Below are 110,409 nucleotides of genomic sequence, written 5' to 3'. Positions count from 1 at the left end.
GGTGCTAAAAGTGCAAATCAATCCCAGAATAACAGGAAAGGACCTTGTGAAGATGCTGGAGGAAACGGGTACAAAAGTATCTATATCCACAGTAAAACGAGTCCTATATCGACATAACCTGAAAGACCGCTTAGCAAGGAAGAAGCCACTGCTCCAAAACCACCATAAAAAAGCCGACTACGGTTTTCAACTGCACATGGGGACAAAGATTGTACTTTTTGGAGAAATGTCCTCTGGTCTGATGAAACAGAAATAGAACTGTTTGGCCATAATGACCATCGTTATGTTTGGTGGAAAAAGGGGGAGGCTTGCAAGCCGAAGAACACCATCCCAACTGTGAAGCACAGGGGTGGCAGCATCATGTTGTGGGGGTGCTTTGCTGCAGGAGGGACTGGTGCACTTCACAAAATAGATGGCATCATGAGGAAAGAAAATTATGTGGATATATTGAAGCAACATCTCAAGACATCAGTCAGGAAGTTAAAGCTTGGTCGCAAATGGGTCTTCCAAATGGACAATGACCCCAAGCATGCTTCCAAAGTTGTGGCAAAATGGCTTAAGGACAACAAAGTCAAGGTATTGGAGTGGCCATCACAAAGCCCTGACCTCAATCCTATAGAACATTTGTGGGCAGAACTGAAAAAGCGTGTGCGAGCAAGGAGGCCTACAAACATGACTCAGTTACACCAGCTCTGTCAGGAGGAATGGGCCAAAATTCAACCAACTTACTGTGGGAAGCTTGTGGAAGACTACCCGAAACGTTTGACCCAAGTTAAACAATTTAAAGGCAATGCTACCAAATATTAATTCAGTGTATGTGAACTTCTGACCCACTGGGAATGTGATGAAAGAAATAAAAGCTTAAATAAATCATTCTCTCTACTATTATTCTGACATTTCACATTCTTAAAATAAAGTGTTGATCCTAACTGACTTAAGACAGGGAATTTTTACTAAGATTAAATGTCAGGAATTGTGAAAACTGAGTTGAAATGTATTTTGCTAAGATGTATGTAAACTTCCGACTTCAACTGTATGTACACTACTGTTCAAAAGTTTGGTGTCACTTAGAATTTTTTGGTTTTCCAAAGAAAAAACATTTTTTAGTCCTTTAAAATAACATGAAATTGATCAGAAATACAGTGTAGACGTTGTTAATTTTGTAAATGGCTATTGTAGCTGGAAACGTCTGATTTTTAATGGAATATCCAGATGCTCCAGATACTCAACCGGTCTAAAGAAGGACAGTTTTTTTGCTTCTTTAATCAGCACAACAATTTTCAGCTGTGCTAACATAATTGCAAAAGGGTTTTCTAATGATCAATTAGCCTTTTAAAATGATAAACTTGGATTAGCTAACACAAAGTGCCATTGGAACACAGGAGTGATGGTTGCTGATAATGGGCCTCTGTACGCCTATGTAGATATTCCATTAAATAATCTGCCATTTCCAGCTACAATAGTCATTTACAACATTAACAATGTCTACACTGTATTTCTGATCAATTTGATGTTATTTTAATGGACAAAAATGTGCTTTTCTATCAAAAACAAGGACATTTCTAAGTGACCCCAAACTTTTGAACGGTAGTGTATGTATGTATATAGATGTATATATTTACCCCCAAAAATATATGGTGGATTGGAAATGATGCAGACAATTACATTGATGGAAGCAACAATCTATCCGCAATATTAAAGCTGATCCACCCCCTAAACCTTTTTAAATAATAATAACAAAAAAAATTGATTCTGTTGCATCTCATTGTGAAGAAAAAGTAACATAGGCCCATTTCACTTCCTTGTTGTGGACCAATCGACAGGAGTCAGAACCCAATCTGACCCAGTCAGGGTCATGTTCTGTCTGTGGAAAACCAATTGAAACGGAATGAAACGGTGAGGTAGCCTACTATCTGAACTTGTCCATTGTGTTAAGTTGAGTTTGTAATTGAAATCACCTTTGTGGATGGAAAGTGCTGTATTTGCATCTTTTCTATCACGGCAAGATTGAGATGACCTATTCCCTTGCCCCTTTATTTCCCATACCCCCCTCTCTCTCTCTCGTATTCTCTCAAAGCCTCTCTGTCTCTCACTCTCACTCTCGCTCTCTTTCTCTGTGTGTGAGAAACTGGCTGTGTACCAGCTATTCAAGCTGGATGAATTACACAATAAAATGCACTATTCAACCCACACTCTTTTTTACCTCTCTTTCTTTCTCTCTCTCCATCCATCCCATGTGTGAGGGAGATTTGGTCCATTGTGCAGAGGTGCTTATACAAGGCCATGGCCTCTCCATATGGCAGCAGGCAGGCAATCTGACAGGCCATTAATGATTACATGGAGCCTCACGTCCGTTCTCTAACACAGAACAGGATACATTAGCATTCTTCTGTTCTAACATTAGTATTCCATCTGAACAGGAACATTTGTTCAGGGGCTTCTAGTGTTCAAAGGCCGTATAATGGATATTAGGTATGAGGAAAACAGGTATGCGTCATCAACGACGAGGCCCATTTTTTTTTGCGACGACCACTGTACACAACCCTATGACTTTAATCATTAAACCCTCACTAAACCCTCTCTCTGGCTAGGACATTATAGACAAACTCTGCGTGACTTTTACTGCTGAGGTAGGCCACCATCCCCCATCTCAGCCTGACCCCATTGTCCAGTGGCATAGGCCACTTCCCACCTCTATGTTAGGGACTAGGTTGCCAGGTTACTAAGTCAGCTGACCTGGTCAGCCAATCACAAGCCATATCTGGTGGAGTAACATCTCCATATTCCTGCCTGTTCTTTAGTTGGAAACAGGGCTGCAGAGAGACATCAGGCTAGAAGAACTCTGCACCACCTCAACACAACTCACCACAGGACCCTTCCTACAAGGACAGGCCTCCACCCTGGACCTCCTAATCATGTGTAAGTGAGTGAATGCAGACAAACAAAAGGTGTAATGGGTCCGCACTCAAAAAGATGTTGCATAAAGCTTACTTCATTTTTGTTGTTTTACTGCATCAAGGATAGTGTACACAGACGTTTCGGCTTTGCAGCCTTCTTCAGCGTGTAGGTACAATTTCATTTTAATTAACTTCTCTGGGCTAGGTGGGATGTGACCGTCCCACACTATTCAACAGCCAGTGAAATAGCATGGCGCGAAATACAAAACAGCACAAATGTCATAATTTCATTTTCTCAAACAATCAACTATTTTACACCATTTTAAAGATAAGACTCTCGTTAATCTAACCACATTGTCCGATTTCAAAAAGGCTTTATGGCGAAAGCATAAAATTAGATTATGTTAGGACATAAACTTCACAAGAAAATCCACACAGCCATTTTTCAAGCAAGGACATGCATCACAAAAACCAAAAGTATAGCTAAAATATTCACTAACCTTTGATGATCTTCATCAGATGGCACTCATAGGACTTCATGTATGTTTTGCTCGATAAAGTTCATATTTATATCCAAAAACAGCATTTTACATTGGCGCGTGATGTTCAGAAAATGTATTCCCACCAAAACCTCCGGTGAATGTGCACATCAATTTACAAAAATACTCATCATAAACGTTGATAAAATTTACAACAGTTATTGAAAGAATTATAGATACACTACTCCTTGACGCAACCGCTTTGTCAGATTTCAAAATAACTTTACAGAGAAAGCACATTGTTCAATATTCTGAGTACATAGCTCAGCCATCGAAGCAAGCTATACAGCTACCCGCCAAGTTCTGGCATCAACAAAACTCTGAATTAGTATTATAAATATTCTCTTACCTTTGCTGATCTTCGTCAGAATGCACTCCGAGGACTCCTACTTCCAGAAGAAATGTTTGTTTTGTTCAAAATACTCCATATTTATGTCCAAATACCTCCGTTTTGTTCATGCGTTCAGATCACTATCCAAAGGCATAACGCGCGAGCACAGTACCAGAGAGGAAAAGTCAAAATGTTCCATTACCAGTCGTAGAAACATGTCAAACGTTGTTTACAATCAATCCTTAGGGTATTGTTAACATAAAACGTCGATAATATTCCAACCGGACAATAGCGTATTCATTCAAGAAGAAAAAGAAGGAGGGGCGCGCTGTCGGGCTCGCGCATCATCAAGCCCTTTGTCCTCAGGCAGTCCACTCATTGACTGAGCTACTATTCTCTGCCCAGTAACAGGAGAATGATGGAAAAACTTTCTGAAGGCTGTTGACAGCCAATGGAAACCTTAAGAAGTGCAACGTGACCCCACAGACACTGTAGTTTCGATAGGGATCCAAAAGAAGAACTACAATTCTCAGATTTCCACACTTCCTGGTTGGATTTTTCTCAGGTTTTTGCCTGCCATATGAGTTATGTTATACTCACAGACATCATTCAAACAGTTTTAGAAACTTTAGCGTGTGTTCTATCCAAATCTACTAATAATATGCAAATATTTGACTCTGGGCCCGAGTATTAGGCAGTTTACTCTGGGCACGCTTTTCATCCGAAATCGAAAATACTGCCCCCTATACCCTAACAGTGTATGCCTGTCTTGTGTGGCAATAAACGTGTTTTGTACTGTCACGCCCTGACCATAGAGAGCCATTGTTTCTCTATGGTGAAGTAGGTCAGGGTGTGACATATATTCAAATACAATGCGGCCTTTACCCCACCTCCCCCCAAACAATTAAAGTAATTTCTCTTTCACATTTCCAAATGTTCAAAACCGTTCAAATAAAAATCCTTTGATACTGGGTTGGTGTACCCAGTGTAGTATTCTAGTTTATTATTTCTATGTGGGGTTCTAGGCTATTATTTCTATGTTGGTGATTTGTATGATTCCCAATTAGAGGCAGCTGGTAATCGTTGTCTCTAATTGGGGATCATATTTAAGTAGTTATTTTTTCCCACCTGTGTTGGTGGGATCTTGTTTTTGTGTAGGTGCCTATTTGCACTTCACTGTCTTCACGTTTCGTTTGTTCATTTATTGTTTTTGTATTTTGCTAAGTTTCACATTATAATAAAGATGTGTAATGCTACTCACGCTGCCCCTTGGTCCAATTATTACGACAATCGTGACATGTACACCTGTCTCCTACTGGTCATTTCCGTCCTCTTACCAGGATCCTGGGACAGTTGCTCCTATAATCTAAACCAGCACCTCTATCTGGTGGCGCTCTTTAAAAACCACTGGTGGCGCTCTTTTAAAACCACTGGTGGCGCTCTTTTAAAACCACTAAGGGTAAAGAAATCTTCAGAATGTTGGAAAGCCCATTCACTTACATCACCGGCTGGCTTACATCATGTTAGCTATGCATTATTTAACCAGGTAGGCCAGTTAAGAACAAGTTCTCATTTACTAATGCGACCTGGCCAAGATAAAGCAAAGCAGTGCGACAAAAACAACACTGAGTTACACATGGAATAAACAAATGTACAGTCAATAACACAATAAAAAAATCTGTATACAGTGTGAGCAAATGAGGTAAGGCAATAAATAGGCCAATAGAGGCGAAGAAATTACAATTTAGCAATTTACACTGGAGTGATATATGTGCAGATGAGGATGTGCAAGTAGAAATACTGGTGTGCAGAAAAACAAAAACAAATATGGGGATGAGGTAGGTAGTTGGTTGGATGGGCTATTTACAGGTGAGCTGTGTACAGCTGCAGCGATCGGTAAGCTGCTCTGACAGCTGACGCTTAAAGTTAGTGAGGAGGATATAAGACTCCAACTTCAGTGATTTTTGCAATTCGTTCCAGTCATTGGCAGCAGAGAACTGGAAGGAAAGGCGGCCAAAGGAGGTGTTGGCTTTGGGGATGACCAGTGAAATATACCTGCTGGAGCGCGTGCTACGGGTGGGTGTTGCTATGGTGACCAGTGAGCTGAGATAAGGCGGAGCTTTACCTAGCAAAGACTTATAGATGACCTGGAGCCAGTGGGTTTGGCGATGACTATGTAGCAAGGACCAGCCAACGAGAGCATACAGGTCGCAGTGGTGGGTAGTATATGGGGCTTTGGTGACAAAACATATGACACTGTGATAGACTGCATCTAATTTGCTGAGTAGAGTGTTGGAGGCTATTTTGTAAATGACATTGCCGAAGTCAAGGATCGGTAGGATAGTCAGTTTTACGAGGGCATGTTTGGCAGCATGAGTGAAGGAGGCTTTGTTGCGAAATAGGAAGCCAATTCTAGATTTAACTGCTTAAATGCTTAATAATGTGAGTCTGGAAGGAGAGTTTACAGTCTAGTCAGACACCTAGGTATTTATAGTTGTCCACATATTCTAAGTCAGATCCGTCCAGAGTAGTGATGCTAGTCGGGCGGGCGGGTGCGGGCAGCGATCGGTTGAAGAGCATGCATTTCGTTTTACTAGCACTTAAGAGCAGTTGGAGGCCACGGAAGGAGTGTTGTATGGCATTGAAGCTTGTTTGGAGGTTTGTTAACACAGTGTCCAAAGAAGGGCCAGATGTGTCCAGAATGGTGTCGTCTGTGTAGAGGTGGATCAAAGAATCACCCGCAGCAAGAGCGACATCATTGATATATATATATATATATATATATATATATATATATATATATATATAAATCATATATATATACATACATACAGAGAAAAGAGTCGGCCTGAGAATTGAACCCTGTGGTACCCCCATAGAGACTGCCAGAGATCAGTCAGGCCCTCCAATTTGACACACTGAACTCTATCTGAGAAGTAGTTGGTGAACCAGGCGAGGCAGTCATTAGAGAAACCAAGGCTGTTGAGTCTGCCGATAAGAATACAGTGATTGACAGAGTTGAAAGCCTTGGCCAGGTCGATGAATACGGCTGCACAATACTGTCTTTTATCGATGGTGGTTATGATATCGTTTAGGACCTTGAGCGTGGCTGAGGTGCAGCCATGACCAGCTCGGAAACCAGATTGCATAGTGGAGAAGGTACGGTGGGATTCGAAATGGTCGGTGATCTGTTTGTTCACTTGGCTTTTGAAGAATTTAGATAGGCAGTGCAGGATGGATATAGGTCTATAACAGTTTGGGTCAAGAGTGTCTCCCCCTTTGAAGAGGGGGATGACCGTGGCTGCTTTCCAATCTTTAGGAATCTCAGACGATACGAAAGAGAGGGGTTGCAACAATGTCGGCGGATAATTTTAGGAAGAGAGGGTCCAGATTATCAAGCCCAGTTGATTTGTAGGGATCGAGATTTTACAGCTCTTTCAGAATGAATTTGGGTGAAGGAGAAGCGGGGGGGGGGGGGGGGGGGGCTTAGGCCAGTTTTTGTGGGGGGTGCAGAGCTGTTGGCCGGGGTAGGGGTAGCCAGGTGGAAAGCATGGCCAGCTGTAGAGAAATGCTTATTGAAATTATCGATTATCATGGATTTATCAGTGGTGACAGTGTTTCTTAGTCTCAGTGCAGTGGGCAGCTGGGAGGAGGTACTCTTATTCTCCATGGACTTTACAGTGTCCCAAAACTTTTTGGAATTAGTGCTGCAGGATGCAAATTTCTGTTTGAAAAAGCTAGCCTTTGCTTTCCTAACTGACTGTGTGTATTGGTTCCTGACTTCCCTGAAAAGTTGCATATCTCAGGGACTATTCGAAGCTAGTGCAGTACGCCACATGGTGTTTTTGTGCTGGTCAAGGGCAGTCAAGTCTGGAGTGAACCAAGGGCTATATCTGTTCTTAGTTCAAAATTTTTTGAAAGGGGAATGCTTATTTAAGATGTTGAAGAAAGCACTTTTAAAGAACAACCAGGCATCCTCTACTGACGAGATGAGGTCAATATCCTTCCAGGATACCCGGGCCAGGTCGACTAGAAAGGCCTGCTCGCAGAAGTGTTTTAGGGAGCGCTTGACAGTGATGAGGGGTGGTCGTTTGACCGCGGACCCATAACGGACGCAGGCAATGAGGCAGTGATCGCTGAGATCCTGGTTGAAGACAGCAGAGGTGTATTTAGAGGGCAGGTTGGTCAGGATGATACCTATGAGGTGCCCATGTTTACGGATTTGGGGTTGTACCTGGTAGGTTCCTTGATAATTTGTGTGAGATTGTGGGCATCTAGCATCAGACACAGGTGGCAAAACAACAGCAGTAAATTGACCCATGCCATGGTGTGATGAGAGGAGAGGATACTGTGGAATGTAGGAGTCTAGCGTGACACACACAGTCACACACATGCACACACACACACACACACACTGGAGCGTGCTCTACTAACTCTCTTGAGTGCTAGCCCAGGCAGGTCAGGTGTCAGTAGGTGTCAGGTGAGGTAGGAAGTAACCAGAGAAGAGCAGGTTCAACAGACACCGGCTCAGGTCTCAGCTGTTTAGGTCAATGTTTCCACTCATGCCCCAGCCCTTCACTCAGACAGTACACTTGTTAGTATGTATTCAGGAACAGGTGAATTCAGGTTGTGAGCCCTGGGGTTTCGTCCCATGGTCAGTTTAGTATAACCTGAATGCAGCAGTTTTAACACGGAGATATTCTTTGTCTTTAGTGATACTAACATTTAACACAGCCTCCAGACCTGATAGACTGTTATTATTCTGGCTGTGACTGAAACATTTCACACCACAGTTCAACTGCAAGAGGCAATTAAGTACTAATTTATACTTGTTAATTTGAAAATCCAGAAGTCGCATCATGCGGGAAAAAACAACACACCTACTGGCGCATGCACAAATATACGTGTGTGTGTGTGTGGGTGTCTATGCCTACGTGTGTGTCTGCCTGTGCGTGTGTGATGTAGTTGGGGGGCAGAGCATGTCACATGCGAGTCCTTCACATAACCCTGTGTACTTTTTCAGGCTCCCCAAAATAGAACTGCACTTGTGTCGCCCCTCAATGCCTCGTTATTTTAAGGGTAGAAGACATGGGCTGCAGGGAGGTTCACACACTATCTCGGAAGCCTCTATCCCTCAGTTCTTTCTTGCCTCGATTTACTCTTTCCTTCTCCTTTCCCTATCTATCAATTTTTCTCTCACTCCCTTACCCTTTCTTTTTTTAAATTCTCCTTCTTGCCCTTTTCCTCGCTCGCTCCATATTCGCTGTAGCAGCTGTGATTTCTCTTTCTCCCTCCCTCCTCTCTCTCTGTAATATTAGCAGGCCAGTTGGCTGCAGTGTGATTAATTGGTAGATAGACAGACAGGCTTCTGGTTGTAAACAGAGATGTTGTACCCTCCTGTTTGTTTCCTGCGTTGGGAGACCAGAACGAATCACAATGCAAACTGAACACTGAGCAGCAGGACACAGAACAGGTGCTTCAGGCCATACGCACAGATGGTTGGGGATTCAATCTGATTGCGCGTGATAGTCAATGTGCCATTTAAAGGGTTAAAGGTACTTTCCGATTGAGCTGACATCTGCAGCTTTTTACCGTGAATGCAATCTCCACTAATGCGGTAACACTGCCTTTATGAGCCACGATCGGGTTAAATCCCATTCTAGGAACACTGGATATACAATGGAAACATTTCTCTATGAGAAAAATGATGGCTGTTAATCCTTTCTATTAAGATATACCAAAACAATAAAGGAGTACCTTTGAATCCAAAGAGCACCCTCTCTACTACCATCTAACATTATGAGCTAAGTAGCACTTCTACCACCAACAATTCTGTACAGAAACCAGCCACGCTCAGCTCCATGTACGACAGTCAGTTAGTGTATAATGTATTTTAGCCCTGGAGGTGGCCATTATAGACTGCTATCCCAGACTGCAGTGCCAGCAGGCCAGCGGTCGACACAGGTTGTTTTTATTCATGAATCATGGGCCTGAATATACTGTCAGTCCCGTCTCGCAGGTGGTGTGTGGATCCCATTTACACCAACACACACAGTACCTAGTCCGAAAACAATACAGTAAGTCAACTAGTAGCAGAAGGGATCCATAGTTTCCTATATATCCATATAAGGGCGTATCTTTACATGACACCTGATACTGTCAGAAATTTGATCATGTGAGGTAACGGACACCGAGAAATGGCAGCAAAATCCTGAAAATATATATTCTGGTAAATATAGACAGTCATACTGTATATAGCCATATGTCTATTAGGGCAAGGTGTGAGAGGAGAGAGCGAGGAAGATCAGAAAGAGAGAGAGGGAAAGAGAGAAATATAGAGAGAGATAAAGAGATAAAGAGGAGAGAGTAAATATGGAGTTTGTCTTCCTACTCTGATGGATCAGGGGTACACTGGATTACTGTTGTTGAGTTCCTCTGCGAACATTTGAAGATGTCCCTTCTAACCCCTCACACAATCCCCCCTCCTGAGGCTCAGTTTGTGGTCCGCATGTCATGTGTGAGGAGTTTGAAATGGTGGTTGCGTGGACCTGCCTGCTTGGCCAAAACGCCCTAGCAAGCCGCCGACCTAGTTGAAGGTAATGAAGCTCACCCTTGACCCGAGTGCCGGTTTTAAATGCAATTCTAGACGTTGTTGGAACCTGGAAGGACTAGAGTGATCTCCCTGGCATGGGGCATCAGCTCTTCACTGGCACCACAGCAGCTGTAAATGTGTGAGATGTGTGCTTGTTCTCTCTGTGTGTGTGTGTGTGTGTGTGTGTGTGTGTGTGTGTGTGTGTGTGTGTGTGTGTGTGTGTGTGTGTGTGTGTGTGTGTGTGTGTGTGTGTGTGTGTGTGTGTGTGTGTGTGTGTGTGTGTGTGTGTGTGTGTGTGTGTGTGTGTGTGTGTGCGTGCGTGTGTGCATGTTAATGTGAGAGAGGTACAGAAATAGAGTTGCTGTTGTTGACCAGAGATGTCCATGAATCACCCTCTGCTCTCCCTTCAGTTTTACATCAACTCTCTCTCTCTCTCTCTCTCTCTCTCTCTCTCTCTCTTTCTCTCTCTCTCTCTTTCTCTCTCTCTCTCTCTCTCGCTCGCTCGCTCGCTCTCTCTCTCTCAAACCCTCCCCTCTCTGTTTCTGTGTCTCTCTCTCTCTCTCTCTCTTTCTCTCCCTGGAAAAAAGAACCTAAGACACCACTTCACTGCATCATCACATGACAGGGGTAAAATAAGAAGTAGCTGCAGTAGACTGGTCTAGGGTATGGCCATGATTGTGTCAGTAACAACCATACACCTCTAAAGACACAAACTCCACATAATTCTCCCTCAGGCAGATTGGTTTCTATATGGTTTACAAGCCTGAAAAGATTGTCTTTGAATTCTTTCAGTGTAGCTCATTTAGTGAAATGGGATTCCAGCCCAGCTGAAAAACAAGTAGAGTCAATCAACTATAAACACACAATCTTTCCATAAATCGTATTTCCGTTCTGCTGAGCCCAGGGTTCCATGGTTAATTCGCCCAAACAAGATGGAAGTATCAGTGGCGTTCACTGTATTGATTAAACTGTCTGATAATTACAGCCAAGGACTCTGTGTTTCTGTAGTGCAACTTTATGTATTTCTTATAGTCCAATTTATAGCATGGCTTTACCGCAATACCACTTACCAGCACAAACTGTGGATGGTAACAACATAGTTTACCGACGCAGTACACCGGTGCGGAACTATGCATCTTTCTCTTTGATGCTACAGCTCCCATATGCTTCACATACTGTATGTTTATATACCGTACTGTAGCCTGAGACTCCATTTCACCACTGTGAGTGGAAGATTAAGTGTGTGTCAGTGTAGTGTTCTGTTGTATACCATCTCCTTTGCTTTACTCTGTACAGAAGGTGGCCATAGGTCACTACAGAGTACAGACTCTGTCTTGAGGAAACACTGGCTAATTATATCACCACACAATACAAGCTCAGTCAAGCGTTAATATCAAACACACGCGCACACACACACACACACGCGTACGCAAACACACACAGACACATACAAGGACACACACGCACAGCCTTATCCATTGCGGGAACTGGAAATGAAGCCTGATTTGACCCTACATTTCTGGAGGGGTTCTATAAAAGGCAACACTCCTCCTGGAGTTGTTGATGAGATTGCGTAATGTCTGTGATGTCAGCACTGTGCTCGTCACGGTAACCAGTGACGTTGAATGGCAAGAAAAAGCAGAGAGTGAAACACACACTCAGATGGAGAGACAGAGAGAGAGAGCGAGAGTGGCTGTGAGGTAGATCAGTGAGTTGTATATAGTCAGTAATCTGTATGGGTTAATGAGCTAAGCTGAGCGTGGTTAGCCATGGCTGCTGTTCAGTCTGACTGGCCACTGACACCACAGAGGATATCTTCTATAAGAATGTGAACATCACTGACTCAGCATTCATTATGATCTCTGTCTCTCATTCTCTACAACTGTGTTGAAATGATAGTGTCATATACTACATTAAAACCGACAACTTATCTGTGTCGTATACATTTATTGCTGTTATATTAAGTCAAAGTGCATACATGTTTGAACTCAGTGTAATTTAGACTGAAGTTGTGAAATTGTGTAAGGTCATTTAGATTGTTTGAGTGCTGTGGAGATCAACATTGGGTCTTATTTAGAAAACAGCTTCTTTTTTTTGTCGACTGGTTTTGCACCAGATAAATAATCAAATTCTCACTGTGTCAGGAGAGACAAAGCATGCAGACACGCATAAAGAAAAAAAGAACATATTATCATTTTGATATGTTGCTAGTCATCATTTAAAAACTTCTGACCACAGCCAAGTTACAAGAAACTTGCAGAACATGTTTCATATACAGACGTAGGATCTTAATTTGAGCCAGTTTGCTACAGCAGGAAAGTAATCCTGCCTCAACAGGAAATGTGAATTGTTATGTGGATTATACTTAATGGACATTTTTGTAGGGGTTGATACATTTCAAGTCTGAATTTTCAAAGTGGAAATGACTAACTTCAGAAGCATTTTTAAACCTCAAATACACTACAAGTTTTAAATGTCCTACAATGCAGGAATGTTCTCTTGCAACAAGGTTATTGAATTAAGATCCTACATTTGTGCTTATATGACAAATCGTGTGTATATACCAGTATGTCACAATCCCCTGGTGACACAAACAGTAGAACTAATCATTTTTATGATAACTATGCATCCAATATAAGCACACAAAAAAAGCCAGACAAATATCTAAACCAAGTAGCATTGTCATGAAGTGCTTTGTGCCAAACAAGTGACGTAATCACTGGATTGAACACTCTGATGACAGCTGGTTGAGTAAAATGCCTATTTTCCCTGTGTACGCTCAGTAATCTCTCCATCTCTGTACCTCTCCACTCCTCTCCTCTTCCCAATTTTAATGTTTGACTGAAAGCCTAGAGATAAATCCCAAAATAGAAGGGCAGGAGAGAGGGATGAGTGAGTCATCCAAATCATCTGCACTGATGTGTGTGTGTGTGTGTGTGTGTGTGTGTGTGTGTGTGTGTGTGTGTGTGTGTGTGTGTGTGTGTGTGTGTGTGTGTGTGTGTGTGTGTGTGTGTGTGTGTGTGTGTGTGTGTGTGTGTGTGTGTGTGTGTGTGTGTGTGTGTGTGTGTGTGTGTGTGTGTGTGTGCAGGGGGGAGAACATGGTGTACCCTGATAGTTTTCCTGGCCCGTGTTCAGCTACAGGAGTCTGCATGCAGCTATGTGCCTCGGGGTCACCGACACTCACGTCCTCACCCCTCTCCCCCATCTCTCCCCCTTCCTCTGCCATCCTCCCCATCATTACCCCTTTCAACCCCCTGCTCCCTCTCTCCACCTCTAATTTTTCCATCCCCCCTCTACTTACCCCTCCTACTTATCTCGCCTTCTCTCTCCCTCTTTGTCTCTCGATCTCCTTCTCTCTCCGCCGTGTCCTCTAGTATCTGAGTGGTGTAGTGGAATAGGTCATGTGAGGAGAATGTCGTTTGCTGTGCCAAGCTTGCAGGCTGGCGCTGGTAGCACAGAAACAATGCTTAAAACTTTTCCACCAGAACACCACACACGCACGTGCGCACGCACAAACACAATTATGTGAAGACCTGGCATAACCTAAACACACACTCTCTCTCTCTCTCTCTCTCTCTCTCTCTCTCTCTCTCTCTCTCTCTCTCTCTCTCTCTCTCTCTCCTCACACGCACGCACACACGCACACACACACACACACACACACAACTTCCACCAGCCAAGGACTCTGTGGGAAGGGAACACACTGTTGTAGTCTAACCAGACTCTAACATGGGAGCATGAGGTGTGTTGGTGAGTACAATCTGTGTACCTTCTGTTATGGCCTTATGAAACTGCATGGAGGCCAGTATTAACACTTATGAAGCTATATGGAGGCCAGTATTAACACTTATGAAGCTATTTGGAGGCCAGTAGTAACACTTACGAAGCTATATGGAGGCCAGTAGTAACACTTATGAAGCTATATGGAGGCCAGTAGTAACACTTATGAAGCTATATGGAGGCCAGTATTAACACTTATGAAGCTATATGGAGGCCAGTATTAACACTTATGAAGCTATATGGAGGCCAGTAGTAACACTTATGAAGCTATATGGAGGCCAGTATTAACACTTATGAAGCTATATGGAGGCCAGTAGTAACACTTATGAAGCTATATGGAGGCCAGTAGTAACACTTATGAAGCTATATGGAGGCCAGTATTAACACTTATGAAGCTATATGGAGGCCAGTATTAACACTTATGAAGCTATATGGAGGCCAGTAGTAACACTTATGAAGCTATATGGAGGCCAGTATTAACACTTATGAAGCTATATGGAGGCCAGTATTAACACTTATGAAGCTATATGGAGGCCAGTATTAACACTTATGAAGCTATATGGAGGCCAGTATTAACACTTATGAAGCTATATGGAGGCCAGTATTAACACTTATGAAGCTATATGGAGGCCAGTATTAACACTTATGAAGCTATATGGAGGCCAGTATTAACACTTATGAAGCTATATGGAGGCCAGTATTAACACTTATGAAGCTATATGGAGGCCAGTAGTAACACTTATGAAGCTATATGGAGGCCAGTATTAACACTTATGAAGCTATATGGAGGCCAGTATTAACACTTATGAAGCTATATGGAGGCCAGTAGTAACACTTATGAAGCTATATGGAGGCCAGTATTAACACTTATGAAGCTATATGGAGGCCAGTATTAACACTTATGAAGCTATATGGAGGCCAGTATTAACACTTATGAAGCTATATGGAGGCCAGTATTAACACTTATGAAGCTATATGGAGGCCAGTATTAACACTTATGAAGCTATATGGAGGCCAGTATTAACACTTATGAAGCTATATGGAGGCCAGTATTAACACTTATGAAGCTATATGGAGGCCAGTATTAACACTTAAGTTCCAATTCCATGAAACCAGAAGGGTGGTCAATTGTTTGAATAAAGCATCTTTATATTGTATTAAATTACCTGACAGTCCCAAATTGCCCCTTTTAAATTAACTGACAATCCCCAAAATAAACTAGGTTAAAAAGGGAAAGAAAAGCCATGAAACAACTTGGATGGAACCTCTAAGCGAAGCCTCAAGTTTTTGGTCCATTTTCAGCCCCATTCCACAGTCATGCTTCTGATTCCTCTAAAGTCTCCCACTCTCTGTTCTTCAAAGCCGGCAATACCCTCCTCAGTGTGTGTGTGTGTGTGTGTGTGTGTGTGTGTGTGTGTGTGTGTGTGGGGGGGGCGCGCTCGCTGCTCAGTGTGATCACTCAGAAAGAGGCTGTTCACCTGTTCAGAATTCTTATGTAATTCTACTTCAAAGCTTCTGATCCGAATGGTTCTCCCTCCTCTGAGCCCACTCTCTGGTCCCTAGACAAGACTAATAGGGAGGGAGGGAGACAGAGGGGTAGGGTAGTGAGTGATATAGAAAGATAGAGATAGAGAGAGGGGGGAGAGGATGAATGATGGATGAACAAGGGAAATCAGGGTTTAAGAGCTTTGCTGTTCTTTAAAGGGAGCAAATTATACGTAGCCTCAAAACAATGGGAGAGAGAGAGAGAGAGAGAGAGAGAGAGAGAGAGAGAGAGAGAGAGAGAGAGAGAGAGAGAGAGAGAGAAGTCAGCCGAGATGTGACCATGTAGGAATTAATGAAGTTCTTAGACAGACGATACACCAGTGAGGGATTTTACAGGCTAAGAGCCGAGCCTGAGCCCCACTCCTATAATTGTATTTGGATAAAAATGTCATATTCCTTTGCCTCAGATCTATTTTGCTATTATAATTACTGATTATAAATAATGATTTTTGTCATGCAATTATAACTGTGCAAGTCCATAAAAGTTGACTTATTTAGTTACCTAGGCACTAAGACTCAATTTGTATTATTTATTCATACTTCATTCACACAGCCTCGAATCAGACCCTATGACACTAGACCAAAGATAGCAAATACGCTATGTTATACTGTATACCGCTATTCACATTCATTGCCATCACCCAAAAAGAAGAAAAATCAACAGGAAACAAGAGGGTCAGCTGATACATACGGTATGCCTGTGCTTCATATATATCAATTCACTTCAGATCTCAAGGAGTCCCTGGAGGTGATATTGTAAACACATAAAAACACAAAAAAGCATTAGGAGATTATTGTTGTGGTACTGTAGCTAGGATATGTTAGATTTCTCTCCATTCTAAGGCTTGACTGACAGATAATCAACATAATGAAAATGTTCTAGTCTGAAGAGACAAACAAAACAACACATCTGTGAATTCCAAGGAAAGTGATACAGAAGCAATAGAACTGTAAGTAGAGGAAAATTGGTCTGTATTAGACTGAGCAGGACCTACAACAGGACAGATAGATTACTGTGTATTAATTGTATCCTCTGTCTCTCTCTCTCTCTCTCTGTGTCCCCCTCCCTCTCTTTATCTTGTGCATCAACACCAACAACTGATAAAGCAGATTGCATAATGCATGGAACAGGAACAGGGGCAGTGGAGATTTAGAGCAAATCTCTCTCTCTTTCCCTCCATCCCCGCTTCTCTCTCTCTCTCTGTTTGTGATGGAAAGATTACATAAGAGAGGAGTAGAGATGGATTCAGGTCGAGGGGTGGAGTGCTGGTGTGACTGATTAGACCAGACACCCAAATGGACAGGCTCCGGCTATGGGAGAAGGGAGCGAGATTAACCTTGTCCTGCCCAGGGGCAGAGGCACTGCTGGTTGTACGAGCTGTTCGGTCCATTCCACTCTACTGGACTGTTCTATCCTAACCCCTGTGTGTACTGCTCCAAAAATAAACACCGTAAAGGAGAGCGAGAGTAATCACATATGCACCCACACACACACACATATGCATGCACACAGGAACACACACACACACACACACACACACACACATATGCATGCACACAGGAACACACACACACACACACACACACACACACACACACACACACACACACACACACACACACACACACACACACACACACACACCTATGCATGCACACAGGAACACACACACACACATATGCATGCACACAGATACATACACACACACACACACACACACACACACACACACACACACACACACACACACATGGACGCATATGCATGCACACAGGAACATACACACACACATACACACACACACACACATATGCACGCACACAGATACATACACACACACACACACACACACGCACGCATATGCATGCACACAGGAACATACATACATACACACACACACACACACACACACACACACACACACACACACACACACACACACACACACACACACACACACACACACACACACACACATATGCATGCACACAGATAAATACAAACACACACACACATGCACGCATATGCGCGCACACAGGAACATACATACACACACACACACACACACACACACACACACACACACACACGGAACATACACACACACACATATGCACGCACACAGATAAATACAAACACACACACACATGCACGCATATGCGCGCACGCAGGTACATACACATACACATATACACACACACACACACACACACACACACACACACACACACACACACACACACACACACACACACACACACACACACACACACACACACACACACACATATGCACGCACGCAGGTACATACACACACACACACATATATGCACGCACGCAGGAACATACACACACTTTGTGTTCTATTGAAACGGTCTCTTTTGAGGTAGCATCTTAGAGCTAAACTTAAAGCAAAAAATCCCACTAAGAGCCACACTCACACTCTAATTTCTACTGCTCTCATAAACACCCATACTTAGATATTTCCCTGGTACTTCTGTGATGTGTTTATGTAATAGAGCTTACTGTAGCAGCTTTGTTGATGTAGTCCTTGACTGTTCAGTGGATCACCACGCATGCAAGGCCTGCTTCATGATTCACTCATGCTTGAAAATGCTCTTCAGATGTTGATGAAACGTCACAACTATGAATTTTGACATGCGATTTTAATGCCTTGGTGTTGCTTTATTAAGCTAGTAGCTTAACTACATAAGTTAAACCAAATGTCTTACATGTATTTTAATTCACTGCTTTAGTTGTAATCCTTTTCTGGTTAACTAATGTGGTTGTACAGTAACTAAATGGCATAGGGGCATGTTAAAATGATGTCCAAATCTCGACTAAGTTTCCCCCAGTCATTGTTTCTAGTACTAAAGGTCGAGGGCAGTTGTGTGTGTGTGTGTGTGTGTGTGTGTGTGTGTGTGTGTGTGTGTGTGTGTGTGTGTGTGTGTGTGTGTGTGTGTGTGTGTGTGTGTGTGTGTGTGTGTGTGTGTGTGTGTGTGTGTGTGTGTGTGTGTGTGTCTCCGTAAATGCGTTAGCGTATGCGTCAAGTGTGTGCGCCGTGTGCGTGTGTGTATGTACGTGTGAGACAGAGAGTGTTGTTTAGGTTATGCCAGGTCAACACATAATTCCATAATAAGGACAACACCAGTGAAGTGGAAGTGACCATGGGTTCATTAACTTAAAGTGCTTAAATAGTGAGGTCCTTAGGCTGTGTTTACAAAGGCATCCCCATTCTGATTATTTTTCCATTAAGAATTGGGCTGACTGTGTAAACGAAGCCTTATGGTGTCATCTATCGTCTGTGTACACAGAATACATCAGAATACATCAGTCCTACACTGACACCTAGTGGAGAAAAATCCTCATTGTATCACTCTACTGTACGTCAGAAAGTTCTGCGTTGTAGCTCGATTGAAATGTAAAGGCAATGTTTGCCCGTCCGCGGAGACGTTCACAGTAAACCCTGCGTATGTCCGCTCAATCTTGAAATTACCTCTACAGTTTAACCAGGATCTTCCGCGATACGGATTGAATCCCAGCACTTAGTTGACTTAGGTAGTACTATTAAAATATTCTAAATCATGTTTGATTGTTAATTAAATATACACAACAAATAAGATGAATGAGTATTTATGGTGGGGGAGTTCTCTACAAACCAAACTCTTTAGGAGCCTCTCCAACAATCACTAGAGCAGGGGTCTCTAACCTTTTCTAACATGAGAGCTACTTTAAAAGAAAATGAAACATGTTGTGAACTACTATTTTTTTTCTAGCTTTCAAACAAAAATCTGTGATTTTTTTCTTCTTCTAGCTTTCAAATAAAAATGTGTGATTTTTTTTTTCTTCTCAAATTAGGTTTTACATTTCCCAAATATGTATTTTTCCTGTTGTTGATTTTTAGTCTTTCACTCCCCAAATTACAATTGTTCATAGAGAACAACGAGACTGGATATTCTGAGTCCATGTCAATAGTTAAATAAATCACATCAGAAGGCCTGTTTTTTGTTGGTCTGGAGGAAAACTAACAAATATATATTTGATTGTAATTCCCCTTTAATTGTGCACCTGACCCTTAATTGCGTGAGAAATGTGCCGTCTAATGTTGATTCTGTACTGCTGCTGCTCATTTCATGGCAAAGTTTCCAAACAACAAATAATAGATACATATTATATACTTACTCATGGTTGCAGTTAACATTTCATTGAGAAGGTTTTGGGGAAAGTATTTCTGTCAACCCACAAGACGGTTATCACATCAACTGGCTACACACAGAGTGGTTGACAAACGCGCCCACCACATAGACAGACAGAGGCAATATTGCTGGAAATGAATAGGCAGATATTGTGTTAGGTTTGTCTTTTTAAGCCAGTAGTGGCTAACCAGGGGTGGGATAATGTCAATGTTGCATTGATTATAGTAGCTGGGACCTTGCGGTGTTGGATACTTGTGAGATTTGTTTTAGACAGTTTGCAATATACATGAATATACATGAAAAATTGCATGTACTTTCGGAATTGTTTGGCGAGCTACTGGTAGAGCTACTGGTAGCTTGCGATCGACCTGCTGGAGACCCCTGCACTAGAGGATGCTGTGGAACCAACTCTCTCTATAGTCAGACGACAGCACCAGCAATACATTATACTTAAGCAAAAAGGCCCGAGGGGGTGTGGTATATGGCCAATATACCATGGCTATGGGTTGTGTCCAGGCACTCCGCGTTGCGTCGTGCATAAGAACAGCCCTAGCCATGGTATATTGGCCATATACCACACCCCCTCGGGCCTTTTTGCTTAAGTATAATGTATTGCTGGTGCTGTCGTCTGACTATAGAGAGAGTTGGTTCCACAGCATCCTCTAGTGCAGGGGTCTCCAGCAGGTTGATCGCAAGCTACCAGTAGCTCTACCAGTAGCTCGCCAAACAATTCCGAAAGTACATGCAATTTTTCATGTATATTCATGTATATTGCAAACTGTCTAAAACAAATCTCAAAGGTATCCAACACCGCAAGGTCCCAGCTACTATAATCAATGCAACATTGACATTATCCTGAAATGCCTTATTGCTATTATAAACTGGTTGCCAATATAATTAGAGCAGTAAAAATACATGTTTTGTCATACCCATGGTATACGGTCTGATATACCATGGCTGTCAGCCAATCAGCATTCAGGGCTCGAACCACCCAGTTTATAATTAAGCATAACCCTAACCCTTTCTTTTGTTCTTCATTGTTCCACCAAATAGGATTAGAAATGGATCCAATTTGAATCTAATTTAAACTGTACCTGAGTAACATTAGCTACTGTACAGTATATTCTCAGTAGACATCATTTTTCTGTACCTTTTCAATATTTCATAATATGGCCATACCAGAGGAGTTAACTACAGTATCTTTTCAACAGAACTTGTCAGTAATATGGCCATACCAGATGTAGATGATGAATCTTGGGGGCCAAAACCACCCTGCTAGTTGATCTGTTCTGCAGACACTAACATATCCCAGTGGAGAATGCAGAGGCAGATAGAAATATACAGGTCAGAGAGGACATGGCTATCAAATCTTCATGACAGCCAATCATGTACATTTTGTTTCATCTTTATCTGTGATGTGCCTCATTAAATTAGAATACAATACAAGTTTATTAATATCCTGGGGGTAGTGTTCTGTTCTTTCATCTTGGTCCTGTAAACCCACACAGGGTGTGCAGGCTTTTGTACCAGCCCGCACTAACTAATCTAATTCAGATAGCCTCCACACCCTAGAACTTGGCTGGAACAAAAGCCTCCCTGTGGATCCCCAGGACCAGAATTGAAGATTACTGCTTTAGAAATGTTTGTTTCAGGGCAGGAGCATCTTTTACAGCCACATGGCTATGCACAGATACTTGCAACAACATTGGCTGCGTTTACATAGGCAGCTTAATTCAGATCTTTTCCCTAATTTGTAAACAGAGTAAAAACCCATGGAATCTGATATTTTGACTTCCGATTTATACCACCCACCATATGTGGATCTGAATCTTGATACAAACCTGATCCTCCATATGTGACCTCTGTCTGGACACTCAGATCAGATTTTTTGTTCTGGGTTTTTTTGTTGTTGTTGCACATGACCTGTTGTTACCATGACAACCACCCCAAAAGGAACAGTGACAGAAAATGAGCATTGCATCTGTGTGCTACTTCAGAGGCTACATCAATGTGAATGCGCAAATCTGATAAAGGTCCCATTTAAAACAGTGTGGACAGTCAGAAAAAAAGATTGGATATAGATTTGGGTTCTAAGGGTGGCTGTGTAAACGCTGCCAGTGTGCCTATGCCTGAGTTGCAGTGGGCTTTTGAACCCAATCAACCCAATAGAAGTTGCTAATGATTATTACAATGAGAACACTTCAAACCTAGCATACCAAAACATAACAATAACTAAATCAGATGTAGAACAAATCACCTGCAGAGAAAATAGTAAAAACAAGGCACTATAAAAACAAGGTTCACACGTGTTCCTCATATGCCGTCCTTTAATTGGAAATAAATAGTGCTATTGTAGATCCAAACTATGCATTTTTGTTTTTGAAAGTGTTGTTTTAACTGACGATTTGGAAAGAGAGAAGGATAAAAACATAATTGGTGGTGGTTTTACAATTGTTCTTTCTGGCTCACTGGCTACATTGAACTGGTTTACCCTTCAATAGGTTCCCACAGTGCACACACTGGTTAAATCAACGTTGTTTCCACGTCACTTCAATGAAATGATGTTGAACCAACGTGGAATAGATGTTCAATTCACATCTGTTCCCAGTGGGTTGTTCCCTACATGTTCTCCAAAATTCCCATAAATGCTATATAATTAATTAGTTGGAGTCGATCCAACAAAGTTTGGCTTGTTAGGAGATGAAGTATATACACAATAAGTGGTTTCTATAGAATGGTATGTATCCTTAAAGAGGTTGCATTTGGGGGAAGGTGGGCGGTGGGGATGAGGGGGGGCAGGAAGGAGGGTTGCTCAATCGATGCTCTAAGTATGGCAGGTGGGGGAGAAAGAAACTTGTAATGGTGGGAGGGAGGATAGGTGGTTGGCGGGTAGAGGTGAGGGAGGGTGAGTGGTAGGGGGGACAGCCAGGAGGGATCTCACTATCTTCCTGGCGGGTGGAAGCTGGGGAGTGGGGGTTGGGTTGGAATGGGAAGGGAAGAAAGGTGTTCTTATGGTCTTCCAAAATGTTTTTCTTTTTCACGGATGCTATGACTAAATTGTACCATTTGTAACATAAAACCATGTACCAAACTGTGCCTTTGTACAGTACCAGTCAAAAGTTTGGACACACCTACACATTCAAGGGTTTTTCTTTTCTTTTTGCTATTTTCTCCAAATACCAAGTCCATATTATGGCAAGAACAGCTCAAATAGGCAACGAGAAATGACAGTACATCATTACTTAAAGACTTTCAGTCAATCTGAAAAATGTCAAGAACTTTGATGGTTTTTGCGACTGCACTTGAAGAAACTATCAAGCGTTAGGATGAAACTGGCTCTCATGAGGACCGCCACAGGAAAGGAAGACCCAGAATTACCTCTGCTGCACAGGATAAATTCATTAGAGTTAACTGCACCTCAGATTGCAGCCAAAATAAGTGCTTCACAGACTTCAAGTAACAGACACATCTCAACATCAACTGTTCAGAGGAGACTGCGTGAATCAGACATTCATGGTCAAATTGCTGCAAAGAAACCCCTCCTAAAGGACCCCAATAAGAAGAAGAGACTTGCTTGGGCCAAGAAACATGAGCAATGGACATTCGATCGGTGGAAATCTGTCCTTTGGTCTGATGAGTCCAAATTTGAGACTGTTGGTTCCAACCGCTGTGTCTTTGTGAGACGCAGAGTAGGTGAACGGATGATCTCCGCATGTGTAGTTGCCACGTGAAGCATGGAGGAGGTGTGTTGGTGCTTTGCTGGTGACACTGTCTGTGATTTATTTAGAATTCAAGGCACTCTTAGCCAGCATGGCTACCACAGCATTCTGCAGCGATACGCCATCCCATCTGGTTTGTCCTTAGTAGGACTACAATTTATTTTTCAACAGGACAATGACCCAACACACCACCAGGCTGTGGAAGGGCTATTTTACCAAGAAGGAGAGTGATGGAGTGCTGCACCAGATGACTTGGCCTCCCCAATCACCCAACCTCAACCCAATTGAGATGGTTTGGGATGAGTTGGACTGCAGAGTGAAGGAAAAGCAGCCAACAAGTGCTCAGCAGATGCGGGAACTCCTTCAAGACAGTTGGAAAAGCATTCCAGGTGAAGCTGGTTGAGAGAATGCCAAGAGTGTGCAAAGCTGCCATCAAGGCAAAGGTTGGCTACTTTGAACAATTTAAAATGTGTTTTAACACTTTTTGGTTACTACATGATTCCATATGTGTTATTTCATATTTTTGACGTCTTCATTATTATTTTACAATGTAGAAAACAGTAAAAATAAAGATAAGCCCTTGAATGAGTAGGTGTGTCCAAACTTTTGACTGGTACTGTATACTCTGATGTTTCTCATGATTGGTATCAATAAAATACATTACATTTTACATTTAAGTCATTTAGCAGACGCTCTTATCCAGAGTGACTTACAAATTGGTGCATTCACCTTATGATATATTTAAACACAAAAGAATTACTGAGGTAAGGAGACAGTATATCTTTCAAACATAAGCTGTCAGACTATTATTATATGTAACTTGTACATTTCTCCCTTGGGGAACATGGAATTGTGTCTGCCAAGACATTCCTCAATGCATAGGCTATCCTTTTGCTGGTTTTGCTGATGGAATTGAGAGATATTTGCCAGAGGGACATTATCATCAAGTAAGTGGTATTTATATTGTCATCTAGATCCAGGTGCTTCTGTAAACTGTGTTTTCAGTGCTACTGTAGCATCCCTATATGGCCCCACACAGATTGGTTGTGAAATTCGGGTGTACATGCATTGTAATACCAATGCGTATCCCAACGGTGGAGAGGACACTCTATTCTCAACATCCGTTGTAATAATTCCTTACACACACAGAGAGAGATTTGTTAGGGCAACAAGTGCAGTCTTTCCCAACTCCGGTCCTCGAGTACCCTCAACAGTACATATTTTAGTTGTGGCCCCTGACAAGCACACCTGATTCTAATTGTAATTTAATCATCAAGCCCTTGACCATTTGAATCAGGTGTTTTTGGCACTAAAACTAAAATGTGTGCTGTTGGGGGTATTCAAGGACCAGAGTTGGGAAACACTGGCCTAGTGGTTACAGTGTTGGGCCAGTAACCAAAAGGTCACTGGTTCAAATCCCCAAGCTGAAAAGGTAAAAATCTGTACAGTAGATGTGCCCTTGAGTAAGGAACTGAGCACTGTACAGAAAGCTGCTGTAGGTCACTACAGAGTACTGACTCTCTCGAGGAAGCAATGGCTAATTATGTTGAGTTCCAAAAGTATTGGGACAGTCACACATTGTTTGGGCTCTGTACTCCAGCACTTTCAATTTGAAATTACACAGAAAGTGCAGACTGTCAGCTTTAATTTGAGGGTATTTTCATCCATATCGAGTGAAGCGTTTAGAAATTACAACACTTTTTGTACATAGTCCCCCCCCCCCCCATTTTAGGGGATCAAAAGTATTGGGACAAATTCACTTGTGTATTAAAGTAGTCAAAAGTTTAGTATTTGGTCCCATATTCATAGCACTCAATGATTACATCAAGTTTGTGACTCTACAAACGTTTTGGATGCATTTGTTGTTTGTTTTGGTTGTGTTTCAGATTATTTTGTGCCCAATAGAAATGAATGATAATGTATTGTGTCCTTTTTGGAGTCACTTTTATGTAAATAACAATATAATAGTTTTCTAAAGACTTCTACATTAATGTGGATGCTACCATGATTATGGATAGTCCTGAATGAATCGTGAGTAATGGTGAGTGAGAAAGTTACAGCTGCACAAATATCATACCCCCCCCCCCAAAAAAATGCAGGACAAAGTAAAAAATAAATAACAATAATCCCTGTCCCAATACTTTTGGTGCTCACTGTATATCACCACATATACAAGCTCAGTCAAGGGTGAAAATCACACACACAAAAATCAACAAGCAAAAGTTTGTTTCTTTGTGACATTTGGTAAAATAGTTTAGTTTTGCCAGAACCATTGCACATCTGTTTTTGAGCAAACACACTCATCAAAACATTGGTTGTCCAGTTCTGTCAAACTTGTGGTAAATCCGAATTCCAACACCAATGTGTACGAACGGGGTCTATGGAAGTGTACCACAGCCTTTGCAGAGAGGTCTGGACCTTTATGGCACAGAACATCAGGTAATGTGCTTGTCCTGCCATACTGCTGGTTCAATCTCAGCTCTTTGAGTGGGCTGTGAATAGTGTGCAGAACAACCACAGTACATCTCAAATCATATCAATGTTTTATTATGTCAATGGTGAGAATGAAAGAAGGCAACAGCTAATAGATCCTGCACATATCTTCCTGATAGATCGCTCTAAAGCTCACCATCTACTTGTCCTTCTCTAAACCAACAAAAGCAGTTACACAGTAGGCCTGAGGTCCCAGGTGATTCAGCCTGTAATGGAACACCATACCTGGGGATATCTACTGCTTCCCTCCCTCTCTGGGCTCAGAGCTGAGATGGGAGAACCAGAGGAAGGCAGGAGTGGAGGAACACCCTTGTCGAACCCCAGGCCCAGAACAGGCTTCTGGCAGACCTTGAAAGACATAACTCCTGAATGGGAGTGGACCTGAGGTTTACGGCTTAGCTGCTCTACCCAATTACACAGGAATTGGAGAGGCTAAACAAAACACAGTGGAGTTTTTACTATGCCACTGGGGGCTGTGTGTGTGTGTTTGAGGGGGAGGGTGGGAGTCGAGGAAAGAGGGCGGAAAGAGGGGCGAAGGAGAGGAGAGAGGGGAGCGACCAGGGTGGGCTGGGGACACGCTATTCCCCTCTCTCTTTCATCACTCCTGTCAGACAAACCACCCAGGTACAGCACTTTTACTGTATAGACGCACGCATGGTCTCTGTTACTTTACAGTCTGAGTGGCTCATGGTGGTGGAGAAAAAAACAACTGGAGAAATGCTGTATCAGGGTCTAACTGCTACCTCGTTTCACCTTTACAATGTATACATATGGCGGTATATATAGAGTACAAGTCAAAAGTTTGGACACACCCACTCATTCAAGGGTTTTTCTTTATTTTTACTATTTTCTACATTGTAGAGTAATAGTGAACACATCAAAACTATGAAACAACACTTACGGAATCATGTACTAACCAAAAAAATGTTAAACAAATCAAAATATATTTTATATTCTTCAAAGTAGCCACCCTTTGCCTCGATGACAGCTTTGCACACTCATGGCATTATCTCAACCAACTTTATGAGGAATGCTTTTCCAACCATCTTGAAGGAGTTCCCACATATGCTGAGCACTTGTTGGCTGCTTTTCCTTCACTCTGCGGTCCAACCCATCCCAAACCATCTCAATTGGGTTGAGGTTGGGTGATTGTGAAGGCCAGGTCATATGATGCAGCACTTCATCACTCTCCTTGGTCAAATAGCCCTTACAAAGCCTGAAGGTGTGTTTTGGGTCATTCTCCAGTTGAAAAACAAATGATAGTCCCGCTAAGCGCAAACCAGATGGGATGGTGTATCGCTGCAGAATGCTGTGGTAGCCATGCTGGTTAAGTGTGCCTTGAATTCTAAATATATCACAGAGTGTCACCAGCAAAGCATCCCTACACCATCACACCTCCTCCTCCATGCTTCATGGTGGGAAACATCATGCGGAGATCATCCGTTCACCTACTCTGCGTCTCACAAGACACAGCGGTTGGAACCAAAAATCTCAAATTTGGACTCATCAGACCAAAGGACATATTTCCACCGGTCTAATGTCCATTGCTTGCCTTCATGTCTTAAAAGTAACGATGGACTGTCATTTCTCTTAGCTTATTTGAGCTATTCTTGACATGGTCTTTTACCAAATATGGCTATCTTCTGTATGCCATCCCTACCTTGTCACAACACAACTGACTGTCTCAAACGCACTAAGAAGGAAAGAAATTCCACAAATTAACTTTTAACAAGGCACACCTGTTGATTGAAATGCATTCCAGGTGACTACCCCATAGAAGCTGGTTGAGAGAATGCCAAGAGTGTGCAAAGCTGTCATAAAGGCAAAGGGTGGCTGCTTTGAGGAATCTCAAATATATTTAGATTTGTTTGACACTTTTTTGGTTACTACATGATTCCATATGTGCCATTTCATAGTTTTGATGTCTTTACTATTCTTCTACAATGTAGAAAATAGTGAGAAAAAAAAGAAAAACCCTTGAATGAGTAGGTGTGTCCAAACTTTTGACTGGTACTGTATACTGAACAAAAATATAAACACAACTTGCAACAATTTAAAAGATTTTACTGTGTCAAAGTTCATAGATGGAATCAGTCAATTGAAATAAATTCATTAGGCCCTAATCTATGGATTTCACATGACTGGGCAGTGGCGCACCCACTTGGGGGGCTATGCCCAGCCAATCAGAGTGAGTTTTTCCCCGCAAAAGGGTTTCATTACAGACAGAAATACATCTGTGGCATTGTGTTGTGTGACAAAACTGCACATTTTACAGTGGCCTTTTGTCCCCAGCACAAGGTGCACTTGTGTAATGATCATGCTGTTAAATCAGCTTCTTGATATGCCACACCTGTCAGGTGGATGGATTATCTTGGCAAAGGAAAAATGCTCACTAACAGGGATGTCAACAAATTTGTGCACACAATTTGAGAGAAATAAGCTTTTTGTGTGTATGGAACATTTCTGGAATCTTTTTTTCAGCTCATGAAACATGCGACCAACACTTTACATGTTGCGTTTATATTTTTATTCAGTATAATTATAGCTGAAATGTGTGAAGATATTTCCTCATTCTCTCCTGTCATTTTCCCCTTTACTTCTTGTGGTATATTCCAATAATTTCTTTCATTTTATGAAACAGTAAAATATCAAAGTAGAGACAGAATCTAATATTTTATTATATATTTACATTACAACGCAGGGATATGGATATCCCCGTTTGATCTTATACAAGACATAAAATATTACACAAAAGACAAATAAGGAACATACGTTCCAACAAGAAAACAAATGAAGAGAATGTGCTTTGGGAATAAGTATAAAAGCAAGTCAACAGCAGAGCAAAAAGATGACGGTACAATAAATAGCAACATATCAAAAGGAAGCATTAACGTGCCTTATTGTTAATAGATCATTCTGATTCTTGGAAAATGTAGCAATCAACCATTGAGAGAATATATTACAACTTAATCAGGTGCACTGACAAAACTTAATCATACAGTATATTACACAGACACACTGTCGTCGGTTCTACCAGAGAGGTAAGGAAAAAGCTTTATCATCCACAGTGAAAGATCAATAACACGAAAACAAACATTAAAAACAACAACAAAAACAACCTTAAAGTAAAGTATATACTACAAACATTAGAACATTTTGTTTCTGTGCAGTGCTTCCAAAGAGCAAAGTCTGCTTGGTCGATTTCCAGATGCACCAGGAGAGGCGGAGGGGGAAAAGGCCCGAGTCTATAGGGAATTAGACAACTAGAGGGTTTGATGAATGTCTCCTCTGTTCTGATACATGGTTTTTCAATTAGAAGCCAACAGTCAGACCACAACAGAGAACATTGGGCTAAACAGACAGGTTGGCAGGGCGCTTTAAGAATGTTTTGTTCAAGTGAAACTCTCAGAGCAAGGTACAGTATGTACAGAGCTGTGTTACGTTTTTCCGTTTTTATTTACTTTCTGCTTTGAACTTTGGCGTCTTGCATTGAATGCAATCTTTTGGGGAGGAAAAAGGATAAAACATTTCAATTAAAAATAAATGTATGTATGTGTGTGTGTGTGTGTGCAATTGTCATCAAAGCACCCCCATCCCTCTCCCCCTGGTCTACTGAATGGCGGGGAACTCTTTGAGAATGTCACAGGTGTTCTTAGTGATGACCTCTCTGAGCTTCCGTACCCGGCGTGTGTTCGACGCTCCCACATAGCTGTCCGCCTGCAGCACGGCCATGCCGTCCCTCACATCTCCCATGACGATGACCTGACCTTCGCTGATGTTTGGACATTGGCAGTTCCAGTCCATGTTGGTGAAGGTCACCTCCAGAGGCTCCTTGCCGAAGAACCGGAGGCCCATCTTCTCATCCTTCAGGATCTCCTCCACTGTGACTAGGGCTTGGCCCGAGTCCCTCTCCTCCATCAGTCCAGACAAACTCCCCAGGATCACAAAGTCACTCTTACAGAAGCTGGTCACCATCTTGCCTCTGGGTTTACAAGTTTTACAGTGGTGGTTCTTAGGGAAGGGGCACATCTCCTCACAGGCCTCTCTGGACTCAAAGTTGTTGTCGTTGCCACTGCAGCCTCCGTAGATGAAGGACTGGCACTGCCTCTGGCTGCTGCTGTAGGCCCAGCGGGGCTCGTAGGCCTTACAGGGACCCTGCAGGCTGGGCAGGCCACAGGGGGCAGACACCTCCGGACCACAGCACAACATACACGCCTCATACGTCTCAAATGGTTTCCTGTTGCTGTTACAGCTGCCATGGGTGAAGGAGAAGCAGCTGTTCCTTTTGGGCTCATAGTACCAGCTCACCCTCTCCTTCCCACCACACTCCTCCACTGTGTCAGGGGGCCTCTGGCACTCCTCGGCCGGGCAGCGTGTCATGTTCCTGGGCTCTTCTCTCCTCAGGGGATCCCTGGGCACCACGGTGAGGGCATGGTGGGAATGGGCCGAGCCAGAGGGGTTGTTTGCAGTACAGGTGTAGACACCAGAGTCCTGAGGCTGGGCGTTGTAGATCACCAGCTGGCCAATGTTGGTGACTACCACATTCCCCCTCACGTGATTGGGTCTCATCACAACCCTCTCCCTTCCATCTCCCTCCACCTGGTGCTTTTGCCAGCTAATCTCGGGCCGCGGGTGCCCCGTGACGTCACACAGGAAGCTGGCCGTGTCTCCCACGGTAACCAACTGTTGTGATGAGCTGCTGGCCATGACTGGCGGCTGGGGTTCCGTCAGGAGTGGGGGCGTCTCCTGGAGGGGGGCTGTGGTTGGTCGGAGGGTGGTCTCCAGGGGCAACGGGGGGCTGGTGTTGGGCCAGGTGAGGTGGAAGCGACAGGTGACCACAGAGAGGGCGATGCCCTTGGAGCAGGCCTCAGCATCCATGTAGCACTTGTTGTAGTAGGTCATGCCGTCGGAGGCGCAGGTGAAGTGAGGTTCTCTCTCACAGCGGTCCCTGCACTTACACACAGGCTGGCCTTCCCAGATGTCACACTGAGAGCCCTGCTGGGTGCACATGAAGCTGGCACAGGTAGCTTCTTTGGGCATGCCCACTGGACCCTTTTTCCCATTAACGTCCATGTAGCGTGCCGCCACGCAGCTCTGGTTCCCACATACGTTGGGACAACACTTCTCAAACTTCTCACACTCCTGTAGGAGAGGGAGGGATTAAAATGATTGGTTACTGTAGAATTTTACGTGTTAGAGAAGCATTTGTAAAAATATGTATTAAAATGATTAGAATAATAATAATAATAATGTTTATTCTCATTTAATACAAAAGCAGGTGTTGAGTGACAAATTGCAATGCACTTTTTGAATTATACATCATATAGAATTACAAATGACTCATATTCCATCATGAATTAATTATTTTAAAACCTATAATTTAACAACTTGAATTAAAACAATAATATGTTATTTCTCACTGAGTAGAGTAGGACGTTATGACAGGGAACACCCACCTGGTCAGATTCGCACTCCCGCAAACAGGTACTCATGGCGTCTACCCAAAGGTTGGGGTTCATCTCGTTGGGGCAGATGCCGGCATGGGAGTAGGCTACTCCGGCTACAGACATGGCCCTGACCCGCTGGTCCAACCACAGAACCAGGCACTGCCCCAACAAGAACCAGATCCACCGGGGAAACAGCATCCACCACATCGCCAGCGTGTACCAGTTTCAAAGAAAATTTAGAGAGAAAAATGGATGTAGCCTATTTGTTGATACAAAAATTATAGATTTTTCAATGTCTCCGCCGATTATTGAGATTTGAAATTCAAAGTTCAAAAGATTCAAAGTAAACAAGTCTCCAGTAACCTACAAGTTCAATTGAGTGAAATTAATCTGTCGAGTTCCTGTCGATCAGGTATCTGAAGTCTTGAGAGATGAAGATGCTCTATTTATACTTCACAACTTTGCTCCAAAATATCCAATCGGCTTCTTCCCCGGCGATCTCCTGACCACATAACTCGCCCTTGCTCGCAAGTGACAGTTATGAATTGCTTGTGAGATGTTGAAAGAGTGGTAAAGCTGGGCTGGGACTGGCGGGGCACCTGTCTGTTAGAAGGATTGAGCTGGTATCCCCATTTAACCCAGTATGCGCCTTGTATGCACCGGGATACAGACTTGCGCACTGGAGGAAAAAAGACGCACGAGTTACTTGAAGAGATTGAAACTGTAGGCCTACTTGTATAATCTTAACAAAAGTCCACTCTGTGAATAATTTATTGTCTAAATAAAATACATTTTGTTGATAAGACTATTTGTTCCTTGAGTGTGACTGCTTTTGCTAGTTTTGATGACAGGTAGCCTAAATCTACATGCAACTACCGTCATCCCCTCTAACCGTTAATGTCAATACTTCTGCGATATTTGAATAGTCAATTATTTTGTATAAAACTTTTAGGGGACGAATTCGTTTACATTCATTTGGCTAACAATTACTGTCAATGCGCAATTATGACCTTTGTGTAAATGATCCATTTGAATACAGAACAAATGGACATACTTTTTGCATTTCTTGAATCCATTTTAATGCATCGACTAGGCCTACTGTGATTTATTTTGGTGAGAGAAGAAGGACTACTAGTGCTTGTCGTTTCTCTATGAGGAACCTGAGTGCTTTTCACAGTCATCTCCATCTCCAAGCCCAGAAGTATGAGGCTGGTGGATATCAGCACTCAAATGTGTGTGGATCAGGTATAGCACTAGGAGCTGGCATTATTAGTGCACACACACACACACACACACACACACACACACACACACACACACCTAAAATGTATTTCGATTCAAAATTTCCCTAACGCCTAAACCAACCTTACCCCAATTCTAACCCTAAAATAGACTATCCTTAGACCTGGGAAATGTCCCCATGAGGGATAATTGTCCTCCTTCTGAGGACTAGTGGAGTTTTCCGGTACACACAACGATAATAAAACAAGCCAGGTGGAGTAATACAGGCAAAGTTCTGCTGAGGACACTGGATGGTGCCCATACTTGTTACTCATGGATATTTTTTAGACTCCTTTTGAAAGGGATTACATGTGCTTTGTACACCATGTCTGTCCTGTCTGTTGCTTTATTGATGGATTGTTTATGATATCCAATCTATGACCTTATAAGGTAATATTGAATGTTTTGTAACTGATGTTTAGCCATGAAAATGATTATGTTCTCCTACAACCTTGATGCCTTAAGTGTCTTATATGTGAATTAGAATGAATTATCATGATCATTTGAGGGGTTGAATTGGAGATGCGGCTGTGTACTGTTAAATAGCACTTGTTGTACTGGGTTGTGGGTTTAGTGTCCGAGCCAGATCGTACGTGACTCACGTTGCCTAGCCGTTTGAGATGAAACTCCCTCAAGAACATTGAGCTCCCTCCAGTTTACAGTACACACAATACATCCTCCAAAACCTGCCTTTGTGCCGTGGATCAGGCGTGCTTCTAGATAACACCATCCGTCCCTGTTACAGGGGTTCCTGGAACATTACTTGTCCTCAACACCTTTCTGAAAAACAGCTAACTGTACTTCTGAGAGAGAAAATATAAACTTCTGATCTGTGATGCTCAGAGTTGACACATGGACAGTGACAGCCCAACAACAACAGAGGTGTTACTATAATCCTATCAGGCAGTCTGGTGTCTGCATAATACAGATTATCATTCTTACTGTCGGAGTCTAGGTAGAATAGCACTTTGGTAATGTGATTGCCATCAGGTGAGGCTGGAAATACAATGGACTACTTGCTGAGTTGGATGAACCTCTTTTGTCAGGACAGCTTGATTCACAAACAGAAAGATACGGGGACAATGTTTCTGTCTCTCTCAGGGGAGGAAGTCACAACACAGATATAGATGACCCACAAACCAACAAATGCTCGTCACCAACAATGGCATTGACGTAAAATCAATGTTCTAGGAATGCACATTCAATTCCTTTAGAAGTATCAACTATTCAGGCTGAGTTTCTACACAGTCATGCTAATAAGAATAAAGGGGCCACATGAGTGCATTTTACTGCAACAAAAGTCGGCCCTAATGTGTATTTAATCAAGCCTTAGCTGCGTGCCAGTATGAAGAATTATAGTAGGTCTAACCATTGTAATCCTCTAAAATAGATTGTAGTGTTTACAATATGTTTTCAACTAACAAACAAACATATTTTGTTTTTCCCCAATTCAGCAATTAACAATTATAATCTACAGTCTGATGTTCTGAATGAGAAATCTAGGCTGGTCACATATCATTTCAATGAGTTTGGCCACAGGTAAAGGGGAACAAGGTTCAAGTTCAGGCCAGAATGGCCTAAAGCAGTGATCTGGCACATTTCTGAAGCAAGAGGGTGTGTGTGTGCGTGTGTGTGTGTGTGTGTGTGTGTGTGTGTGTTTGGATGGGGGTATAGATGTGCTGAAACACCCACTTTCACCAGTCAAAGCAACTCAAAGTGTGATTGATGGATAAAGAGGATGCAACAACATAGTACAATCTGTCACGTACCACACATAGGAAAGATCTCTTACCTTACATGCCCTCCTCTACTCCATCTGTCATTGACAAATGCAATGTTTCATTTGGAGCCGAAATTAATAAACTCCTGTCATACAGGTGAGGATGGATGGATCTTGAGGATAAAACAGGTATATAGGGTGATTCTTTATAAGATATGAAAAAGTCAACACAGGCAGCTTTAAATGGAATGAAACTCTAAATAGAATAAAATCATTAGACATCGCTCTAGCAGCTAGAAGAGGTTATTTAAGGTGCTCAGAACTGTGCATTTGGAAAGTATTCAGACCCCTTCACTTTTTCACATTTTGTTACGTTAAAGCCTTATTCTAAAATATTCTCATCAATCTACACACAATACCTGTCACGTCCTGACCAGCAGAGGGCGTTTTGCTTAGTCTTGGTCAGGATGTGGCAGGGGGTTTGTGTTTGTTAAATGTTGGGTTGATGATTGGGACTTCCAATTGAAGGCAGGTGTGTATAGTTGCCTTTGATTGGAAGTCCTATATAGGTGTGTGTGTTTGTCTTTGGGGTTGTGGGGAATTGTTTTTGCACTGCGTTTTAGATAGCCTGCAAAACTGTTGTAAATCGTGAGTACCGTTCATTGTTTTGTTTTCCCTGTGGATGCTTTTTTTCATTTACCAATTAAAAGAATGAGTGTCCACACTTCCGCTGCGCCTTGGTCCTTCTCTCTCCTGTATGACATTTTCAACGACGAGTACGACTTATTTTGTGACAATACCCCATAATGGCAAAGCAAAAACAGGTTTTAGAAATTTCTGCAAATGTATTCAAACTAAAAAACAGATACCTTAGTTACATAAGTATTCAGACCCTTTGCTATGAGACTCAAAATTGAGCTCAGGTGCATCCTGTTTCCATTAATCGTCTTTGAGAAGTTTCTTCAACTTGATTGTAGTCCACCAGTGGTAAATTCAATTGATTGGACATGATTTGGAAAGGCACACACCTGTCTATTTAAGGTCCCACAGTTGACAGTGCATGTCAGAGCAAAAACCAAGCCATGAGGTCAAAGGAATTGTCTGTAGAGCTCCAAGACAAGATTGTGTCGAGGCACAGGGAAGTGTACCAAAACATTTCTGCAGCATTGAAGGTCCCTGAGAACAAAGTGGCCACCACCATTCTTAAATTAAAGAAGTTTGGAACCACCAATACTCTTCCTAGAGCTGGCTGCCCAGCCAAACTGAGAAATCAGAGAAGGGATTTGGTCAGGGAGGTGACCAAGAACCGATGGTCACTCTGACAGAGCTCCTCTATGAAGATGTGAGAATCTTCCAGAAGGACAACCATCTCTGCAGCACTCCACCAATCAGGCCTTTATAGTAGAGTGGCCAGACGGAAGCCACTCCTCAGTAAAAGGCACATGACAGCCTACGTGGAGTTTGCCAAAAGGCACCTAAAGGACTCTGGTCAAGATTCTCTGGTCTGATGAGACAAATATTGAACTCTTTGCCCTGAATGCCAGGCATCACATTTGGAGGAATGCTTGCACCATCCCTATGGTGAAGCATGGTGGTGGCAGCATCATGCTGTGGGAGACTAGTCAGGTATACCTGGACTTGAACCCGATTATACATCTCTGGAGAGACCTGAAAATAGCTGTGCAGCGACATTCCCCATCCAACCTGACAGCACTTGAGAGGATCTGCAGAGATGAATGGGGGAAATTCCCCAAATACAGCTGTGCCAAGCTTGTAGTGTCATACTCAAGAAGACTCAAGGCTGTAATCACTGCAAAATGTGCTTCACCAAAGTACTGAGTAAAGGGTCTGAATACTTAAGCAAATGTGATATTTCAGTGTTTTTTTTATCTTTATAACTTTTGCTAAAATTAAAATAAAAAAATATTGTCATTATGGGGTATTGTGTGTAGATTGATGAGAAAAAAAACAATTTAATCAATTTTAGAATAAGGCTGTAACGTAACAAAATGTGGAAAAAGTCAAGAGGTCTGAATACTTTCTCAATGCACTGTACACTCACTTCCATTTGGACAGTGAGGCTATACTTAAAAATGTGGCTCTATATTCCAGTACAATTAGTATTGTTCTTAATCATGCCATTATTAGGATTCATTTAGAGGTGTTGAGAAACATCTTATCCACTCAAAGAAAATGACTCCAGTCATCATTAACCATTCAGTTCCTATTGGGCAAAAAATAACCCAAAACACAATCAAAATAAACTGCAAATACATCCAACAAGTTTGTAGAGTCACAAGCTTGATGAAGTCATTTCTAGGAATATTGGACCAAATACTAAACTTTTGCCTACTTTAATACACTATAGGCATAGGTGAATTTGTCTAAATACTTAGGACTTTACAAATGGGGAGAGAACATGCATAAAGTTATTTTATTTCTAAACGGTAAAACAGATATGTTTAACAATAGGACATTCTGTACTGTTGCCTCATATCAAACATTTGATTTAAAATCCAAAACGCAATCCTGACAATTTTTGTTTCTCCCTAAACTAAATTGATCGATGAATGATAGATTGCCTAGACTAGAGCGTGCATATACCTGGTTTACACTGTCTCTCAATAAAATAAAATATCAAAATCCAGACACTGACTGCGTCCCATGACAGCGAGAGTTCTACACAGTACACGTGTGAGCTATACTTGGAACACCTGATTAAGTTATCACAGACAATGGTGCACAATTCACTCAATTGTCAAGCTTCTGATAAATACTTTAATCCATCAACTTCCCCTGTGGCAATATATGTCCTATCAATATCAGATCCTGCTAAAGCAATATGTCTGCAACTGTCAGTGTCCTTACACCACCACCTCCACCTGGGAGGCTTTCAGAAAGCAGCTCTTTGATCCAAAAGCAGCCCAGAAAATATCTACCGTGCCAAAAGCTGACATATTGGCATTTCTCTGCTACCACAGACATCCTATATTTGGCAATACACTGACAAAGCAGAGAAATCAAGGCCTTAGAAAAACAAGCTTGGCTTTGTTTGATCCCAGATAAACTTCTTGCTTTGTCACCACTTCACTTGAGTTGTTTTCAATCTTGATCTCACTTCTGACTCTAGTGCCTGAGGTGTAATCTCTGTGGTGGGTAGCGAGGAGTGGAGTTCCAAACCAGCTTCTCTCTCATGTGGTTTTGCCCTATAGGCTGAGACGTTACTCAGCATCCTGATTCCTGGCACCCTGAGCTCATCCATCGTCAGCTAAACCAATCACCTGTCAGCGTTTGGTGTGGCTTTTCTGCCCTTAGGCACAGATCTAGGATCAGTTTACTCTCCCCAAATCTTTAGCATAACAATTAGTGGGAGAAGCTCTGGAAGCAACTTCATCCTGAGTGACCACATCAACCATCCATCACACTGCAGCAGTCATGACTAAGGTTAATTATAAAAGAGTAAAAATAGCAGCTGAGCTCTCAGGATGATTGTGGGACAGATTCACTTTCATTGCGCAAATATACTTAATGAAATGCTTGACATTTCAAATGACTGTTTATGTTTATTGGGTTATTTTCTGCATTCAAGACAATACTGCTGCGGAGTCTTTAAAGGGTAAATGTGGTCCTTTGTGGCTCAGTTGGTAAGCACGTGACACTAGCAACGCCAAGGGGGAACATTTCAGTTGAATGCACTCAGTTGTACAACTGACTAGGTATCCCCCTTTCCCTTACTCAGACAACACCAGCTCCCATCAGTACTGAAGCCTGAGTCTGTGAGGAATGATGTAGCGTGATTTAAGATCCCCCTCTAGTGCTTAGATGAAGTAACTTTAGCATGAATGTATTTACCTCACTGGTCGCCAACCCTGGTTCCGGAGAGTTACAAGGTGAGAAGGCTTGGATAATACCTTTTGACGCTAAAATTAATCAAACTATCAATTATGATGGTGGTTTTGGCACCACTACTTCACCTTTGAGTGACAACAGCCTCTCACTTTGCTTGTAACAAGGAGTCCATTGTACTAGTCAGTGAGATATTCCATGCAGAAGGCTTATAGGTTCGCTAAAATTTCAATGTTAATCTAGGCCAGGGCTATTCAACTGGCAGCCCGCGGCCAGATCCGCCCCGTTTTATTAATTTAGACTGGCCTTTTGATCAATTCTGAACATTAATAAAATATCTGCAAAAAAATCCCCGCCAAAATCCTAAATTCAGTGCCAAAATGATAAGCACTTTGGTGGTTGTCTATACTGTAGCTTAGTGTTTTGCGTTTTCTAGAGCACATGTGGCATGTTGATTATTTTTCCTTCATATACATTTGGCTCTAGCTTTTGAACGGTGTAAGCTACAACATATTAGGACCCCATTTCTGAAAGCTATGACTCTCAGGAACATGTACCTGCCTTCTGTTCCCTTCTCTGATGCTCACACGGACTCTTTAGAAGGGAGGTTGACAAAAAAATGCACCTAATGACTGAGGGAGATGAAATCAAAGCATACTCCCGTAAGACTGGACTTTGGAATTACCTGATTTAACATACCTTTGTTATTTATTGAGATGCTTAGTTTTCAGATGATTTTAAAATGACCTAATTACTTAAGAAACTTGTAATAGTTGTTGAATTAATAAATAAAACGCAAGCTTTGCGCCTTTTTCTTTTTCAATGATGATAAAATTCGGATTTTCGTAAAAACATTCAGCAACATTTAATTTGTAGAAAAGTGCTTTATTGGTGTGTTGCTTTTTTTATACAGTTCTTCCATAATAATAATCTCTGGTCCACGTAAGAATATAGTTGAATAGATGTAGGCCATACGTTCTATGTATGTATGCTCTGTTGTGTTGACAGGCCATATTTATCAAACCTTAATCCACACCATGAGTCCTGTTAATTCCTATCTTTCAGCTAAATGTTCTACATACTTAATATTGTTAACCTCCTACATTGCTAACTATGTTGTGGTTGTAGCGTAGGCTATACCAGAGTAGTTAACATGTACTATGATCATAAATGTATATAATAAATTAAATGCTTCACAAAAACATCTAGAAGGCAGTCTTAATGTCTTTCTTTTTTTAATAAAGGCATTACCGTCTCTCATATTTTGGTAGTACAGAATTCAAGTTTTTACAGATTTGGTTCACAAAGGAATCACACGTTGAACAGAGCAAACTTCCCAATCAGACAACTCTTAATAATAAAAAGTATAGCTTAAATAATAAAAATGATACAGTACAAAAATAGCTGGATTCATCCTGAAACTCACTTGTGGAAATTACAGTGACACAGTTTTTCTGTCTTTTCTTTTTTAGAAAAAGTAACATTATCCTGGTTTTGCAGCGGACTGCAGAGTATAAAAGGATACATTCACTGGCGCTCTGTGTTCTGACACAAGGCACTATAGGTTTTATGTAGGTACAGGGCTGTGTGTGTGTAGAGGAGAGGAAGTGCTATTGTGCCAGTCCTGCATCTTTAGCCATACCATAGAAGATTCCTCTCCGGAATAAGAGGTTTGTAGGAGTGTCAAATTCAGCAATCTGTCCCTTGTCCAAGACCAGCACTCTGCAAAGAGGTGAAGAGGGGTTAGTAGAATGTTTCATAACTTTATTAGGTTTCTGGAGAGAATAACACAATAACATGTAATCTTAGATAAAAATATGTATTTCTATGTCTGTCTGTCAGTATATGTGTGTGTGCATGTGTTATGTATTGTTCATTACCTAGTATAGTCCATGATGGTGTTGAGTCTGTGAGCGATGGTGAAGACGGTGCAGTCCTCAAACTGTGTCCTGATGGTTGACTGGATGAGGTCGTCGGTCTCTAGGTCGATGGCAGCTGTAGCTTCATCCAGGATCAGGATCCTTGTCTTCCTCAGAAGAGCCCTGGCTAAACACACCAGCTGCCTCTGGCCCACACTGAACACACACAAAGGCATTACATTATTTTTCAGAAGAGTAAAATATGAAAGATATAAAAATCTAAAAGAAATATTCAGAGAAGGAATACGTTAAGAGAAAATTCTAATAAAGACATGTTGGTATTCCACATGTTTTCAGTGTTTAATTCCCACCTGAATATACAGGTAAAGGCCTTGTACAGGTGCAAACATGTGTGAATGCAAATAGGTATCAAAGCATGCAGTTGTTAAGTGGTTAGGATTAGGTTACCTAAGGTTCTCTCCTCCCTCTGAACACTCCAGCTCCAGTTTAGCCGGCTGGTTGCTGACAAACTTGTTGAGGTGGGATAGTTCCAGAGCCTTCCATACCTCACCGTCACTGTACTTCTCAAAGGGGTCCAGGTTCATCCTAAGACTGCCAGAGAACAGCACAGGCTCCTGGGGAGGGAGAGAGGGTAGTGAAGGTGGAGGTGAGGACGGTGTAGGGTGTGTGTGTGTGTTGTGTGTGTGTTTACCTGTGGTATAATGGTGAGTTTAGATCTCAGGTCATGCAGTCCTATCTCTGATATCTTGACCCCGTCGATGGTGATCTCTCCCCCTGCCGCCTCCAGAAGTCGAAACAGGCACAGTGTCATAGAGGACTTACCAGCCCCAGTACGACCCACGATACCTATCTGTAAGGCACACACAAGGCAACTGTTAAATGGGTAATAACTACTGTCCCCCCTCACACCTACGCTGCTGCTATAATGATTATTGATGAGATGTATTACTACTGCTACGCTGCTGTTCATTTATTTCCATTACCATTAGTATCTATTTATCCTGCTACTGGTCACTATTACTCCCGTTTACATGTATGCAGTGCATTCAGAAAGTATTCAGACCTCTTTACTTTTTCAACATTTTGTTACGTTACAGCCTTATTCTAGAATTTATTAAATTGTTTTTTTCCCCTCATCAATCTACACAAAAAACGGAAACATGACATTTATATAAGTATTCAGACCCTTTACTCAGTACTTTGTTGAAGCACCTTTGGCAGTGATTACAGCCTCGAGTCTTCTTGGGTATGACGCTACAAGCTTGGCACACCTGTATTTGGAGAGTTTCTCCCATTCTTCTCTGCAGATCCTCTCAAGCTCTGTCAGGTTGGATGGGGAGCATCGCCGCACAGCTATTTTGCACAGTATATCCGTCTATCATATCTACACTGTCACTCTTGCACACATACTCACCCACCCACCACTTATGCTGCAGCCATACTGTTTACTATTATTTATCCTGATACCGGTCACTTTCTCATAATCCCTGCCTACACGTATATAGCCTCCTCTCTTATTTTTTGTGTTTTCTTTATTATATGAATTTTGTATTTTTTTTGTTACACTATTTTGATATGTATTACTGCAATGTTGGGTAGAGCTGACAAGTTAAGCATTTCACTGTACTTGTGCATGTGACAATAAAACGTGAACATTTCCTGCCTTTCTAGGGAGTTTTTCCTAGCCACTGTACTTCTACATCTGCATTGCTTGCTCTTTGGGGTTTTAGGCTGGGTTTGTGTATAAGCACTTTGTAATATCAGCTGATGTAAAAAGGGCTTTATAAATACATTTGATTTGAATGAAAACCTGCAAAAAAACTGCACGCTGGAGACGCTCCCATACTCAGTGTAGTTCATCGTAGTTCACCAGTCTCAATTCAAATACTGCTTCCAGATAAATAAAGGTTAAATCATTTTTTTCTGGATATCTGCATGCTCGATAAACACATCAGTGCCAGCTCTGATAAAGTTAATATAACTTTATCTGTGTATAAAATGTGTATGAAATGTGATGGCTGGAGTACAGCGTTCTTTCATGGGGGTACATTCTATAAAATAGTGTGTTAAACAAGCATTTAACTTGTTCTGATTGCTTCATATGCCAATGTTTTTCACCCCAAAATGAACATCTGCCAGGTGTTTTCGTGGTGTCAAGTTTCTCTGTTCGTTTGTGACTAAAATGAAAGCCTTATTGCAGCATCTGCAGTACCAGTCAAAAATGTGGACACACCTACTCATTCCAGGGTTTTTCTTTATTTCTTTTATTATTTTCTACATTGTAAATATGGAATCATGTAGGAACCAAAAGAGTGTTAAAAAAATCTGAATATATTTTACATTTGAGCCAACTGATTGGCTCAACTTATCATCTGCAGCAGAGGTAACTCTGGGTCTTCCTTTCCTGTGACGATCTTCCTGAGAGCCAGTTTCATCATAGTACTTTATGGTTTTTGCAACTGCACTTGAAGAAACTTTCAAAGCTCTTGAAATTTTCCAGAATGACCGACCGTCATGTCTTGAAGTATTGATGGGCTGTCAGTTCTCTTTGCTTATTTTATCTGTTCTTGCCATAATATGGAGTTGGTCTTTTACCAAATAGTGCCATCTTCTGTATGCCACCCCTACCTTGTCACAACACAACTGATTGGCTCAAACGCATTAAGGACACAAATGGACTTTTAACAAGGCACACCTGTTAATTGTAATGCATTCCAGGTGACTACCTCATGAAGCTGGTTGAGAGAATGCCAAGAGTGTGCAAAGCTGTCATCAAGGGAAAGAGGGGCTACTTTGAAGAATCTCAAATCAAAAAATATATTTTGATTTGTTTAACACTTTTTTGGTTACTACATGATTCCATATGTGTCATTTCATAGTTTTGATGTCTTCACTAATATTCTACAATGTAGAAAATAGTAAAAATAACGAAAAACCCTTGAACGAGTAGGTGTGTCCAAACTTTTGACTGGTACTGTATGTCATGTTTAATGTGCTTGTTTTCCCTCATCAGTCTACAGAATCAAGGCCTATATGTCAGTTGTGCTCACCTTCTCTCCTCCTTTGACACTGAGGGTGAGGTTCTTAAGGACCAGCTCCAGTCCCTCTCTGTACCTCACGCTGTAGTCACTGAACTCTACGTTTCCCTGGGACGGCCAATCAGACGAAGGCTTCTTGTCCTCCACCTCCCATGGGGCCTAGCAACATACACATTTATACACAACAATAAGCTTGATACACACTTGAAATTCTGTCCACATCTGCAGAGGTTAAGACAGCCATATTTCATAAACAAACACACATGCACATACTGTAGCATAGAGTAACACTATAAACTCAATCACATGATCAGTAAAGAGGGTGGCATATTTGTTGTGTGTAATAAACAAAGTGGTCTGAAATGTACAGTATACTAGTGCCCAGCCGCCCAACATCAAAGGTAGGCCTTATATGGCACATAATAGCCAAGTTATAGATGTAGTTATACTTTTACTAGTCTTTTATGGTTGTAATTGTGAGTTTGACTTGGCAGCCAAACAGTCAAAGGAATGTGTAAATTCCAGATTTTTTATGGATTATTTTCCTGGAAAACAGCATGACCAATGTTTCTCTAATAAGAGCAAATAAAACACACTTCAAGTGCCAATTTATGAGAGAAAAAAAAAGTGGTCAGTAAATAACAAACAGCAGGCCACAACAACACTTCCACTGTCGCTTTGCCTTGTACTTATGAGCGATTAGACCTGGTTCATTTCCATATGTAATGTACCATTCTAGTAAGCATCGTGTGTATGTATTTTTTGTACCTCAGTCTTGGTCTCGGAGTACTCCTTGACTCTCTCCACGGCTACGATGTTGCTCTCCAGATCTGACGTCATCCTCACCATCCAGTTCAGTGACATGGTCACCTGTTACAAGGAAAACATAGTAGCATGAGAGACGCTTATGGGACAAAACACACGCCCGCCGTTAAGCCATCAGTCTGAAGTGTCCACACTTGCGTCGCTGAATAGCTATCTTTGGGGGGGTTCGAGCCTCGGTATAAGCTGAATTAGGAAGAAGCAGTAGTCGCCAAGCAGGCAGCGTGACGTCCTTAACACTACAGAATCACAGTGGCAAGCAATGGGCACCATTTGCAGCAGACAGTTAAACGGACAGTAGATATGTTGTACTGTACCAGTAGAGCGTAGGACACAGAGAGTCCCACCAGTCCAGGGTTGAGCTTGTCTTTCCCGATCACAGCAAACAGAGCAGCAAACAGTACGATGCAGTTCCCAATGAACTCTATACGCACCCCTAACCACCTACACACACACACACACAAGACACAGTTAGAGCATCGCTGACGCACAGTGTGTTTCTACACAGTAGTTACACTCAACCTGCCTATGTAACTATACTGAAAACAAATATGAAACGCAACATGTAAAGCTCAGGAGGTTGGTGGAACCTTAATTGGGGAGGATGGGCTCATGGTAATGGCTGGAGCGGAATCAGTGGAATGGTATCAAATACATCAAACATGGTTTCCATGTGTTTGGTGCCAATCCATTCGTGCCGTTCCAGCCATTATTATGAGCCGTCCTCCCCTCAGCATCCTCCACTGATGAAAAGTGTTGGTCCCATATTTATGAGCTGAAATAAAATATAATTTTCCATATGCACAAAAAGCTTATTTCTGTTAAATTGTTTACATCCCTGTTAGTTAGCATTTCTCCTTTGCCAGGTGTACCTTGTGCTTGGGACAATAAAAAGACACTCTAAAATGTGCAGTTTTGTCACAAAACACCACAGATGTCTCAAGTTTTGAGGGAGCGTGCAATTGGCATGCTGAGTGCAGGAATGTCCACTAAAGCTGTTTCCAGACAATTGAATGTTCATGTCTCTACTATAAGCCGCCTCCAATGTCTTTTTGAGTATTTGGCAGTACGTGTCCAACCAGCCTCACAACTGCAGACCATGTGTAACCACACCAGCCCAGGACCTTCAGATCCGGCTTCTTCACCTGCGGGATCATCTGAGACCAGCCACTCGGACAGCTGATGAAACTAAAACATATTTTGGTCTGTAATAAAGCCCTTTCGTGGATAAAAACTCATTCTGATTGGCTGCGCCCCTACCCAGTCATGTGAATTCCATAGATTAGGACCTAATGAATTTATTCCAATTGACTGATTTCCTTCTATGAACTGTAACTCAGTAAAATCGTTGAAACTGTTACATGTAGCGTTTATATCTTTGTTCAGTATACATTACCATGCAACTACATCGATTAGATACAGTATTAGGAGCACTTATTGTAAAGTGGGACACTCATGTTTTATGTACTTTGCGATGGAACGTGTATGTGTGCCTGTTGAGCATGCTTTCAACATGAGCACCAGTCAGTGGCTATGTTCCAATCCTCAAAATCCAATGGACAGACAAACACTGTACACTGAATTAAACAGTCATTTTGAAGAGAGAATCCTAGCACCCTTGGGATTATTACCAAGACCCTTCAGATCAGAGCAGTAGCCAAAAAAGGGAGCGAGGAAAGGAAGCAAATTAAGAATTTTACATTGGAGTCATTTAGCAGACGCTCTTATCCAGAGAGACTTACAGGAGCAATTAGGGTTAAGTGCCTTGCTCAAGGGCACATCAACATATTTTCCACCTAGTCAGCTCAGGGATTCAAACCAGCGCACTTTCGGTTACTGACCCAACAATCTTAAGGCTAGGCAACCTGCCGCCCCAAAGGCAATTGAAACACAGCCACTGTCCTCCAGAGTCCATAGTGAATGTACAGTAAGAGATAGACACCACCTACCTGTTGGACACTATACCAGGGTAGTAACTCTTTTGGTTCTCATCCACCTTCATGTCACTCATTAGTACAAAGGCATTGTGTCTGCCGTAGGCTCTGATAATACTTGAGCCAGTGACGGTCTCAGAGAAATGGGAGTATATGGGAGACCTGCTGACCGACTCCAGCCGCTTTAACTGCCGAGATGTGGCCACATAAAATCTCTACAGCCGTGGGGAAGAGAGACGAACAACGCATTATATAGTTACTGAACACTGGGATACAAGCTGTGACAGTAAGCAACTAGGAAGCGCACACTGCAGTAACACACTATATATAGTAAGGTCAGGGTTCACAAAACATCTGCAGAGTTCCTTTGGACAGACTAATAGAGTAATAGATTCCTTTCATAGTGATAGATATATTTAATATTCATATTTAGCTAGCGTTTACATTAATTATCATAATGCCAGTTCTTGAACTCTGCGGATGCTCTTTCCACCCGGCCCATTCTACGAAATAAGGTATATTTAATTTGATTATCAAATCAATTTATAAATCATCCAGTACTAAACATATTTGATTCCATTTCATAAATCAACACTTCAATTTCCATTAGTGCTTAAATGCCATCATAATATTGGCTTTTAAACACTAACACATTATTAAGGTCAAACTCATACATATAGAATGATTAAAAGTCCCAGTGAGTAAGAAATACCCATTTTTTTTCAGTGATTGAGAGACACATGGAGAAGGTAAATAAAAGACAATGCAGATAAATCAAAAAGGAGAAGGAATATATGCGGATGTTAGATGATGGCGACCCAGTTAACAGCATTGCAGTTCCAGTTAGCAGGCGACTCAGAGGCACATGTGAACACACAGAACCCTGCTTACATTCACCGTAAAGAACTAGTTTCAAATGTCTCCCCGACAGAAACATATAGAGCCCGACCAATGGTTTTTTGGGTCAGATTCTGATTTATTAGGGGACAAAACATACCGATCTGTCTGCCGATCACATTTTTACTCACTGAATTTGCATAAATTGCCATTCTAAAGTGCAATTGTCCAATAACTATGCTTCAAATGTTGATTTCACACATCGTGACAAGAATGTATGCAAATATGTCCCCTCGTTCTGAGAATGGCCGCATTTGTTCAGAAAAGCATGAGATTTAAAAATCCTTTTTACTGAATATCGGTTAACGGTTGAATTATCGTCTGATAACGATATAGCGGTAAAAGGCCAATATCGGCCGATAATATCGGTGAACTGATATATCGGTCGGGCTCTAGAAATATATCAGTTTTCCAACTTCTGGAAACTGCTAGCTACTGTACAATCGTTAAAGGAAATTATGACCAAGCACAAGCCCCAATAGCCCTCAGCGAAACATCCAAATGCAGATACTACAAACTAAACTATTTTTCGGTCGGGATCACGTAATCTCTTTAGACCTTCTCAATCAAACTGATTGGAAGGTGGAAAGGAGGTGATTGCAGGTGCTGGAGCCAGGACATGGTGCATTTCAAACGGATGAAAATCAGATCAAGAGCAGTCTTGTCAATTGACGCTCAACACATTCTATCATTGACCAGCAATTTGAAGAAACCTTGTGGCTCCTATCAAGTGTCGTAATTTTGTGGGCGAAATCTCCAGACGCAGAAAAAACACACACATTACAAAGCCATAGGGACCTTAATAAGCCAAACCATCTTAGTGAGTTAGTAGTAGATAACATGATAGCCAAAACAGTTATTCACAACAAATGGATGCTAAATGGATGTTGGATGATTTGAAGTTTAACTGATTAGGATGAGTTATAAAACGGCGGAATGAACATTCAGCAACCATGATGACACGATAATGCCTATTCCCCCCCCCACACACACACACACTACAGTATTCACTACAGATACCGAACGGCTGCTCACCATCTACCCTCAGTTGTTTGCCGGCACTGATTCAGTCAAATTCAAAGTTCTGTGCATCGAATGATCATAGTGAAGCCAAGTCAATGGAATAGCAACAATGTTGGTTCTAATGCCATATGTTGAGGTTCCACATCCATATACCCTGGGGTGGTGTGGACTAGAAGAACAGCCGTTCCACACAAACCAAACAACTAGAGATTGGAGCCTTAGCCGACAGACTAAACCTCCACTCGCTAGTCTGCTACTGTATCTACCCACCAAGCAAACCCCACTGCCACTATAACACTAAGACAACGAGAATGATGGTCACATCTACCACAGCAAACTGCACACACACAACAGCAGCAATCTACCAGCCCCCCCCCACACACACACACACACACACTGTATTAGAGTTATTAAATGAGTTGTGTCCTATTTACCTGGACCCACCAATAGAACACCGTTAACGGCACTACGACTAGTAGGAACAGAGGGGTGAGGGCAGAGCATACGATCAGCACATTCACTGTGTACCAGAAAGTGCGCATCCATATGTCAATATTGTCTGGGATGTGCGAGTCTATAATGTCCACGTCTTTGCTGAAGCGGTTTAGTACGCGCCCCGTGGGGGTGCTCTCGAAGAAGCCCTGGGGTGCCCTCAGCACCCCCTGGAGCATGTAGAGGTGCATGAGTTTGGCTGCCCGCAGCATGCTGTAGGCCTTGGACAGCAGACAGTTGGCCAGCAACAGCACACCTGGGAGAGGGGGGAGGGGCACAGGTGACAACCACACTACTGTTAATTGGATCTCTCTCTCTCCCTCTCCCTCCCACTGGTATAGAAGCCTTTGGCAGTATAGAGTAATGACCCAAATATTCACTTCCTGGGTCAAACACTAAAAGCAGGGCATGGAAACCCTGCATACCAATACCCTGTAGAGTCGGACAAGAAACAAAAGACCTCAAACTCTCTAATGTGCGGATGGATACCTGTAGCATCAGACTACTACTTGCCTTTCCATTCATTCACCGCCAGAGGGCAGCAGCACACCAGAGTTCTCATCTTTCCTGTAAGAACAAACCTAAAACCCTCACCTTTAGATTAGGTCTAGGGGCAACTTCATTCTACGCCACTCTAGTCTAAATCTATGTTCTCCAGCTACAATACATTCTCCACTGTGTCCCTGAGAAGGATGTTGGGTGGTAAAGAAAGCACAGTAGTGTTCTGAGCTCTCAGCTTGATCGCCTCAAGAGGACCAGAGTAAACAAACACAACAAGATCAGCTGAACTGAAGCCTCCTTCACTACTGTGTGTACACAGCACCGGCTGTGGGTGAACCAACCCTGCTGTGTGTGTCTGCGTGTGTGGGTAAACAGGCTGCAGGCAGGGCAGGAAGTGCTATAGGGCCGCTGAGAGGGAGAGAGAGACAGTTAGGGGAGAGGAGACAGGGAGGAGAGCAAATGCTCAACAGATAACAGGAACACAAAAAGCTGCAGAGAAAAAAAAAGCCAAAGGTCACAGAAACTGCTCCACCAATCAGGGTGCTGCATGCTGCATTCAGGAACGTAAGCAACCCAGTTTGGCACAAATTCAAATGAAAAGGAGGGGGAAAAAAATAAGTATTACTTGACACCATAAACTCCTGCCCTAGAGAGTAGAGCAACCAACCATTAGCTCTTCAGAACAGAACCAATACCTGGACAAAGATGTATATGAAAGCCAGCGGGGCTATGACCACGGCGAAGATGGGGGTGCTGGTCACTATGACTATCATGGTGGAGAGAGAGGAGAAGAAGGTCCCGAGGAACATGAGAACGGTAGAGGGCAGGGCCTCGTCGATGACGTAGATGTCCTTAGAGAAGCGGTTGATGACCCTGCCTATGGGGGTGGTGTCAAAGAAAGACTGGGGTGTGTGAAACTTGTTGTCCAGGAGGGCATAGTGGAGCTTCCTGGCTGCTCCGATGTTTCCCATGGCCAGGGTGAAGGAGGAGACCATGACCAGGAGCCCTGAGAGGAAGGGAGGAGGAAGAGAGGGAGGGAGCGGGGAGAGGAGGGTTGAGGAGGCAGTGGGTTCTGTATGTGTCCGCGCTCGTGAATGCAGAGATCCTTTTCAATTTCATTCAAATCAAGCTCCCAGAGTTACTGGAAAAGGACCTGAGGTGTTGAGGAGAAGGTCCTCACACAAGACCAACCACTCATAGTTAGCGTCATACAGTAATAAAGTAAAACATACAATTGTCATATACACAGCAAAATCTACAACAACAAAACCTCTTTGGCACAAATGACCCAAACACCACAGACAAATTGTATTATTGAATACTTTCAGTCATCTTAAGGTGGATAGGTATCCTTATCCTAAAGGTACTGAACAGCAGGTCTCCTCACCTTGTGCCATGCCCAAAGCAGCATACACCCCCACCCTCATGCTGACATTCTCCTGGGTCACGTTCTGAGCTGCGTCATTGGTCCACTGGCTCAGCCAGACGTTGGCTCCGATGGCGGCAGCACTCTGGCAGCCGTACAGGAAACAGATGAAGAGGGACAGCAGAGGCCCTACTGCCTTGGCATACTCCCAGAACACCTTGCTCTTCACCTGAGGACAGGGAGGATAGGGCAGTTAGAGGTCAGGGGTTAGAGATCAGTGGCTCTAAAGCTTTGGAATACTCCCAGAACACCTTAATCTTCACCTGAGGAGAGGGAGGAGACAGAGGTTAAAGGTCAGTGGTAAGAGGTTAGACGTCAGAGGCCGTACTCTCTCGGAATACACCCGGAACAACTTCACCTGGGGGTAGGAGAGAGTAGAAGTCTACATCTTCAATCAAGTTTACTAAACTATGTATGCCCATAGCTCTACTCACCCTGCCTGTCTCAGCGGTCTCTGCCTGGATGAGTTTCTCCACCTTGGGTAGTTTCTTCTCTGGGTCAGACTCGGCATGCTTCCTCTCGCTGCACAGACGCTTCCGGACAGACCTGCTCTTTGGGTTCTCCAGGTCCCCTGAGATGATGCTGATCTGCCTGCAGGGAGGGAGGAAGTGATTGATCAGTCAATCAATCATTGTGTATATCACACATTTGAAAAAAGTGCTTGACAGCAACTCAAGTCCAAAGCCCCATAAAATATGGCATTTATCTATTAAAGAGGTGGTAAAACATACCGTAGAACTTTTAGCTAAATAAACAATCCCCTGCATATTAAGCGATGGGCTTGCAATTTGAAACACTGCATTTTTACCAGATAAAATGGTTCAATCAAACAACACTTCAAACTTTTCCCCCTGTCAGCTAGGGTGAGCACATGCTCCGGATTGTACGGGACAGTCCTGCATTTTGGCCCTTTGTCCCGCAACCAAACAATCATGTCCTGCATTTTATCAACAAATTAAAAAGCCAGTAATTTACAAAAAAAAAGGTTGATTTGGCCCATATTTCAGTCAGACTTCCCATTCATTTGATAAGAATTGACATTCCAACCTGCCTCTTTTGCAGTCACATTGCGCTTAAATGCTTATGACAAGATATATACCATAAGGATGTGGTACTGATGATTACTTCTCCAGTCAGTGTTGAGATCTGATATTCTGCGCAGTGCAAGATGAGACGCCAATGTCATATCGTCAACCAATCACATTTGTCAAATCTTTTCAGGCTAAATTCCAGCGGACAGTTATAACTACTTACAAAAAGTGTGCCTCTAATAAAGAGCTAAAAAAGTCAGTCAATAGCTGTATTAGACAGAAAGATATAAGTTAACTTGTGAGGCTCTCCATGCTCATTAGTTGCTCATTCAACATATTTGCTGCTACTTCACTCAATCTCGTTTTAAAAGTCTCCCTTCCTAATTGTTGTACATTCCCTGAGACCAACCAGAAACATTTCCTTGGACAAATATTCCTAGATTTTCATAACAATCACACGTGGTCTCTCATTTCTGCATCACCACATTTTAGACGAGTCAAAAGAGGTACGCTTCAATTCATTCGCTTAGTGCAGCGGGAGGGGGATTTTTGTCCGGGGGAGGTGCTCCCGTTGACCCGCATTTGGGTTTTTTAAATGACCCTACTGACACATTTTATAAAACATTGCAAATTGGAATGCAAAATGTCAGAATTGCCGCAGCAAAATCAGGCATTTTGGCCAGCAACTATCACAAAAAAACTCAGAAGAATCCTGCCAGCCTTATGAACTGTTACAGAGACTTATAAGTACCTTATGAACTGTCTCTTTGCCTCATTGACCACTGGTTCGTTGTCCACCATGTCTGTATGGTTGCTAAGGGCGTCGTCAGGGAAGTCTTCTTCATCGTCAATCAAAGCCTCTGTGGGTGTTGAGTCAGTGTTACCGTGGTAATTATGTAGCAGGTGTACACACTCCTATAGGTGTAGGGCAGGGACAGCCAACTCTCCTCCTAGAGAGCTACTGGGTAGTTAGAGTAGGGTTGGAACAAAACCCTAACAAACCTGAATCAGCTAGTAGCTTGCACACCCAGTAGCCTTCAAGGACACATATTGGCACGCACTGGTGTAGGGGGAACAGTGGAACCCCAAGGGCATTAACATCAATAGCATCTGCCCTTCTGCTTTAGCACTCAAATTCAAATCTGGACCTTGAAGCCAGTTTCACTGCTTTTCTTCATTCTTCCCCTCTAATCAGAGACCAATTTAAACGTGGGACCGCTTACGGAAGCCCGTCGGAGCGGGGACAGGTCGCTGACTAGTGTTGGCAATTCAGCATGATACATGTCCATTGGGGTGGGGGCAGGGTAAAAATGTCCATTGAGATGGGAGGGGGGTTAATATGATAACATACAACTACACATAAGAAAACATTTGAATACATGTGAAGTATTCCAAAGACATGTTCTCACATGATTTCACGTGACCAAAAATGTACGCGGTTTTTCTTTAAGGGACACTAAGTGGGTGCAATTAATTACCAGGTGGAAGTAGAACGGAAAACCAGCAGTGCTACAGACATCGTAGGGTAAGATTAAAATACCCCTGTGCTATAGTAACAGGTAGTTGTACCTGTTGCCTCGTCCTCCTCGATGATGTCCTCCAGGGAATAGTTCCTGAGGAACTCTGCGAACGCTCCATTCTGTTTGAGCAGCTCTTGGTATGAGCCCATCTCCGACACCCTGCCCTCCACCATCACCACTATGTTGTCCACCTGCGGCAGGAAGCTGATGCCGTGCGTCACCAGGATCCGCGTCTTGAGAGAAAAGAAAAGAGGATCTGTCATTAAGGCTGGGAATTGCCAGGGACCTCGCGATACTTTATTATCACGATACTTAGGTGCCGATATGTGTTGCGATTCTATACGTTTCACTATTCTATATGTGTTGCGATTCTATACGTTTCACTATTCTATGTGTTGCGATTCTAGACGTTTCACTATTCTATATTGCTATTGCGATTCGATACTGAGATTTTATTGCAATTCGATGTTCTAATAAATCTGCTTAAAACATGTTGACTCACCATTTAAAAAGAAGATGGAGAACAAACTATAGAAGGAGAAATACCTGAGCTAGAGAATTTATATTTGGAGTCTTTAAAAATAATAGTGATACTATACTGTATTCATTTTTCCCCCATCACTTACTGTCATGTCAGTTCAAGTATTCTTAGTGTTGCATATGCAGCAGGACAGTGAACATTCAAATATAGGAAGTGACACTCACTATAATAATGAAACAACCACAAACACATTGCACATGAAAGCCCCACCGAAGACGATGTGTATTACACATACTGAATTTACACACTCAAGTCTGTACATGAGTTTCTTATCAGCGCAATAAATTCGTACATTTGATACTAAACCAACAAGTAGAGGGTTGAAAACAATAAACCACAGATAAGAGCTACCATTTCCTCTATTGTAGGTGAGGACTCTTTAAAAAAAAAAAAAAGGGGTTTTACTATGTGAACTAGACAGAATATAGCTCATGTACTTGTCAGTTATGAGGAGATTCCCACTGGTGTCCTTTTTAACATGGCCATGTAGTGCCATACCACCAAATATTGTTGATAATGGACAAGATATCTAACCAGTTAATGTCTCTCTGCGATCACTCAGAATGTGTCTCTCTTCTTCTGTAGTGTATGGAGAACAGAGCAGAGTGACTCTGCTACTCACTTTGCCCTGCAGCGCCCCCTCTGGGCCAATGACGTGGTCGAAGATGTGTTTGGCCACGTGGGCATCCACAGCAGAGAGAGGGTCATCCAGCAGGTAGACGTCTGCCTCGTTGTACAGAGCTCTGGCCAGACTGACCCTCTGTCTCTGACCACCTGATAGGTTGATTCCCTGAGAGAGAGCGAGAGAGCGCGAGAGAGCGAGAGAAGAGAAAGTGAGGAGAAAGAGTGAGGAGAAAGAGTGAGGAGAAAGAGTGAGGAGAAAGAGTGAGGAGAAATAGAGAACGAGAAATAGAGAACGAGAAATAGAGAGAGGAGAGAAAGAGAAAGAGGAGAGAAAGAGAAAGAGGAGAGAAAGAGAAAGAGGAGAGAAAGAGAAAGAGGAGAGGAGCGAAAGAGAGGAGAGAAAGAGTGGAGAGAAAGAGAGACAAAGAAGAAAAAGAAGAAAGAGGCGAGAGAGAGAAAGAGAGAGGAGAGAGAGAGTAGAGAAAGAGAGAGGAGAGAGAGTAGAGAAAGAGAGGAGAGAGAGAGTAGAGAAGGAGACAGACACAAGCAAATCACTGATCTCAAAATAAGTTGCTTTGTTTGAGACTTGAAGACTCATCTTAGCTCCCAGAACTGATGCCTTTAGTTGTGGGCTAACATGACCTTTAGCCCCAAAAAACTAACCAGGTTAGATTCTATTCCATCTCCCTACCTTCTCTCCGATCTCAGTCAGGTCTCCTCCAGGTAGTACTTCCAGGTCCTGGGTCAGAGCACAGGCCTCCAGACAACAGCGGTACTTCTGCTCGTTGTAGGCCTTGCCAAATAGGATGTTGTCTCTGAGAGTGGCATTCTGGATCCAGGCTTGCTGCGGGACGTAGGCCACCGAACCCTGAAAGGAGAGGAGGGAGAAAACTCAGTACAGCTGGGAGAGGAGGGAGAAAACTCAGTACAGCTGAAAACTACAACTGGACCCAAACAATCAGTCTATCAATCGTTCAATCAATCAATAAAGCAATTGACCCACTAATCAATTACTCAATCGAGCAAATGCCCCAGTAAAATCAAATCAACCAACCTTCAGCTAGCATTTTACATTTTAGTCATTTAGCAGACGCTCTTATCCAGAGCGACTTACAGTAGTGAATACATATATTTCATTTTCATTTCAAGCATTTTTTTTTTGTACTGGCCCCCCGTGGGAATCGAACCCACAACCCTGGCATTGCACACACCATGCTCTACCAACTGAGCCACAGGGAAGGCTAATTGAATTCAGTGGACATACCCGTATAGAGATGTCTCCCTCCATTTTCTCCATCTCTCCCAGAAGAGCTGACACCAGAGAAGACTTTCCACAGCCGACATGTCCTACCACCGCTAGCAGTGAGCCCTGGGGCACCATCAGATTTATACTGACACACACACACACACACACACACACACAGTCAGTGCATTCTTTCCCTTGAATAGTTATTGTCCTTTACATGATGCAACTTGCCAACATACTTGTGTAGAGCAGGAGGATCTTGTTTTGCCCAGGTGAACTTCCCATTGACAACAGACACTGAGCTATCTGAAGGGGAGAATGCATTGCAGTTACAAAAACAGGAACCATGACACAGCATTACCAAACTGGTAAAAACACAGGGAGTTACAGAAGGAAAAGCAATGACTGTGGAATCCGTCCATCTAAATCCCTTAAGTCACCTCAACTTAAGAGTCTAAAATGTTATTATTACAAAAGCCAAGAGTAATGACGATGCAAAACTGAAATTGATTACATAATCCCTCATAGTTTCTATTGAAAACCTAACCGCCTACAGTAATGGCAGGCAGTGGTGCCATGGTAACGGCCCATGTGAGCATGACTCAGCAGTAACCATAGAAATAGGAATTAGAATAGTAATTTAATAGGATCTCTATGGCAGAAACATAGACAATTAGAATGCCTCAGAGGCCCCGTTCCATTAGCTTTCTTCTATACCACCCCTTCATGTCAGTGAAAACCTAAGGGGTATCAGAAGGGCCTAGGGGGTGAAATGAAACCAGCCCAGCCAAGTTTGGGGTGGTTCCTTCTTCAGCTGGTTCAATGTTCACCTGTGGCAGTGTTATTCCGGTCCACAGACTCTGGGTCCAGCTCATCATGACTCAGGAAGTCCTGGATACGCTTCAGGGACACGCTGGCCTTGGAGTAGCAACAGAGTCAACACAGGCACACAACGCAAAAGCATGCACAGCATCCACAGGAGGAATGAGAGAAGGAATAATAGGAGGAGTGAGGGAAAGAGGAATGAGAGAAGTAGGGGGAAAAGAAAGAGCGACAGATTGAAAAAATTGAGAGGAGTGAGACAAGGAGAGAAAAGAAGGAGTAAGAGAATGATAGAGGAGGAGAAGAGCCTACCTGTATGATACTGCTGATGACTTGGGGAAACATATTGAGAGGGAACCGTAAGATGTTGAACAGAGACAAAGATACAAAGGCTTTCTCCGCGTCCAAAATGTTATTTTTATCCACAGTCACATACACTGCAAACGTTGTCAAGGCAACCTGAGGAGACATAAAAAAAAGAAAAGCTTGGAAATAGATCCTCTGGACAGCTCATTGATCAGCAGCTTCCAGTTGTATTCTGTCCATCTAAAACAGCTGGCTAATAGTCAGAGTTAACCTTCCTTCCTCCATGCAAAGTGATATAGCGCATACAACAAGGATAATATAGGTGTGTGTGTGTGTGTGTGTGTGTGTGTGTGTGTGTGTGTCGTACTAGGAATGGTGCACTGGTCCAGGCCATGGTAGACAGAGCACCGAGGTAGGCCGTCTTGCGGAGCACATTGAGCTCTTTCTGTCTGATCTCCAGAACCTTGTCTTTAAAGGAGCTCTCCCAGGCGTACAGCTTCAACACTTTGATCCCGTTCAGAATCTCGTTCATCAGTTTGATGCGAGCGTCCTTGTACTGCATCTGCTCCACCTTAAGAGACAACAGGAGGGAGGGGGGAGAGAGGGGAGGGGGAGGTGGGAGATATCCTCTGTCCATGTCAAAACAATGCTACTTTAGAGATGTAGACCGCTTGGCTGTCGAAACGTTGGTAAATAAATAAATAAATGCGTCAGATCTAACAGTGTATGCGGCTTTTCCTTTTCCTTTAAAATACTGTATTTTAACACTCGTTAAAAGAGGCTTTGATAGATGCTCAAAGACAAAGCACAAACATTTCAGAGCAAACTGACACACCACAAACAGAGTTTTTGAAGTACAGAGGCGCAAAAAACGTATAGAACACTTCATTCATCTTTCCACCCACAAGCCAACTAGTTTAAAGAGCAGCCTGCTCACTATAGTACAAACTCACAGGAGATCTTTACAGTGCTTTGGTGTTTGATCATGAGCATTTTTGTGGTAAAAAGTTGCACGTTTCTACTTTGACACACTTGGATGGGAAGCCGTTTGTTCAATCTATGAGACTTCATCTTAATTACAATCACCATCATCAACACCATCCTTCTAATCGTGATCGTCCCCATGACTTCTACTCCATGTCAAACAATAAGCAGAGGGAGGTGTGTATACCTGGTAGGCTCGTGTCTTCACAGCGATGGCGGCATTTAAGGGGATCAGCAGGATCATCACAGCAACACCAGCCAGCACTGACGGACCCAGATTCTACCACACAGAGATAAGGCATGACCAATCAACACAGACACTGACCAAGGTTCTAGAAGAGAGAGGCAAGGTATTAGCAATCAAAATAAAAACAAGGCAGGATCAATCAACACAACAGAGATGGACCCCAGAAAGACCACATATGACTAATCAACACAGAGAGCAGGGGTGTAATTATTAGTCGGATTAAGTTGCAAAACTTTTAGTCTGTTACAAAATGTTTTGCGTCGGAAAAACGTTTACCGTTAACTTTAGGAACTAAACGGAAGCAAACGGAATGAAATGAAACGGGGGGGGGGACCTAGAAACTCATTTTTGTTGCTAATTGTTTTCCGTTTTGAAGTAAACGGTTTCCCTTGCAAAACATTTTCTGTTGCAAACGGAATCCCACTAATGAATACGCTCCAGGCACAATCATTCTGGATCTCATCTCATTAGATCTATTCCCCATACAGTGCACTACTTTGGCTATGGTGGACTAATAAACCCACCGCCATGGAAAGAACCCACCCACCTGCCACAGGAAGTATAGTGCCAGTATGATCTGAAGTGGGGCGGACCACAGCATGTTGAGAAAGGTGGTGAGATCCATGAAGCGCTGAGCGTCCACTGACATCAGGTTGACTATCTCTCCCACTGTAGATGTACGTTTGGCCGCGTTAGTGATAATCAGAGACTAGGGAGAGAGAAAGGACAGAAGAGAAAGACAAAAATACTATTTTCACCACTGTAGTGTGTGTGTGTGTGTATATATGTGTGTGTGTGCATGCTTCTGCTTGTGTGTACCTTCCTGTAGATGGCTCCTATGATGGAGGTGCGGAGCCTCATCCCAGTGACGAAGCAGTACTGGAAGTGTTGGTGCAGAATGAGAGTCTGGAGGAAGGCTGCAAAGAACATGAGGAAGGCCAGGGCATATCCCCACCAGGTGGGAGCTCCCTTCTGCTTCGTGAATGAGATCAATAACCTGGAAGGAGGAGAGAGGAAGATGGGGGGGCGGGACAGGAGGAGAGAAAAAGATGGGAGTAGGTGTGTCCAAACTTTTGACTGGTACTGTATATATAAAATACAAGTCAAAAGTTTGGACACATCTACTCATTCAAGGGTTTTTATTTTTACTATTTTCAAAATTGTAGAATAATGGTTAAAAAATAAAAACGAATCAAATAGCACATATGGAATCATGTAGTAATCAAAAAAGTGTTAGACAAATGAAATATATTTGATATTCTTCAAAGTAGCCACCCTTTATCTTGATGACAGCTTTGCACACTCTTAGCATTCTCTCAACCAGCTTCACCTGGAATGCTTTTCCAATAGTCTTGAAGGAGTTCCCACATATGCAGAGAACTTGTTGGCTGCTTTTCCTTCACTTCACTCTGCAGTCCAACTCATTCCAAACCATCTCAATTGGGTTGAGGTCAGGTGATTGTGGAGGCCAGGTCATCTGATGCAGCACTCCCTCACTCTACTTCTTGGTCAAATAGCCCTTACACGGCCTGGAGATGTGTTGGGTCATTGTCCTGTTGAAAAACAAATAATAGTGGGACTAAGCGCAAACCAGATGGGATGCCGTATCGCTGCAGAATGCGGTGGTAGCCATGCTGGTTAAGTGTGCATTGAATTCTAAATAAATCACAGACAGTGTCACCAGCAAAGCACCCCCACACCTCCATGTTTCACGGTGGGAACCACACATAAGGATATCATCCGTTCACCTACTCTGCGTCACAAAGACACGCCGGTTGGAACCAAAAATCGAAAATTTGGACTCATCAGACCAAAAGGACAGATTTCCACTGGTCTAATGTCCATTGTTTCTTGGCCCAAGCAAGTATTTTCTTATTGGTGTCCTTTAGTAGTGTTTTCTTTGCAGCAATTCGACTATGAAGGCTTGATTCACGCAGTTTCTTCTGAACAGTTGATGTTGAGATGCGTCTGTTACTTGAACTCTGTGAAGCATTTATTTGGGCTGCAATTTCTGAGGCTGGTAACTCTTATGAACCAATCCTCTGCAGCAAAGGTAACTCTGGGTCTTCCATTCCTGTGGCGGTCCTCATGAGAGCCAGTTTCATCATAGTGCTTGATGGTTTTTGCGACAGCACTTGAAGAAACTTTCTAAGTTCTTGAAAGTTTCCGGATTGACTGATCTTCATGTCTTAAAATAATGATGGATTGTCATTTCTCTTTGCTTATTTGAGCTGTTCTTGCCATAACATGGACTTGGTCTTTTACCAAATAGATGGGGGGGGGGGGGAGAGTTTGTATACCACCCGTACCATGTCACAACACAACTGATTGGCTCAAACACATTAAGAAGGAAAGACATTTCACAAATTAACTTTTATCAAGGCACACCTGTTAATTGAAATGCATTCCAGGTGACTACCTCATGTAGCTGGTTGAGAGAATGCCAAGAGTGTGCAAAGCTGTCATCAAGGCAAAGGGTGGCTACTTAGAAGATTCTAAAATATAAACACTTTTTGGGTTCCTACATTCCATATGTGTTATTTCATAGTTTTGATGTCTTCACTATTATTCTACAATGTAGAAAATAGTAAAAAATAAATAAAAACCCTTGAATGAGTATGTGTGCCCAAACTTTTGGCTGGTAGTGTAGATGGGTTTATGCTTCACAGAAAGCCTCCCATCATTCAAACACACACTTTCATGACAGCCTACACAGGGAACACATTTGCAAATCGGCTTTACATTGCAAACAAATAAAACAACTCGACAGCCGATGAGGACCATAAGGACGTAGACCAATCAACATGCAAATAATATTTGTCCTGGAAATAAGAGACCATGACACATCGTTAATGTAGGTAGATTTTGTCCTTCCATAAACCACATAGGTAAATACTGTCCAGGTGAATCCTCTCCAGTGGAAACACTGGGGTAGTGAGAATATTTGTTTAAACATTTGAGTCATTTAGCAGACGCTCTTATCCAGAGCGACTTACAGGAGCAATTAGGGTTAAGTGCCTTGCTCAAGGGCACATCAACAGATTTCAACTAGACAGCTCTGGGTTACTGGCCCAACAGCTTAATCGCTAGACTACTACCCAGCCCACGTTGGTAAAAAGATTATTACATCGGAGCTACTAGACTGTGCAGCTTTTCCTTTTCTTTTAAAACACTGTATTTTAACACTCGTTAAAAGGGGCTTTGATAGCTGCGCACTCTGTAAAGCTACAAGGAAACAAAACACCCACCCCTATGATGGGTGTGATACAGGAAATACTGCTGCTGTACTAAATTAGCTTATATTCTTATCTTTTTATTTTCTCAGAACTTTATCTTTATTCAGACCACATTCAGCATGTTCATCTGCATTTGACATATAGACTTGGTAAGACTTCATAAGGGTTTATAATGCTGCGTAGTGCTCTATTTACTTGAGGAGCTGTGGGTTGACGAAGGTGATGAGGTCCTGTAGGAGTTTAAATGCAGATCCGATGAGGAAGTAGGGTCCAAAGGCCTTGATGAGGGAACGGAGGAAGGAGGGCTTCTTGGGGTCTTTTTGTTTGGACAGCAACACCTCCACCTCCTCAGGACTGCTCTCCCCCCCTACATGGTTGGACTCTCCCGCTGGCGGAGGTTTGGAGTACAGAGCCTGGGTGGACTGGTCCTCAGCACTGTGGAGAGAAGGGGTGGAAATAGGTTCGAAGTAGAAGAAGCATTCATCACATCCAGTTTCTACCCTTGAACATGAAGTTAGCAGATATACTGTATATTTACGCATGATTTTCTCACACAATCGGAATGTGGAGGGGTTGGATTCCTACAGTCAATGAAACACAGCCCTCCCTCACACCTCTAAACAGGTTTGAGCAATTACAGGCTTAGGTCTCTCTTTCATATCACTTTACTGGTTCTTCTGTTCACTGAAGGAAAACCAGACAGAACTTGGCAGAGAAACTGAAGAGTAGTGAAAGAGCGAGCGAACATGAGAGCGAGCGAGAGCCAAAGAGAATGTTTGGAACAATGATGGAGGTTAGAGTTCAGCATTCAGCAGACACTCCCAAGCTGGTGTCAAGTGTGTTTGGACAAGATTTATATTTAAATTTTTGTCATTTCCCAGACGCTCTTACAGTTAGTGTATTCACCTTAAGGTAGCTACGTACAACAACCACATCTCACAGTTTTCAAAACTTTCCTCAATAAAGCAGCTTTCTGCAAAATCAGTGCAGGTAAGAAACATTTTAAAGTTGAATTCCATTAGTTCTGGAATGCCCTGTACTTTCCAGTTATGGGCCAAACAGAATAAAAAAAATGCCGTTTCCAGCTACAATAGTCATTTACAACATTAACAATGTCTACACTGTATATCTGATGAATTTGATGTTATTTAAAAATCTTTTCTTTTTTTTTTACTTTTCTTTCAAAAACAAGGAAATTACTAGTGACCGCAAACTTTTGAACTGTAGTGTATGTCCAGTTTAATAAGCTGAAGCAGATAGCAGTTTCAGCTAATAGTATTTTCCTCTTGAAAGCTTGTTTGACAAGTTTAAGCAGAAAGCTTTCTAGTTAAGGTTTTTGTGGTAGCCACCTGCTTTGATAAGTTAAAGTGGAAGACAAGACCTTTTCAAAGAAAAACTTTATATAAATCCAAACAATTATTAATATCGTAGGATTGGGATGAATTATAAAAATGGTTGTCTTTTATCAGAGAAAAAGCAGGTACTCTGTGTTTGGAGCAGAAAGCAGGCTTAATAATGGCTACCAGCCAGGCTATACAAGCCAGATTTTCACTCCACTGCTTTCCAGTCACATTCCAGTTTTTTTAATTCACTGCAGCAGCCTGTTGGAATTCTCTGTATGATGTAAACACATCATGTATTATGTAAACACATGTAAACACACAATGTTCCATCTGTGTGTTTTGTAACGATTTCTCTCCAACTCATCTTACTGATCTGTGGTGCTATTTCTGCCTTTGATACTAGCATGTTTGCTTTACTACTGTGTTTTCCACCCAAGACCAGGGATGCAGAGACACTGACTCAACAAATGAAATGCTCAAAAGGTGCCGCACAATCCAGTGGTTACTATCCTAACAAGTTTAACAGATATGAGGGATACTGGCTGGCGCCACATGAAGAACACACTTTATCTTTCTCACACATACGTGCACATGTACAAACACAAGCATGCACACTCAGATCCCATAAAGACAACTTCCTCCTACAGCTCTCCACAGTACTGGGAATGATGTGAAAGGGCAAACTACTGTTGACTTAGGCTGTGTCATTTGGCTGTGTAACCTTAAACAAGAGAAACCCTTCTCTACACAGTCATACTGCTGGGTCAATGTTGTTGTAACAAGTAAAATAAGGAAATAAGGGTACTGATTTTCAAACTGTGAAAAAATGTATTAAAACAAAAAAAGTTGTGAAAACATTGGAAGCCTTTGAGATAAGAAATCACCAAATAGAATATGTCCATTACAGGAAAGATTAAAGGAAATTTGGATGCTGGTCTCAAAATCAAAATTTCTTAGAAATACACACTGAACAAAAATATAAAACGCAACATGTAAAGTGTTAATGAGCTGAAATAAAAGATCCCAGAAATCCTTATTTCGCTAAAATGTTGCGCACAAATGTGTTTACATCCGTGTTGGTGAGCATTTCTCATTTGCCAAGATAATCCATCCACCTGACAGGTGTAGAATATCAAGAAGTTGATTAAACAGCATGATCATTACACAGGTGCACCTTGTGCTGGGGACAATATAAGGCCACTCTAAAATGTGCAGTTTTAGACCAGCCACCCGAACAGCTGATGAAACTGTGGGTTTGCACAACCAAAGAAGTTCTGCACAAACTGTCAGAAACCGTTTCAGGGAAGCTCATCTGTGTGCTTGTCATCCTCACCAGAGTCTTGACCTGACTGCAGTTTGGTGTCGTAACCGACTTCAGTGGGCAAATGCTCACCTTCGATGGCCACTGGCACGCTGGAGAAGTGTGCTCTTTACGGATGAATCCCGGTTTCAACTGTACCAGGCAGATGACGTTGTGTAGGCGAGCTGTTTGCTGATGTCAACGTTGTGAACAGAATGCCCTTTGGTGGCGGTGGGGTTATGGTATGGGCAGGTATAAGCTACAGACAACGAACACAACTGCATTTTATCAATGGCAATTTGAATGCACAGAGATACAGTGACAAGATCCTGAGGCCCATTGTCGTGCCATTCATCGGCCTCCATCACCTCATGTTTCAGCATGATAATGCACGGCCCCATGTTGCAAGGATCTGTACACAATTCCTAGAAGCTGAAAATGTGCCAGTTCTTCCATGGCCTGCATTCCCACCAGACATGTCACCCATTGAGCATGTTTGGGATGCTCTGAATCGACGTGTACGACAGCGTGTTCCAGTTCCGCCCATATCCATCAGATTCGCAGAGCCATTGAAGAGGAGTGGGACAACATTCCACAAGCAACAGCCTGATCAACTCTATGCGAAGGTGATGTGTCGATCTGCATGAGGCAAATTGTGGTCACACAAGATACTGACTGGTTTTTTGATCCACACCCCTACCTTTTTTTAAAAAGGTGTCTATGACCAACAGATGCATATCTGTATTCCCAGTCATGTGAAATCCATAGATTAGGGCCTAATTAATTTATTTCAATTGACTGATTTCCTTATATGAACTGTAACTCAGTAAAAACATTGAAATTGTTGCATGTTGCATTTATATTTCTGTTCAGTATAATAATAGTTTTTCAGTTTCCCATTCTACCCCCACCCTCCTTTGCTCCCTCCCTACCTGTGAGCCTTGGCTTGCTCCACCTCCCACTCCCGCAGTAGCTTGGGGACGACCACCTCTGAGCTGTCCCTCTTGTTCAGTGACCACAGGTCTTTGGCTTCCAGAGGGTTCTTATAGCCCTTAATGGCCATGCTGGGACAGAGAGGGACACAACACATTAGTGGAACTTTATGAAGTGCAAGATCCTGGAAAAGGCTTTATCCGTGTCCAGGAAACCAGGGCACAGAGAGAAGACGTGTTGGCGGTTCCATTGATTATTGATCAAATGTACTGATTACTTGTGGGAATAACATACATTGAACATGAAATAGCTACAAGCCATACAAATGTATAGGATAAGACAATCCTGCACCAAGGCATAATTGTTGTACAGTATGTGTTGTATGGGGGAAATCATGTTACCTAGTGAACCACCAGAAGGTCATAGTGGAGAGGAAACCAGCAGTTGATTGAGGACAAGGATTCTGAGGAGAAAATGGCAGAATAAGGTCACAGTGTGTGTGTGTGTGTGTGTGTGTGTGTGTGTGTGTGTGTGTGTGTGTGTGTGTGTGTGTGTGTGTGTGTGTGTGTGTGTGTGTGTATTGTTGACTCACGGGGTCTGTGTCTATGTTGGAGAAAAGTGGAGGTTTCTCATTGAAGCAAGAGAGGATAAGCTCGGCTACGATCAGGCTGAAGTAGAAATAGAATGTGGTGAAACGCAACTTGTCTGAAATCACACTCTGAAACACAAGAACAGAGAAAGACTGTATTGACCTGTTGGAGGACATTTTGTTATGAAAGCCATTTCTTAAGGAAGCTGACAGACAATACACTAACTGTGCTAGTCTCCTAAAACGCTCTCTTACATATCGATGATCAGTCCCCCCAAACCCTGCTGAGCTAAAAACAACTAAGTCATCCAAAATCATTCTTTTGTCTCCCTGACCACAAGCCATTCAGTCATTTTAAATAAAATATTTAAAACACAACTAGGGCCTAATTGGTAGGATCAATGGGATTGTAAATAGCCAGAGCAGACCACAAGACAGATGTTAGCATGGTTTGACCTGGTTTGGCCCCAGTGTAGCTCTGGCTAGCTGTTAGGGCATTAGATTATGTTAGAGTATTAGACAGCCCTCAGTAGGTTAGGTTAGATAAGACGGCTAAGGCCCTGCAGGTCGCTAGGACAACAGACCTACTATTTCTCCTCTCTCGCTCACTCTCTCCACCCAACCTCGGCCCTGCCTAACCCCCAAAACAACCAACCGTAAGTTCTTTAGCCAGGGAAGGAGAGGGAGGGAAGGAAGGAGGAGGAAGAGGGGGGGTGGTAACCATGTTTTGAGAGAGGGAAAAGAAGAAGGAGAGAGCGAGGGAGATGGAGACATCTATACATTTTAAACATCTCCTTCACCTCCGCCTATACAGTACACATTAGGGGAAACCCTGATCTCACCTGATATTTGGCCTGTAGGATCTTGGAGCGGAAAGGCACTATGGCACACAGCACCGACAGGAACCAGAATATAAATAGAATCCCTGAAGACTGGACCCCCTTCAACCTCTCAAACTGTATCAGAAACAAAGCTAGCAGCTGAGAAAGAGAGGAGGGAGAAAGGGAGAGTGAGGGAGCGAGGCGTTGAGTGAACACGATTTAGATAAGCACAGAAACACACAGGGCATGTAAAGGTGAACATGCATCTAAGCTCTACTCTCTCCTTCGCTCACTCATGCATAGGGCATGAGAGAGAGAAATGTGAGATAGAAGAAGAAAAAAAAAACTTGTGAACCAGCATAGCAACTGCCTGTGAATAACAGCATGTTCACTAGGCTTATTCTACACCTTAGAGCGCGCAACATACTGTAAGGGCTAATGGAATACAATGACAATCTAATCATCTACAAACACAACAATCAGGCTGGTCTCATAGACTAGACGTAACATAGTAAACAAAAATCTGGGACACTCAACTTAGTATAATGATATGTTATCTTTGGTATGGTTACATAAGAGGGAAGGTTACTTAAGGCAAAAACAGTGGTTGTTCGTTATGGATGGATAAGCGTATAAAGCGAACGTCTAGCAACCCAAAGGTTGCGTGTTCGAATCTCATCACGGACAACTTTAGCATTTTAGCTGATTAGCAACTACTTACTACTTTTTTATCTACTTTACAACTACTTAGCATTTTAGCTTCCCCTTCCCAATAACCCTTTAACATAACTCCTAACCTTAACCCCAACATATCTAATGTTAGCCACCTAGTTAACATTAGCGTCCGCCACCTAGCAACCTAGCTAATGCTAGCTACAACAAATTAGAATTTCTAACATATCATACATATTGCAAATTTGTAACATATTGTATTAATTGCAATTCGTAACATGTGATACGAATTGGGACTGTGCTTCCACCCATCCAGTACATCTACTCGAAACGTGGTCGTCACGGAGGCTGAGCTTCCATCCATCCGGGACATTACACAAAATGGTGCCTGAGGAACGCACGCAGCATCATCAAGGACCCCACACAACCCAGCCACGAGCTGTTCTCTCCCTTACCGTCTAGCAGACGGTATCAGAGCATGAGGTCTGATACCAAAAGGCTCAGAGACAGTTTCTATCTTCAAGCCATCAGACTGCTGAACAGTTGAACTGGACTGACCACCTGCTCTGATTCTCTGCACCTTAGCACACATTACAACTGCTGCTACCAGACTCTTATTATAGTGCTCTAGTTAAACACTTGCTCTCCATCCCCCCTTCCCCAAAACACATGTAAATATTTTACTATAAATTGTGCCTTCCTGTATTATATGTATACTAAAATTGTTAATCTATTCTACTGCCATTTACTTCATGTTCGTATTCTTATTTTTTACTATTTTTTATGGTTGTTGCATTGTCGGGAAGGAACCTGCAAGTAAGCATTTCATTGGACAATGTATACCATGCGTATCCCGCACGACTAATAAAACTTGAAACTTGAATTGTAAATCGTAACTTATCATACAAAATGGATGATGGACATCCATAAATTAATACATACCATACCAAACATATTATACTAATTTGAGTGTCCCAGATTTCCGGTTACTATGTTACGTCTACCCCTGAGTCCAGGTTGCAACAATACATACATGATTGATTGACAAGTTATGGATTCAAAATACTGGTCACTAAGCAACAAGACCCCAAAAATAAGGTATTTTTCAGGAAGTGAGTTGAGCACTGTACGACTGTACTGCATGTTTACAACGCCACACCCTGTTGTTGTGTACAAGTACCATCGTCATGCCGACCACCAGCGGAGTGACGAAGTAGATGGGTGGCTTTGTGTCCCCCTGCCGCAGCTCATGGAAGGTGCCGAAAAGATCTGTCCAACACACGATCCACAACACCAACCCAAAGACCTAGAGGAGGAAAGGGGAGGGGTGAGAAAGAGAGAAAGAAATAAACCCAAAACTGAGCAGGAGTAATTTGATCAAAACCCATCTAAACTGTCTGAACAAGCTTGAATGTCTGGTACGTTTCCCAGTACTGGTCATTAGCCTGTCTGATAAACAGTTCCACTATTCCCCTATCGCGCATCAACTAAATAATCTAATAAGGGCCACGAAACAGGGTATCAATCTCTGGCAACAAACAGTATTGCATCGAGAGAGAGACGGAGACAGAGAGAAAGACAGCGTATGCATGTCCGCATACAGCAGCCCAGTGCGTGGTGTGGTCCCTCACCGTTTTCACTCTGTTAAGGATGGACATCATGATGTAACCCTTGTTGTTCCTCTGGAGGTAGAAGAGGTAGGGGGGGCAAGCAAGCCACAGGTACACACAAGGCAGCCATGACAGCACTGACAGCTGGAAACATTCCGGCAGGTCTGGGCTGTCTGTGTGGAGCGTCTGATTGGCTACCTGGAATCAAAGATGGAGACCAATGGGATGAGACCAATACACTTTAAAATGTCAAATCATCAAACATATCCAGTGGGACCTATCTGAAATTGCGCCCTATAGTCCCTGTACAGTGCTTTACTTTTGGACAGAACCCATGACATCAATATGGCCCGAAGTAGTGTCCTATATAGGCCTAGGGAATAGTGTGTCATTATGAACATACCCAAGTCTAGTGTTTGTTCTCACAGAACACCAGCACTGTATATAAATCAGTACTGAACATTAGCAGTAGTCAAGCCGCTTGCTCCTGTCTGACCCCAGGTCATTTTGGGGCCGTCTAACTGTGTGGAATGTCGCATGACATCAGCTGGCTTAGGGGCCGAGAGAGGGACACGCACACCATAGGTTGTTGCTGTACTTAGCCTAGTTACGTAGAAGGGACAGTGTTCATAACTGTAAACCTCCAATGCAAATGAAGAGGGGAAAACCACAGCATGGGGGCTGAGTTGAATCACAGACACTAAGAACTGAGTAGTGAAACTCGAGAGAGTGGGAAGCATCTTGTGATACAGAAACAAACTGCACTACTCTCAAACATCATATTTCATAATAAGAATAATTACATTTTTAAAGCACTTCATTATACAAGAATAATCTCAAAGTGCATTAAAGATCAAATAGAAAGTTAAAAAACGAAACAAATATACTGAGTATACAGAATATTAAGAACACCCGCGCCGGAGAAGGCGGCAGACGTTTTACGTGTCCCCAACCGATTGTGTTTTTTGTTTGTTTATTTGCGTTGTTTGTAACTTGTTTTTTTAACTTATTTTGTACATAATGTTGCCGCTACCGTCTGTTATGACCAAAAAGAACTTCTGGACATCAGGCCTGCGATTACTCACCACGGACTGGCAGAATCCTTTTTTTCCCTTTAACGAGTCTGACGAGCCCGACGCGAACAATATACTGCTTTCTCAGGAACAGGCCCAGATCCCCGTCATTTGCGTGAAGAGGCGGCGGAGGAAAAGGGGCCAGAGGGCGGGCTGCATTTTGAGAATTCGTATGCGATCGAATAAACCCCCACTTCCTTCCATTCTGCTAGCAAACATGCAATCTTTGGAGAATAAATCGATGACCGACGCGGAAGATTAAATACTAACGGGACATTCAAAACTGTAATATCTTGTTCTTCACAGAGTCGTGGCTGAATGACGACATTATCAACATACAGCTGGCTGGTTATACACTGCACCGGCAGGACAGAACAGCGGCATCTGTTAAGACAAGGGGCGGGTGACTATGTATTTTTGTAAATAACTTCTGGTGCACGATATCTAAGGAAGTCTCGAGCTATTGCTCGCCTGAGATAGAGTATCTCATGATAAACTGTAGACCACACAATCTACCTAGAGAGTTAATCTGTATTTTTCATAGCTGTTTACATACCACCACAGTCAGAGGCTGGCACGAAGACAGCATTGAATGAGCTGTATTTTGTCATAAGCAAACAAGACAATGCTCACCCAGAGGTGGCGCTCATAGTAGATGGGGACTGTAATGCAGGGAAACTTAAATCCAAATTTCTATTAGCATGTTAAATGTGCAACCAGAGAGAGAGAAAAAAAACCAACTCTGGACCACATTTACTCCACACACAGAGATGCATACAAAGCTCTCCTCGCCCTCCATTTGGCAAATATGACCAAAATGATATCCTCCTGATTCCTGCTTACAAGCAAAAATTAAAGCAGGAAGCACTAGTGACTAGATCAATAAAAAAATGATCAGATGAACCAGATGCTAAGCTACAGGACTGTTTTGCTAGCACAGACTGGAATATGTTCCGAGATTCCTCCGATGGCATTGAAGTACACATCAGTCATTGGCTTCATCAATAAGTGCATCGATGATGTCATCCTCACAGTGACAGTACGTACATACCCCAACCAGAAGCCATGGATTGCAGGCAACATCCACACTGAGCTAAAGGCTAGAGCTGCCGCTTTCAAAGAGCGGGACTCTAACCCTGAAGCTTATAAGAAATCCCGCTATGCCCGCCGACGAACCATGAAACAGGCAAAGCATCAATACAGGACTAAGATCGAATAGTACTACACCGGCTCTGACGCTCGTCAGATGTGGTAGGGCTTGCAAACCATTACAGACGACAAAAGGGAAGCACAGCCGAGAGCTGCCCAGTGACACGAGCCTGCCAGACGAGCTAAACTATTTCTATGCTCGCTTTGAGGCAAATAACACTGAAACATGCATGAGAGCACCAGCTGTTCCAGAAGACTGTGTGGTCACGCTCTCCGCAGCCGATGTGAGTAAGACCTTTAAACAGGTCAACATTCACAAGGCCGCAGGGCCAGACGGATTACCAGGACGTGTACTACGAGCATGCGCTAACCAACTGGCAAGTGTCTTCATTGACATTTTCAACCTCTCCCTGTCCGAGTCTGTAATACCAACATGTTTTAAGCAGACCACCATAGTGCCTGTGCCCAAGAACACTAAGGTAACCTGCCTAAATGACTACCGACCCATAGCACTCACATCTGTAGCCATGAAGCGCTTTGAAAGGCTGGTCATGGCTCACATCAACACCATTATCCCAGAAACCCTCGACCCACTCAAATTTGCATACCGCCCCAACAGATGACGCAATCTCTATTACACTCCACACTGCCCCTTCCCACCTGGACAAAGGGAGCCCCTATGTGAGAATTCTATTCAATGACTACAGCTCAGCATTCAACACCATAGTGCTATCAAAGCTCATCAATAAGCTAAGGACTCTGGGACTAAACACTTCCCTCTGCAACTGGATCCTGGACTTCCTGATGGGCCGTCCCCAGGTGGTAAGGGTAGGTAACAACACATCCGCCATGCTGATCCTCAACACAGGATCAACTCAGTCCCCTCCTGTACTCCCTGTTCACTCATGACTACATGGCCAGGCACAACTCCAACACCATTAAGTTTGCCGATGACACAACAGTGGTAGGCCTGATCACCGACAATGATGAGACAGCCTATTAGGGAGGAGGTCAGACAACAACCTCTCCCTCAACGTGATCAAGACAAAGTAGATGACTGTGGACTAAAGGAAAAAGAGGACCGAGCACGCCCCCATTCTCATCGACGGGGCTGCAGTGGAGCAGGTTGAGAGCTTCAAGTTCCTTGGTGTCTACATCACCAACATGGTCCAAGCACACCAAGACAGTCGTGCATTTGGGTTGTTTGTGCAGTCCGGCAGTGTCAATGCGTGTCCTCCGAATTAATGCCGGCGTAATATTACACTTCACTACATTACAACGGCTTGAGTTGTTTGATCTGAGCAATTCTTCTTAGCTGGCTACATAGCCGTCTTTGTATCAAAGATAATTGTGTAGTTTAGAGTAATTGAGTAATTATCGAGGCTAGCTATCTTCGTCCTCCTAACGTAGTCAACACTGCTAGCTGCTAGCTAGCTAGTCATCACTGCTAGCTAGCCAACTTCTACCAACTAGCAGCACTGTAGAAACTATTACATTACAACGTAACGACTTGATTAGTGTGGTGTTAGTGTTAGTTAGCCAGCTACATAGTTGTCTTTGCTGTCTCTGTATCTAAGATAATTGTGTAGTTTGAGTAATTATCGAGGTGAGCTAGCCAGCCATGACGCGGCGCCAGACTTAGTCAACACACCTAGTCATCATTAACCCACTGCTAGCTAGCCAACCGTTACCGACTAGCAGCGCTGTAGATACTAATACTTTACAACGGAACGATTTGACTAGTGCAGTGTTAGCTAGCTAGCTACTTAGTTGTCTTTGTCATAGCTTGATAATTGTGTAGTCTAGTAATTACCGAGGTTAGCTAGCCAGCCATCGAGGTTAGCTAGCCAGCTATTTCCGTCCCCCGCGACGCCATTTTTCCTAACCCAGCCAACTATTACCGACGAGCAGCATTGTAGAAACTAAATACATTACAAGGAACGTCTTGATTAGTGTTATGTTAGCTAGCTAGCTACAAAGTTGCTTTGTATCATGACAAGGGGTAGTACTGAAACTATCGAGGTTACCTAGCCAGCTACACGTTCAAAGTCAACAACGCAGCCACTGCTAGCTAGCCTACTCCACCAGCCAGCAGTACTGTATCATTTTAGTCAATAAGATTTTTGCAACGTAAGCTTAACTTTCTGAACATTCGAGACGTGTAGTCCACTTGTCATTCCAATCTCCTTTGCATTAGCGTAGCCTCTTCTGTAGCTTGTCTACTATGTGTCTGTCTATCCCTGTTCTCTCCCCTCTGCACAGGCCATACAAACGCTCCACACCGCGTGGCCGCTGCCACTCTAACCTGGTGGTCCCAGCGCGCACGACCCACGTGGAGTTCCAGGTCTCCGGCAGCCTCTGGAACTGCCGGTCTGCGGCCAACAAGGCTGAGTTCATCTCAGCCTATGCTACCCTCCAGTCCCTAGACTTCCTGGCGCTGACGGAAACATGGATTACCACAGATAACACTGCTACTCCTACTGCTCTCTCTTCGTCTGACTATGTGTTCTCGCATACCCCTAGAGCATCGAGCCAGCGGGGTGGTGGCACTGGAATCCTCATCTCTCCCAAATGGACATTCTCTCTTTCTCCCCTGACCCATCTGTCTATCTCCTGATTTGAATTCCATGCTGTCACAGTTACCAGCCCTTTCAAGCTTAACATCCTTATCATTTATCGCCCTCCAGGTTCCCTTGGAGAGTTCATCAATGAGCTTGACGCCTTGATAAGTTCCTTTCCTGAGGATGGCTCACCTCTCACAGTTCTGGATGACTTTAACCTCCCCACGTCTACCTTTGACTCATTCCTCTCTGCCTCCTTCTTTCCACTCCTCTCCTCTTTCGACCTCACCTCTCTCACCTTCCCCCCCTACTCACAAGGCAGGCAATACGCTTGACCTCATCTTTACTAGATGCTGTTCTTCCACTAATCTCATTGCAACTCCCCTCCAAGTCTCCGACCACTACCTTGTATCCTTTTCCCTCTCGCTCTCATCCAACACTTCTCACTCTGCCCCTACTCGGATGGTATTGCGCCGTCCCAACCTTCGCTCTTTCTCTCCCGCTACTCTCTCCTCTTCCATCCTATCATCTCTTCCCTCTGCTCAAACCTTCTCCAACCTATCTCCTGATTCTGCCTCCTCAACCCTCCTCTCCTCCCTCTCTGCATCCTTTGATTTCCTCTGTCCCCTATCCTCCAGGCCGGCTCGGTCCTCCCCTCCTGCTCCGTGGCTCGACGACTCACTGCGAGCTCACAGAACAGGGCTCCGGGCAGCCGAGCGGAAATGGAGGAAAACTCGCCTCCCTGCGGACCTGGCATCCTTTCACTCCCTCCTCTCTACATTTTCCTCTTCTGTCTCTGCTGCTAAAGCCACTTTCTACCACTCTAAACTCCAAGCATCTGCCTCTAACCCTAGGAAGCTCTTTGCTACCTTCTCCTCCCTCCTGAATCCTCCTCCCCCTCCCCCCCTCCTCCCTCTCTGCGGATGACTTCGTCAACCATTTTGAAAAGAAGGTTGACGATATTCGATCCTCGTTTGCTAAGTCAAACGACACCGCTGGTCCTGCTCACACTGCCCTACCCTGTGCTTTGACCTCTTTCTCCCCTCTCTCTCCAGATGAAATCTCGCGTCGTGACGGCCGGCCGCCCAACAACCTGCCCACTTGACCCTATCCCCTCCTCTCTTCTCCAGACCATTTCCGGAGACCTTCTCCCCTACCTCACCTCGCTCATCAACTCATCCTTGACCGCTGGCTACGTCCCTTCCGTCTTCAAGAGAGCGAGAGTTGCACCCCTTCTGAATAAAACCTACACTCGATCCCTCCGATGTCAACAACTACAGACCAGTATCCCTTCTTTCCTTTCTCTCCAAAACTCTTGAACGTGCCGTCCTTGGCCAGCTCTCTTGCCATCTCTCTCAGAATGACCTTCTTGATCCTAATCAGTCAGGTTTCAAGACTGGGCATTCAACTGAGACTGCTCTTCTCTGTGTCACGGAGGCTCTCCGCACTGCTAAAGCTAACTCTCTCTCCTCTGCTCTCATCCTTCTAGACCTATCTGCTGCCTTTGATACCGTGAACCATCAGATCCTCCTCTCCACCCTCTCCGAGCTGGGCATCTCCGGCGCGGCCCACGCTTGGATTGCGTCCTACCTGACAGGTCGCTCCTACCAGGTGGCGTGGCGAGAATCTGTCTCTGCACCACGTGCTCTCACCACTGGTGTCCCCCAGGGCTCTGTTCTAGGCCCACTCCTATTCTCGCTATACACAAAGTCACTTGGCGCTGTCATATCCTCACATGGTCTCTCATATCATTGCTATGCAGATGACACACAATTAATCTTCTCCTTTCCCCCTTCTGACAACCAGGTGGCGAATCGCATCTCTGCATGTCTGGCAGACATATCAGTGTGGATGACGGATCACCACCTCAAGCTGAACCTCGGCAAGACGGAGCTGCTCTTCCTCCCGGGGAAGGACTGCCCGTTCCATGAGCTCGCCATCACGGTTGACAACTCCCTTGTGTCCTCCTCCCAGAGTGCTAAGAGCCTCGGCGTGACCCTGGACAACACCCTGTCGTTCTCCACTAACATCAAGGCGGTGACCCGATCCTGTAGGTTCATGCTCTACAACATTCGCAGAGTACGACCCTGCCTCACACAGGAAGCGGCGCAGGTCCTAATCCAGGCACTTGTCATCTCCCGTCTGGATTACTGCAACTCGTTGTTGGCTGGGCTCCCTGCCTGTGCCATTAAACCCCTACAACTCATCCAGAACGCCGCAGCCCGTCTGGTGTTCAACCTTCCCAAGTTCTCTCACGTCATCCCGCTCCTCCGCTCTCTCCACTGGCTTCCAGTCGAAGCTCGCATCCGCTACAAGACCATGGTGCTTGCCTACGGAGCTGTGAGGGGAACGGCACCTCCGTACCTTCAGGCTCTGATCAGGCCCTACACCCAAACAAGGGCACTGCGTTCATCCACCTCTGGCCTGCTCGCCTCCCTACCTCTGAGGAAGCACAGTTCCCGCTCAGCCCAGTCAAAACTGTTCGCTGCTCTGGCACCCCAATGGTGGAACAAGCTCCCTCACCACGCCAGGACAGCGGAGTCAATCACCCCCTTCCGGAGACCCCTGAAACCCCACCTCTTTAAGGAATACCTGGGATAGAATAAAGTAATCCTTCTAACCCCCCCTTAAAAGATTTAGATGCACTATTGTAAAGTGGTTGTTCCACTGGATATTATAAGGTGAATGCACCAATTTGTAAGTCGCTCTGGATAAGAGCGTCTACTAAATGACTTAAATGTAAATGTAAGAGGGCATGACAAAAACTATTCCCCCTAAGGAGACTGAAAAGATTTGGCATGGGTCCTCAGTCCCTCAAAAAGGTTCTACAACTGCACCATCGAGAGCATCCTGACTGGTTGCATCACTGCCTGGTATGGCAACTGCTCGGCCTCCGACCGCAAGGCGCTATAGAGGGTAGTGCGTATGGCCCAGTACATCACTGGGGCCAAGCTTCCTGCCATCCAGGACCTCTATACCAGGCGGTGTTCGAGGATGGCCCTAAAAATTGTCAAAGACTCCAGCCACCCTAGTCATAGATCTCTCTCTGCTACCACACGGCAAGCGGTACCAGAGTGCCAAGTCTAGGTCCAAGAGGCTTCTAAACAGCTTCTACCCTCAAGCCATAAGACTTCTGAACACCTAATCAAAACAGCTACCCAGACTATTTGCATTGCCCCCTATTTTACACTGCTGCTACTCTCTGTTGTTATCATCTATGCATCGTCACGTTAATAACTCTACCTACATGTACATATTACCTCAACTAACCGGTGCCCCAACACATTGACTCTGTACCTGTACCCCCCTGTATATAGTCTCGCTATTGTTATTTTACTTCTGTTCTTTAATTACTTGTTTCTTATCCATATTTTTTTTAAAGTGCGTTGTTGGTTAGGGGCTCGTAAGTAAGCATTTCACTGTAAGGTCTACACCTGTTGTACTCGGCGCACGTGAGTAATAAAAAATGTATTTGATCTTTCCATGAGATAGCTTTCACCTGGATTCACCTGGTCAGTCTATGATCCCTTATTGATGACACTTCAAATCAATGTAGATTAAGGGGAGGAGACAGGTTAAAGAAGGATTTTTAAACAATGACACAATTCAGACATGGATTGTGTATGTGTGCCATACATAGGGTGAATGGGCAAGACAAAAGATTTAAGTGCCTTAGAACGGGGTATGGTAGTAGGTGCCAGCCACAGCGGTCTGTGTCAAGAGTTTGTGTGTATCAAGAATGGTCCACCACCCAAAGGCCATCCAGCCAACTTGACACAACTGTGGGAAGCATTGGAATCAACATGGACCAGCATCCCTGTGGAATTCTTTCGACACATTGTAGAGTCCACGCCCCGACAAATTGAGGCTGTTCTGGGGGAAAAAAAATGGGGGTGCAACTCAATATTAGGAAGGTGTTCCTAATGTTTGGTATACTCAGTGTATATGCCATTTAGCATACATGTATAGCTTATGGTCATAGTTTTCTCCATTCTACATCAATAAAGCTAAGTTAAAGGTCCAATGCAGCTCAATATCAAAATAGCTTCTTAGCAAAGAGCCATTTCTCAAGCAAGAATTTGATAGGACTGTCTGGGAGTGGTCTGAGTGGGAGGGGAGAACTGAAAACTAGCTGTTATTGGCAGAGAGGTTTGGAACTCTTTCTTATTGGTGTATTAATTAATTTACCACCTGATGTTACCAGGCAGGCTAAAACTCCATCCCACCAAAACAGACCAAAATTATTTCAGCCAGTCTTTTCAAACAGCTCTTACACTAAAATGGCATTATCATAATTTTCACAATATTATTCCAACATCATACAGTAGTGTGGAAATATATACAAAACACAGGACAATCTCATTTATGACTGCACTGGGCCTTTAATTTAAAACAGCCAGTGAGACTGGACAGCAAGGCAGGGACTCATAATGAAGAGAAATGACTGCCAATTACATTTCTCTTAGGGCATAGTTCTTTTTAATCATTTTAGGGCTCAAAAGAGAATATATAATATTCCAGGTTAGCATATGTACAGTATGCAAATAAGGTTATTTCCCAGTAAAGTTACCGGACCGGGTAAGTCACAACAGTCATAAACAGACATTAGCTGTTATAACTCCTAATGACAGCTGCTATGACAGTCTTATGACAGTTTAGTGCTATGTAGGCATTATAGCACTAACACCACTAAAATGCTAATCGGTTTTGTGAGGCACGATAACAATCCCAAAAGCCAGTGAGAGTATCTATGGAAGCGTTTACCATGAATAGCTAAAGGACATGCAGCCATATCTCAAAGACACGAGAGGAAAGAATATTGTATCAAACTTCCTATAGGCGGGGTGGCAGGCAGCCAATGCTGAATGTGCTTTTAAGGACCGGACCAGGCAGTGGTGGAACAGAGTAGAAGAGGCCCAACCCCAGATACTTGGCTAGATAAACACAGCTGCCCATGTTTCTGCCTGTCGGCACCCATCAGGGGAGTATGTGTGGACATGTGTGCATGCCTTGTGTCTGTATGATGTGTGTGTGTGTGTGTGTGTGTGTGTGTGTGTGTGTGTGTGTGTGTGTGTGGGGGGGGGGGGGGCTGATCCAGACTGATCCATCCCATCTGTCAGTTTCCATTTCTGTAATGTATGTGCATAAACATCCCAGGTGTCCTCTTAATAGGCTTCAGAACAACATGGAGAATGTGAGACCACAGCTGGACAGCGAAATGTATAAAAATGTGTGAATATGATAAGCAAGACATCATTTATTTGTACATATTCACGTTGCCGGACTTGATTAAGGTTCATTTGTTCAGATGCCCTTTTAAAGCCTAAGAACTGACATACAGTTAGACACATGAACCATACCATTCCTTCCAATTAAACCAGTATAAATCAGTTGACAACAATGGATGTGGCACTTTGGTCTTCAGTAGGCCCATAGTTATACATAGAATGACTGGCCTTTACATTTGGCCCATCTGCTTAATGGCCAGGATGAAAGGGCAGACCATGACTGAATCATATTAGTATGACGGGACAGGAATACACAGTATGGTTGTGTAAATCAAAAAGGGACTGAACTGAATGAAGTGTGACTTAATAAAGTGAAGGTTTGCCCCTAGCCTGGCTAACAACCCAAACGCTGTATAACCAGGTTACTCGTTTTCCATTGTACCACGTGGTATGTTGCGTCAGGCTAGTCGCCTCCCCAGTGTGGTCATTATTTAGCTGCATCACTACAGTAGCTGAAATAAATATCACCCTAGGGAACAGCCACACACCCTGAGCATTAGAAAACAAAAAAACGCATTGACTTTGCTCTCAGTGAGTCACAAAGCGTGGCCTTTGCCTTTCCGCTCTGCGTGATGAGAACAATGGCCAGGTCTGCGGGTAGGTTGTGGTGTGTAGAGTAGAAGCTACGGTTGGATGGTAGGTTGTGGTGTGTAACCGGCTGGTACATGTGTGATACACCCCAGCCATTCCTGTCTGTAGAGTCTTCCTGTCTCATCAACCTTCAGTACAGATGGAGGATGGTTAGCAGCACTAGTCAGTATTTACTGTATGTTTTGCATCTAAAAATCAGGCCTGCTGGGTTGTGTTAACCAGTTTGAGGGAGGTAGCTAGCAGCCATCGCTCTGCTAATGACTTTAGTGTCCCTGTCCAGGAGAACAAATATTACATTACGGGGGTGATACTGAATTATGTAAATAAATAGCTGTTTGTCCAAGGAAGGTCACCTTTCTTTGATGCCAGTGACGAGGCTGATTTGAGAATGAATGCAAATGTTTGGCCTGTCATTGTTGCTCACTTTATCATTGGGACCATTTCTGGAATCAAACTCTTTACATTTTTTGTGTAGTAATTAATGTTAATAGTCCTTTGACATCAACACATCACAATGTCGAGAGTTATAGCTTGGCAGTGTCGTGGTGAGTCTATAAGCTAGCTTTTTTTCTCCCATCCCCCTCGGTTGAAATGAATGTATGCAACACCCTCTGTGAGCATGATTGATAACTTTGCATTGTAAAGGCAGTGTATGCAAATAAATCATGGGCTGACAAGTAAAGCAAAGGTGATAGGGAGGAAAAAAGGGTAGCGGGTAGCATTGCATTTGCGGAGCACGAGTCCCATCTCCCAAATGGCTAGAATGGCGGAAACAGATAAGAGTAGTATGCACTCACTATTGTAAGTCACTCTGGACAAGAGTATGTGCTAAATATCTCAAATGTGAGAGAGATGGGGAAAATAATCCTGCAGCAACAGCAAATGTGAATGACTATGTGGATTATTTAAGTGATAATGCCTGAGAAGCTGCTGTTTGGAGGATATTGGCACAGGTGTTGTTAGGCCCAAGCTGAAGTCAAGGGCCAGCAAACCGTGCCAATATATCCTCCAAACACCGGCTTCAAGGGCATTATCACTTTTATACAACGGGTTACCAACATATTCAAATAATGGTTGACATATTTTCATTAAAAACATTATTTTGATGAATTTATTCATACCATTTCATCCTTCCACAAGATATAGCCCCGACACAAATCTAGGTTTGGCTGGTTGTTCGTTCTATCAGTTGCCAGAGACACGACCCAGTCGTTCAGTCTTTTTGTTCTGTATCTATGGACGCAACCCAGTCATTCCTTCTAAATGTTCTATTGCCATACTGGCTGGCAACGTTCTTATCCCTTGCTTACTAGCTAGCCAACTATGGCTAACTTAGTCACGTCAAACAGTGCAGACAGAATAATAAAGTAGCTGCATTTGCATTTGTTTAGCTGTGACATTTATTCGGACGCATCCATAAGAATGAACTAATGAGGAGCAATTTTTCCTGCCGTAGAAAATGTGCTCTCTCATCAGGACACGGTTGTTCAGAGGAGCTAGCCAACAACACAGCTAACACAATCACTGCAAACTGAAGCTGGAAAGACTGCAAACTAGCTGCACTTCGATTCGTTGTACCTTTTTTCAGTTGACATTTCTTTGTATATATCCATAAAAATTATGATTCATGATTTTGACTGGCTGAGAAACGCTGCCTTCCTATCTGTCTCGTTCTGACTCCAGAGTGTCATTACTATGGGACAGCTGGAGATCGAATTTGAATGTTAAAACAATGTTGAAAATGTCAGAGAGACAGCAAGGTTTAAACAAATCCCCACTGTTGAAAACTAAATGTTAGTCTAAAAAAAAAAAGTGAGATAATGTCTAGATGCTTTTTATAGTGGAGATCAAGTTTATAAATTGCCTGGCTGGGCTGATAAGACAGTGGATTGCGCAGTCAGATGGAAAAGAGTAAATAGGCATTTTAACATCATAGATTTAGCCGGTGGACACCGGCTGGAATGTGGTTTTAACCAATCAGCATTCAGGATTAGACCCACTCGTTGTATAAAATAAAATGTACCTTGTTGTATGGATTAATAAATGTTTTATTAGGGCAAATCAAGTCTGACATTGTTAAGTAACTGTCCAGTGTTTCCAGATTTCTATGAAATATGACCTATGATTTACCTATGACTGTAATAGTTTTCCTTCAATCAAGTACAGGCCTAACTGAATGACAACAGAGACAGAATGCAATTTTACTGAATAGTTTGGGGGAGGCCTCGTCTCCTAGATGCTGATGACAGATTTGCCCCCCCTCTTCTTGTTGGAATGTTGTTGGCGTACCCCAACAACAGAATGGTGTGGGTGTATACCGTAGGGGAGGGGGGGGGGGGGGGGTCTCCTATTTATGCTTTGGCCACAAATATGAGTATAGGATCAACAGCATTAGTGAGATTTTGAATGGACAGTTACTTTAAAACATTAGAAGACTTTAAACCTCAAATACACTACAATTTGCATTTAATGCCGTGCAGGAAAATTCTCTGTAACAGAGTGATCAAATGAAGATATTATATTTGTAGTTAATTTGTCCCCAAGCAGATTTCCTAATACTAAGGTAGGCCTTTATGAAGCAGATTTCAATAGACTTCAGTAGATTTCTCCCAACAGGTTAATCGTGTCATGGGATGATGAAGAGAGATACAGTAGACTAGTTCTAGAAAGGAAGGAATATATGAATGAGTATTCTGTTCTCTGTTGGGCCCATGACTGGAAAGTACAGGGCATTCCAGAACTAATGAATTTCAACATCTAAAAACACACAAGCCATCTATATGGAATGTGAAACTTCACTCTCCCAAAGCTTTTATCTACGATATTCACTGTGTAGTTTCAACACCAAATCAAAACCCCACATAGGGCGGTGCACAATTGGCCCAGCGTCGTCCGGGTTAGGATTTGGCCGGGCTAGGCCGTCATTGTATATGAGAATTTGTTCTTAACTGACTTGCCTAGTAAAATAAAAGGTTAAAAAAAAATGTTTTGCCAAATACAACAGGTGTAGAGTTTGTTGTGAAATGCTTGCAGAGTAACACACACACACACCACACACTACTGATCAAAAGTTTGGGGGTCACTTAGAAATGTCCTTGTTTTCTAAAGAAAAGCACATTTTTTGTCCATTAAAATAACAACAAATTGATCAAATACAGGGTAGACATTGTTAATGTTGTAAATTACTATTGTAGCTGGAAACGGCTGATTTTTTATGGAATATCTACATAGGCCCATTATCAGCAATCATCACTCCTGTGTTCCAATGGCACGTTGTGTTAGCTAACCCAAGTTCATCATTTTAAAAGGCTAACACAACGTGCCATTGGAACACAGAAGTGATGGTTGCTGACAATGGGCCTTTGATAAGTACACTAAAGGTGTTTCATGGGGAGATAAAATGTATTTGAACCTCACAATGACATCACAATCTTCAAAACATGACAATAAGTAAAGCATACTGTAAATGCCCAGAAGAAATAGCTATGACCACTGAGCTTCTCATGTGAACATCCTGAAGACCACTTATCATGGGTAGCTGTTTCACATCTATGAAGTGGAAAATACATTCAGGACACAACCCCAGTTCTTTGAAAAGAGCTTAAAATTGATAGCTGATTCAAATATGCAACTCATCATCAAGCTTTGACTATTTGAATCTTCTGTGTAGCGCTAGGGCAAAAAAACAAAATGTGCTCCATTGGGGGCCCTAGGACCAAGTTCGGGAGTGTACGTGCCAAAACCAGAGTAGGCCCATGTTATATTTAATGCAACAGTTGTGACAAAACTATTAGTATATTTGAAAATGTGATGGAAAAACATTGAACTTTAGATTTTTATTCAGTACATGAAAACTTAAGCGAAGAAGTTAATTACGTCATAACTTTGGTAGAAATACACTACTGGTTGGGAAATGCGCATATTTTCCTCATGCGCATATTCTAAAATCCGCATTAAGATTAGGGCTGGGCGACATATACACACACACACAAAAGTATGTGGACACCCCTTCAATTTAGTGGATTCAGCTATTTCAGCCACACCCGTTGCTGACAGGTGTATCAAATCGGGCACACAGCTATGCAATCACCATAGACAAACATTGGCAGTAGAATGGCCTTAATGAAGAGTTCAGTGACTTTCAACATGGCACCATCATAGGATGGCACTTTTCCAACAAGTCAGTTCAAATTTCTGCCCTGCTAGAGCTGCCCTGTCAACTGTAAGTGCTGTTATTGTGAAGTGGAAACGTCTAGGAGCAACAACAGCTTAGAAGTAGAAGGCCACACAAGTTCACAGAACGAGACCGCAAGTGCTGAAGCGGGTAACAAATCGTAGGTCCTCAGTTGCAACACTCACTACAGAGTTCCAAACTGCTTCTGAAAGCAACGTCAGCACAAGAACTGATCGTTCGGAGCTTCATGAAATGGGTTTACATGGCCGAGCAGCTGCACAGAAACCTAAGATCACCATGTGCAATGCCAAGCGTCGGCTGGAGTGGTGTAAAGCTTCCGGTCATTGGACTCTGGAGCATTGGAAACGCGTTCTCTCGAGTGATGAATCCCCCTTCACCATCTGGCAGTTCGATGGACAAATCTGGGCTTGGCGAAAGCCAGGAAAACGCCACCTGACCTAATGCATAGTGCCAACTGTAAAGTTTGGTGGAGGAGGAATAATGGTCTGGGCCTGTTTTTCATGGTTCGGGCTAGGGAAATCTTAATGCTACAGCATACAATGACATTCTAGACGATTGTGTGCTTCCAACTTTGTGGCAACAGTTTGGGGGAAGGCTCTTTCCTGTTTCAGCATGACAATGCCCCCGTGAGCAAAGCGAGATCCATACAGAAAGGGTTTGTTGAGATCAGTGTGGAAGAACTTGACAGGCCTGCACAGAGGCTTGACCTCAACCCAATTGAACACCTTAGGGATTGGACCGCCGACTGCGAGCCAGGCCTAATCCCTCAACATCAGTGCCCGACCTCACTAATGCATGTGTCTGAATGGAAGCAAGTCCCCTCAGCAATGTTCTAACATCTAATGGAAAGCCTTCCCAGAAGAGTGGAGGCTGTTATAGCAGCAAAGGGGGGACCAACTCCATATTAATGCCCATGATTTTGGAATGAGATGTTCGACGAGCAGGTGTCCACATACATTTGGCCATGTAGTGCATATCTCAATTTTTTTTTTTATGTTCTCTCCAAATAAGCATTGTTGTACAATTAAAGGTCACATACACTGCATTTCAAACAGACAGCAATATTCTAATGAATTCAGGGCTTGTGAAGTTACACCTAGGCTAAATATAAGCATTCCACAACCATAAGACCCAATAATAATTAAATTATGTTATCCAAATAGGTTTAACCTGCATTTTGATGCAATAATCACTGATCTGGCTTTCAAGTCTGTCTATGAAAATGCCCTTTTGTCTTAATGTAACTAGAACCATGCATAATGCACATTCACAAATGATAACTTCTTGTAGCAAGCATTAGGTTATAGAAAATGAACACAGGTTTCATCAACAATCTCTCAAGCCCATGTGCTAGTGATTAGCCAGTTAATCCAAGTTTAGTCAACTTGGATCTACAGTATTTTCTAGCTAACAAGGTTGAACAGTTGAATTGTTATGAACACACCCTTCTGTCTGTCTACGACTGTTTGAAAAGCATGTTAGCCTGTCCACTTTAGTCAGATGTTGAAATCAAGTGGCCTACCTTATTTCTGAAACGAGTTGCCAATTGAAAACAAGTTGCCAATTCCTTATACAATTGTGTTTTATGCTTATTGCACATTTATAAAACACAGACATGACAGCTAGTATAACAGTATTTGGTTAAAATGCTGCTAGCAGTTCGTGGTATCTCAATGGCCCGCGCGACAAACTGAACATTCATTTTCCACAATCAATGTTCATTGATACTCTTGTTTTAGTAGTGTCTGCTCTGTGTGCAATTTGAGTAGTTGACACATAAAAGGGTATCATTGAAAAGGTTAACTTCTCCTCCATTACAGTAAAATAATGTCTCAATGTGTTTTGGTGTCCATTTGACTGATTCTGTTGGACCAAACCTCAAATGCAAATAGCGAGTTGAAACCACTTGTCAGAGAGGAAGATGTGATCCCTCTCAACTTTGTTGGCGAGAGAGACAGGGGCTTGGTGTGTGTGTAAACCATAGAAGAAGAGGCGAAGACCTAAAAGAGCTCAAATCTGTCCAAAATATAAGGCCAATGCGTTTCTATGGGCTTATTTTGGACGTAAACTCATTGCCCGTCTTCCCGCCTTTGGGACAACGACTCCTATTGTTAGGGAGGAGACGTGCATCTCGTCATTATATACAGATCTCTGCTGTAAAATGGGAAGGTGCACACAGCAGACAAGTGAAGGAGACGACACCACAAATAGAACAAGCAGACATAAACGCTCATAAAAAGGAAAAATAACAAAAACTTGATTCTTGCGATACAGGTATTTGGAATATCTCGCAAAAACATCCATTCAAATTAATCAAATGAATCTGATATATCATCCAGCCCTAATGAAGATCTGGTTGCCAATTGGATGGAAACCTAGCTACTGATCAAAATTATTTTTCTCATAGCTATCTCTTATCCCTCTGCACCAGACATATGGTGAGCAATATTTTAGGAACATCGAATCACAATAAAATCACAGTATCGAATTGCAATACATGTGGTGCCGACACTTAAGTATTTTGATAATATCATATTGTGAAATGCCTGGCAATTCCTACAGTCAAGTTGTGGCAAGTTCCCTACTGTTACTCAATAGCCAATCTGTCACGACAGCCTTCATTTTTCAACTTCATTTTCATGTCCACCACCACCCCAACATCAACATTATGTGAAAATTGCACGTTTATGTTTTTTATTAAAAGAAATAGAGGGAGATACTGTAAGTGTTTCCAATGGCATCATCGGTGTGCATCGTGCTGATTTCTTCTACCAATTGTGAGTAGGCATTGCCCACTAACTGCCTACTAATTGGTTGATGACATCATTGGAATGGAAACACTTATCTTCCCCTATCTTTTTTACTACAAAATATAGAAACGAGACATTTTCACACATGTCGATGTTGGGGTGGAGCTGGAGATAATGAATATGAAGTTGAACAATTTAGAAATGTCCCTTTAACAGTAGCTGATTTGGTTCTGGGTGTCAAGATGAATGAGTGGTTATGGTGAGTGTGCAATTTTCCCATGGTGCTTCGAAAAGTAATGAGCCATCTACACAGAGTGTACACAAAACATTAGGAACACATTCCTGATATTGAGTTGCTCTCCCTTTTGCCCTCAGAACAACCTCAATTATTTGGGCATGGACTCTACAAGGTGTCAAAAGCGTTCCACAGGAATGTTGGCCCATGTTGACTCCAATGCTTCCCACAGTTGTGTCAAGTTGGCTGGATGGCCTTTGAGTGGTGGACCATTCTTAATATGGGAAACTGTTGAGTGTGAAAAACCCAGCAGTGTTGCCGGTCTTGACAAACGCAAACAGGTGTGCCTGGCACCTAATACCATACCCTGTTCAAAGGCACTTAAATCTCATCTTGTCCATTCACCCTCTGGATGTCACACATACACAATCCATGTCTCAATTGTGTCAAGGCTTAAAAAAATCCTTCTTTAACCCGTCTCCTCCCCTTCATCTACACTGATTGAAGTGGATTTAACAAGTGACATCAATAAGCTTTCACCTGGATTCACCTGGTCAGTCTCATGCAAGTAGCATGTTTTGTACACTCAGTGTATTTGTTTTGTTGGCATTGGAAGAAAACATTGATTTGTCTGATACGTGTGTGATTGGAATCTGATATGAAGTACAGTAAAACGCTGCCTTGTTATCTCGGTCTCAACTCAAGTTAAATGTGCCCCTTATGAGTTCCGTCACTCAGAGGGATTGTCTCGGCAGCATCTAACATACATTATGAACAATAGGGATCTAATTACTTAGTATGATGTTGCATGAACTTAATGTCGGCATAAAAGTTATCTAGAGGAGCCAGCTTGTCTGTACGGACTATACTCACTCTCCCCCCTCCATGCATTATAACCAGATAGTAAGTAATCGGAGGCGTTTTGTTAATCAGATGTGTTGTATGGGGGTTCTGTAAGCCCTACCAGATGGTTAGCGCTACACCGTAAACACTGACAATCCCGGTCAGGTGGAGTTCACAGATGATGTTTTCAGAGTTTAGAATCAAAGAACGTTGAACCGTGTCTTTAAAGCTCACTTTTCGACTTAAAGTAAAACACTCCAGTGGATGTTGTACTCTGGTTACTTACAGAATTTATCTTAAGTCTTTCATCTGAAAAAGTGGAAGTTTTCAATAATAATAATAACCACGTGATCAAAGAAATGTGAATCAGCTCTGAAAGTTCACTTCTCCACTCGTGAGTAAGTGGTGTTAGGGTCAACATTCTTTAGGCTGGATGTTATGAAATCGTCTGAGGTGCACAGCACCATCTGTTCCGTGTTAGACCAGAGAGCTCTATTAACTACTGTACCGGGAGGTGCCCTTAGACACTGACCTAAGGTCAGTTTTACATTGGTTAAGGGTAAGACTTGGCTAGGGTAAATTGATCCTAGATCTACAGTTGAAGTCGGAAGTTTACATACACTTAGGTTGGAGTCATTAAAACTTGTTTTTCAACCACTCCACAAATTTCTTGTTAACAAACTATAGTTTTGGCAAGTCGGTTAGGGCATCTACTTTGTGCATGACAAGTAATTCTCCAACAATTGTTTACTAACAGATTATTTCACTTATAATTCACTGTATCACAATTCCAGTGGGTCAGAAGTTTACATACACTAAGTTGACTGTGCCTTTCAACAGAAAATTATGTCATGGCTTTAGAAGCTTCTGATAGGCTAATTGACATCATTTGAGTCAAGTGGAGGTGTACCTGTGGATGTATTTCAAGGCCTACCTTCAAACTCAGTACCTCTTTGCTTGACATCATGGGAAAATCAAAAGAAAATCAGCCAAGACCTCAGGAAAAAAATGGTAGACCTCCACAAGTCTGGTTCATCCTTGGGAGCAATTTCCAAACGCCTGAAGGTACCATGTTCATCTGTACAAACAATAGTATGCAAGTATAAACACCATGGGACCATGCAGCCGTCATACCGCTCCTTAATACCAGAGATAAATGTACTTTTGTGCGAAAAGTGCAAATCAATCCCAGAACAACAGCAAAGGACCTTGTGAAGATGCTGGAGGAAACCGGTTCAAAAGTATCCATATCCACAGTAAAACGAGTCCTATATCGACATAACCTGAAAGGCCGCTCAGTAAGGAAGAAGCAACTGCTCCAAAACCACCATAAAAAAGCCAGACTACGGTTTGCAACTGCACATGGGGACAAAGATTGTACTTTTTGGAGAAATGTCCTCTGGTCTGATGAAACAAAAAATAGAACCTATTTGCCATAATGACCATCATTATGTTTGGAGGAAAAAGGGGGAGGCTTGCAAGCCAAAGAACACCATCCCAATCGTGAAGCACGGCAGCTTCATGTTGTGGGCGTGCTTTGCTGCAGGAGGGACTGGTGCACTTCACAAACTAGATGGCATCATGAGGGAGGAAAATTATGTGGGTATATTGAAGCAATATCTCAAGACATCTTTAGTTTAGTTTATGGCTTAAGGACAACAAAGTTAAGGTATTGGAGTGGCCATCGCAAAGCCCTGACCTCAATCCTATAGAAAATTTGTGGGCAGAACTGAAAAAGCATATGCGAGCAAGGAGGCCTACAAACCTGCCTCAGTTAGACCAGCTCTGTCAGGAGGAATGGGCCAAAATTCACCCAACATATTGTGGGAAGCTTGTGGAAGGCTACCCAAAACTTTTGACCCAAGTTAACCTGTTGGGTCTAGGGGGCAGCATTTGCACGTCTGGATAAAAAAAATGTACCCGATTTAATCTGGTTACTAATCCTACCCAGTAACTAGAATATGCATATACTTATTATATATGGATAGAAAACACTCTAAAGTTTCCAAAACTGTTTGAATGGTGTCTGTGAGTATAACAGAACTCATTTGGCAGGCAAAACCCTGAGACATTTTCTGACAGGAAGTGGATACCTGATGTGTTGTATTGACTTTAAACCTATCCCATTGAAAAACACAGGGGTTTAGGAATATTTTGGCACTTCCTATTGCTTCCACTAGATGTCACCAGCCTTTACAAAGTGTTTTGAGTCTTCTGGAGGGAGATCTGACCGAACAAGAGCCATGGAACGTTGATGTCCCATTAGACACCTGGCGCGCTAGTTCATGTTGGGTACCCTCGTTCCAATACGTTATAAAAGAGTATGCATTCGTCCACCTTGAATATTATTCATGTTCTGGTTAAAAAAGGCCCTAATGATTTATGCTATACAACGTTTGACATGTTTGAACGAACGGAAATATATTTTTTCCCCTCGTTCATGACGAGAAGTCCGGCTGGCTTACATCATGTGCTAACGAGACGGAGATTTTTGGACATAAATGATGAGCTTTTTTGAACAAAACTACATTCGTTATGGACCTGTGATACCTGGAAGTGACATCTGATGAAGAGAATCAAAGGTAATGGATTATTTACATAGTATTTTCGATTTTAGATCTCCCCAACATGACGTCTAGTCTGTATCGCAACGCGTATTTTTCCGGGCGCAGTGCTCAGATTATTGCAAAGTGTGATTTCCCAGTAAGGTTATTTTTAAATCTGGCAAGTTGATTGCGTTCAAAAGATGTAAATCTATAATTCTTTAAATGACAATATAATATTTTACCAATGTTTTCTAATTTTAATTATTTAATTTGTGACGCTGACTTGACTGCCGGTTATTGGAGGGAAACGATTTCCTCAACATCAATGCCATAGTAAAACGCTGTTTTTGGATATAAATATCAACTTGATAGAACTAAAAATGCATGCATTGTCTAACATAATGTCCTAGGAGTGTCATCTGATGGAGATTGTAAAAGGTTAGTGCATCATTTTAGCTGGTTTTATGGTTTTGGTGACCCTGTCTTTGACTTGACAAAACATTACACACAACTCTTGTAAATGTACTGTCCTAACATACTCTAAATTTATGCTTTCGCCGTAAAACCTTTTTGAAATCGTAAAACGTGGTTAGATTAAGGAGATGTTTATCTTTCAAATGGTGTAACATAGTTGTATTTTTGAAAAATTTGAATTTTGACATTTATTTGGATTCAAATTTGCCGCTCTTGAAATGCACCTGCTGTTGATGGAGTGCACCACGGGTGGCACGCTAGCGTCCCACCTAGCCCCAAGAGGTTAAACAATTTTAAGGCAATGCTACCAAATATTAATTGAGTGTATGTAAACTTCTGACCCAGTTGGAATGTGACGAAAGAAATAAAAGCTGAAATAAATCATTGTCTCTAGTATTATTCTGACATTTCACATTCTTAAAATAAAGTGGTGATCCTAACTGACCTAAGACAGGGAATTTTTACTCTGATTAAATGTCAGGAATTGTGAAAAACTGAGTTTAAATGTATTTGGCTAAGGTGTAAGTAAACTTCCGACTTCAACTGTATGTCTAAGGAGGACCACTATACATAGGCCCTGATAAAATAGAGGAAGTGCCCGTCGCCATGTTGGCTGTTTGTATGGTTTGGGTCTGAGAGCTGGCTGCAGGCATACACTAGGGGTCAGGGAGAAGAGGCACAACTGCTAAAAGGGCAATTAGGGTTAGACTTAGGGTTAGGGAAAATAGGATTTTGAATGGGAATCAACTGTTTGGTCCCCACAAGGATAGTAAAACGTATGTACGTGTGTTTCATATTTCTTTTCATGAGAAGATAACCCAGTGAGACTGTGGTCATACTAGAGGTATGAGTATGACCGTACAGTCAGCAAATCTCATTTCCTGATGTTTTCCAGATCAGCAGAATCTCAAGAGTTCAGAAAACGTTGCTATTGAGGAAAAGAAAATAAGCCATGGTGAGGAAGTGTGTTCATAAACTGATTAAACTGAGGGGGTAAAAAAAGTTACATTTCAGAAACAGCAAGACTGAAAAGTCGACATTTCTCAACAATAGAAAATAAATGTGAAAATATAATTATAGACAACATTAGCGTTTGGACATCAATAGATGACAAAGGAAAAATAGCACAGTTACATTACATACAGTGACTGAATGATAATAAGATCCACCATAAGGGAAAGGTTAGGAGCATGGAGCTGGCAGTTATTAGATGAGTCACTGAGCTAACTCAGCACAGGGCTGATTTCCTTTCTAGAAAACGTCCTTTGTTCGTTTATTATCAGTGCTTTGCCTCCCTCACAAGACAGAAACGATGAATGAATTAATGAATGAAAATAACACCAATAAAATATAGATGTGAGTGTGACAGGTTAAAGGAAATACTCATAGCCTCATGAACGCTCCTGCAGCTTTTCAGCGGTGTATGGAGGAGTGTTTGGAAGGGCTCCGGGATAACATCTGCATTCCTTATCTGGACGACACGCTAGTTCTCAGTAAAACATTCGACAGCCATGTGAATGATGTGCGAAAAGTTTTGCAGCGTCTCAGAGAGTATGGCATTAAACTCAAACCAAGTAAGTGTGATCTCTTTAAACCCCAGGTCCGTTATTTGGGCAGAATAGTGTCTGCAGAGGGCAGCCGAGTTGACCCAGCCGATTTTGAAGCAGTAAGAGCATTGAAAGACATCAGACCAGAGACTGTGGGCCAGCTCAGAAAAATGCTTGGTTTACTCACTTACTACAGACAGTACATCAAAGACTTTTCTAGGAGGGTCAGCTGCCTGTATGACCTCCTGAAAGCAGATTCAGAGAAATTACCTCACCACCCACGGAAAACAAAAACAAAGAAAGTAAGTAATGTGGTGCCCTCAAACAAGCCAATCCTGTGGACTGACCAGCATCAACAGGCACTTGAACAGCTGATTGAGTGTTTGCTTCACCCACCAGTCTTAGGTTTCCCTGATTTCACTCAGCCATATTTTTTACACACTGATGCGTCACACCAAGGCTTGGGAGCAGTTCTGTATCAAAAGCAAGATGGGAAGCTTAGGGTCATTGCTTATGGCTCTCGAACCTTAACAGCCGCTGAGAAGAACTATCACTACCACTCGGGCAAGCTAGAATTTCTAGCTCTGAAATGGGCAATCACAGATAAGTTCCGTGATTATTTGTACTATGCTCCGACCTTCACTGTATACAGCGATAACAACCCGCTCAGCTACATTCTGTCTACTGCAAAACTGAACACAACCACTTCCAGGTGGGTTGCAGAATTGGCTGATTTCCACTTTACAATAAAGTACAGGCCAGGCAGAGAGAACGGTGATGCCGATGCTTTGTCAAGGATGCCACTGGATGTAGAGTCACTGATGGAAGAATGTTCTGAGGAGCTTCCACCAGACACCATTGCCGCCACGATACAAGCAGTTGAGGTACAGAAAGAGGCTGTTGTACCTTGGTTACTTTCAGCTGCATCTATGTCAGTATCAGCTGAAGGTGAGACAACCACTGCAACAATCAGTTCGATCCCAAAAGATGGGATAAGAGAAGCATAAGAATCTGATCCGGTCATCCGTCCTGTGATCAATTTCAAACTGTCTGGTTCCAAACCGCCAGGAATGCAGTCCAAAGACAAAATGCCTATTCAGGGAATGGGACAAATTGACAATAGACAGTGATGGCATTCTGTACAGAATCACTACAGCCCGCAAGCAGTTAGTACTACCAGAGCAGTACAAAAGTAAAGTGATGGAAGAGTTGCACAATAACATGGGACACCAAGGTACTGACCGCACTGTATCACTAGTACGTGACCGCTTCTTCTGGCCATATATGCAATCTGACATCGAGCACTATGTGACTAAAACTTGTAGCCGTGTCAAGCAGAAAAAGCCAGCCCATGAAACAATAGCTCCTCTGACAAACATTGTGACAACACAGCCATTTGAACTGGTATGTATAGAATTCCTTCATCTCGACAGATGCAAAGGGGGATATGAGTACATCCTCGTGATTGTTGATCATTTTACACGTTTTACTCAAGCCTACGCCACCACATCAAAGTCAGGTAAAACTGCTGCAAATCTCATCTTCAATGACTTTGCCCTGAAGTTCGGGTTCACATCCCGCATCCACCATGACCAAGGGGGAGAATTTGAAAATCAGTTGTTCCATCAGTTAAAGAAACTCAGTGGCATGGCGGGGTCCAGAACAACACCCTACCACCCGATGGGGAACGGTCAAGTGGAACGCATGAACAGAACAGTGTTGCAAATGTTAAAGACACTAACTGAGACACAAAAGTCAAATTGGAAGGAGTCTCTGAACAAACTGGTTTATGCCTATAACTGCACCCGTTGCGAAGTGACTGGCTATTCACCATTTTATCTTCTGTTTGGGAGATCACCCAGGCTTCCAGTTGATATGCTCTTTGGATTGTGCACAGAGGCAGGTTCCAGTAACCAGCGAGACTACGTGGAGAACTGGAAACGAGGGATGGAAGAAGCATACGCCATTGCAAATGAAAATGCTCAGAAAGCCGCTGAAAGAAGTAAGAAGTACTATGACACTAAAGTTAGGAGTTCAGTGCTACAGCCTGGCGAGCGAGTTCTGATTAAAAACCTGACACCAAGAGGAGGACCAGGAAAACTCGGTAACTATTGGGAAGATACAATTCATACAGTAGTGAGACAAATGGGTTCAGACCTGCCGATTTATGAATTGAGACCAGAAACGGGTAGGGGACGCTCCAGGGTCCTGCACAGAAACCTGCTCATGTCCTGTGACCACTTACCTTTTGAGACACAACCAGAAATGACCAAAGATGACAAAAGTCAGAAAAAAAGGAGACATCAGCCTGAATCAGAGCCTCTAGATTCTGATGAAGACAGCGGGGATGAATATGACCTTCATCATGAGCCGCTACAGGTTCCCACATCTCCTACAGTACCTGAGGAGAGGGATGCTGAACCAGCGAGAGAGTGGGAACACAGGCCCCCACCAGTGAAACAGACAGTTGCAGTGCCAGTCCCTGATACGCTACCAGCACAGCCTCTTGTTGAAAAGCGGCTGGAGGAGACAACAACAGTTAAAGACCTGCCTGCTGAGGAGATGAACTTGCCTGCTGAAAATTTGCCTGATGATCGTCCACCAAGTGCCTTTCCTTCATTAACTGCTGCTGCTGAACCTGAGGAACCAGCCTACCAGCTGCCACAGAGAGAGACACCCTCCAAGACGTATCACCTATGATCAGCTTGGTATCCCTTCCTGCTACAGTATCCAGCCACAGTTGTTCCCTGTCTACTCTGCACCAGGAATGGTTCCATGGCTGCCATCACTACAGCAATGTTACTTTCAGCCACCTTACATGTATGGGCTTCAGCAAACATGAGGCTACAGAGTTGACATGTTTGACCATGGACTACTGACTGATTTCACAGACTGTCACAAGAGACAATTTGCAGACTATGCATATAGATCATTAAAATGGATGGACTGTTGATCAATAGTATGAGAAAAGACTGCTTATGGACTGTTTATACAGCTGGTCAACAGATATGGACTGTGAAAATAACTTGTTAGTTATATTTGAACTGTGACCCTTGACCTCTGCTCAAGTACTACCTTACAGAAAAGGATTTCCTAGGTCCAGTGCATACAGACTGTTGAAGAAGACAATGTTGGTAATGTTGGGACAACATTTATTTTGTCGGGGAGAGTGTGACAGGTTAAAGGAAATACTCATAGCCTGTTATACATTAAAAAGTATTAGTAAGTTCATAGTATGTGAGGATCTTAAAACATCTAAGGTTAAAAAGATCATGCATTCTGTATTAGTTGATAGAGATTGATAATTCATAATTGTGTTAAAAAGTTAAAATCCATCAAGCGTACAAAGGGTAAGAATTGTAAAAGGAATGTGTAAACTTTATATTGATTACTTTATTTGTGGTGCCTAATTGAAGTGGAAAAGTGTTCATCTGTGATCTACTAAATGCTCTTAATCTATGAGCCTGAGATCGGTTGCTCTGGTCTCCACCCAAGTTTGCGGGGAAATCGCGGTCTTTTCCTTATTGCAGTAAAAGTTCTCAGTGAGGAAACAATACCGTATCACACTTATTTCTCCCCTTTTTCAGGTACGTTATTGATGATAAAACAGAGTCATTTAAATGTAATAACTCGCTAACATGTCAAGAGTGTTTAAGGTGTGTCTTAGTAACATCTTGAGGAAGTTAAGTTTGCTGAGAGTAATATGAGCCCTGCTCGGTTGCAGCAAAGGCTAGCTTCGTACTGAGAGTAGCTGCCATTTTATGTCGATCGTGAATGAACATGTGCGTTGTTAATAAGATATTTTGCGGTGTTATTTGTATAATGGTTTTTCAAACACTTTATTGACTGTTGATAAATTGAGTTATGGTTTACTAAGTTAAAGCATTGTGCTTGACAGTTATATTGAAATTAGTATATGCTTCAGTGAATTACAGTGTATACTGTTGTGACTTGAATAAGCCTTGTACCCTACAACACTAGCTCTTTCCTGTAGATCTGTTGTTCTATAAAATGTGTTACTTTTGTAAAATGATTGCAGTAAAACTTCTCAGTGAGGAAACAATACCGTATCACACTCGTGATTATTTCTCCCCTTTTTCAGGGGCGTAACATGAGCAACACTAACAGGGTCCTAGCAATAGAAATAGTACCACTTGGTCCCCCATTGTGTAATAAAGGCCAGGTTCACTGGACACAGCCATGGATGTTTCACTGGTCATTAATTAACTAAAGAAACGTCTATGGTGTACTCTACATGACAAGATGCATCCTTTACAAAATACTTTCAGCAAAGTAAGGTGAACATTTGCAAAGAATCTCAACAAATGACCAATTAAAACATCCATGGTGTACTCTTCGGGCCGGTTTCCCGGACACAGATTAAGCCTCTATTTATGGACTAAAAACCATGCTCCATGGTGTCTGAGAAACTGTCCCTTCATGACACTATTTATTTAATAACTCCAACAACTACAAATTGCCAGTCAGGACTGAATAAGTGGGTCACTTTAGAATTACAAAAGATTACAGTAAGATTGCGGTTATACATAATCTCAATAGAGCAGCAGTCTTGCTATACCTGATGAAATGGATGAGTGTTGTAGAAAGAAGGTAAATGTAGTATTATTTGCTGCTCGGAAAACCATTTCCCTTAAATACATTACAAAGTCAATGGAGCTGAAACTGTATGGCCTTAAAGTAACTGTACAGTGTTTCCTGATTTCTATTAAATATGACCTATAATTTAAGGTCCAATGCAACCGTTTTTATCTCAAATTTAAAGAGTTTCTGGGTAACAATTAAGTGCCTTACTGTGATTTTTTTTTCTTCAATTAAAATGGTCAAACAAAAATAGCTTCTTAGCAAAAAGCAATTTCTCAATCAAGAATTTTGCTTGGACTGTTGGAGTTGTCTGAGTGGGGAGGGGAAAACTGAAAATTAGCTGTTATTGGAAGAGAGGTTTGGAATTCTCCTTCTTATTGGTCTATTAACTAATTTACCCCCTGGTGATGTCACCAGGCAGGCCAAAACTCCATCCCACCAACTCAGCACTATCATTATTTTCACAATATTATTCCAAGTGCAGAGAGGCAGAGAGGCAGACATTGGGCCTTTAATTACAATAAGAGTGAAATTGTTATCCTTCCAAAAACGTTTTATTAAGTATGGATGTTGTGAACTACCTTTTCAAAGTTACTTTAGTAAACTGTATTTTTCTTAAGGGTAACTTTAGTGCAGCTTAACTTATTCCAGTGTGAAGTAATTGGTAGCTTGGTAAATGATATTTTCAGAAAAGCTTCCCCAACGCTTATGTTAAAAGGCTGTGAGCCGGTAATAGCCGTCTTTTGTCCCCCCCAAAAATAGAGAAGTCAGATTTCCGAGTTCCCGGTTGTTCTGAACACGGCATCAAACCGCAATGGAAGGCAGGCTTCATCAACACGTCCCAGAACACTTTACAATGAGCTCGAGGCAGTATGCATTTTGAAACGCATAATTAATTGTTTGAAACCTGGACGTTTTAATACATACGAGGCCTTACCTTGCTTCAAAGTTGCCTAATAGATCTCCTCTCTTTCTACATTTCTAACGGATATTTTTATCTCCGTCACATGAAACCGCTCGCATGAGCAGTGCCCTTTTGACAACAGTGTTTTCCGCTAAGTGCATTATGGAATGAACATTTGCACGTAGCCTACTGCCTTGTGCACATTGCTGAGCTTATATGAAGAAATAATCGTTTATCAACATTAGAAGCTAAACATTCTCATCTGCTGCATCAGACTCATTGCTTTTGAATTTTTATTTATTTTTTTATGTAGCCTAGGCCTAATAGTTTTATGAAGGTGGGATCTATCGTCCCACAACTGTCCCGGAGCCTGTTCGGAATAGGCCATTTCTTTTCTGACAAGCTGATCCATATAACTTTTTTACATTAGTAGACTGACATATGCTAGTGATTTTTCTGTTTGTTACTTGTCTTGTTGGCTGATGAAGAGTAACTTTGCACAGTTATTCTAACATGTTCACCACAGGTTGGTCACCCTAATCATTCATTCCTTTACACTTGTGTGTATAAGGTAGTTGTGAAGTTGTTAGATATTACTGCATGGTCGGAAATAGAAGCACAAGCATTTCCCTACACTCGCATTAACATCTGCTAACCATGTGTATGTGACCAATAAAATTTGATTTGATCAGGTTACGCACCCAATGCATATCTGTCTGGTAAATTTCTCAAATTTCCAGTAAATTAAAATGTTGCCAGTCAAAACCCTGGTTGGAATGGTGTGGGCGTATACCGGTCTTTAAAAATATTAATGTGAGTATACCGCTGATTGGCCAGCTCAGGAGGATGACATCTTCTGAGGAAATAGCAAACATTTTTTAACGGTATGTTTGATATACAAGTTTGAGATGGGTTTAAAAACAAACAACAACAAAAATCCCTCAAATACAAGTATAGGATGAGTCAACAACATTATCTGGGTATGAGTTAACAAAATATGAACTTTTAAAAGTGAGATTTTCACTGGACAGTTACTTTAGCGCTCAGTTGTGAATTGTGAGATGAGTGAACCAAAGGATTAGCTTTACCGCATGTCAACAGTACACCTGTTGCAGCATATAGGGAATTAAAGTGGTGAAAAACTGAAACCATACTATGTAGCTGTAAAATAAAGCTTTAGGTGTGGAGTTACACGCTGTCCTCCTGTGTCAAAGACATTACTGTAATCCTTCCTAGCCTACGAGCCTAAAACCACCTTGAACTCGTTTCAAATTAGGCCTTAGCAGCCACTACTGCACTGCACTAAAGCCCTTCAGCTCTCCCTCTCACACACATGCACTCTATTTATCTTTCTCTCCTCTCCGTCTGTCTGTTCTCACAGCATAAGGTTTAAGAACTAGGTTAGTCTACTGAATAAAGGAGGTAACGTACTGTATATTGACTTTACACACACACACACACACACACACACACACACACACACACACACACACACTGAGAGAGAGAAAGAGAGAGAACAGGAGAATGGGGGAGAGAAAGAGAGACAGACATGCTCTGGTCAGACATCATACTTGTTCGTTTGCTGAGAACATCATTGGTATGATGAGCACATGCCACACACTCTGCAGGACTCCATCTAAGATCTGAGATCGATAGAGAGCGAGCGAGAGCAGAGAAAGCCGTGAGAGGAAGGTGAGAAGGGGGGGGGCGCAGGACAGGGGGAACCTTATATGCCCTGTGTGTTTCTGTGTTAATCTAACGCCTCAAACACACCTACAGCGTTATTGGCCAAAATGGTACGGAGCATCATCTGGATATGTGTGCAAAAAAAGTTCAACATTCACCTTCTGCTACCATTTCTGTCAAGCCGTCTACTCATACAGTTTGACGCATACCTTCGATTTATCCATTCTGAAAGTATTCAGACTCCTTGACTTTTTCCACATTTCGTTACACTTCAGCCTTATTCTAAAATTGATTAAAATGTTTGTTTTCCTCATCAATCTACACACAATACCCCATAATGACAAAGCAAAAACAGGTTTAGAAATGTTTGCAAATATAAAAAACAATAATCACATTTACATAAGTATTCAGACCATTTACTCAGTACTTTGTTTAAGAACCTTTGGCAGCGATTACAGCCTCGCGTCTTCTTGGGTATGAAGCTACAAGCTTGGCACACCTGCATTTGGGGAGTTTCTCTCATTCTTCTCTGTAGATCCTCTCAAGCGCTGTCCGGTTGAATGGGGAGCGTTGCTGCACAGATATTTTCAGGCCTCTCCAGAGATGTTCAAATCGGGTTCAAGTCCAGGCTTTGGCTGGGCCACTCAAGAACATTCAGAGACTTGTCCCGAAGCTGCTCCTGCGCTGTCTTGGCTGTGTGCTTAGGGTCAGCCTTCCTGTTGGAAAGTGAACCTTCACCCCAGTCTGAGGTCCTGAGCGCTCTGGAGCAGGTTTTCATCAAGGATCTCTCTGTACTTTGCTTCGTCAATCTTTCCCTCAATCCTGACTAGTCTCCCAGTCCCTGCCGCTGAAAAACATCCCCACAGCATGATGCTGCCACCACCATGCTTCACCATAGGGATGGTGCCAGGTTTCCTCCAGACGTGACGCTTGGCATTCAGGCAAAAGAGTTCAATCTTGGATTCATCAGACCAGAGAATCTTGCTTCTCATGGTCTGAGATTCCTTTTAGTGCCCTTTGGCAAATTCCAAGCAGGCTTTCATGTGCCTTATACTGAGTGGCTAACAAAGGCCATTCTTCCCCGATTGCTCAGTTTGACTGGGCGGCCAGCTTCTGCTCGAATCTTGGTGGTTCCAAACTTCTTCCATTTAAGAATGATGGAGGCCACTGTGTTCTTGGGGACTTTCAATGCTGCAGACATTTTTTTTGGTACACTTCCCCAGATCTGTGCCTTGACATAACCCTGTCTCTGAGCTCTACGGACAATTTTCTTCGACCTCGTGGTTTGGTTTTTGCTCTGACTTGCACTCAGGTGTGTGCCTTTCCAAATCAGGTCCAATTAATTGGAGTCCACCTGTGGTAAATTCAATCAAGTTGTAAAAACATCTCAAGGATGATCAATGGGAACAGGATGCGCCTGAGCTCATTTCGAGTAACGTAGCAAAGGGTGTGAATACGTATGTAAATAAAGTATCTGTTTTTTATTTTTAATACATCTGCAAAAATGTCTTAACCTGTTTTTTGTGTCATTATGGGGTATTGTGTGTAGATTGATGAGGGGAAAAAAACAATTGAATCGATTTTAGAACAAGGCTGTAAAGTAACAAAATGGGGAAAAGGTGAAGGGGTCTGAATACTTCCTAAATGCACTGTATGCACCACACTGAACGCTCTGCAATGCTGCAAGGCAAACGCAGCGTTCCATTGGAAATGAATGTACATCTGGTGTACTTAAACGCAATGATGCTGTAGGTGTGACCGAGGCCGAAATCATGTTCTCTAAATACCTCTCTCTCACTTCCCAGCCAACCCCATCCCCCTTTTACTCTCCTTCTCCCTGTCCGTCAATTCAATTCAAGGGCTTTATTGGCATGTTAACATTGCCAAAGCAAGTGAAGTAGATAATAAACAAAAGTCTGTCTCCCTCTTACTCCTATAAAGCATAACCCAGCTGAGGGGTATAATGAATTGAGTTGTGTGAAAGAGGCAATCAAGGTATTTCAAAAAACAGCCTTTTGAGAGCATTCCCAATATATGCAAAAACTGTCCCTCAGCACAGTAGTCCAAGAAATGTCAATGCCACTGTCTGTCAGACACACACAGACCAATAAAGAGTCTAAATAGGCTGAGGGTATCTAGGTTGAACTAGTAAGGTACAGTATTAGAGTCCTAACCTTGACTGAGACCTCTAAAGTCAACAATCTCTGGACCAGAAATGTGTTGGCCTGTTCTCCTGTTGACTTTGGGGAGCAGAACACTGGCAACCAACTGCCAAGACCCAAAATATTTTAAGGAACCAAATGTAAGATGGATGTGTCCTTGAATGTGAAGATCTGTTAGTGATGGGTTGCTCTCATACCATGAGAGCTAGACCCTGAGTCCAGGGGGATTACCAGGCATTTTTCAGTAATCTAGACCAAGCAAAGGCAGGCAGCACAAACACTTGAGGTCTTCACCTCTCGTGACCTCATAAACAAGGCGTTTTTGTGGAATACGCACCAGAGTGAGGGAAATCAGGTGCCTAGTCTAATACCAAAACAGACAAGCACAATTGACCTATATGTGCTCATGCGCTGTGAACTTTAAAAAGGTCAGGTTGACTGAGGTCACTGTGTGGTTTCACACAGAGATTAATGGATTTAAAAGGGTAGGTTACATGTTCATCAACATTGTAACAATTACATTTTGATATTCTGCTTTTTGGTCCGCTCTGGACAGGCCTTGGTATGGACCTAACATAGACATCTATAATTGGTCCAAATATGTTTGCTTCAAATTTGGTCTTGTTTGGGGGTGGATCCAATTTAAATAATACCCAGTGTGCTTTGCAAGTGTTCATTTTTACATTTTGGTCATTTAGCAGACGCTTTTATTCAGACTGATTTACAGTCAGTGGATTTAACTCTGGTAGACAAACAACTACATAGAAGTAAAACATTTCTGTAACCATTACTGAGAATGTTGTTGTAGTTAATGTGCTCTGTTTGTGTCAGCAAACTTGGAACATTAACTCAATGTTGCTATTTAAATAGGAAATAAAACTGTTGAACGTGAAATAATGCTCTCTTCATTGACATGTACATTAAAGTGAAATTATTTACTGTTGACATTTGGCCCTAGAAACAACGACCAAAGCAAATGTCTTCTCAATGTCTGCAAAATACGTATTTTCAACAAATTTTCTAAATACTTTTGCTTACTGGGTAGGCTCCAGGTTGAGTTTATGAAAGCCTCCAGGACCGAATATGTATTTCCTTGTCTTATAATATATATTTTTTTCAGCTGCGCTCGTTGTCATGTTTAAATCGCCAACACGGGGTTATTATACTCTAACTGTAGGCTAGAAACCAAAGAACCATGAAACGTTGCTATAATAGTCAACTATACAAAGGTGTTGTTAAAGCGAAACAAATATACTTATATCTGAGGTGAGGAACACAGAGAAAACACTGAGGCCAAGGCAATGGCCTTGTTTCAGATCCTTGTGATATGCACGAGGTGATCACAACCGCGAACTCAACTGACTGCCACCCGACAAGCCCTACTTACCCAGAACAGGAGCTTTGGTCCACATAAGCGCTCCATGTCCACGGGGCTTCGGTACAACGAACGAATGATCTTTTCCCGGCGTTAACAGGTCGCTCCCTCTCTTTTATCTTCTTTTGTTATTGCACATACAGAGACTTTCAACAAACACACTAGTGGAGCTCGTAATTGATTTAATCTGGATTAGTAGTTTGTCCCTGCTTTCGAAGAACCCTCCTCTCTCTCCTCTTCTGCCTCCAGAGAGTTGTAAGAGAGAGAAAAATCATAAGGAGGTTGTTATGATGATATGACGAGTCCGCCCACTCCCTGGCTGTAGCCTAGGTCCCTCCCTCCCATCACACACACACACACACACACACACACACACACACACACACACACACACACACACACACACACACACACACACACACACACACACACACACACCACACACACACACACACACACACGCACGCACGCGCGCACAAACCACACACACACGGTAGTGGAAAAAGTACTTGCATAAAAGTAAAGATACCTTAATAGAAAATGACTCAAGTAAAAGTCAACCAGTAAAATCTTACTTGAGTAAAAGTCTTAAAATATTTGATTTGAAATATACTTAAGTATCAAAAGTAAATGGAATTGCTCAAATGTAAAGTAAAATTACAAGTATAAACCATTACAAATTCCTTATATTAAGGAAACCAGACGGCACCATTTTTTATTTATTTTATTGATGGATAGCCAGGGGCACACTCCAACACTCAGACATAATTTACAAACGAAGCATTTGTGTTTAGTGAGTCCACCAGATCAAAGGCAGACCAGGGATGTTCTCTTGATAAGTGTGTGAATTGGACCATTTTCCTGTCAAAATGTAATGAGTACTTATGGGTGCCCTGGAAAATGTATGAAGTAAAAAGTACATTATTTTCTTCAGGAATGTAGTGCAGTAAAAGTAAAAGTTGGCAAAAATATAAATAGTAAAGTACAGATACCCCAAAAAACTACTTAAGTAGTACTTGAAAGTATTTTTACTTAAGTACTTTACACCACTGCACATACACACGCACGCATGCACTCTTCTTGATGCAAGATGGCGCCGACAGAGATGGTCGCCTCACTTCAGGTCCTTAGAAAACTATGCAGTTATTTGTTTGTTAATGTATTATTTTATGTATTATTTCTTACATTGTTAGCCCAGGAAATCTTAAGTGTTATTACATACAGCCGGGAAGAACTATTGGATATAAAAGCGATGACAACTTACCATCATTACAACCAGGAATACGTCTTTCCTTAAGCAGATCCTTTGTTCGGACCTCCACCCTGGACATGGGATCTTATCCCAGAGGCCGACCCAAAGCAACGCGGTTGCCGCAGGAGAGGCAGACGGAGCGGCCTACTCGTCAGACTCAGAAGCCGAGCACACCGCTCCCGAGCATATTACTCGCCAATATCCAATCTCTAGATAACAAGGTGGACAAAATTAGGGCACGAGTTGTCTTCCAGAGAGACATCAGAGATTGTAACATTCTCTGTTTCACGGAAACATAGCTCACTCGGGATATGTTGTCAGAGTCGGTACAGCCACCCGGTTTCTTCATGCATCGCGCCGACAGAAACAAACATCTCTCTGGTAAGAAGAAGGGCGGGGGTGTATGACTTATGATTAACAACTCATGGTGTAATCACAACAACATACAGGAACTTAAGTCCTTTCGTTCACCTGACCTAGAATTCCTTACAATCAAATGCCGGCTGCATTATCTTCCAAGAGAATTCTCTTCGATTATAGTCACACCCTTGTATATCCAGTGTATTTTAACAAAGCTAACCTGAGAACGAGACTTCCTAAATTCTATTAGCATATCGAATGTGCGACACGGGCTGCTAGCATTCTGGATCATTGCTACTCTAACTTCCGCGCTGCATACAAAGCCTTTCCGTGCTTCTACACCTCCATTGCTTGCTGTTTGGGGTTTTAGAATGGGTTTCTGTACAGCACTTTGCGATATCAGCTGATGTAAGAAGGGCTATATAAATACATTTGATTTGATTTGATTTGATTTCCCCGCCCTGCCTTTGGCAAATCTGACCATGACTCAATTTTGTTGCTCCCGGCCTATAGACTGAAACTAAAACAGGAAATGCCCGTGCTCAAGTCCATCCAACGCTGGTCTGACCAATCGGATTCCACGCTTCAGGATTGCTTCGATCACGTGGACTGGGATATGTTCCGGATAGCCTCAGACAACAACGTTGATGTATGCGCTGACTCGGTGAGTGAGTTTATAATTTTAAATTTTTTTGTTATTTAATGACTACATCATACCAGTCATCCAACAGATTCCCATTCAGAGCGACACACAGAAGCATCCAGGTACAATGCCCTGCTCAAGGGCACGTTGACAAATAAGGAGATGCATTCTGTCTCCTAGATATGAACGTACTTTGGTGCGAAAAGTGCAAATCAATCCCAGAACAGCAGCAAAGGACCTTGTGAAGATGCTGGAGGAAACAGGTACAAAAGTATCTATATCCACAGTAAAACGAGTCCTATATCGACGAAACCTGAAAGGCCGCTCAGCAAGGAAGAAGCCACTGATCCAAAACCGCCATAAAAAAGCCAGACTACACTTTGCAACTGCACTGCAAAGATCGTACTTTTTGGAGAAATGTCCTCTGGTCTGATGAAACAAAAATAGAACTGTTTGGCCATAATGACCATCGTTATGTTTGGAGGAAAAAGGGGGAAGCTTGCAAGGCGAAGAACACCATCCCACCCGTGAAGCATGGGGGTGGCAGCATCATGTGTGGGGGTGCTTTGCTGTAGGAGGGACTGGTGCACTTCACAAAATAGATGGCACCATGAGGAGGAAAATTATGTGGATATATTGAAGCAACATCTCAAGACATCAGTCAGGAAGTTCAAGCTTGGTCGCAAATGGGTCTTCCAAATGGACAATGACCCCAAGCATACTTCCAAAGTTGTGGCAAAATGGCTTAAGGACAACAAAGTCAAGGTATTGGAGTGGCCATCACAAAGCCCTGACCTCAATCCTATAGAAAATATGTGGGCAGAACTGAAAAAGCATGCGCGAGCAAGGAGGCCTACAAACCTGACTTAGTTAGACCAGCTCTGTCAGGAGGAATGAGCCAAAATTCACCCAACTTATTGTGGGAATCTTGTGGAAGGCTACTTGAAATGTTTGACCCAAGTTAAACAATTTAAAGGCAATGCTACCAAATACTAATTGAGTGTATGTTAACTTCTGACCCACTGGGAATGTGACGAAATAAATAAAAGCTGAAATAAAACATTCTCTCTACTATTATTCTGACATTTCACATTCTTAAAATAAAGTGGTGATCCTAACTGACCTAAGACAGGGAATTTTTACTAGGATTAAATGTCAAGAATTGTGAAAAACTGAGTTTAAACGTATTTGGCTAAGGTGTATGTAAACTTCCGACTTCAACTGTATGTAAGAATGCTGTTCATTGTCTACAGCTCAGCATTTAATACCATAGCTGTGGAGGGCTACAATATTTTTTCTGAGGTCTTGGCTGATTTCTTTTGATTTTGCCATGATGTCAAGCAAAGAGGCACTGAGTTTGAAGGTAGGCCTTGAAATACATCCACAGCTCTCCCAATTGACTGAAATTATGTCAATTAGCCTATCAGAAGCTTCTCAAGCCATGCAATCATTTTCTGGAATTTTCCAAGCTGTTTAAAGGCACAGTCAACTTAGTGTATGTAAACTTCTGACGCACTGGAATTGTGATACAGTGAATTATAAGTAAAATAATCTGTCTGTAAACAATTGTTGGAAAAATTACTTGTGTCATGCACAAAGTAGATGTCCAAACCGACTTGCCAAAACTATAGTTTGTTAACAAGAAATTTGTGGAGTGGTTGAAAAACGAGTTTCAATGACTCCAACCTAAGTGTATGTAAACTTCTGACTTCAACTGTACACACATAGGCTATGAAAGAGGTGAACTTCTCTTATTATCTCTCTTTGAAAATGTTGTGTAATGTTCTGCCTTGTCCTATATTATTGTACAGTAGCTATGTCCTCTCCATTGCTGTTGTTTGAAGAGGCTTGTATTCCAGGAAATAACTACAGTAGGCTATTGACATCAAAGGAAGAGTTTCTCAGAACACTTGTGTGTTGGACCCCACAAATACATTTAAGTCATGCTCTTATCGAGAGCAATTAGGTTGCTTAAGGGCACATCGACAGATTTTTCACCTAGTCGGCTCAGGGATTCAAACCAGCAACCTGTCGGTTACTGGCCCAACAGTCTTAACCGCTAGGCTACCTGCCACAGCTAAAAGGGAAATGTTATGAGCTAAATGTCATCATGGTGTCAGCTAATGGGAATCTAAATAAATCGAATCCCAAAATGGCTCTGTCTCGCTCATTCACATTGTAAACACACTATATCCAGGCCATGAAAACCCCACCTTGGTGAATTTGTTTTATATATAACAGTAGAGTTGGGTAGGCCTTCATGAGCTGCGCTGGAGGTCATTAAACAATGTGCTCGCCCCAAGGCTATTCTTCATTATTTGACACACGTTATGTATGAGAGATGAGTAATATAGGACTACAATTGGAGAAGGCTCTCTCCATGGCATTCAATTACAGTTATGTACAGTAGGATGGTATAATTCTTATACCCCCCCAGGCAGCCAATGTTCTTCCTTTTCCCCTGTTAGTATCAGAAAGTGCTATAGATTTACACTCCTGTCCAGTTGGTGGTGGGAATGCACCTTTTTGGTTGCCAACCGCCATTTAAAAATCACAGAAGAAGAATGTTCTAGATCTGGAGGTGAATGAATATTGTATTTCTGACATGGAACTTCCCCAAGAAGATGGAAAAATTATTATGAGATGGAGTTACGTCGGGATGCCACCGGGCCGCTAGCAAAGCTGGGAGAAGAGGAATATTGGGCCAGGGACACAGAAAGGTGGATTTCGGGGGAGGAATGGAGGAGGAAGAAGAAGTCGATGAGAATGAGGAAAGCAGAGTTTGAATTTGATGAAGATTTCGATAAAAAGGGAGATGGTGTGTCGAAGAAGACTGGGGTCAAGTAAAAACAGAGTGAGATGTCTGCCAGACTGAGTTCTGGAGGTGAAATGGAAGTGAATGAAGGAGATTTTAAGTGAGGTGTAAGTTGTGGTGAGGAGCTTGGAGCCCGAGCCTTGCATCGATGGACGTGGTTAAGATTAAGATGAGATTGACCCAGTGGGAGTTAGATTCTTGGAGAAAATGGATCCAAGCCTTTTGGCTGATCCATATGTGGTATCAGGTTGGATGGAAAAGATGAGTGCTGTTGAGTCGGTGAAGCTGGACTAGTGGACTTGTGAAGTTTGTTATGTACATTCTGCCCTGTGGGTGTGGGCGCGGGCGCTCCGTGCGACACACTGGGGCAAGATTTGTATCTGGCTTTGCTCTTAGGAACAGGGCATCATTGAAGGGAGTGATTTCTAGGGTAGTGTTAAGTGTGGAGGTGGAACAATTGATGTTGAAGATTCCTAGTGTTTGTGCAGATTCCTGTTGTTTGGTGCGACACAGACCCGGTGGGGAGCGTGGTGAAACAGAGGTGACACATTCTGTTCTTTTGAGCTTTAATCAGTCTTTACCCAACAAAGTCATGTTAGGATATATAAGTTATCCTGTTTCAGTGGGAAAAGTGGTGTGTTAACTGTAGGGGTGCCCATGTTCCTGTGGATCGGAGGTGTCTGGTGTGAGAGAGGCAGGTTGTGGTGGCCAGGGTCAGAGATGCGCAGAAGGTGTCGTATGTTGAGGCAGTGAAGAAAGTTGAGGAGGATGGATCAAAGGTGAGGGATTCTGAGAGGATCACTGTGAGTAGTAGATCTGTGCCAGCACAAAGGGATAGGTTGGCTTCTTAACGTTCATAGCAATGTACTGCAGAGATGGAACATGAGTCACAGAAAATGAATATAGTGGTGCCAGCTGCAGAGAAGTACTTGGGTGTACAATATTTGACTTTAGAAGAGTTACAGGATGTGCTGAGTGGTGGTGTCCTGTCCTCCCAGAACGTTGGCATGGTGTGGGTTTTGAATGAGTGTAGGGTTAGTTATCACAAAGTATAATGGATTTATACTATAGTCCAGTTGGGGGCGGTAATGCAACATATTGGATGCCAACCGCCATTAAACCCCAACGAAGAAGAGGTTCAATGTTTCCGGGCTGCCACCCACAGGAAGAGATGCAGTCCAGAGGCCTGGTGGATAGTCGTTGACACTAGAGCTTATAGCTGAAATGTTTGAGAGCACATGGCAAATGGACTTTGTGCTGTATTACTAAATCTGAGAAAATATGGATACCTGCCTGTTTGCCTGCGTCACTGTCTGTGCCCCTTTGTTTCTTCATGTTGTATGTGTGTCTGATGATTTTAAAAGTTCATATTCTGTTAACTCACACCCAAATAATGTTGACTCATCCTATACTCATATTTGTGGCCAAAGCCTAAATAAATAAAAAATCCCCACCTCAACTTGTATCTTGAACATACGTACCATTTAAAAATGCTTGCTATTTAAAATCAGCTGTCTACTCACATTAATATTTTTATATGACCGGTATACGTCCGCACCATTCTGTTGTTGAGGTATTCCCACACCATTCTGTTGTTGAGGTACGCCCACACCATTCTGTTGTTGAGGTACGCCCACACCAATCTGTTGTTGAGGTACGCCCACACCATTCTGTTGTTGAGGTATGCCCACACCATTCTGTTGTTGAGGTACGCCCACACCATTCTGTTGTTGAGGTACGCCCACACCAATCTGTTGTTGAGGTATGCCCACACCATTCTGTTGTTGAGGTATGCCCACACCATTCCAACAGAAAAGCTGCTTTTTAACATGCTCAGTTACTATTTTTTGGAAGGGAAACTATTTCACTCATATTGTAATTAATTATGGTCATATCATAAAAATCTGGAAACACTGGACAGTTCCTCTAAAAGAAAATGGTATAAGCCTACCGAAATGAAGCATTATAATTGAACTGTGAAAATGAATTGAGAATGTGTTTAAACTTGATTGCTGAAACGGAGACTATTTGAAAACCAGGCATTACATTTTGAAACTATTTTTGTTGTCTGCCTCTGCTTCACTTTGCCTGCTCAACCCAGACCATAGAACCTGTCACTTTTCCACCTAATGACACTTATGAAACCAAATCCTATATCCTTTAATGAGCCACTGAACAAAACTCAGTAGTTGTGAATAGCCTTTATAAGCACCAGGCCTTATAATGACAGTAGAGCTTTAGAGCTATGATGGGCTCATTTTTGGAGGGGAACATTTTATTTGTATTCATTTTGGAATGCGCATGCCAACAGGAACACCCCTGCCCTGGCCCTTTGCAACCTATGCTACCATTGCTAAAAAATAAATCCAGGGGGAACACTGCAGTTCCGCTCGAATATATTGGGACTCTTGCGTGATTCTACATTTAAAAAAAAAAAAGTATTCTCAAATAAGTTTCAATTCAAAAACGTTTGATGTTCACACGTGTATTGTTTGATTTACTGGGGCATTCACATGCTCGTGGGAAGTTGAAAACTGAGAAGTGGGAAGTCCTGTAGGCCTGCGTCATGTGGAAGGGCCAACTAGTCACAGCCTTGTCTGGCATGAACTTATTAACTTTTTGTGTGGGTGGGTGTATGATGGGGTGTTATTCTATGTACAGTATGTTCTGTCAATTGAAACTGTATTTATGTGGAGGCAGCAGCACACTCTATTGTCCAAGTCAAATTTCCCTTAAGGGACAATAAAGAGTATCGTAAGTCATACAAGATTGTGTTCAAGTGCTTTTGAAGTCAGACATTTTTTAGCAAGCTTGATAAGCTAGCAAACATTGCTAATAATAAAGTTAGTTAGCTTTCTACAATATCCATATTGATAAGGTGGTAATTGTCAAAAACGGATTTGTTGTCATCTTTTTCTTGAAAAGGTAAACGGTCAGTGTGAAATGTCACAACTAGGCAACTTGTGTAACAGAGTTTCCCATTTGTGATTACTGGGGCGTTCATGTGCTCGTCAGAACTTCTTATTTCTGTGTTGAAATTAAAGTAAGTTATTTGCGTAGAGCTTCCTATTGGTTGATTTTGATTGTTTCCAAGTCTTACTACAATCAGCTTCGGAACTTTCAGAGTTTCCTC

The 110,409-nt window shown here is 42.6% G+C and overlaps 2 protein-coding genes across 8 annotated transcripts; both read right to left on the bottom strand.

Annotated features, from left to right (window-relative positions):
* Window positions 1-28,603: 28,603 nt before the first annotated feature.
* Window positions 28,604-32,205, bottom strand: LOC106589511 (WAP, Kazal, immunoglobulin, Kunitz and NTR domain-containing protein 2). The gene is made up of 2 exons (XM_014179587.3): window positions 31,550-32,205; window positions 28,604-31,235 (listed from the first exon to the last, which is right to left on the bottom strand). Exons 1-2 carry the CDS (start codon window positions 31,745-31,747, stop codon window positions 29,703-29,705), a joined length of 1,731 nt encoding a protein of 576 aa, XP_014035062.1. The 5' UTR covers window positions 31,748-32,205; the 3' UTR covers window positions 28,604-29,702.
* A 7,400-nt stretch (window positions 32,206-39,605) lies between these two features.
* abcc3 (ATP-binding cassette, sub-family C (CFTR/MRP), member 3) lies at window positions 39,606-102,489 on the bottom strand. 7 transcript variants are annotated; one of them, XM_014179584.3, is made up of 31 exons: window positions 102,219-102,488; window positions 68,247-68,423; window positions 67,796-67,921; window positions 65,965-66,102; window positions 65,126-65,251; window positions 64,935-64,996; window positions 64,533-64,664; window positions 61,153-61,392; window positions 58,541-58,718; window positions 58,269-58,430; window positions 57,662-57,754; window positions 56,858-57,061; window positions 56,497-56,643; window positions 56,193-56,280; window positions 55,602-55,668; window positions 55,381-55,507; window positions 54,808-54,984; window positions 54,115-54,282; window positions 53,001-53,184; window positions 52,183-52,291; window positions 50,835-50,991; window positions 50,362-50,569; window positions 49,670-49,980; window positions 46,077-46,276; window positions 44,445-44,571; window positions 44,074-44,175; window positions 43,318-43,464; window positions 40,959-41,117; window positions 40,715-40,881; window positions 40,268-40,462; window positions 39,606-40,109 (listed from the first exon to the last, which is right to left on the bottom strand). In XM_014179584.3, the coding sequence occupies exons 1-31, from the start codon at window positions 102,252-102,254 to the stop codon at window positions 39,998-40,000; spliced, it is 4,626 nt and encodes a 1,541-aa protein (XP_014035059.2). In that variant the 5' UTR covers window positions 102,255-102,488; the 3' UTR covers window positions 39,606-39,997. The 7 variants fall into 7 exon arrangements, 6 of the variants coding, with proteins under 6 accessions (XP_014035059.2, XP_014035058.2, XP_045566341.1 ...); XM_014179583.3 differs by lacking the exon at window positions 49,670-49,980 and adding an exon at window positions 48,416-48,729; XR_014383036.1 differs by lacking the exons at window positions 39,606-40,109; window positions 40,268-40,462; window positions 40,715-40,881; window positions 49,670-49,980 and having other exon boundaries at window positions 41,107-41,117; window positions 102,219-102,489.
* Window positions 102,490-110,409: the final 7,920 nt, after the last annotated feature.

This window comes from Salmo salar, chromosome 28 (genome assembly GCF_965601325.2).
Source record: "Salmo salar chromosome 28, fSalSal1, whole genome shotgun sequence".
Taxonomy (NCBI): Eukaryota; Metazoa; Chordata; class Actinopteri; order Salmoniformes; family Salmonidae; genus Salmo; species Salmo salar.
This window is presented reverse-complemented; position numbering and strand designations above follow the sequence as displayed.

Bases quoted from the DNA above. Each gene is read 5' to 3' on its own strand.
- abcc3 (XM_014179583.3), bottom strand. From the start codon at position 102,254: ATGGAGCGCTTATGTGGACCAAAGCTCCTGTTCTGG. The intron at 48,730-50,361 runs GTGAGGAGACCT...CCCCTCTCCCAG, and splicing joins TGCTTTGGGCATGGCACAAG to GTGTGCTGTTGCTGGCCAAC. The intron at 40,463-40,714 runs GTAACCTAATCC...GTGTGTGTTCAG, and splicing joins GAGGGAGGAGAGAACCTTAG to TGTGGGCCAGAGGCAGCTGG.
- LOC106589511 (XM_014179587.3), bottom strand. From the start codon at position 31,747: ATGTGGTGGATGCTGTTTCCCCGGTGGATCTGGTTCTTGTTGGGGCAG. The intron at 31,236-31,549 runs GTGGGTGTTCCC...CCTCTCCTACAG, and splicing joins GGGAGTGCGAATCTGACCAG to GAGTGTGAGAAGTTTGAGAA.